The sequence below is a fragment of the Tympanuchus pallidicinctus genome, unplaced genomic scaffold (genome assembly GCF_026119805.1).
Source record: "Tympanuchus pallidicinctus isolate F22 unplaced genomic scaffold, pur_lepc_1.0 scaffold22, whole genome shotgun sequence".
NCBI lineage: Eukaryota > Metazoa > Chordata > Aves > Galliformes > Phasianidae > Tympanuchus > Tympanuchus pallidicinctus.
In genome coordinates, this window is record NW_026294739.1 from 6578633 (window position 1) to 6722811 (window position 144179).

At 35.9% G+C, this 144179-nt stretch overlaps 1 long non-coding RNA gene across 2 annotated transcripts; it reads left to right on the plus strand.

Moving 5' to 3' along the window:
- The first annotated feature begins 4270 nt into the window (after nucleotides 1-4270).
- Nucleotides 4271-87981, plus strand: LOC128082668 (uncharacterized). 2 transcript variants are annotated; one of them, XR_008207770.1, is made up of 3 exons: nucleotides 4271-4338; nucleotides 5300-5380; nucleotides 87820-87981. It is a non-coding gene; the product is annotated as an uncharacterized LOC128082668 (long non-coding RNA). The 2 variants fall into 2 exon arrangements; XR_008207769.1 differs by lacking the exon at nucleotides 87820-87981 and adding an exon at nucleotides 13966-15263.
- Nucleotides 87982-144179: the final 56198 nt, after the last annotated feature.

Here is a 144179-nt window from a genome sequence, read left to right on the forward strand (position 1 = left end):
TAATACAGGTCATTTCCTCCACTCAGATGATAAGCAGAAATTAACTCTTACACTCTATCATTCCTGAGATTAAAAAAGTGATGAGGATACTGCTTCTCCCTCATTTGAGTGCACACTGAGCAGAAAGCTCTTTACAGGATTTGGGTTATTGAATGCAGTCCCCCAGGTTTTAGCAGAAAATGTGAGTTAACATTAAATACCATATATAACAATTTGAAATGCTTAAGAAAGATCTGTAAACAGGCAGTGAGTGTGTTACTTATAAAAAGCTGTAAGGAATAAATGTTAATTTGGAAAATTGATGTAGAAAAATTACATTCCTGCAAAATAGTGATATAATAGTGTGACTCTGCTCCCATGTACAGCTTTAAGTTAAGCCTTCCGTACGGTTTAGTAATGTAGCAGTACAGTCTGTACCTATGAAGTTCACTAGAATAGTAAAGAGATTTCTCATAGACAGTATGTTAGAATAGTCACTTTACAGATGTAATCGTAAGAGTTATTCCATGTTATCAGAGTAGGTGAATCTTCCTAATCTGCCCGGAACTATCAAATGCTCTGTGTATATGTTATTGCATACATGAAGTCACAGATTTAATTTGCATTTAAAAATAGTTATAAAATGTCTTATCACAGTTAACCAGGATTCCAGTGTCTTTTTGGATGCATAAACAAGGTTTGCTTGTTAATAAAGAAAACAACCTGGAGACACAAATTCTTTGATATTAGAATGTCCTGTTTTATGTCAGCAATCCTAGTGTTGCCTGAAATTTTTCTAACCTACAGTTTTCAATTTTGCTTCAACTAGAGGCTTGATCCAGGTCTCAGTGAAATCAATAGGAGTATTTCTGTTAACTTAAACAGGAGCAGAGTCAGGGCCAAGATCAACAATATTAATTTACTATAGCTTCAGGCAGACATCTTCCTTTTATTTTAAAAAAGCACATCTTCACTTCACCTTGCATGTAATTTAATAACTGTGTATAAAGCTTGAAAGGTTACAGTTTCTCCTAAGGATCTGAGAGGATCTGGGTGAAGTGCACATCCTGTCTGCAGAGAGCATACAAAATTAGCTTGGATAGCCTTTTATTTCTCTCTAGGTGGGACTGGTCATTTCTTTGAGCTAGGACTTGATGCAGTGGGATTTTTTTACTGCCTTTTCCTTTAAGGATTAAAGTTTTTTTAATCCTGTCTACACAGACCTTCAGTAGTTGGTTGGCATTTTTCTTAATGCAATTGCCTAGATAATCCACAGTCCTGAAGAGAAATTAGGAAATCATTTTCTGTTTAAGCTTCCAAGGTTCTGTCTGTCTGTCTGCCTCAATCTCTTTTTATTTTTTTCCTCCAGCTTTCCTTCAAATACTGTCTGTCTTTTGGCAGGCTCAGAGATTCATAAAATGTTACCTTCAGCACATCAATACAAAAGTGTTGGCAAGCTGGTGACAGCTATTATTTCCCAGTGCCTCAGATTTCAAAGTTCTGATTTGCTACAGTGTCCTTTTTTTCCCTTGAATTTCATGTGTCTCCTGGGTTCCTTACTAAAGAAAATTAGCTGTAGTTCAGCTTTTTGATGTTCAGCAGAACTCCTAGGAGTAAAATCAGGCAGTACTTTCCAGTCTAAGATACATGTAATCACGTTATATAAATGGGGATGAAAGCAAAAATTATTCAGTAAGTTCGGTAAATAGAAGGAACATATTATAAAGCCATGGAAGGTTCCCAAAGATAGCAGGCTGCGAAACAGTAGAGAGAACTCTTCTCAGTTTTGGAAGTAGTAAGTGGTTTATCTTGTCATGATGACATACTTTATGTCAAATGTAAGCACCATCACTTCTTTTCACCTTCATGGTGTTTTAAAGCTAAACTGTGGGTTTTATCAATTGAAATACGTCTGCCTTGATTTTGCATTTGTGTAGGGTGTACCCATAATGTGTTATGCATTATTTTATAAATATAATAACATGGATCTGATGCGGTAAGAACACAGCCAAATGCCCACTATTTGATGAAGAAAAGATAAGACCTTACATCAGTTCCTTGCTAAAAGTGCAGGGTGCTCTTTCTCTACAAATTCCTCAAAGGTGCTGAATGTCCTTGATCTAAAGAACTGAAAGTTCCCTGTACTCTCAGCATTTATGTCTTTATTTATATCGGTCTTATTTTATTAATTATAACTATTTAATTCTTTAAGCCAGACCTTCTGACCAAGAAGGCATAATTGTCAAGTGGTTACCTATAGTGCAACAATATGGAAAAGATTGAGGATCCCTGCTGGACATGTGGGACATTATTGTACTCTTTTTGCCACAACATACGTGCAAACTGTGGCAATAATTGCTCAATCTGATTTAATCTGCAGAATAATAGCTATAGAGAACTGTATCCACTTAGCATATAACTCTAAAAGTGGTGATGTGTATCATTCAGATCTGTTTTACTGAAAAGTAAATCCGAATAAGTCTCTTTTTGAATACTTATACTGAAGTCTCTAGTAGAAGAAGACTATTTGCAATACAAATAAAGAAGGAAGTTCTTACATTTCACAGGAAGTGATTGAGGAAGTGTAGGGGGAAAAGACTCAAAACCCAGATCTTTAGTTTCTCTGTCTCTGCATAAGCATAATGATACCTGAAGTCCTTATGAAAAAAAAGGCCAAGAAGTCAGAAGGGGAAAAAAAATATATAAGAAGACCAATAGGGAGAAAAGTTTAGATATTGAATAAAATGTCTGGCTGCATGCCCAGGCAAAATTTTCCAGACTTATCAAGGTCAGGCATCACAAGATTTTCTAAGGATAAAAGCGCTATATGAAACAGGAGATATCTAAACAAGGCACAGCAGACACTTGCTCTCTCTTTTCTGAGGCTATTGTGAATGCTAATTAGAACATTTGAACACTGACTGAAGCAACACGTGCCAATTAGGCAGTTACGGACAGTAAATAACACTAGGATCATCAAACCTGAGCTGCAGTTGACAGACTGACTGCAGTCACCCAAGAGGACCCAGAAGAAAAAGAGAAGAGAAAGGGGTCCCATGCCAACCTACCCTGCTAGGTAGGTTGGTCCTGGGCAAAAGCCTAATAAAAGCAAAAAATAAAATTTTCGTGGGGTAGGCAAATCAGATCAGCTACTTTTTGCTTTCTCCTAGATGCTTTCGCTTGGCTTATACACTGTTTTATTTAAAGTATTGTATACAGCGTATACTTTTCTCCTTTAGCTGACTGCCACTGTTTTGTGTTTAGGTCAACCTTTCTACCCTTTCCCCTTTTTCCCCATTCCCCCTCTCCTAGGGCATGGGTCCGTGGGCCCATGCACCCCATTTAGCCACAGAACTGGGTTGAACAGCCCATAAACCATTTACATTCATGCATCTACTGATTTACATTAAATGCAATTGTTAGTTTAAAACTTACAGAAATGGTAGAAAAGGTGACAAATTGAAGAGGATTCTATGAATTGGCTGTTTTTTTTATGAGTCATGTCCCTTTTTCATTGGTCTTGCCTGTGTTTAACCACTTTTTTTATTTTTTCTCTTTTCCTGGAGTAAAAATCTAAGAGTTGATAAATTCTGTAGCCTGCCTTTAAGAATTCTATTCCTTGAAAAACGGTAGGAAATTAGCCTGTGGAATACAAACCAGTTCATTCCACTTCATCTCCAAACTCATGGTAATACTGAGAATTTAAAAGTCCTTAAAAATACTTCCATAAAGAGTCAAATTTTGGAATCAGTATAGGAATTAGAGATGGGAGAACTTGTGTGAATGAAATGGGGAACAAGACAAATCATAGCTTGCGGTGTCTGCCAGCAGTGCTTCTTTGGGAGGGCTGGAAAATATTGAAATGATTGTAAGAGTGGTTCATCTTAACAACTAGCAGCCTAGCAACTGGTTGATAGGGACCTGATTTGATTGCAGTTTGCCTAAAGTAAGCAGCCATTTGGAGGGATTGAAGTAGATTATTGAATTAAAATACAAACTGCTCTTTACTATGATCTTTGTTATTCCCTTAAATCCTCTGAAATTCTTCAGTATGCTTCACTTATCTTATTCCTGCCTTTTTCAAGCAAAATTTAGTTCATGTAAATTGGTTCAGTTCTGACTCTCTGTATGGTAACTGCTGAGTCCTGGCCTGAAGCACTGATTGAGCACCTGGGGAAAGAAGCCATCAGTCCTGGGAGCACAGGTGAAGGGAATTTAGGTGTGTGACCAGAAGGGGTGGAGCCTGGCTGCACCTCTCTTAGACCTCTCTTAAGGGTTGACTGCCAGGGGGTGTAGATCTCTGATCGGAGATCCTTCCCTTGTGGAGTTCTCCCTGTGAGCCTAAATCTTCAGAGCTGGGTGAGTGCTTTTTCTTTGTAATGCGTTTTCTATCACGCTAGTCCCTTTGTCATTACATCTCAGGTAGCATCATTCCATTGTGTTGTTCTGATTTTTACATTCTCTAAGCCTGAATGATTGGAAAAGTCTCTGGTGGTTTAAACACTTACTTAAGCTTCCTAAAATTTTAAAGTTATCTCAGAATGCTGTAATTCAATCTTTCTTGAAGATCTCAGAAGAGATCTCAGAAGAGATCTCAGAAGCCTGCTTGTATTCAGTGATAAAATATGTGTGAGTAAAGGCAGTATTTCAAAGAGTTGCTCCACCTGTGATTAACTTCTCTTTTTCAAGCACAAATATAATTTGAGCATATGTTGCTAACAGCTAGGTAATAAAAGGCATGCATTGCTACATAGGGTAAGCTTTGCATAAGGCCATTGTTTCTTCTTTATGTAATAAAGAAATCAGAATTTAGATAGGCTAAATAGATACTTAGTGTACTTCTCATGAATTCCAAGAAGCTAAATGGAAGCTGAGGATTCCAGAAGTTTCTCATTAAACTCTTCTAAAGTGATGTGTTACTTCTTGCACTGCTGAGGAACTGAAGGCAAATAAAATTGATGCAAACTGTAATGGTGGTAAAGACGGAATTACTGAATTGTGCAAATGGCTGGAGGTGGTGAACATTTGCCTGCCCACAATTATTACTGGATCTGAGTCTTTCCAAATAGCAGTTATCAATTTGTTGTCTGCTGGTAAAGCTGTTTTTTTAAATGCTATACCTAAAGCTTGAAGCCTTTAGTCCTTGAAATTTTGTAAAATGTAGGAATTATGCAGAGAAATCACAAGTACAACTACAGGACCAGTCTTTTCTTTGGCTTATAAAGAGACTGATGAATAAATTGATCTATAAATTGCAATACTTGTTAGGACGTTGCCGTTATTTTTCTAAATGTTTTTTGTACTTGTTACTTTTTTCTAGTAATGAAGGTGTTAACCCAAGTTACAATTGGAGAGTGGTAGAAAATTGGCCCAGCTGTAGGAGATGAGGAATCAGGAACAGGTGAGTCAAACTTTCTTTATAGAAGCATCATTGGAAAGAACTACTCTCATCTGGTTTCAGAAAAAAATAAAGAAAATTCTGGTAGCTGAAGAATGGTCATAGGCTCCAGATAAGATGGATTTTTAAGAATAAATGGCTTTCTGCTTCAGGGTAGTAGTATATGTAGTGTGGCATTTGAGAACTTTGGCAGCCGACTTGCTGATTAAGTTGGTTTATAGCAGTTTGAGCAAATGTTCCTTTCCAGCACAGTGTTCTGCAATATTGTCCTGGTGGACTTCTAAAGTGGTGTGTATGGACTCTGTAATTATAGAGTAGTTAATTGCATGCAGTATTGCATGTTTTTCAGCATAGAAGTGTTATCAATATGGAAGTAGAGTGTTGCTGTTATCGAAGCCTGTCTGGATATTTAAAATGTGAAATAGGTAATTCAACCTATGGTATCAGTTAGTCGTTTGTTGTGCCAAGCATCAGGAATGTAGAGTGCTTTAGAAATGTTTAAAATCTGTAAGAGGATCCTCATAGAATCTTTGTTACAAACAAATGATTGAATTGTTTAAGGCATAACTTTTCCTTTTTGAAAGTGTAAAATGGTGCAGGTTGTTCTTGTGATCAGGAGTTTCATCCTTGCACATAGAGTAGCAAGTTTGACTGTAGGATCCTGGCTCAGTAGAGGTCCCAGGTGCACCTTATATCTTCCTAATTGAAGAACTGGCAGAAGCAGCTGTGTTGGTGTTGTGTTGTTCTACCTTTGCTACTTAGCTGTGAATGTTTCCCTCAAGTAATAGGCTGGCTGGCTAGCTTGGGTAAACGTGTGGTGCTGCATGGCTTCTGTTATGCAGATTTTAAAACTATCTGTCCTGAGTTCAACTGAATTTTCAGTAAGCCTCATGACAGTGGAAAGGTGTAATAACTTATTTGAACAGCTTCTCAGCTTTCAGTGAGGTAGAAGACTAGATATAATTTTCTACAGTGAGTAGGTTCAAAATGAAATTTCTGTCATTAATGTTGTTTGATGTAGAAGCCCTAAGGATGAGGCATTTGCATTGTTCAGAAATGCTAAATAACTCTGTAGCTTGTAAGAAAATCTTGGAAGAGACCTCTGAGATTGTTTAGTCAAATTGTCTACCTACCTTCAATATTGCACACTAACCCATTTCCCTAAGTATTACATCTACCCTTTTTTTTTAAATACCCCCAGGGATGGTGACTTCACCAGTTCCCTGGGCAACTTATCAAAACATTATTGAACTGTCACCTTTAAAACTTAAAACCTAAATTCTGCAATGTATGTTTATTTAGTACATGTTGCTTGTGTATGTATAAAATAGGAAAGGGAACAAGGAGGAGTCATAATGATGGTAGTTATTCTGGCACAGCTGTTTACTATAAAGGGAATGCAAATCATGGAGAAATTCTAAGGTAAATCTAGTACCTTCAGAATCAGCTCTACATGGGTTTTTATCCTCCCCCAAACATCCTTTGTCTCAGACAGTAACAAGGAAACAGTGTGTATTATCCTAATAGGTATGGAGATCCTATTTCCACAGGTATAGAGATAACTTCTTCAGGAAACTTCTTACAAAGTAGCAGAAGTGCAGAGTACAAGTTACTGTGTGTTCCTATATGTCTGCTGTCATGCATACCAGTTAAAAAAAAAAAAAAAAGTTGGCTAGAATTGCATTTGTCTCTTCTCCATCAGATTGCCAAGTATGGTTCTTTACAATGGCAATAAGGATACTCAGGAATAAAAGGATTTTATTTGTCATGTCTAGGAACTTCACAGTATTGTTTCTGCTGGCTCTTGTTCTTAAAAAATTTACAGAGTACTGAGAATTTCAGTAGAAAGAGAGCTGTGATATGTGTATGAGGGCTCATCCGAAAGTAATGCCTCCCGTTTAGTTATGTTGTCCTATGATGCCAGAGGTAGATGTTTGATGGTATGGCAGTAGAGGTTGAACCTTCCCACCAAAGTTCCATTATATTTTGCTGCTGTGCAACAGATACCAGAAGAGGGGCAATTTGACAAAATAGCATCTGGCATGGAAGTGTGCATGAAGCAAAGGTGCGTCACTGAATTCCTCCATGCAGAAAAAAATTGTACCTATTGACATTCATGGGTGCTTGCTGAAATTAAACAGTGGATGTGAGCACAGTGAGGCTGTGGATGGTGTGTTTCAGCACTGATGACAGTAGTGTGAGAGACAAACTCATTTTGGATGCTGTGCACAGCTGTCACCTCAAAAAATGAAGTGTTTTTATTAGCTCATCCATGCAGATTAGCTAATGGAAAAATAGTGCTTTGTAGCTGAGAACCTGCTCTATCAAATAATGTTATTGTGCTCTTTGTATCTCTGTGTAGCTTCCATGGAAGTAAAGAGGAAGCATTACTTTTGGAGTGACCTATGTAATAATAATGTTTTATCAATACCCTATCAGATTATACCAGCTAGGAAACAACACTTGCATTAGTCAAAACAAAGCTTGAATTTCCACTTCTGAATGCCTCAATCATTCTGATTTCTGAAGGCTGATGAGTGGAGTAGTTTTGCTTTTCACTCTTTCAGAACATGTCATAGGAAGGCATGACTGGATGTCATGAGCTTGAAAAGCCTAACATTCCAAAAGGTCTTTGTCTGCCTTGGAATTTAATTGAATCGATTTAAAAATCTGAATAATTGTTGTGCACCTTGAAAATCAAGGTGAAGCCTTCTTTCACACTGATATTTCTGGTGAGAAATGCTGTCTGTTATTCCCACGTTAGCTTAGTGTATGACTTTGTGTGATAGTTTCTCAGCAGAAGTGCAGATGATGACTCCTGGCAGGCAGTGTTATTGAAAGACGTTGTGCTGTATGTGTACGTGTTGTTAAGCTGACAGTTTTTTATGCAGCATTGACTGCTGAGATTCTAAAAGTCAGAAAATAACCAGCTGCAAGTCAGAGGTCAGCTGGTTCATTAGAAGGCTCAAAAATCCCAGTCTTTTAGTAATGGTGCCATAAGTTCCTCACTGCTTGTTGCCTTGAAATCATAGTAGGGAAAATCAAGAGATAGTTGTCTGTCGTGATCAGATTGCAGTGAAACATAGATGCACAGCCGGTGAGGCAGTTAGATATACAGGATGTAAAGCAGCATGGAACAGTCCAGATCTTCCCTAATCAACACTGGTAAAGTCAAAGGAGCTTTTTAACCATGCATGATCTTTTTATTAAAAAAAAAAAAAAAGGGGGGGAATTTGATGTGTCTGTTCACAGTCCATAATTTAAAAGGATCACAGTCAGTGATGAGGTGTTCCAGAAGAGTACTGCTGTAGCTGGGATTAAATCCATTTTTATGGTCAAAAAAGACAAAGTAACCAGCATATTGATGACGCTTTCAGTTCATGAAATAGCCAATAGCCCTTTGGACAGAGCAATCTTACACAAAAAAATGCAGTAAAAATAAGCAAATAGCAAAATGGAACTTGTGAGAAACAGGAATATGGGTTCTATTTCAGAAAAAAAATCTTTCATGTTGATATTCCACTGGGAGAAGGAAACCGACTACTGGTGAGGCGAAATGCTAGGGCTGATAGTGAGCAAGTGTATGATATGTGAATTTTTGTCTGTAGCGAATACCATTGAAAATGTGAGCAATATTTCCCTGCATTTTATTTTGCAACATGGCAACAAAACGTGAAAGAGCATGGCATTGCTGAGATTCTCCTCTGACAGAGGAAGAATGAAGGTGGTGAATGCCATTCCTTGTCCTCCTGATATCCTGGCAAAGAGAAATGCTTGTCTCTTCTTCTGCTTAGACTAGGATGAAGAGCGACATCGTAGAACACATGATTTCCATTTAAATAGATTTGAATCAACTGGAGACAGTCACTTATAAGTAAGATGATAAAGAAATTAGAACAGGTTAAACCTTTTTTAAAATATTATTTATGTTTTAGGTACAGGAGAGTGTGAGGTTTTAATACAGCAGCTTTTAGGGTATAAGGCATAAAGAAGCACGAAAGGACAGAAGTCAAAGTTAATAGGAGGTCTGAAATGGATGCCAGAAGGCTAATCTGCTAAATCTACTAAGGATTTCGATTAGCAGCTTCAGAAACAGGAAGAACGAAGGATTTTGAAATGAAATAACATTGACACAGAAAAGAATCTATGTAATGAGTGTGTGAGGAAGGCAATAAATGGATTATAAAGCTGTGCAACTGATGATATTTAACCTCTATGGCATATGTAGTGAACTGTTATCCTGATTATTAAAATAATTTAAAGATCTAATTTCAATATTTCTAACTTCACTGTAAAGATGAGGAACTATTATCTGATTATGAAAGCAGGTACTTCTCATGCAATGCAAAATTACAGATATTTTTGTTCCTCTTACTGATGTATTAATTAACATGAGAAGTTAGAATTCAGTCATGTGTTCTTCCATCCACATACCTTTATTTGCTATCTGGAAAAAAAAAGTTTATTTCCTGTATCGAATCAGCAAATTCACACATTGCTGGTGCTTTCTAAATAGACTTATGCCAAGAAAACTAGATGTAGAGAAAGCTAGCGGATCAAATGTCTGAATGCTTGTAATTCTTAATGTTATAATATGACTGCTACTTGAAACAAGAATTAGTTACCAGTAGAGGGTGGTGTTTTTTGTATGTTAAGAGTCAAAAAATCCTATACTTAAGTTTAGGGGGTATTTTGAGGCTAATGGATTAAACAGGCCTATGCTTATCTGAGGACATGTAACAGATTAGAGTAAGACTTAGGGCTTCCCGAGTTTCCATTAAGCTTATCACTTTAGCCTTTTGAGTATGAATATGGAGAACTATTTTCTTGTTCTTTTTCTGAGAAATATTTCTATTTGAAGATTTTTCTCCCTCAGTCTTTCCTGTTCTTAAATTGAGTATGTCTTATCGTTTCTTCTTGGTCACATCTTCTGAACCGGTGATAACTTGTATTGCCATCTTTTGCACTACGATGCTGTTGAACCACATCTCCCTTGACAGACAGTATTCTAGCTGAGGTCTTATCAGTGCTGCAGAAAGCAAAAAGCATCTGGCAGTCTACGCTCATGTTTATGTATCCCACTATGATGATTGCCCTTTTGGAACAGTATGACATTTTCTTATGTTCTCTGATGCAGCTATTCAAATAGACACTAAGGAAATATTTGAGTCACAGATAACACAAAAGAACATGATTAACTGCTCTCAATTTAGTGTCCACAGACAAGGAACCTTTAGTTTTTGAGGGCTTTTTTATGTAGTAGCTAAAGTAACTTCAGGCCTTATCATTCCATCCTGCTCTTAATGAACAGATATTTTTTGTTTCTCAAATGCTGTCTCTGATTTATATATTGGAAACTGATTTAAAGCTATACTAGCCTACATCATGATGCCTAATTGATACTACTCAAGGTTTGTATTTTAACCACAGTAATTCAAACAGAGATCTGGCATAATGGAGTAGAGGAACGAAGAGGGGTAGTCCTATGGTAAACTCAGGTCATTTTCTGGATGAAGGATACATTATAAAGGCCACTAGGATAATGTTACACAGTCTGGTAGTTCCCTCAAGGCCTCTCACTTTCAATGGTAGAGGTTAAAGAAAAAATGATGACATTTTGTTACTACTGTAAAATTACTGAAAAATCCTATACTACTTTTCCTAATCTAGGAGTCTGAAGCTACTGCTCTGCTGGTAGTTGTATCAGTGGTATAATATGGTAATAAACTAACAATTTGTCCATGGTGTGTAATGTTTATCTGAGTAGCTCAAGCATTAGTTGGTACATAGTGAAGTCTCAGTACATCATGTATTTCTCTCCTTGTATGATTTTTTTTTTTTTTCCACTTCTCCCGCCCAGTATCTCTTATTACCCTCATCTCTTCTCCCTTCTTTTCTCCAGTACTTTGTTAATGTTAGCTTATGTTTGGATGGAATGGGAATTGAAAATATTTGATTGGTTGCTGTAGTTGGAATTATTATTAAGCCAGCTAGAAATGTGATATCTGAATAAATTCCATCTTAGATGAATTCTTCTAAGTAGAAAGTTATCATGTGAAGAAGATGTGCATAATATCTGGAAGTAAATGAGGTAAACTCTATTTTTGCAGTGTAGTCAAAGTACAGAAGTGAATACAGCCTGACTTTTTCCTTGGCAGTTACTAATCTAGTTTACTTGTAAAACTGAGTGCTGAGCAAGTCTCTTTATATTTTTCTTTCTCCTTTGACCTTGTAATGTAATCAGATGGCAGACTGAGATTTTTAAATGGTCAAGTGATGAGCTCTTGCAGTGGAACTGAGTGCAGACTGGATTTGGTGCCTTTTTTTTCTCCACAGTGTTACAGACAAGCTTCATTGAAACCTGTTCACATAAGAGTTAATAGTTTTTTTTCCCCGCCCATTTGACAAAGAACAACCTCTAGTGCATTTAAAATATTCATTATGCAACTATTGAAGCATTCCCTGTGTCCTGAATGCTTAGAAAATTGGTTGGAAACAACCTATTTAACAAAACTGACTCTCATTCACTCTACTTCATGTAACTAAAAAAAAAAAAAAGCCCAAGCCATTGCTTTTATAAACCATTTAATACAGTTTATGATAGCAATAATCCCCTTGAAATTGGTTATATTACTGTAGTTTGTTATAGTGTTAACTGCCCTTGTCTTCAGCTTGGTCCATTAACTGAAAATCCAGCCATTATCTTATAATGGGATGATTCCTCCAGGATTATTACCTTACTCTTAGTTTGTTGAAGATGAATATTCTTGTAGGATAGTGAAACAGTGTCAAAATGTGTAAAAAAATAAAAAATAATAATAAAAAAACCCTAAAAATCTCAGTTTTACTTATATAAAAGTGATATATTTATGCAATTTATCTGAGGTTTACACATCGTTTTTTTTTCTTTTGTTTGTGACACTGAAGATGAAAAGTAGCAGGGATTTTTAATGAAAAAGAACATTTGTTGCCCCAAATAATTAGTGGCAAATGATGAGAGACAAGGAAGATAGTGTTAAATGTGACAGTCTTAATAACGGGGAATTAGAGTTTGATTCCCACTGTTCTGCTCAGTGGGAATTTTGCCAGTGACTTCGCTGGAAAAATTCAAGGCCAAGAAGACAAGGAGAGAATTATGCTGTATCTTTTCTAAAGCACTGAATTGAAGTGAGAGGAAAAGAAGTCATAAGCAAAAGACTGTTTGAGCTAGTGCCACCTATATCTTTATAAGGAACAAAAGCTATTCAGTGAATTCACAGAACTGTTCACTTCCAACGATAGAAATCCTAAAAGGGCTCCCTAAATTATGTCTTTGCCGTACTTTCATGACCTATATTTTAAGTCCCTAATGGCATCTTTTTTCTTTGAGTAATACAATGCCAATTCTGAAAGAGATTAATTATTAGCTATGCAACATTTTTTAATTAATCCTGCAATTCACTCTATCAATATATGCTGTCATTCATAAAATCCTGGTGTAAGCTTTGACTCTACTGCTTCCTCCAGCTTTATCAGACTTGTTCTCATACTCTTCTTAAATGTTGTCAGCTCATCTGCTAGGAGTTGCCAACCAAAATGCAAGGAAGTTATAAAGCAGTTTAAGTACAACCTCTAAAATGTACTCATGACAGCTTTTTACTAGTGATTATTTGAGACTTGCTTTATCTGCAGTGTGTTTCCTAGTGTGGGGAAATCTCTGGAAATTCTTCTCCTGCTTTGTACAAGGTATCTTTGATTACCTCTTCTCTGAGACTGAAGAGGGAAGCTTGACAACATAAATTTACTTGTATTTATGCCTGGTGTATTATCAGTCTTTTTCACAAATGATGGTACCCACATGTGACAGTAAGAATATATTTCTGTACCTTCAAGAGAAAAACATTCTTTTCCTTAAGGATATACTTTCAGTTTCATCAATAAATAACTTGTCTCTTAGGAGAGTTATCTACTTATATTTCCTTTCTTACATGATAGCAACCTTTTAAAAAAAGAAAAACACATGGGGAAAAAAAAAAAAAAAACACTTTGCTATTGTTTTCTAACTTTTTGTGTTCTAAAATAAATAAGCAACGTTTAAAGGGCACGTACTTCCCTGAATATAAAGTGATATAAATACTTGCTAAATTTGCATTAATTGATATTTCGAGGTGTTTTGCTGTAGTCAAGGATCAGTCAGGAAGCAATGCACTTTTTAAAGTTTTTGCAGGCCACTAAGTCTATACAGTTTTTCTGTGCATCTTTAATGATGAAGTGTGTAACTGAGTTTCTTTTGAAATATCCTATTTAATCAGTAGTTGTTCCACTGACCTGACCTCAGGATTCAGTTTTAAAACTTCAGCAAATGCTCAGATGAGCTGTGCATGTGTAATGAAATAGATACTTGCTAAGTGACTGAAGTCCTGTGGCACGAGAGATGCCATACCAACCCTCTTGATAGTGTCCATACTAAGTGACCTAATTTAAGCCTTAGCTGAAAAATCATTCTCTGGGTGCTTGTAACTATTAATTAAACTAGTAATTCCTGTGGAAGTCCTGTGATAAACAGCAGATGAAATAATGAGAAGTATTGCATGGTTGGTTTTTTTTAGGCATATCTGCTAAGGAAAGCTGCATTATAGACTGAAGCACTTGTATTCTTCTGGATACAGGTTTAAGGTTGAAGAGAATATGATACTGTTTTTGACTGAGTACTGCTAAGTACTGGAAGAACGCACATATAAAACTGAGATTTTTCAATTGTATTATGACTGAAAAATTACTGCCCTGTGCACTTTTTCTTTATTGGTTATGTTTGTGTTATATGTGAGAGAAGACAAGTCATGCTTTTGGAAAACATGTTTGTCTATGCTTGCTGTGTGTTTTTCTGTATTCTGTTCTGCAACTAAAATCTAGCAGAACTCACTCAAGTCTGAGATAACGTGCTATTTCTCTAAACCTGCTGTATTCAAGAGGCTGTGCTTCATGTGTCACCAAACAAGAGTCTCAAAGTGCATTTTCTACCTGAATTATAGGTAGTATGTTTGTGTCATCATCATGTATTGGTTAAAGAGTCTTCTGGAGCTATAGTTGTCTAATTGTCTGGAAGTAGAAGTGGAGATAGGATAATATGACTTGCTGTGGCATATTATGCTTAGCCAGGCTAACTGAAGAGGCTGCTATGTTCAGGGATGTTTATTCAAGATTTTTCCCATTGTGTTCATTTCCTTCTCCAAAGCAATATTTGTAAATAATTAAATTAACAAACTTTAGAACGCTCTTTGTTTCTTTTCACAGAAGAGAACATCTGAATTGAGTTCTGATTTGAATTCTCATCTGTATTCAGGTGTAGCCTCTAAATAATGGAATTGCAGAGCAGTATCAGGGTTAAGAGACTTTGATAGGCAGTATGTATAGCATGCTACCCCAGCTACTCAGAAAGACATAACTGAAAATTCTCTTAAATCCTACCTGACATCATCATCCAGATTGGCTGAGCATTCTCCTACTTGAATGAATCAGCCAGGAACCAATATATCCACTCTCACTGTGGTGTAAGCACTTCAGTCAAATTGTTATTAGGTCATAGATAGCTCATGCTAGGTTCATTAAGCGGTTTGCAGTGGTTTATTTGATCAGCTATAGATAGTGATGAAGACTTTCTTGTCATATGGTGTCTAGCAGTGTGATGCCAATCTACTTTGCTAACTGATACAGATGGCTTTTGTAGGTTACAAGGTACAGTAATGAAGCTGCTGTGGATCTTGCTGAAGGTCCATTAGATGTGTAGATCAAAACTCCTATCTATTGGGGAATCAGAAAGGTTGGAAACTATGCTTTATTTGATGCTTTCAAATTATTTGACACGATGTATATTGGGGATTGGCAAGTTCCCATATTCATGTAGCTCAATACTACAATTTACATAACATTTTCCTTCTTATAATAGACTCCAAGATAATACATACAGGGGAAAGAACAGTACCAATTATTCTGGAGTTGGAAGTATTTATCTAATTTTATAAATAAGGTGACCAATTAATCTTCTAAAGACCAGTGGCAATGCAGAACAGTTGCATCCTGTTCAACTTCTGTGTTGCTGTCAAGGAAGATGCATTTGAGATGGTCGTAACTGTGTATGTGCAATGTGTTAGGGAAATAAGTAAAAATACTACTTCACATTTTCTAAAACATCTATGATGAATAAGACGCTTCCAGAAGGGCAAAACAAGTTTAAATTGAAGTGCTCCCTTTGTCACTGAACAGATATGAATGGCTATGGATTTGTATCAAAATGATCTAGAAGATTTTAATTACCTTCTGCAATTTTCAACAAAATGCGCATTTCTAGCGCAGACCTGTTGTATTGAATCTTAGTTCTCTGGACACAGTAAGTATGTCTTCTATATAGTTCATTGACCAGAATTCTGTCTAGCAAATACAAACAAATAAAGCCTAAAGTTGGTTATAGTTACCACCTCTGACTTTTCCACTCTTCTAATGGTCATACGCTCTAAAATATAAAATGCTGTTTATTCAACAAGGTAATTGAGATTAGCATGTCTGAGCACTCTGTATTATATTTAGGTTAAATACTGTGTTCGCAGCTTCTATGAAAACAGTTTTTTTTGTCAGAGGCTGAGCTGAGCTCTGTTTGGGAGTCTGTGTGTTTTCATGGCCTCTTATTAGACCATAACAATTGTGGTCAGAATTATCAAAATTTCACTCGAGGAGATGATGGTTCTTTAAAAGATTAATGGCATGTGCCTGGCAAAAGTCAAGACGGTTGTCACTGATCATCAAAAGTCTGTCAAGTTGTTTGAATGAGACGTCTCATTATTTCTCTCGTATATAGGAGGACTGAACAATCGCATTTGACTCACAGGTGTACAGGAAGTTGTGTTAAATGTCCCAGGAATAGCAAAAATGTATGGATATTAAAACAAAAGCTATCAAAACTATTAACGACAGCAACCCCTAGTGATGTTCTGTTGCAGGTGGAAGTGGGGAGAGAATGTTTGAGGGGATTTTCTTTTCCAGTTTTTCCATCTCCTCAGACCTTCACTTAAACTACTTGGCAAAATATTTATTATCATAATTTCTGATTGTTGTTACTTAACCTACACTGGTGCTAATCCATGAAATGTGGACATAAAACAAATAAGGGCTTAACGTAGAAAAATCGCTCAGTTGGTTCATCAACTTATACAAAACCAGCGAGAAATAAAGATAATAAACTTTGTTTAAACAAAGATGAAATAAGCTATTCTGCAAGATTTCTTTTTGTGTATAGGTGATGTGAATTCCAACAGAAAGTGAATATCATGACTACTTTATTTCCAGTATCTCATAAATTTTATGTAAGAAGTATGTCATGGAATATAAAAGCTTGTCTAATGCTTTGACAAGAAGGCATTATTTCACTGTTTTTGAAAAGTATTCAAAAACTAAAATGATATGCAATTGAACAACTGTACAGAAATAACTAATTATTTTCCAGGCTCCTTTCTGTCCTTTGATAACTAATTTGGCCAGTGGCTGTAAAATGAAGTGTTTGAAAGTAATAGCCTTAATGATGGATGAAAATTAATCCTGTTTTCTGTATTTTTAATGGAGACACTATGTTTACTACATTGTGGCTGCATCCTTCCTTTAGTATTGCACTTCCCCTGCAGGAAATCAGAAATTTCCTGAATGGACGCAGTAATTTGAACAAACTGATTTTGAAATAATGTAAGGATAAATGTGCCTGTTATATTTTTGTACATTGACACCAACAGATAATCTGAAATATATGAATATCAGAAAAGCAATGCTATTGAGCAGTTACTTCACCCATCGTACTTCCATCTTTCTGTTTCTACTATGCAAATCTACACAAGTCAAGATAGCGGAATTTTGTTAATCTACTTCAAAATACTTGACCACCACAGAGTAGGAACCATGTATGCAGACAATCTGTGCATTTTTATCTCATGCTGTGGTGCATATACATAATAACTTTAACATTAACAGAACTAGTAATGAATATTCATGTTGACCAGTTGTGTTCTAATTAAAATCACTTACACACTGGTGTGCAAGGCTAAACTAGCTGCTTTTGAGTTAAAAGAAATTTTTCTAATGTTCCATGTATTAAATGGGTGTCTCATGCTGAAGGTAATAATAATAACATCAAAGTAAATTAATGTAATTAATGTCCCCAAAGAGAAAAGACTGTTAGAGCATTGCATGATGATAAGTGGTCTTCTCACAGACACGCTGTAAGAATAAATGTTTTCATGTCTGTGTCACAGTCACTAACACAGGGGAATTAAGATCCAGATTTCAGTAATTATTTGGCTGCTAAACACTACAGTACAGTGTAGTTTCTACATACATGAAGGTATTGGATTGAATTTGTGTAAGATGGAGAACCTTTTTGCTGTGTAGTTGTTAATGAATTTTGAACTAAACTTTGAATGAACTGAAGTGGTTAAATCCTCAAGATGATAAATGTACATCCAGTGCATAATTTGCAGAATCATCTGAAGTGAGTGTTAGCACAGATGCTGGGGATGAAGGTGCCTTAAATGCCAGCCCTGGGCTACTGGAATTGCACTCCATCCATCTGTATCCCACTTATAAATATGTTACAAACAAGCTGTGTCACAGAGCAGAGAACAAGTTAGCTTGGCTTGATGCTTCCTTTGTCTTAGTTTCTGTCCCTCTGATGAGGACATGGTGATCATAGTATGAAAAACACTGTAAAGTTGTCACTTTCAGCCTTAAGGGCTTTTCCTAATGTTTGTGTGGTTATGGGAAACTTTGAGGGCTGTTAAACTGTTCTTCCCTTTCTAGACATCCTTTTCAACCCTATGCTTGCTGATTTGGTCTCATTTGTACCACTGAACCATTGTACTGCTTTACTTTTGCTTATGAATGACATTGTTTCCATTTTTTTTCATCTTCCATATGAAGTGTGCTTATTCTGGCAGAAGTTCAGCCTTGTCTGAGTCTTTGTCAATGTAGGGTATCTCAAAGTTTCCTCTAATCATCGTTAATAGCACCTCTGCCTCTCAACCAGTTTAAAGTACAGAACTCTTATTGTTTTTCTTTTTTTTAAAAGGAAGATTGTTTTTGTTCTTTAATGTTTTAAGCATTTTCCTAAGATTCTGATTTAATTTATTATAAGCTCCAGAGGTCCTTGAGAAATAGACCATTCTCTGATCATTCTTAACTAATTGCCAACTTGCCAGGAATACAGGGAGAAGAGTAGAATGTCTGCTTTTTCAGTTTTTTTTATATAGTAACTCATATAACCCTTTTCTTAAGTGACGAAAAAGTACTCAATGTGTATTTTTTCCACCAAGTTTTACATTGTTGCTTTTCTGGTTTGTTTTGAAATGATGGGGAATAATTAATTCAAGCTAGCGTAAGTGATAGTGAAAATTATGTACCTTTCCAGAAAATACCTTTACAAGCTGTTGAGCAAGGAAAAAGTTAGGAAGCTCTGAAACTCCTGCACAGAGATTCTAAGTTTAAGTAAACCTAAATCATCTGCAGCCAGAAAATAGTTGTTAGTGTACCTTGACCAGGTCAATGTAGATGATGCTTTATTTTTCCATGACTTGTTTAAATGGATAATAATTTCAAGTGAAGTAGCTCAATCTGTAATGCATTTCTTCAAATACCTTATCTTTTATATCAAATATCAGTATCTTCAAATTAGCAGAAATTATCAGAAATTCTTTCATAATTTCTTCCTATTCCATGCAGTAACACTTTAGTACTACCACACTAGAAAATTTCTTCTTGTCTCAGTAGAGATAGTATCCTGTCACTAACAGTGAGAACATATGTGCAAGTGAAAACAGCTATTGCAATTTTAAGATACCACTTTCTAATGAGTCTTGTTGCTGTTTCACAACTAGAAATTACTATGTCAGTGTCTGGACTGGTGTAGCTAATGAGTGCTCCTTTATCTACTACACTGCTAGACTAGCTGTGAAGTATAAGCTTCAGCCTCTACTTGCTTTTTGAGCCTTGGAAATAGGTTTGGCATGTTGCCTGTCTTGTAGATTACATTGTTAACAAACTGTTATGTATTTTCATTACTGTAGTATTGTCATTTGTGAGCAGGGGAATTTCTACTCAATTTTGATTAGTTTTTGAACATTTAGTCTACCTGATGACATATTTTAGTACTTCAAATCAGTCTCTATGGTTTCAAGGATACAGTGACACTCTCTAACAGAATGCCTAACATTTCTCTTCCTCCATTTTAAGATATATGTAAGTTTAGCATCCAGATAGATTAAGAAATATGCATCCAAACCTAGAAGTTTCAGTCTTACCAGCCAAATTGGTAGAAAACCAGAAATCAAGCAAAGCAAAAACAAAGAATCAAAATTCCTCTTCCAAAAAGTACTCCTTTTATGATCGTTATCTTGATCTCCTCAGGTTGGAAGGCTATGAAAGCATATTTGTATTGACTATTTGCAGTTACTACTAGCATAACTGAACAAAAACGAAGTTTCCGATGACTTCATATAGAGAACTTTCTAGAATTAGTACATGGGTAGTGTGAGCATATATTTTTCTTACCTATTGGATCTCAAGCATTGGAACATACACAAAATTTATTTTGTATATGGCAGCATAATTAAAAATATCATAGACAAAAGCCAAGAGAACAGCTCAAGGAAAATAGTATAAATATTCCTCCAAAGGCTCCAGATGAAAGGTGCCACATTCCTTAGTCTAGTGAAAAATGAATGAATCTGTACTATAGAGTAGATAGATCTATTTCCACCTATTTATATTGCTGAATATAAATTGGCTCAGATTATTGCTGAGCTTAGTTGCTACTATTTTTTATGATACTGTAGAAAGTCTTGGTTTGGAAGAGACCGTAAAAATAATCTCATTCCAACCCTCCTGCCATAGGCAGGGATACTTCCCACTAAATAAGGTTACCCAGAGCTCCATCCAGCCTGATTTTGAACACTGCCAGAGAAGGGACATCTGTGGCTTCTCTGGACAGTGCCTCACCACCATCTGAGTAAGTGGAGATCTTATTCTGCTATCTAAGTTAGAAACTGCCAGTGTAAATGCTAGTGAGTCATGTCCAAGGAAATACCACAATGAAGACATATGATTGAACGGGTGGGAATCTCTGAAAACCTGCTTCCCTGATGTTGAGACGCATTGACAAGAGTAAGGAGGAAAATATCCATTGCTTTCACTGTTGCTATGCAGCTCACATGGCTGAATCACAGACCTCGGTTTCTGGTGGTATTATTTCTGAACTGCTAGAAGTAAACATTACCACAATTATGAATTTACACATGGGAAATATTTTGTTACGCTTGAGTGCAGATAGATAGCTTTTTCAACCCTGACTTTATTCCACTGATTATAAAGCACATCTTTGCAGGCAGCGTGAATAGAAATGATTTTATTTTCCCAAGGTCTTTCTAAAGGTGATTTTTTTTTTTTTCCTTTTCAACATCTGTTTGATTGGAATGTGACCTCATCCTTCCAGTACCTCACATTCTCTACTAGTGTGTTTTGGTTGCGTTAGGCAAAAACGATCGTGGGAGGTGTATTTCTCAGTGATGAGGTGTAGAACAGTTTCTCAGAAGAGTGAAAGAGCAGAAGCAGCCAATTTCTTCTGACCCTGTGACCCTTCAAGTATTCACATACGCTGGCCCCAGTCCCAGCCCTTTTGCAGCTGGAGTGCAATAGTACACAATAGGGCTGGAACACCCCTGGAGAATTCCATGAAAGTATAAAGGGGTAGGAAAACAAAAAATGAAATTAATGTAAACTATGTGCTGGGGTATTGAATGAATCCACTGAAAGGGGAATACTGCCAGTAACAATTTTGTTCAATCAGCTTGTACAGTCTTTGTAAAGAGGGTGGTTCTTAGTTTTATGTATATTTATATCTGAGGAAATCAGAACTAGTCATAAGGTATGCATTTGTTTGACATAAGATGTGAATAGGCCTGTTTTCACATAAATATTCAGTCTCTGAGCTGGTAGGAACAGCGAAGTTATAATAAATCCCATATCTTCTGTAGTGTTCATTTAGTAGTTTGATCAAAATATTACTTTTTTCTGCCATTTTTCCTATTCTCATAAGAAATATTCAAATTAAATTTCAAGTTCCAGCTCCAAACTGGATGCGATTTAAAAAAAAAAAAAAAAAGTTCCTACTCTGTTTTTAGGAATTAATATAGTCTAGTCTCCTTAATTTTTTGCCATGTTACCTGTTTCTCCAGTTCTGCAGACAGCTGGTTGCTTTGCTGTCAAGATAACCTGGTCTTCAGCAAGTGGAAAGGTTGGGACTGGCACACCTTGTCACCTCACTAGTTTAAGTAGTTGGTTCTGGATGGCAGTACACTTAAAGCATAGCATGCAAGGACTCCTATTCCGAGGAAATGTAGATTTGTTTCTTTTTTTCTTTTCTTTAGAAGAAAGTGGGATAATGTAGAAAGTCCACCCTAGAACTTAGCTAGCCTAGAACTGAATGAATATATCCAAATATTCAGTACTTGAAAACAGTCGTAGAATTGAAGTGTGCAGATGTGAATGTTCCTTCAATGTTGTGTGTGTCATTCATTATATGGAATAAATCAGAGAATATATCTTACAGAAGAACATGGACATGGGGTTCATGTATGAGTTCTGTAATAAATTATTTGTGGAAAATATAGATGAACTGGCTTTAGAAAGAAATGCTCTGTGGAACTTTACTAGGTGCAAGATGTTTGCAAGGGTTAAGGCTAGCTCATTCTTTCTTTCTGCTGAGTGTGAGTTTAGCTGTGCTTCGTATATACATGTATTCCAAGAGGACATGCTCTCTGTATATGGTGTTTGATTTTTTTGTGTGTGTGTTTTTGGATGAGGAAATGTTCCTCAGCTCTAGCTGACCTTTGAATAGTCCAGCAACTCCAGCAGTAATGTTCTCTCTTACACTTACATTTTACACTCTTACACTTACATTTACATAGACTTTTGGAGGTTATGATATGTAGGAACCTGTATATGCCAGATGCTTTTGGAACTGCTCACCAGAAGCTATTGAGCTGAACAGAAATAAATTTCTCTGTTCTGTTTGATGTCAAAGAAATAAAGGATTGGGATGCTCTTGGCAACTGTGCTCTTTCAGAATCTTACAAATCACTTCAGCGATGACGTACATGAGAGGCTGTTGTGGTAGGATGATGATGTGTCCTTGGAGTAAGTTATGTGACAGTACTTGTTTTCTTGAAGCAGCTAATTCTTGCAGAGGAACTATCAGAGAGCTTAGCAATGAAATTTGAGAGCAATTTGTACTCCATGATTTAGAGGGGTTTTTCCTCACTTTCTTCCCATCTTTCATCTGCTGGTTTTAGGGATTTTTTTTTTTTTTTTTTTTTAAAAAAAAAAGTTCTTACTCTTTAGAAAGCTGTTTATTTAGATCCTGGTGTCTTAGTTTCAACTGGGATGGAATTGTTTTCTTCAGTGTCTGGTATAATGCTATTTTTTTTTGTTCTAGGAGAAAAACACTGTTGATAACACACTGATGTTTATAGTGTGTATTGTATGGAGCCAAGGCCATTCTCAGTAAAGGGAATAGAATTAAAACAGTTGACTTAAACTGGAATACCTATCCAAACCGTATGACATCATGTGCAAAGAGTTTTGATAGGAGTGAGAGTTAATCTCACTCTCTGCTGCAGTTCAAGTGACTATCTGGGCATCAGTCAGGAGGTGGTGAACAATTGCATCGCTTCATCTTGCATCTACATTCATATAGATGTATTTTGCTGCCTTCCTGGACCATATTCAAGGGCATGAATTTCTGTACAAGTGATTCCTTTTGTCTTGCTTTGCTTTGGATGTTTCGAACATTGAGATTCACGTAGACATGTATCAGGGAAGAAGTGATTGTGGACTGAAGATGCTATTCTTAAGAATCATGCAAGTCATGCGTCATCACTTGAGGGAACCCACTGGTTTCCAGATGGCTTCAGACCTTCCAAGTTGCTGTAGAATTTGCACTGAATAGATAAGTGGGAGAGGCATTTTCATTTAAATATAAATGAAATTAGGAAATAATTTGGAATTGCTGAATTAGTGTTGGATTGCAGGGGCTGGTGAAATGCACAGGATAACATTTCCTATTATAAATTTTCACGTAAAATAGGAATGTTGAAGGGCTATCATGGGGTCAATTTTGTTAATGCAGATTTGACATACTATAAGTTCAAAGACTTTAATGTATTGCAACTAATTTTCCCACATGTAAAGTGATTAAAAACTGTTTTAAGCTGAGATTTTTAAAGGACTTTGGGGAGATTCAACTCTGTTACACTTTTCCTAACAAAGTGTAGCATATAGATACATATTTAGAGAACAAAATTTTAGCTAAGAATTTGTCCAGTTGTTTTCATAGAATCGTAGAATCACTAGAGTTAGAAAAGACCTCCAAGATCATCTAGTTAAACTGTCTACCTACTTCCAATATTTCCTCACTAAACCTTGGTCTTTAGTACAATTTCTACACATTTCTTGAACACCTTCAAGGATGGTGATTCAGCTACCTCCTGGGCAGCCCATTCCAGCACCTGACCACTCTTTTGGAGTAGAAATTTTCCCTAATATCCAGCCTGAACCTCTCCTAACACAATTTGGGGGCCATTCCCTCTTGCCCTATCACTAGTTTGGGTGGGAGAAGAGGCCAGCCTCAACCTCATCACAACATCCTTTCAGGTTGTTGTAGAGGGCAATAAGGTCTCCCCTGAGCTATCTCTTTTCCAGACTGAACGATCCCAGTTCTCTCAACTGCTCCTCATAAGGCTTGTGCTCCAGACCCCTCACCAGCATCATTCCCCCTCCCTGTATGTGCTCCAACAGCCTCTACAGTTTCTTGTATACTATACCTAAGGTGTGGCCTCACCAAAGCTGCGTTTTGGGGAATGATCACTTCCTTGGTCTTGCTGGCTACACTATTTCTTATGTAAGCCAAGGTGCCATTGGCTGCCTTGGCTACTTTCTAACTATATCAACATTAAGAACTTGTGGTTATAGAAGATCAATTTTTTTATGTTTAGAATGTATTGTCTGCAAAGACCTAGGGTGTTGTGGAAAGACCTGTGCATACTGGAGTACTAATGAATAAGCTGAGATATTAATCAAAAGCCTGTGTGGAAAATCTTTTCAGTGTCTTGCTGACAAGAGTCATAAACAGCGAAGTATTCTATGAGGAATTAAAAATGTAAGGACTTAATAGCATAACTGATACTAATATATAATTATGACAGAATAGCTAATAACAGAAACAATTAGAAATGTAGATTCCTTATAGTGATTGCACAAATCATATTTGAGTTACTGAGTTACTATTGAGTTATATTTGAGTATTGTGACTTTCAAAAGTTAGTAGGAGCTAAGGTGTGTAGCACTTCTGAAAATCAGGTCACTTGTTCTGGATTACAGTGACAGTCTATTTTACAGAATAGCCTAACCTGGTTTTGAAAATTGACCGACTTTACATGTTTGGAAAAGTTATGCTCTATTTAAGCTTAAACTGGTGTTGTGTGTGTATGTAAATACTTACTGCCCAATAAAGGAATCTGGTGGAAATGTGAACCCCAGTCATGACTATGGAGTAATTCTGTAGTGATTCACCATCTTGGTCCCACATTCTGCATGTGGCAGCGCTGAAAGGAAAACAGAGGGATACTTTTTGTAACAGAATATTTCATGAGAAATCTAACACAACTGAGAGGGCTAGTCTGTCCTAGAAGGCAGACTTCATAAACTGAATGGCTCCTCTCCCAAAGAAGATTACAGTGAAGAGTGAGACAGTGGATCTGTAGTCTTTCATTTGGAGTTTTAGTGATTTAAGAGCTCCTCAATAAAACTTGTCATTATTTTGTGATCTTGTGGAGAAAGGTAACAAAGTTCTAATTACCTATTCATTTAAGTTTGAATTTCTCCAGTCTCCAAAAAATTTAGCTTCAATTTCACAGAATCAGAAAATTGGTGGAATAGATGACTGAATTTACAGTTCAGGATTTTTATTCTCTTAATTAGCTTACAATATCCTAGAAATTCATGTTATTTTGTTACGTCTTCTCAAATGTACTTTGCAGGGTAGGAATAAATGGATTTCACAAACAGTAACTGCTGAATGCCTTAGGAAGGTATGTTTGCTTTTTATTGTTTTCATCACACCGTCCCTTTGCTCTCTACAAATATTTGTCAAATTTTGTTTGCAAGAAAATTAGAGAAGGAGAGTCATGAATATTCACAGTGCTTGTATTTGTAGGAAAGCTCTGAGGGAAATGTATACTCTCAGCAATTTATACAGCTTTTCTCAAAGGCATCTTGAAGTTTTTATGCTTCTGGGATACACTCTAGCAGCAAAGAGAGTAGTACTGAGATAAATGGTTTTAGTAACATTTTGTATCCTGTCTGGTATGTACTTTTCTTTCATGAAGTAACTTGTTTTTTCTCCTATTAGTTATGAACTTTGCCACTTCCTCCTGCTGTGAGCTTATAACAGTGTGTCGTGACTCCTTTGATAGAATGGCAGAGCACTATATGGTTGATTGTTGGTGTAAGTAATGGGAGATGCCATTCTACTTAGCTCCCAGTGCCATCACACCAGTTTTTGAAGCTCAGAATATGGCAGTCCATCAGGTGTATTTGATTGTATTGTTTCTGTTGAGTAACATGGCCAATCCATAGCCTATTTATATATATACTTTTATATATACTTGCTATGAGCAAGTTTTTGATCATCTTCAAGATTTTTGTAATGTAACTTTTTTCTGCCTGTACTCTGCTAGTTTTTCTAACCTATGGCTGTGTACAAAACTAACTTTGTTCCACCACAGCTGTCTGTCGGAGTAAATAAATTGATGCTTGCAGTTAACTCAGCAATGGTTAGAGGGTTAAAGTGCTAAGATTGCTGTTGCAATTACATTTCCTTGGATTGTTCATCGTTGTCTCTGTCAGTATTGTTAATTTATTCCTCAGCACAGGGTACAGGGTTTCTTTTGTACTATTATTTTGAAGCAATTGAGGCCTATCATTGATTGACACTGCTTCTGGTCTAGAGCCCCTGTGCATTACTGTATTGTCAAACAGAAAATGTCATTGAACAAATTAATCTTCAGAATGAAATTCAAGTCTCACCTCTATCTAGAGCATAGCTTAATAATAAATTTGAATACATACAGCATAGCTATTTGCATATATAAACAAATAATCAATGTCAAAAACCTTAAACTTTTTTTGCTAGATTCAATTAAGTAGTCCCTGAAAAGGTAAAAAAAAATATCCTTACTCATCTTATAACCAGCAAAGATTGTTTAATTTCGATCACTAGTGCAAGGAGGGAAAGTAATTCAACATGACTCATCTTGACTTCTGAACAGTGTTAATATTTTTGAATGCTGCTGACCACGAAAATATTTCTTATTGTAATTTTTCCTCAATCTGTTGGGTGGTGTCCATTGGTTCCACTGCTGATGTGCTTGGTAATGAAGGCAAATTGAGCAGATCTTTCTGTTCATTACCTGCAATAATACTCTATAACAATGATACCGTTAGAAAGCGAAATTTAAATGAATGAAGTAAAACTAGATTTGATCTTGCATGTTAATATTATGAGATACACAGCACTTCTCTTTCGAAATTAACACAGATTTTCCTATCCGACTTCCAGGATCTAAAAATTTCACATAAAATGAATCTTTAAACAAGCGTTCCCAAAGGTGCATGTAACCCAAACACTGTGTGAGAACCAGAAAATGAAACTCATCTTGAAGTCTAAACAAACATATAAATGGCTAGTTTATTTTTGCTTCTTCAGTAAATGGGAAGAGTAAGCAAGCATGGTAATTGGTCATATGGAAGGTCAATTTAAAACATTCTTGTGAGTTCAGTAATCAAAGGCGATATACATCATAGAAGCAAAGATTTCTTTTTATTTTTTTCTTGGTCAGATTTTGAAAGCTAGCATTTTTCCTTAAACATGAAACTGTACATATCCCAAACTTGGAAATGCTGTGTGTATTTAAAAAAAAAGCAAACAAAAAAACCCAAAAAAACTACAGGGGAGTTAGATATTTTCTACCTCAATACCTACACTAATTGTTTTATGTATTTAGTGCTATAGAATAGAATGCTGCTAGCCTGGAATACTGATTTAATTCCAGGCCTAAACTTTGTGAAGTCTGCCTAAGCTGTTATTTTTGTTTCTCCATCTTCTACAGCCCCAATCAGAACTACGTGCAATTACAGTAACTATTTTTTTATCCAATTCTGTTTAAGTTAGGACTTTTTTTGTTCTTCCTTGGTTGCACTGTCAAGAAAAAAGAAAGTCTTTAAATTCTGCCGATGTATTTGCCACATGGGCATGCAATCTTAGGCACAAAGCACACGGATCCGTTCTTAATCTGGCCATAAATGAAACATGATCATGGAACTGACTGATCTGCCTCTTAGTTTACATATGCTGGAACCCTTGGTTGGGTGGTTCAGGAACCAAGTTGTTGAAGTGGACAGGCTTAAAGTAGCAAACAGGGCCATTAGCTTTACCACCAAAGATAGAGGATAAATACTGGCAGCAATTGATATTCCAGGATAAAGAGCAGATTGTTTTCTAATGCAGAACTGAAGTAATCAGGCTTTGTGTCTGGCAATGAATTTTAGGCAGCATAAACTGAAATGATGCAGCTGACTCCAGGGTGAGCTGAATCAGAACTGTGTTCTCAGCAGTAAGTCCAAGTACCCAACTGTCAGAGTAGCAGGGAAGCTGCTACCTCCTGCTACCTGCTCAAGAGCTGCAGCTAGAGAGATGGAGTAAGGGAAATTGAGTCTCATATGTCATTAATCTTAAAGTAATCTTAAAGCAGTCGCACATTTATTTCTCTTTCAGTACTGAATTAGGCTATTGTCACTACACTTCTTCTGGCTTTCCCGAGATTATCTCATGTCCCAGATGGAGCTATCAAATGTCTACTCCTGTGAAGGATGCTGTTTACACATTTGATCAATTTGGTCACTTCCATTTCAGTAGCCCATTAAAACAGTGTATTGATTTTAAAATCACTTATTTGGAGCCTCAAAAACTGGCATACGGATTTTAATCTTTATTTTCCTAATCTTCTTTCAAATTCCATAGAATTGCAGATTTGAAATTCTGCACTACTTTTTCTTGACTAGTTTTTCTCTGAAGCCAGAAGGAATGTTTTGTCTTGGTTACTCTTGGCTTCCTTTTGTAATGCATATCAACTCACTCTGTGGTGGAAAAAAATAAAATTGCCTTTCACTCATTTTCCATTGAGTGCTTTCATATGGGACTTCCCTTGTTTTTATGATGCATAAGGATTAATTTATGCCAGCTTTATTAAATGTATATCTCTGAATGTACAAATTTGAAATAGTGATTAGTGAAGGATTGCCTTGTAGGACCTCAGAACATTTCTAAAGGGAGGGAGCGAAAAATAAGAAGGCCGCTGAAGTATTTGCCTTTGCTGGGATGAAGCTACTTGAGACATAAAGGTGTTGAGAAACTTTGCTGCCTATTGTTCTAATAAGGTGAATGTCAGTGATGTCAACACTGTACTGAGGAAATGTCACACATGTCTGCAATTGGCTACCTCTGGCTGGCTGAGCACAGCTGGAAACCTGGAAAACAGATGTTGCTTTCAATCAAGTAAGGGTCAAAGCAATCTGGAGACTTAAAATGTCTATATTTCTCTATCTTTGGGTCATTTCTGTGGAACAGTGCTTATTTTAGCAGTTTCTCTCAAATGTGCAAAATTATGCCAATAGACCAGAGCAACCTAAAAACAGTGGGCATACATCCAGGCAACACAGGAAAATTACTGAGAAGGGTATGAACTAAATAACATCTTTGGCTAAGTTGTGAATCCCACCTGGTAACTCTGTAATGCTTAGCAGTATTAACCAGAGTCTCCTACTGACTGAAACATAAAAATTTGAAGCCACCTGGCTAAAGCCTGCTTTGTCAGCCTGAGAATAGCAGTCGATTTATGACTTTTTATCCTAAGAGGTTTCTACGTTCTTTATATTTGCTTCTTCATCTACTATCTTCAAAAGATTGAGTAGTGCTGACTTGTGAGTGGCACATAAAGAGGAGAACTTGCAAACAATGTACTATCCAGGCTTCAGCATGGACTGCTCAGAAGCTTTGAAAGTAAACTAAGACTTTAGTTTCTTAGCTGCACATGTGTACTGTAAACCTTGACTCGGTTCACAGAAATCAGTGTTAGATTTCTTTTCCTGTTATGAAAAAGGAACAGCATGTGGAGGCTAAAATCTCAGAATGGAGTAGTGCCAAAAAAGACAGAAGCCTTCTGAGGAATCTAGTAGCAAAGTTCTTGGTAGGCAAAAACTTCAGCATTACCTTTACTACTGAGAGTAACAGAGAATGAAAACCCTAACATATATGGTTGTCTTAAAGATGCTGAAGAAGGGGGAAACAACCCTCCTGTGGATATGAGAAACACTTTTACACACTTTTTCTTTACAAGTTTACTTTTTTTGTTCTATCCCTTTGCTGATCTTTAAATCTTTTTTAATTGATCTTTATTATTATCTTTTTAAATGATCTTTAAATCTTTTTAAAAATCTTTTTGCTGATCATCTAAATCTTTTTGCTCTCTTTTCACTTTTCTTTACGTTGTTGACCTATTTAAATATTTGGTCTCCCCCCACTGTCACTTCTTTATTTTTGTTATTCTATTATTTATTTGTGCCTTCAGGTGGTACTAAAGCCATTAATGTCTGGGTGCAGGGGTCCTAATTCAGAAGAATACTTAAGTGTTTTAATCCATTCTGTTGATGCCAACACTTCCTCATTCATCCTTAGCTGCCTCCTTGAACCGATGCTTCTGTGCTCTTACTAAATCAGAACAACTCATAGCAATAACTCATTGAAGGGAAGATGATAGAAATACTATTTGTAAGAGACTTCTAGAGAGATCATCCAGTCCAGGCATTCAAAATAAGCTCCAGTTGTAGCCTTGCCTGTGTTTGGAAGACTTACAAAAATTCCCCGGCCCGTGTAGGTAACTCATTGCAGTGCTGCACTTGCACTCTAGAGAAAACAGTTTTTCTGAAGATATTCTCTAGTTTTCCTCAACTACATTGTTCTTTGATCAAGTTTGAGTATATTTACCAAAAAGTCAATTTGCTGAACCAGTGTAGTCTGGCCTAATGTATTTAGGTGGTAAGGTGGTTTCTCTATTGGAAACATAAATGAATGTATCTAGCTTCTACAGTGCAACGTTAATTAGGAATGCCGTAAGAAACAGTGATTGTGGTGTGCTCAAATAGTCAGTGGAATTTTCAGTGTAATAAATGACAGGATGAAACCCCATTTCAGATGACTGACTTCATACTCCTGCATGAGATTGTGTTGTCTTCGATATACTGACACAAACTTGTGATATATAAAGAGATTTTGTACAGAACTTTCCATATTAAAAGCATTTTGTTTTATTAGGCAAGTAAATGAAAATGTACTAGGGAAACAATAGACTGGAAATTTTTAATCAGACATCCAATTATTTATGCTTTTTTGCATCTTCTAGAGGTTTTGATGCCTTTACAATTTCTTTAGAGATTTGTACCATAAACTGTTTCTGAAAAGATGCCAAACTGACAGAATTAGACTGAATCTTTGATGTTCAAAATGGTGTTATTCCCATATTGTGATTTAATGTGCTCTGATGAAGCTAGGCTACTTAAGCACTATCTGTTCAGTTTTCACAATTACTCACTCCTGTTACCAGAAGAGTGCAATACATTCATCTAAGGCTCATATGTTTCTGAAATGAGTCTTCTAGAAGCTGGCCAGATTGCTTACTCACTTCACGTATATTACAGTGCTAAGTGGAAGTGACTTGCATTTACTATTGACCCACTTGGGATTCTAGCCAATATCAAACAACAAAAAGCTCTATATCTCTCATCAATTTTTGAATTTGCTTCTCTCTAGAGGTGAAATGTTTTTAAACACTCTTTCAAGAAATAATTTAATTGATCTTTCAACTTCTGTTATTCCCTGTCCTCAGGAGTCAGTGACTGAAACTGATTCTATTCTCACTTCAGCCACCTTGATTTTATTTTGCATGCATAGTAACTTGTCAACCATTGGGTTAATTCAGTGAAAGTCTGTTTGGGGTTAAATTAGCCCACCACTGTCAGAAGTGAAGATAAATCTTAACAGACTTGAGTCTGACTAGTCATAGAAGCAAATGTCATAAAGAGAGAATTTCAAAAATGTGAGTGGTTAACTTGAAAGTATTGTGGTTGACCAAACTGATTTTTGATTATTTACACTTCAAATCCAGGGCAAGGAAATTACTTCGACTTTGATTTTATTAATTTATTTCTTGTTGAAGCTTTAACATTTTTTTTCCTTCCTTTCTGGTTGCATCACTTTCTGACAAATCTGAGTGTTGGGAAAAATTCTTTATGATGAGGGTGACAAACACTGGAACGGGCTTCCTCATGTGGTCGTTGATGCCCCCTCTCTGTTACTGAGGGATCCCAAAACACTACTTACATTATATAACATTTGGTTAGTTTTGAAATAGTTAGGCAGTTGAACTTGGGTTTTTGAAGGTTCCTTCCAAATGAACTATTTTAAATATGGATCAGAAATCAGTCAGAAATATCAGGTAATATAAACCTTGATGTTGATTTCGCTTCAGCAGACTGTTTGAAGCTACTAATTCTACTAGTTTACTTACAGGTTATATTCATGCCTATACGGCTTTGGACTTAAAATAAAAAGGGAACTCTTCCTGTACTTGAGACTGCTCTGGCTTTTCTTTAATTTTTCATATTTATTCAAGCAGTTGTCTTTGACTTCTCTACCGTAAACACAGGGCTTTGGAAACTTAACTCTAGTGGACTCTATTTGATAAGAATCTGTCTAAATCCCAAAGGAGGCAGTACTTCAATTTTTATATCAAGGTGGCTTTGGAGAAGACAGCATGTTTAGGATCTTTTTTTGTTTGTTTGTTTTAGTTTCAGTAGCTTTTTAAAACACTTTTATTCTTTTACCCTGCTTCAAGGATGTCAATCCCCAAGATTTTAATTTAGAAAAAATTTTCTACCTGGAATTTCAGGGTACTTTTATAGCTTTATTATTAATATTGCAATTTGGCCTAGGTTCTAGAGTTAGTATCTTTACTAAAGGGTATTACAGTAATCCTGAGCTTCAGCTCTTTGTGAGATTTTACATTTTTGCATAGGTGAAAAATGACAGTTCAGATCTTCAATTCCAATAATTCAATTTCAAATGCCAGAAGACAGCAATATGCCAGATTGCTTTGGATTGGAAAGGTCCTTGAAAGACCATCTAGTTCCAAGCCCCTGCCTCACAGTGAGCAGGCAAGAACCCTTACAATTCTGTTTTTATCTACTATATAATGAGCCTTTGCGCAGTGATGGTTGCAATTCGTGTGTAGTCCTCAGTTGTTAATGTCAGTGCTCTATATGAGTTTCCCAAATTGATATAGCTGCCTTCAGCTTAAATTTCCAAGAGCAGCAGAGAATGGAATTACTTGTCTGCTCAATCAAGGTGCCCAAATCACTTGAACAGTGGTTGAATACCAGCTAATGTTTAGTCACTGTCTTTCAATGATAAAGAATAGGGAATATCTGATGCCTTTATACCAATGTGATTAATTTACCCAGATAATGCTGCTTTATTAATGTATTGTCCTGACAGTTTTTGTTGGAACACTCCCTGTTTGGATCTCATCACAGTGCTGTTTGACACAGGAGCCTGCTTGCCTTTTTCCCTTCAGGTGTCTGAGCACTGCTTCCATAGCAAGAAGCATTGTCTTCTCATCTGGAAAGGCAAATTAGCAGTGCAAGTTGCTAATAGTGCTTTAATTCCAATTATGAATCTTGTATGGGTTTTCCATGTATCTGTGCTACGTATATTGCACTGTTTCTCCAAGAAGGCATGACAATGTAGCAAGTAGCAAAGTTTTTGTAGTACGTTTAGTAACCATGGCAACCACAGAGAGAGTTTTAAAACATAAGATCGGCTCCTTTGCAGATTAATTGCCCTTTTTGCCATGCCCTTTTATCATACACTGTAGAGTTAACAATCTGGATTTATCTGTGCACAAAGTACTCCTGCAAATGTCCTCAACCTCCCCTCCCCCCAGATGATTTGAACAACAATTAAAAAAAAAACTTGCACTGCAGGGATTCCTTGGGCACTGCACCTCATTGATGTCCCTATTGAGCTTGCTCGGCTGGTAAATAAACTCTGCCATCTATTATCTCTGAGCTCTGCCCATCAAGCTACATACCTTGATTTTATACACAATTACAGTTTTATATGTTATTGAAAGATATAGTACAACAGTATATGGTGTAGAGCTGCAGTATTTTTGAGAGGGCTTTTGCCCTTTCTGAGGGGCGAATGAAGTGAGTGTCTTGTGGCTATTAGAGTGAATTCAATCATTCAGTGGTTGGCAAAGCTGAGCATTAGAACAAGCATTTCAGCTTTATCTCAGGTTCCTAATTCTGAAGTGACCTTGTTCTAAGGCCATCAGAAGATATAATTAAAATGACAAATTAAAACTATTAAAATACTGAATTTGAGATGTGCAATTAACTAAATAAGTTGTCTATATATAGTACAATCAGAAGCAGCTGGTTTTAAACAGGCAGATGCTACCTATGTCTCATCTATCTAATCAAGGCATTTTGTTATGCCTGATACTGGTCTTTGAGTTTCTTGAATATATCTAATGTAAGCCAGAAGATCTTGGTGACTGTGTGTTTTGCAAAAGCTTCTGTTTGCATAGTTGTTGGTATCTATTTGAAAGATACAAAAAATGATTCATACTTTTCATACAACAGTTAGAGTAATCCATTTTGAAGTTGACTTAAAATCATTATTTTACAAAACATTATGATCTACCAATAAAATCTTTGTTTTAGTCTAAGTCAAACAGATTAAATAATATAGTCCTATCAGCATACTGGAAGAATGAACAGATTTTTGGGTCACGATCTCATAAAATACTTCACATTCATTATATTACTCTTGCTTCTGTTCTATGATCTTAGCAAGCCAGTGTTCTACCGTATTACTTGACTGAGATCTCAGTAGACTTCCTTTTCTTTATTACTTGTGTATATTGGACTTGATGATCTTTAAGATCTTTTCCAACCTGAGTGATTCTATTATCTATAATCAAAATGTGAAGGGCCTCTCATTTGTACCTATTAAGATTACAGATGCTGTGTAGTAATGATGGATTATGAGCAGAAAGGTGCTGATTTGGAGGAATGACAGCTTATTTTTTCCCCAAAGAATAAGGTCCTCAATCAGAGAATTTGAAGTTGGAGAGACAGAATTTGAAGAGATTAGCTTCTTAGTAAGATACTGACAATGGGCTCTGCCTGCAGCTGCAGAGGAAGAAGTTGTTTCTTTATTACGTTTTATTAACATGCCAAGGAATTACATGTTTATAATATTGGAGAGGAAAAAAAAAAAGAAATGCACACGACTCCTCGTAGGTGTTTTAGCTGTCTCTTATATCCAGGCTTTGGGTATCCTTGACCAAAACCAAAAGTCAAAGCATTGCTATCCAGAAGGTAGCTCTCCCCGGTGACTCCTTTTGATAATTTTTATATCAGATGCCTTTGTTTGTATATTGTTCATATGCCCCAAAATGCCTTTCTCCAAGGAATTCAGCTCTTGCTCAGACCCTACAGTTTTCTTATGAAAGGTGGTTATAGGTGCCTTCTTTAAATTAAAGAGGAAGTAGTAGTGTTCCCTTAAGCACCATCTGATTGCTGAAGTTGCCTTGACCAAGACACTAAACAATGTGGTTCATCATTCTCCTCAGGCTGAGGACAATTAAATTCACACTGTTCTCTCCTATAGAAGAACCCCACTGATAACAGATATTTGGGTTCAAGTAGGGCATTCTTTTAAGGTGCTTCTTGTATCCAAAGCTATTCTGCTTCTCTCTTGTTAAATGTAGGTCACTATGCAACAAGCAATGCAATATTTAAAGGGAGAACCACCAGCAGGATCAACCTTAAGTTTTAAGTATCCAAGTAAGTGAAAGAAGCCCTGCCAGCAAGACTGATTTCTGCCTTTTGGTGGTTGTTTTGTTGGTTTTGTTTTTTTTTTTTTGACAGCACTTGGAGAAATATGGGAAATAATTCTGGAGTCTGTGCTCACCATTTCCTACAGGCTAATTCTGAGCAGCATGAGTGTTGGAGAGGTTTAGATTCTAGCTTCCTAGAATGTGTAGAAAGCCCAGAAGCCCCTTATGGTTTTGGATTTCACTTTGGGGCCAACTTCCTGAAGTATGGGCTTTACAGTGCCTAAATTGTAGGCAATGAAGTCCTTTATTGGAGCTGGCCCCATGCCTCTTTATGAGATGGTCATGGTTTTATTCCCAGCAGAAACCAGGTGTACTTACATCTGTGTATTAAATTTAGAGTCAAAGAGGTTATGGGAGAATATATTCCCCATGTATTTTATTTCCTTTTCAAAAAACCCTACTATTTACTCAATCATCCTTCAAAGTAGTGGATGAGGAAACATATTGACAGAATACTATTTTACACAGCTATTTACTGGTGAGGTCATTAAAAACTGCCCGAATAACTATCACAGCAGTGATTACTAAGCTTACTTAAAATGAGATTTTTATCCAAAGTAAGAAATGTATCCTGCAGTTCTGAAAGATGCTGGGCTGAAGTCTATAGGCAAAGTTCTGGTCCTTTGTGACTAAGTTTTACAAATTGCATCTCCATATACTTGGAAAGTTACAAAGAGCAAGGACATGCAATTTTTTTGAGAGAGCTGTAGGGTATTGATTAGAAAGAAATGCTTCTTGTTTGCGGAACAACTACTTTTCTATTGACAGGCTTTAGTTTTACATTGTTGTTAATTCTGATGAACTGATTAAAAGCCATCAACATGTTAGAATGAGACTCTGCTTGTGTAAGTCATTGTGGCTCCACTTTTTCACCCAGCTGAGGAGCTCATTTGTGTGCTTCATTTCTTATTATTGAGCCGTAACATTTTGAATACTACTTCACTGTTTCCATGTTACCACACAGTGACAGCCACATCATGTCAGACTGAGCACCAATCCATCCCTCCCTCTTGGCTTCATAGGGCCCTGAGCAACATCATGTGTTGATGTTTTCCCCTATTAGCTGACAAATTGCAGTTTGCAGTTCAGGGTCATGGATTTTTTTGTTTTGGTAATTTTGTTTTGTTGTTGTTTTGGTTTTGGGTTTTTTTGCTATGTTTTTTTTTTTTAATTTTTTTTCCACTCTTCTCTCCCTAGATAATCCATACTGAAATCACTAAATGCTTTCCCTCTATAAGCATAAGCCCCCTTGGTCTTAGTCCCATGCCCAAATGAACCCTCAGCTGAGGCCTAATGAAGAGTCTGTGTACAATGCCAAGCTGGGGCATGGGAAGCACTAGCTGATATGTAGGACAGCTTAACATGAAACTGAGGCAGAATTTAGACTGCCTGATTATAGCTGTACTGCTTTGAGACCTCCTTGATGCAATGAGTGATACCCCTGTTTCAGAGAACAATTTAGGCATGGAAGTAAATCAAGTGCTATTATCTCAGTGGCAGTCCGTGTGACTTCTGCTTGTTTCTTGAAAGCTCCTGTGGAGAAGCGTTACTGAAATGCCAGAGGTTAAAGTACAATGTTCCTAAGCACTTGAAAGAGACAGTAGGAGATCAGAGAGAGTTTAGCAACATGAATCCTTGTTCTCACTTCAGGGTTACAAACCTTTTGATTCTGAAACCTTTTGACTGGCTCAGAATCCACTTGAGTTTGCCTTTTAAGAAGCTGAAATATATGCAATTTGCATATCATATACTTTCCCTTGAGATTTTTCCCCCTTCTTTTCTCAAACATAACAGCTAAAGTTCAGGGGCTGTGGCCAAGAAGAAAGATCCATTCTGTTTTCCTTTTCCTTTGGAGAATGTACAAATGGGGACTCTGTAATCAATGTGAAACCTCCACTGAGCATTATGAAGCTGGAGTCATAATTCATACCTTTAGCAAAAGAAACTGTAATTGCTAAAAGCCTGAGTGATTCATGCTTTATGCTTCTTATTCTTCGGGCAGTGTGGTTGTCCTAACTTTATTATGCTTTTCTACTAATAATATGCTCATCTTGTAGGAAAGAGATACTTACTATTAACACATATATAAAACATGCCCGTAATGATGTTAGTCTTTCTGTCTGTGTTTCCCTTCTTTCCTTTCTGCTTGTTGGAGATTAAATAAATGGTTGTTTAGCCTAAAATGTTTTCTGAGAGAGTTTTTGGAATTTTATGCACTCATCTAGGGTAAGATTGGAGTCAGTAGGGGCTGTAGCGATCATGCCCAGGTCAAGTTCATGATCTCGAGGAATGTGGACCTGGCAAAGAACAGAGTCGAGCAGAGTGGTGCATTTGTGTCAGTGCATGTGGTTGACCTTTTGTGTCAAGTGACAGAACAATAACCAAAGATGTGAAAACTGAGAAATGATTTGGAATTATTTGCTTTTTCAGAAGAGGCTCTTCATAACCTGATGCTGGATTTTAGTTCATCTGTCAAAGATAAAATGATAGTATCTGCGCTGATGAAAAGAGATTTACAGTGGTGAAGTGTTTCTCTCTATTTATTTTTTCTGTGGAAAGAGAGGTTATTACAATTGTATGTGGGAAAGAGTTGAGGCAGAGGTATGCCTCTGGACCTAAGTGACTTAAATTATCAGTGCAAGCATTGTGGGAGAAAAAATCTGGAATCTCTAATTCATTTTTTCTTTTACGTACTTTATTATCAAAGCAAATACAACCCAAACACAATGGTATAATTGTTTTAAGTATTCCCCACCTCTGTATTCCTCTAATGTGCTTTGTATCTACTTTTGAGTCTATTCTTATGTATGTGAAATAATAGCCAACATGTTCTAATAGTTAAATTGCATCTAGGTGCAGCTTATTAATTGATATATATATTTAACAAGCCAGTCCTCTTTTATTTGACTAGATCCTTGCTGCTGCTTTTTAACTCTCTCCCTTGAGTTCTGATTTGCCCTAAGATAGCTTAGAAATTTCAGGTGGTTTCCCTGTTTCACCCCGCTGTCCCTTGACAGAGCAGAGAGCAAAAACTCTGCCTAAGGATAGTGGGAATCACAGCAAAAGGATGTACTAAGGCATATATAGATTCTGTAAAACAGTTAATATGTTGACTTCTGTGACACAAAGATCCCTTGAGTGATGGTGGGAAATAGTAAGGTCAAGCAAAAATATGAAATAGATACTGCAGTTGCTTTTTTCTTCATGACTCCAGAGGCACTACAGCCAGCTGTTGCAGATTCAAGCTGACTTATAATTTGCTTTTGAGTCTAGTAAGGATTTTTTAGAGGCAGTAATCAGTCTCCTGTGAGGAACTCACTCTCAAAAAATTAGCACAGATATAATATAAAGGCTGTATTCTCAAATGTTCAACAAATATATGAAATTAATGAAATGGATGGTCATATACCTTTATGTTGAGGCCCAGTCTGTGTGCTTTTATTTATTAAAAAAACAAGGAGTATATGTGAAGAAAAGCTCACTATTTCAGTTCCTGTGAACGGTGATCACAGAGCCTGATGCAAACAAAGCATATTCTGGGTAAGTTCTAAACATGCTGAGTGTGGCTCATAAAAGGGCCTGCGGGGAGCCTGTAGTGCTTTCACTGGTGATGCCCAAGCTGATGCTTTTTGGACGAGATAATATTTCTATGCACCCTGATGTTCTGGAGCTTGGTGTTTGTTTCATATCCCCAAATTACTTATTTGAGCTGCTTGGGGAAAGAGCTTTAGCAGAGAATAGTTCCAAATCAGAGGAGAATGACTGGATCTTCTTATTTCTTAGAGCTGTGTTGAAACAGGGCTGTCTAAACTCTCCACTGATATACAACAGTACAACTTGAGAAGCTCTGGAGAGCTGAGAGCCATTTCTTCATTACAAGTGATAAATTGCAGTAACACATATGAACTTGATTGCTTTGGGTTTAACTTTAAATAGTCCAAATATTATACTGTACAGGTAATTTAGGAAAGATTATACGTAGTGCTTTAAACATGATGTCAATATAAATAAATATATCATTTTTTTCTGCAATAACTATTTCCTGCAAACTGCATTTAAAAAAAAAAAGTGTTTAAATATTTATTAGGTATTTAAATGCAAGTATTTAAATAGACATATAGATGCTACCTTCAACTCTGTTGATTCTGACAACGCCTTACGTTTAAGCACCCCTTCATTGCTACTATTTGGAGCAGATTTTAGCATAGTTATTTCTTTCTGCTTGTGAGGCCCATTCAGTACATAGTATATTAGGAGCAGACATGCTGAAAATCTACTGGATGCAACCACATAAGCAGTTGGCATCATCAGTGACAGTTACCACACTTCAAACCCCTTGAAAAATCACCCTTCCCAGGAGTTTGAAAAGTAGAAGTTCATGGTTATTCCAATGCACTTTGAATTTAGCTGTAAGAAATTCATATGCTTTCAGGTACTTATTCAGTATTTCAATAGTAGTTTAAGAAAAAAAACACTAGGTTTTTCCTCCAAGGATAGCAGGAGAGAAAAAGTTAGTAATATCTGCAAGTTTTCATCTCTTTATTTGATGAAGCCTCAGAAACACTGAATTTTTACTATCATTCTTCATATTAGCTTTACTCCACATGATTTAATAGCATATTTCAAGGAGAATATCATCACTGGAAATTAAACATCAAAGTGAGTAACATTTTTGTCTGAATGATTTAACGCCATGAGTGCTCGTACCTTATCATCTTTGTATGAACTGTCTTCCCAGCAGCCATGTGTTCACAAAGTGTGGGCAAGGAAAGGGACAGAAACTGTAGCTTACCTGTGACAGCTTTGTTTCCTCGGTACTTTTCCTTTTTTTTTCCTTAGAGTAGATCTGATGTAGTTACAGACCAGGGCTGTGTCATTTTCTCAAGGCTTGTCTCAGAAAACAAGAAACTTTTAATGTAAATGCTCTATTGAACAAGTGAAAGGACTGTGCTCAATATCTTGTGGGAACAGAGCTTTAACACAGCATTAGGAGTAAATATGTCAGTATAATAATATATACAATTGATGTATTGACAGCACAGGTATTTTCTGACCAAAGATGCCTAACAGTTTAAAAATACATTTTTACAGTCTAACTTACTGTCTGGGTAGATTGCTATTCGGCTCTTTTCTACTGTAGTTGCTTGTTAACTAATACAACCAAACTGAAGTGCTTTGTAGAAAATAAGTGCTTGGTGTAAATACTCAGTTTATTGATCTCCTCCCATACTCAGAAAACAACCTTTCACCTTTTTACACCAATTGAAGACAGAATTGTTGTCTAATTCAAACAATTTGACATAAACAGATTTTTTTTAACAAGTGTCAAATAAATCAATTATTTAAAGGGAATTTCCTTTCTTCTGCAATAAATATTTAGACTGCTGTAAAATCAAAGCTAATTTTTACTCTCTGTTTTCTCGTCTTATCGCACAACAGATAAATGTTTCCTGCAGCTATTGTGCTGTACCAGAGCATCTGCCTCTGTATGAACACGCTGCCAAAGAGCCTTAGTGAGCAGTCAATTTGTGCATATGACAGGTTTATTACTTTATCAGTTATTTGCTCAAGGACTATTTTGTTATATGCAAATTATTGACATAAATTGGAGCAGAATTGATTTATTAAGGAGTCTAAATGCATCTTACACCATTTGGTATGTGCATTTTTATTATGCAATGTGTTTACCTCTAGAATATTGGCTTGTCTGAGAGCTGTTCTTGTAACTATAGTTTTTGATAGTGTAAGGATAATGCTGATTTGTGTGCTTTTAAGCTGGACAGCTTTCTAGCTGGTCTGAGCACAGAGCATATGAGCTGAATAGAGAGTTCTGACTTGGGATTCAGGAGTTAAAAACTCTTTTTTTTTTTTTTTAACCATACTTGATGTTTGGTAATCCAAGAAGAGAAAGTTGAGATTCTTGTGTATGGACAAAAAGGGCTTCTGCCAGCTGTTCCCTTAACCAATCCAGTAGCCAGTGTGTTTAATTTGCTGGTAACAGTTCTTTATCTACTAAAAAAACCTGAATCTAGCTTTGGGTGTTTGTGTTTTGTTTTTTTTTGTTTTTTGTTTTGTTTTTTAGAGCGAATTCTAATGTTATAATAAGTAAATGAATAAATGTTTCTTGTAATTTAATCCATGTGATATGCTGGCTCAGGTTCCATGTTGGTTGGGGAAAAAATTCTTAGATGCAAGTTTGTGGATTCTTCATTATGTTTTCAGTCCTAACTTTGAGTTATAGAGTCCTAAAAGATTTCTTTATCCTTCCTTTCTGAAAAATTTCCACTCCATCTCTTTCTGCTCACACTTAGCTAATAGAACATTCATTTGTCTTAGAAAAAGGTGCTGACAAGATAGTCCCTTCTCTTCATATGAAACTACCAGATTTTCTGATTTTCCTGTGTATTAGAAAGTAGTGATTTGCTTGAACCAAGACAAGTACTTCAGATGCATAATGTAATGAGAAGCAAAGGACAGAAATTCCAAAAGTCTCTAAAATTTTATGTTCAGAGAAAGGTAGGGAAGAAAACAAAAAATAAATTTCAAAAAATTCATGCCAGAAAAGCTTTGCTGTACTCTTTTTCCTGCATGGGTTGTGCTAAAACACTTGCATTTTTAAGAAGATAAATTTCTGCTACGGTTTCTAAATTATAATGAGTACGGCTTAACACTTCTTAAAATTTCTTAAACATATTAGTTGCAACTGATCAAAGTTTTGTCTCAAAGCTTACTAATATTTTAGATTTTGATTCAAGCCCAAATTGACCCAGGCTTCTTCATGCATTCCAGAGCTGACAAAATAATGTTCTAAGGAGCCTTTAAAGATCTTAATGGATTTTCCACCACTGATGCATAATTCTGTAAACTACAGATACAGGATGTAAACTTCATACTGTTTTCTCAGTAATCCCTCATGATTTTTTCTGATGATTATAAGTGATCTACCCAAACTGCATATATATGGAGAAAATTATTATTAGGGTTAGTTCCTAGCTTGAAATCTAATGAAGTTATGGTTCATACTTGACATCTTTTTATTATATTTTCTTTTTTATCCAAAAATAAAAGACATATGCACCATACTGAAGCGTGTCCAGAACTTTTTCAAACCTTAAAGATTGAATGATCTAGTTAATTCCTACTGCACTGGTAAAGACTGACGATCTGCTATTGTTAGCCAGAGGACTTGATAACATCCTTCCTGCTAGAATGCTTATGCTGCCATTCTGCTAAATAATTGTCATTATTGTCATCAATTCATACTTTATTTAATAGAAATAAAAGCATTTAATGGAAATCAATAAATACACGCTAACGTTCAATGATATACATCTTCCAGATTTGGTATGCTATCCAAGAATGGAACTTGATAAATTAAAGAAAAGCAGAAGGCATTTTATAGAGAACATCATACTCCTTGTTGCTGATAATCTCATAGTCCTTTTAATTTGGAAATACAGACTGCGTGGAGGAACAAACTATAAATGTTCTCTCTTAAATGTCACCTTAAGAACAGGGAGTACGTATTAGCTGTGTGATATTAGGGAGCTAGATTAATTCCTGGCCAAGACAAGAGCTTTTCTCTCTAACTCTTGTGAAGCTGATCTTGCAGTAACTCCTCCTGGGTTTTCAGTGGGCTTTTTTGTGCTTGTGCTGTTGAGAGCACTATTGATTACATCAATAATTGTGGGAAGCATACTGTTCAGGCAGTTTCATGCACTGGTTTTCTCCTCTTTCTCTGCTGAAAGTACATTCCCAGCTACAAAGTGCTTGAGTTCTCCTGTTTTATCCAGGAATTAAATAATTAATATTCTTTACATGCAACCAACATTGTGTTTTTGCCAACGCAAAGGATAAAGTGTGTTGAGTATGTAATTCATGAGTTGATGTTGGTGAATAAATATGAAATAGAAGCTTGAGGCTCTATCTTCTATCAGTAAACTCTCCTTTCTATTTCAGATGCTTATAAATTCCAAATAAATGTACTGTTCAAGTGTGCAATTGTTGGGCTTCAGTTGGATCCTTCTAAAGTGCAAGTATCTGATATACTTGTGGTGTTTCTTTTTTTTTTTTTGTAAGGTTTAGTTTAGTAAGGTGATGCATTGAAAGGAGTCCTGTATGAACTATACCCTTGGCTGATATAAATCGGTCATCAGAATAATGCTTTACATATGCAAATGACTTTTGGGTGGCCAGTGCCCATATTACCAATTCAGTTTTTTTTAATTAACTCTTTTAAAGTCTTCTCTGTAGTACCTTTAAACTAAAGCACATTTACTAAATTCAGAAAAGCTAAATGAACTTAGCTTAAAATACTGCAATTGTCGCTTCATTTTTAGCTTGACATCTTCAAGCTGCATATTGAGCAGTTTCAAGCTGCAAAATGTATCTTTCTTTTCTTAACATTAAAATAAATGAAACTCCAGCTGAATTTAGAAGTAAATTGTCTTTAAATATGTTGTGGACTCCAGACTTCCATCTTGCTTTTGGGGAATTCTCCCTATGGTGAACGACACTTTGAAGAATGAGGAGTTTGGAGAAAAAATGTGGATGTTTCTGGCAGGCTGGAACAAGTACACAGTTTCTTAGTACGAGTGGTGTGCAGTGCCATACCACACCTAGTGGCTTCACAGTAAGCAGGGATTTCTATGCTTCGCTATGCAGTCTCATAAGTGCATCTCTGATGTAAGTCACTGGCAATTCCATGTTGGGCTGTCTGCAAGACAAGCTCCTTCTACATTTGTAACTTCACTTTGAAAAGAAACAGTCCTAAATTTTATGAAAACCATTGCTGAAGCTGACAGATAACTTGTTTGATTGGGAGGTGGTGCAGAGCTGCAGGAATTAAAAGAGAGCAAGGTTTTGTCTTTGTAGCAATGATCTAGTAAATATGCTAAGAATAGGAAAACTACTTCAGTATCGCTAGCCCAAAATTTCAGCAAATAATAGTGAAAATGCTAGGGATGAAGAAACTGGAGTTTGGTGACAGATTCAACATTCAGGCTGTCATTGGCAGGTGAAGGGAATCCTGTTGTTCATCTGTGTAAGTAAAATTGCCATCAAGCAGACAGAAAAAGAGTAAATCATGTTCTGTGCTGCTGAGAAGTGGTGCTGCCTACTTTCAACTTTATGCTTTCCTTCTCTTCTCTTTGAAAAGTTAACACAGCTGTTTTGCTCATGCCTCTTATGTTTATATCAGCACTATCTCTGTAGATCAATATGACAGACCTGAGTCAGGGCATTAACTTAAATACTTTTTCAGTATCTCCAAATATCACGTTGTTTTTCCAGTACATATGTAATTGTATTTATGCTGCATAAAGCTTTTCACCTTCTTTGTCTGAAACCAATTTTATATTATGTAGTGTATAAAATAAGTACTACTCATGGATATAAACATGCATATATGTACGTAACTTACATGCAGTATTATACAGAAACTGTAGTGGTAAATACCATTATGTATGCTTTCCTAACACTTACATAATTATATGAAAAATCCCGTGTTTTTGAAGGAGAAAGGTCATCTCTCTTTCCTTTTCCCAAAATTCACAATTCCCAGCTCAATGCGGTCATTCAGTGATATGAAAACTTCAGTGTCTGATTACTTCCCATAGTATCTATGGGTGCCTCTGAGCTACATCTGTGATGATCTTCCTGCTTACCATATTAATTCTGTCTCGATTAAGAGATTTCAGTTCTTTAAAATAAACCCTACAACATATGCCTGTGTTAATGCTTCCTGCTGGTCGTTTATAGCAGAGCAGCACTACATTCTTAGAACACTCCTCCTGGTAGTATGCTAACTCTCTTTAATGACACAAGGAAGCTATCTATCAGAAATAAGTTATCTGCATTTATTTCAACATTAATAAATACTATTTTTTTTTAAAGAAGTAGATTCAAACAGGAAAAACAGATGGCAAGTTGTTGTAGCTGCCCTGTTTAAAGTCTCCAAAAAATATATTTTTTTCATACTGTGAAAGGGGAGATGGCAATCCACTTTCATTCCTAGCCCAGAATCCATTAAGCTGCTGAAGTACACTCAGCTTTCATCTTATCCAGTTTTCTGTTTCTAGTATTGCCTATACCAGATTCTTCAAGGGTGAGTTGGAAAATAAAAAAAAATAAAATTAAAAAAACACTCCTCAAAAATACGTATATCACTTTCATTTTTTGTGTTCAGTACACTTTATGTGAACAACTTGTGTTGAAATTGAAGCAAGATATAGACTTCATGCCTTAAACTCTTCTGGATAGGCTTTGAGAGGGAATTCTTACAAGCACAGCCAAGTGATGCAAGGATGGTCTTAGGAGCAGCAGGAAAGTAAAGGTGAGAAATCATAACTCTAGCTTTAGTACTGGGTAGGAAGGAACAATCAGTTAACCCTACAAGTTAAGCAGTAATGAAGATATTTCGAGGAAGTCAAATTCAAAGCTGCTTGACTTATTTCTAATACTAAGTACTTCTAGTTGGTTCAGTGGCACAAAATAAATGTGAAATAAATGCATTGCGTTTCATATCATAGACAGTTTAATTTCAGCAGCTTTTCTGAATAAGCAAGGAAAAGTAATCTGGTTAACCACTTCCTCCTCTTATTTCTTGTATTCTGCATGTCACAGTGATATAGTCAGAAAATATAGCATTCTTTTTAACCTAGTGTCTTAAAGTGTTCTAAACTATCTAGTTACTTTATGGAGTGTACGACATTTATTTCCCATTATATCATGACTTAAACACTGCTGTCTTCTGAAAACAGTTCTCTGATGAGTAAATGATCCAGTCAAAATCTAGCAATTAAGAACCAGTACATGGATTTGCCTGCTTCTTTAGAGTACAAAACATATAAATGAGTGAAATGTTGCCAAGATAAATTTTATACAATAAAGTGAAGTCAATTTTTGAAATTGTAGCGAACAGCAATCTTCCTTTTCTACCTTTGATTCCTCTTGGTGAGCTAAGGAAATAGACAAAAAGAGAGATATACATCTAATAGAGTAGAATAACTTGTCATCTAGTAAGGTAAATAGAGTAATATCCAACAGCAATGACTTATTCAGAGACTCTTTCCAACCAGGACTCTTCTGAAGCCATTTCCCTGCAGACTTTATGCTAAACCTTTTCTTCAGAAACTCTTTCAAAAGATAAATTAGATGTTTCCATAAATTCTGCATCAATTTGCTGTGACCCAGGTGCAAGGTTTTGCACCTTGGTTTTGTGTCCTCCTATGACAGCAGTCAGAGCTGGGGCAGCCCAGCCTGCAGAAGATGGATCCAGTGAATATCTGAAAGTGGCCTTTAGGTTTCTAAAGGGGGTTTATATGAAGGAAGGGGACAGACTCTTTAGCAGGATCTGTGGTGAGAGAACAAGAGGAAATAGTTTCAAATAAAAGAGAGGAGGTTTAGACTGGATGTAAGGAAAAATTTTGCTACAAACAGGGTGGTGAGGCACTGGCACAGGTTACTCAAAGAGATGGTGGATATCCCGTCCCTTGGGACATTCAAGGTCAGGCTGCACCAGGCTCTGATCTCCTGATGGAGCCGTAGATGTCTCTGTTTGTTGCAGAGAAGTTGGACCAGATGGCCTTTAAAAGTCCCTTCCAACTCAAACAATTCTGTGATTCCATGATAATTTGTACTGGTTGCTTTTTTGTTACGAGACTGCTTTACAACAGTAGCACAGAATGCTCTGGCATGTTGTAGCTTTTCATTTACACCTGTAATTCACGCTATTTACTTTTGTCCTACGTGAAGTATTAAACTATTTTTTTAAAGCAGAATCCTAGTAGAAAGTTGAACCCTCTCTGAGGAAAAATGAATCTGTGACATATCCTGAGGTTAGGAAGGCCATAAAAGAAGTGTGACCTTGAGTCTTAACAGCATTTTATCTTTAGTTTCACTATTGAGCTACTGTTGATCAGAGTAATTATAAAGCCTGTATTTATTTTATGGGGTGCAGTAGAGATACTGTATGTCTATTTAAGGCCTTATGAGTCAAATCTGGAGCCATAAAATCAAGCTCAAATGAATAAGGCAAAAAGGACAGAAAATTGATGAATTAGTGCCAAAACGAAAGAAAATTTCACTTTGGAAGCCATTACGTTTTGACAATTTGCAATTTTTGCATTGATTTTTAAGGTGATTGTGACTTATACAGATCTAATCAATGTGCATCCCTTATAACATTAAAGACAGTATATTTTGATGCCCTTTTTTTCAAGCAGTGTACTTCAGTTTACACATCTCAACCCACTCTTACAGGGGTGTTTCCAGGTGTCCAAAATAAGGTTCCAGCCCTGAGTTGTTAATCATGTAGACTTAAGTAGTGTACATATGGCACAACCTTTTTGAAGTTACAATCTGCACTGTATGCATTAACTGTATTAGTAGTGCTTTTGCACAATAGTTTTCATATTTTCTGTTGATTTTTTGATTATTGCAAGCAGATAAATGCACTTTTGAACGCTTAAATAGCACTTTCATATAGCATAAACTTCCAGTTTATAATAACAGTAAGTGGAAGTAAAGGCGAGGTATTAGAACTAACTCATACACTGGATAGCTAAATGAACTGTGGTTATTTGGTGGCTAATCTTGCTTACGTGGTAACTTATATGGAAGCAAATGATGCATGATTGCTGACACAAGTGTTCATGCACTTTGTATTCTTGTGTCTTTGGAATGCTTCCTTTGAAAAACATCCTTTTCTTGATAATAAAGAGGCTTAAAGAGGACCACGGATATGATTACAGTTGACTGGAAGACTAATTCAGATCTGACTTTTTCAGAATACTTTTCAAATAATCTTCAGTAAAGTGATTTCAGATTTCTTCTCGATAGAAGTGTCTTCTTGTGCCTCAGGCAGGTAAATAAATTCCTTTCAAATGAGAACAGAAAACAAGTACAATTTGTTAAGAATACTCAAAGTACTGTCTTCTATCTGTATTATGTGGAAAGGCTGTGAATAATATAATTTCTTATGAGAGTTCATAATCAAGGCTAACAATTTATGATATATTGATCAAATATTTATAATCTTAATAGTACTTTTTCTAGCCCCCTCACCTCCTTAGAATTTAACTCAATTATATACATGGTCAATATTTCTCCTGCTCAGAAGATTAGCCTGTTAATCACTTGGAAATAAGCAGGAGTTGGATAAAGCTGGTCTTGCACATGCAGTGCATTTGTCATACTAAAAAACTTTGAACTGGTCATGATTTTATAAGAGAGCATTTGCCTCTTGCATAAACTAAGCATTGTTATAATTGTTCAGCACATTGAAAAATAACAATGTCAGTAATTCACAAACTGTTTTTCTTAATTGTTCGTATGCATAATTCATAAATCTAATTTGTGGACAAGAGAGAAACAAAACAAGACCAAAAAAAACCATAATTCTTCACAAAACAATATAATTAGGCAAGGTATTTAATATGGCTATTGCTGAAGTGATTATTTATTTATTTTGTCATAAAGATAAATAATGTCTCTCTTAAATTAGAAAGTCTCAATCTGTATTAGCCGGTGTGGTAAATCAGTTTGGTCTTCTATTAAACTATGGTTCCTTTCTAAGTATGCAAGAACACAGCTGAAGATCCATCCAACAAAAAGTGGGCTAGAAATGGTCCTGTCGTATTCATGTAACAGGCCACGTTACAAAGGGACGAGTGGCTGCTCTTCATCTCCCAGCCTGGCCTCCTTGGGATGGTGACTCAGTCATTCAGCTCCTCAGAACATATCAGGGGACAGCCTGTGTTTTCTGGAGACAGCAAACTACGTGCTGCATAAACTTAACATTTTTAATCAAATTAACTTTTATGTGTCTGCAGAATGTGACTGAAGGCTAAAGAGCCTCTGTAGTTTCAGAGAAATTTAGGAAAAATTTTCAATCTGAAATCCCCAAAGCTACCTTGGAGCAAAAGAGTAGAGAAGTCAGAAAGTGCTATAAATACATAGGCAGATGACTCAGTGTGTTGGCTTATTTATGGATGTTATCTTGACTTGCACAGGAATGCTATTTTCTGATCCCAGTGGATTTTCCATCCTAAAAGAATGGTCTATACTCATAATAATATTAATGAAATATCTCAACAGAATAGTCATTATTTAAATACACCTGGGAGGAGGGGATTTGTCTTTTGTGGTTCCTTTTGTTATTTTGTTTATAACTGTTTGGATCAACCAAACTTTGTTGATGAACACTTTATCTTTGAGAGCACGCAGAATATAGTTTGGACATGGGAAGGTTAGGAAGAAGATTTTACATAGACCAGCCAGCTTAACTTCAGGTTCTGTAAAAGTACTGAAGGGATCAGTCTTTTCAAACTCCTAAAAAAGTAAGGGAGATGAGTAACAGCGTATGTCTGTAAGGAGCAAATCGCATACAACGAATTACATTTTTTCTGATAATGTAACAAATTCCTTCGATGAATTATCAGCAGAAATTAATTTTCACGCTGACCGTCTTTCAACATACCTTGGAGTGAAGTATCTAACTATCATGTAGATGAAGTTTTTACTTATTTGTTTTAATTTATTGGTCTTATCGGTTGTGTTCTTTTTTTTCCCCAGTTCATCCACTGTGACAGGTCTCTAAAAGTTGTTGAATGAATTTTAGGGGCTATTCAATATTTTTATGAATGCTTATTAAAGCTACAGGTGACAGCAGTGTGAAATGAGACAAAAGTATGCTGAAGAACAGTAAGAGATTCAAAATGACTGATTCAAGATATTGGTTAAAAACGTATTGCATTTGTCCTCATTGAAAATCAGTTTATATTTTGATTAAAAATAATCTACTTATTCACAGAATTAGATAATATTGGAAATCCTTCAGAAAAAGAATATAGGCAAATACAGGATATAACGTATAAATCATAATTAACAAATATTGCATTACCAAAAGAGAGTATGTTTGAAATATATCACAACGAAGATGTATACTTAAGATATGTACATGCAGTACTCATTATACATTTTGCAGCCTGTGGAGTTCAAGAATCATTCAGTGCTGTACTTAGCATTGGGAAGGACTAGCCATGAAATATAAATTGGCTGCACAACTCAAAGGAAAATCAGCAGGAAGAGAAGGAATGAAGGAAATAGGGATGTGAAAATGTTAAAACATTTTCTAGTGTTCAAAAGAGTAAAGGAATTCGTTATCCCTCAGTAGAATGGGTATAATAGGCAAAAATGATCTTAAAATACAGCAAGGAAGATTTAAATTAGACAAAGAGAGACTTCCTAATGATAAAAATCATGAAGCAGTTGACTAAATTATCCGGAGGATTACCTCTCAAAGCTCTGTTTATGCCTACAGCCTGTGTTTCTGTTACGTGAATGAAGTTGTTAAACAATGACATGTTCATAGTTTCATGGGTATTTCAAATCCAAACCAAGCCCCCAGCGTTTCTTACTAAATATAAATATTGTAAATTCAAGTTGCCAAAGAACTCATATCATATTTTTGTATGCTTATTTGTCTTGTTTTGCCCCTTTTAAAATGACTGAGCAGGAACTATTCCCAGTTTAAAATTTGAGCGTAAACACTGGAAATTTCTGGAGAGGATTTCAACCCTGTATTCAGGTTTGAATTATGCATCTTAAATCCCTATCTGATTTGGAGCTATTTTGTGCAAGAAAGCATTTGGAATTAATTATTTTTTTGCAGGTTTTAATTAGAAAAAGAATCTCACTGATTACATTCTCCCCTTCAATTAGCTAAAATAATTCTGCTTCTGGGCTTATACCTTGCATGCCAAATTGCAACTAAACATGCATAGTTAAGCCTGATGGTAATATCCCTGAAAATGGAGGCTCAAAATGGGAAGGCTTTGAGATTTTAAGCCACACAAGAATGAACAATAATGCTGTAATGTTTCAGGACAATCTGTAAGATTTTTTTTCCTCTTTCCTTTGTTCCCAGAAGAACACTTAGTTTTATATAATGCATGAATACTGAGATTTGTGATGGGAATATTTCACATCTACAAATGGCTGTCCCACTGGGGTTTGTAGCACTGTTTTAGATTTCTGTTTCCTGCTTCAGATTTCTAGTTCGGTTTCCTGAAGTTTCACCATCACACCAAATGCCATTTCAGAAGAGTTCTGTTTTAGCACTTTTCTGCATTACACATAGTTCTCCTTATATAACTGGATTGGATTACACTGAATCATGCTGACAAATTAATTAAAAAACATGGTCTTGTCATATGAAAAACATATGTAAAAAAAAAAAAAGCAAGTCTACTAAATGTATGTTATTGTTATCAGACAATTTGTATTAAATCTTGGATCTTTCTTGTAAGAGAGAATTTTGGGAGAGAGAATTTTGCATTCATAAATGAATGAAATTCAAAATACTGATTAATGAACGCTCCAATGAAAATCAAGCCAGCACTGTCAAAATCAAGACAGAACCTGAAGTCTAACTAAAATGTTTTAAGATCCTGTACCTTATTTCAGTTTCTTCATTAATATCTTCTTTTCCAGACTAATTCAGTTTAAAGCAAGATTCTTTATCTATTTAAAACAAAAACAAAAAACACAGAAAGCAACCAGAAGCAGAAGACAAAACAACAGCTATCATCATCTTCATACATCTCTGCAGATCCTTGCTTCCTGCATATCTTGATTGTGTTCTGTCATTCTGCTCTGAAACTCCTATGTTTTCTGTCTGTTTTCAAAGCCAGACTTGCTGCCCAAAGGTTGCGTCTGGGCTGCTGCATTTTCCACTTGCCTAGGGAAATGTAATCTTGCTCCCTACACATCCACAAGGAACATCACAGACAATCATTTTGGAAGTAAAGTTTCATTTTTGTTCTGAGCTTGTAGAGCACATGAAATGTGTCTGGGTACAAAGATAATACAAAACATAGTAATTGTGTCAGATAATTACAACTATCTTGTGACAGAGAAAATATTAATGAAATACATATTTTCTGTAGAGTGGCATGTTTGCTGTTATTTTTTTTTTTTCTTTCAAAGAATGTAAACTGTCAGTTTCGGTATGGCAGTGGAATATTATGATAGCAGGATAGCATCTCTATATCCTGTTTGAGCCTGGCTTAAAAAAGACAATTTGATTGTAGCATCAAACTGCTATTCCTTCTAAGTTTGGCAATTCAATGGTTTTAATTTTTAATAACAAATAGACAAACAAAAGCTCTATGTAAGAACATGCAAAAACTGAATTTCAAATCTGTGTTCAACAGTGAGAAGCATCTTTTGCTGGAAATAGAGCAAAAGCAGCAGAGCACAGATAGCATAATATAGATTGATGCTGGAAGATACTGTCACCTTTATTTTTTGTTAAGCTTTTGTTAAGGATGACTAAAAGTGGGAGTTGGAAACATAAATACGAATAAAAGTAAGAGGGTGGCCTTTCAGTATTACAGTCTGAATTGCTCAAGACCAAGACTTTGAAAAATAGTGTTGTACTAAAAACACAAGGCTAGGTTTAGGCTAGTCTATTTTTTCTTGGTTTTATCATTTATATGAGGGCTGCTCTGAATGCAGTGTCTCCTATTTTATTATGTTGGCCCACAATGTCAGAGGTGGTGGCAAAAGCGCGTAGCGTATGGTGATGACTGTGTTGAATAACACTGCTTTGTAGCTCAGAAATTGCTGTATCAAATAGAGTGCTCTTTGTATCTATTTTATTGTCCATGGAAATAAACAGGAGCTGTCACTTTCACAGCAGCCTATATATATGTGTGTATGTATATGTGTGTGTGTGTATATATATATATATATATGGTATGCATTTTAAGATGCATCTTTTAGATCAGAGTTGCTGTATAAATAATGTTTAAACCTCTGAGGAGACAATAAATAAGCTTCTAAAGACTGCCCTTAACCAAATTTGGAAACAAATCCTCATTTACTTTAGAGTTGGTTAGGAACACAGAAATTTCATCATGGAAAAAAAGATATCCTCTTTCTAGAACTAGCCAAAACCAGATTCTCCAGAAGGGCCCATAGCTGACAGATATATCATGGTACATCCTTCTATACATCTAATCCTTATTCTGAACTTCTAGAGAATGTGTTTCAGGGTTTATGTCAACCTGTAATCTTCCTTCGAAAGTATATCTTATCATTAATTACACTAATTCTGCTATTTATTGATACATTCATAATGGTTTAAAATATCATTTTATCTGTAGAAACTTCCTATAAGAGACTTCACAGTTAAAGCTCATTTGTTTAGAGAGTCCCTTTGTTGCCCTGAACACAGAAAATACCAGTTAGCTTTTGCTTTGAACATTTTGGATTATTTGATGTTTTTTTTATTTATTTACTTTGCTGTTAAATTACAGTGATCAAATCCAGAAGGTATCCAATATAATAAATGGGCAGGGAGATAAACTTTTAAGTGTTTCTTTTAAGGACTGTGGAGATGACATGAGGCATGTGCTCTCTGTATTTATACAGATAATCGTTTAAGACTCCTCCCCCTCATTCCTAACAACTGTTCACCTGTAGACGAATCTGTCATCATTTAGTTGTAGAAAACTCTTTTGGCACTTTCTGTGGCAAACAGCGTAAGTGTGTACACACGTGCTTCAGTCATTTGATGTTGACCTCTGTAAATAATTTATTTCTGTGTTCATTTCTTTGCAAGTTATTTTCTTTCTGTTTTGCTCTGCAGTCAGCAATCTGATTTTCCTTGTTAATGTCTTTATGTTAACTTTGTAAACACTGCCTTTGATTTGCTGTATGAAGTACCCCAACTAACATATAAAAATAAAGAATCTTTTTCCCCACAAATGCTGATATTTAATAAAGAATGGCAAAGAAGGCCAGCAATAAATCTGGAAAAATGAAATAACTCAGATAATGTGGGGGTCATTCACAGAGTGTCTTCTTCATAGGCAACAGAATAGATGCTTGCTCTCACATGTCTGTGAGATCTATACCGAATTGCTAAGAGTCAAACATAGCACGCTAATTGTTTTAGGCAGAAATTAATTCCTCACTGATACTTAGGGGGGAGTTCTAGTTAGTAATCATTGGGACAATTGCTCCTAAAAGTAACCAATCAAATGGCTGAATGCTTTGAATCATAAAGTTAAAAGAGATCTCATTTGCAGTAGAGATAGCTCTTGCCCAAGTAGTATTAGAATTCTGTTATCAGGTCAGTTTTTACCAGTTTTAGAAGGAGGGATCCGTGCAAGGACCAGCTAGACAGTATTTGTTCTAATATGAGCTGACTCAACAACTTGCTGCTGCTGAAAGGGTTAGTTTGACTCATTTCTGATTTTAAAATTGACCCACTCAGGATCAACGCTGTCACTCATATGGCCTCACGGCCAATTACTTCTACCCACTAAACCCACAATGAAAACATTATTAACTCTACTGAAGACTCTGGTTCTTCCAGCAGCAACAGTCTGTTTCCATTTCCTTTGAAAGAAATTAAAAAGCTCTTCTGTGATGAGCTCTTTTTCAGCTGCTAATTTTTCATCCTTCCCAGGGTGAGCCAGTTAATTCCTTTTGGCCTTTCTCTATTCAGCAATCTTTCCTCCTCCGCTTTCATTGCATGTGCTTCCTGCAGCAGTTATAACTGGTATTTTTTTATATTTATGTTGCAAGTGCAGAGAAGCATCCTGAAACACTACTAGCAACTATGATTCTGCCCTGACTCAGAGTCAGCCTTCACTGAACAAGTGTTTTGAGGTACTTTGAGAAAGCTACATAAGAATTTTAGTTTAAAAATTCTTACTATAGCACAATGTTGCCTGCTATTTCTCTTTTTCTTCATGACTAATGCATTACAACCACTGTAAGAGAAAACTGATTCTCTGTGTAGGCTGTGGTACAGCTTAAATGTCCAGCAAACTTGGGGAGGAATGATTCAGCTGATATCAGGCAGAAATTTTCGTAAGCAGTAACACTTGTAGGGGTTAATTCATTAACTGTCTCAATGGGTATGAATGTGTACCCAATCTGAAATGCTTGCCACTAGACTGCTTTCATCTCTAATTTTCTGAGTATCTTTCTTTAGATCTCATTTGTGGTGGCTTTGCTGTTTGAGATGCTTTTTAGCAATTCTGTTATATGTTTTATTTCAGTCATATCTGTTTACCTTGAAGATGGCTCAAGTGCCAAAGAACAAAAACAGATATTGGTCTAAGCTTCAAGTAGTCTATAAACTAATCATAACTGTAAATATCATATCACACATTTGGTGCAGAGAAGTACAAATGAGTAATGAGGTTTCAGCCCCTGCTGCAGGCGGTCTTGTAATGAATGTTTTATAATGTACTAAAGTATGTTGCTACTTCCATCTGTTTTTTGTTGTTTTTACCTTATTTTTATTTATTGCAAGTAGTTAATTTATAATGCTGTGATTCTTTTCTCTCACTCTAAAATGGCACTATCTTATGATCTTGTACCTTCCTACTCTCCCATGATTTCATCACTGTTGCCATCAGTTGTTGCTTTCTGCCTTGTTCTGCTTCCCTTTCCATGCTGCTTCCTTTCCACCTGCACTGTTAAGTAGCCTGGCAGGTTCCTCAGAACTCTGGGTGATTTCTCATCTTTATATTAAGAGATGTTCCCGTTGTAGAAATGCAGATGCAGTTGCAAGCCTGTAATCATTGGAAGTGTAGACTCAACAAGGACAGAGCTACTTGGCCACCAGTGTTTTAGAAACCTGCTGGAGTTGGGTGGAAGAGGCCAACGGAGGATGATATTTCTGAAGCTGCAAACAAAGAGTACCTTGAGTGGAAGATAGTCTCCACTGTACTTGGAGCAAAGTCAAGGGAAATATAAATTCTCATAAATAGGAGAGATGTATAATGTTGCACACCTCTGTTGAAATAAATTGTAATTAAGCTTGTCCAGAGCGAGCAGTTATAAACCAAGTGAATCATCCTTTAAGTTGTCTTTCAATCAGGAATTTTTTATATGTGAGAGAACCCTTGATGGTGTCTTCTGAATAGATTGGTGAGTTTTTTTAGTCAGCAGCTGCTGAAGTGTATTGTGCATTTTGGTGTAGAGAAGAGAGATGGTTAGGCTGTATTTTCTTCAGGATCAAAGACAAATAGTTGAATTTAGAGCAGTGTGGAGGATGTTCTTACCTGGCTGAGAGCTGGTGTTATAACCATTAGCTGATTTTCACAGTAGACGTATATCTATAGGTGAAATAAGTATCTGTGAAATACTTAGTATTTTTTTTCCCAGCTATCACAGGTTGCCTCTCACTTAGCACCCTTGCACCTGCTTGTGTTAAACTCTTAGGATGCATAGGCTGCATAATCATTGCAGTTTTGGAGACTCAGTGTTCATAACTATTTAAATGTCACGGCAAAGTATCACCCGAGTCCTCAAAGGGAACTCCAAGACTATTCAAATAAGTTATAACTTGCAGTAAGAAAACTGAAGGTGCCTGTTTAGCTAGTTAAAGCTATATGCCACAGTTGAAGAATTAAATTATAAAACCTTATCAGGGTATCTGTCTCTCATCATTCCTTTCTTCTGACTTAATTGGCAAGTCCTGTAGTTTGCCTCCTAGTAAAGACATTTCCATTGGATACAGAGGCAATATTGAAAGATAAATGTAAAGAGACTATATTTATGCTGTAAATGTATCTGTTCTGCTCTTTCTTCTTGGTTCTGAGCCATTAGGAGCACTCTGCTTGTGATTTGTAAAGAATTATAAACTCTGTGTTTTCTTTGCTCGGAAACTGAGAAGCTTGTTAGTTAACTTCAGCACTTCAAGATGTTAGAGATGTTAAATGAACACTAAATGCGGGCAGTACTGAGTGATATTTGTTTATTGAAAGTTTCCATTCTATTTTTTGGTCTTTGTTATACTTCTTCAGTGATTCTGTGTGTGCCTCAAGTTGGCATCCAGGCAGAGTTCGTATTTTAAACCTGGATGATGTGTTTCACCCTACCACAAAAAGAGCTAGGTAGATCTTGAGTGACGATAGAAGGGATTAAGATGACACTGATCCAAGCTAGTGTTTAGCACCATAATAGCTTGGATTCCAAAGCAGTTTCAGTGAAGCCCTCTAGGAGAATCTGATGGATCTCCCTGCAGAGTGCTTTGCTGTACTGTGTAGATGTGGTCCATGCCATATGTGAAAACAAAGAATATCCCTAGTTGGAAGGGACCTACAAGGATCACTGAGTCCAGCTTTCCTTTAGCTCATTTTCTGAATCTATTCATGTGCTTATCTCCAGTACATTTTACAGTATAGTAGGAAAATGTGTGAGGATAGATCAAAATGATTGCTATGGTTAGGAGTAATATTGGTGGGGCGAAGGCAGGCTTGCAGACAACTTCTCCACTGACACTTCTTACACTGGCATAGTGATATTCTTAGGTGGAGTAGTTTCTTTTCACTGTCCTCTTCATGCAAGGGGAGAAGTTCTTCTCTGCGTGAGGAGTCAGGAGTTACCCAAGCAGCTCCTGAAGGCTGTCAGTAACAGATGTTGTTCAGGACTCCCCTGGCAGCAGGGAATTAGGGCTCACACTGGGAGCCTGGAGAAGTCTGAAGAGTTTTACAAGTCCAAGCCATAATAAAGGCTGCCAGCCTGCAGCCCAGGGACTCCCTTAGTGAAAAGGAAAATAATAACTTCTGGCCAAGCAGACCATCAGTTTATACATGTCTCAGTCTGACCTCAGCAGATCTTTCATTTCCCCGTACTGTCTAAGTAAATGGCTCAGAATCAAGTGCTCATATATACCGTGTTTGCTGAGATAGATTTAACTGACAATCCAACTGGAGAAAACAGCTCTTCTGGGCCTTTTAAAGCTGGTCAGTGATCAGCCGTAGCAAGCGTGTTTATGTTCATTTGCTCACCAGTGCATACTGATTGCAAGGGAGACATTAAGCTGAGACTTAAAGGCCAACAGAAATGTGAAATGGGATTGAAGGGTACTTATGAAAAATTGTCGTGTTCAGAACATGATCACTGAACCACAATCTCTGTACAAAGGCTGAGAACCTAATAGTGTGTACTTCTTTTTATTGTTTCCTGTCTTGCATCTCAATGAAAAACAAAATATCCCCAGATTCTTTCTAACATGCTGCAAAATGGTTAAAAAAATAATAATAAATGATTAGCTTTTGCCCTGTTCAGCTGTAGCTTTACTGCTGTACTTGTTTAACTGAAGCCATTGAAAGCATCTTGACTTCCTCTTTCAAGCCAATGGTGGCTTCTTTACAGCAGTAGAATTCAACAGAATTCAGTAGAGAGCAGAATATTCTGTACTGAATGTCAGGAGCAGTTGCTACTATTTCTTGGATGTGAACTTAATGGATGAACAGCAGTGAGTTTATTTGCCAGAAATATCAAATGCTAATGAACAGCTTGCTGTAGTCCTGGCCTTGGCTTCTGTCATTAACCTGATTAGGCCAGAAATCTCTGCAATGATCTTGGATGTTCTTTCACTAGTATTAGAAGGTCGTTAAACAATAGGCAAATTTTACAAGCTCCATTGGGATTTCTTTTAATTTCAAACAGGTAGAGAGAGATTTCACATTTCATTTTGAAATGCAAATTTTTTTATACATTTTGGCAGATTCTCAACTTGAAGCAGAAAGAGCCTGAATTGACTGCATTTTATTGCTAACATTTTTTGTTGCTTTTTTGTTTGTTTGTTTGTTTGTTTTAATTCTAACAATGGAAACAGCTTGCAGTTTTCTGTTAAAGCATGGCATTTTACCCTTCAAAGAGCACATCAACCTACTCTTTTGTTTTTCAGGTTGTTTGTTTTTAAAGACAACATAGTTTTGATCACAAAGAAAAAATATTCATTGTATCAAATATATGCTGTTCTGGCCTTTATTACTTATAATAATTATTTAATTGCCTATTTTGGCTCAAAACTTGGACCAGATAGTTGAGATATTGCTAGATGGATTGAAGGAAAAATAAGAAATGCTTCAAGACTGCTTATAGCAGGGATTGTTACAGCTCTGTTGTACGTTGGTCATTTTGTGTATTTCAGCAGTGCTCTTCCTCTCTACACGTCTGTCTGATTTATTTTATTTGAATGCTTCCATGAGTTGACCAAGCGAGTTCAGAAATGAATGTTAGAATTTCATAGCCTCAAGATATGACACTCAACCAACTTCTGATAAGGTTTTGAGTTTTTAGCTCTATACAGGTATATCTTACCTCCTGTCTGTAATATATTCTATCCGTGTGTTTTATCTCTTTGTCCCAATGCAAATATTGCATGTATGTTTCCTACAAGTGAAACAGTGCTATTGTACAGTTTCTGAATTTGGCAATTACATGTTTTTCATCTCCTATTATCAAATCTTAACTTCTTATGTTTTGGCATTAGTTACCTTAATATTCCTAGTGATGAGGGATTACTTGTCATCTCAGATTTTCTTGCAAACAGTGAACATTAACTGAAGCTTCTCCAGCGGACTCCCCATGTGTCCTGCTTGGAGCAGCTGTGGGGAGATGTGGGGCTGAATTTATCCCATAAAATTTTTAACATATGTTGAGAAAAAGTGGGGAATGGGGAAGATACATGCCCCATTGCTAGGAAACATTGCAGTGCCGCTAGTAGGTTTTGTAGCAAATTGCCTTCTGTGAGACCTGCTAATTCTGGTCACAGTGCATTTGGTGCTAGATATTTTCTAGCCCTCTCAGTCGTGGTGAGTCACAATGCTATTTCATCTTTAGTATTATAGGCAGCAGGAGGCTCCCAAGAAACTAACTTTTATTACTTAAATATCCATATTAACTGCGTGTCTGCCTTCATTTTTAAACATTGAGGTAAGAAGTCTATCCTGCAGTACCAGTCAGCCTCCAAGCTGACAGCACCAAAGTAGCCTGCTGTCAAAACCTTCGCTTCCTACTTGACAGTATCTGATGTTTTTATATGGCTGCAGGTATAAAATACTGCAGCTTGCTGCATGTTAAGAATGGGTAGTAAATAAAATAGACATTGCTATGAGGTAAAGTAACAAAAAGACTCTATTACTAAGTAGTGTAAGACATTCTATATGACCCATAGCATTTTCATATTTAATTCAATAAAGTAATTAATTATTCAATAGATGAAGCTGCCACAACTTTTCCACTCTAGTGCACTGGTATATCAAAAAGTCAAATGTTCACAAAATGAGCAGAATCATGTAGTCATTTAAATACATATGTCATACACTCATCTTATTTAGTTAGATCTGGGCAATTAAAGGGTCAAACATATTTTGAGACAAATATGATAATCTTATTTACACTGAGTCCTTGCTTTACAACGCATGCATTTTTACTGAATTTGTTGAGGATGTAAACGAACAGAAAATTTGTCTCTGCTCTTGCCAGGTCATGTTAAGGGCATGGTTCTGTTTTCCAGCTACCCTGGCCCAGGCCTTCCTCCAGCCCAGCCGCTGGAGCATGATGCCTCTGCCTAGACTCAGACATATGGCTGCTGCCTTCCTTTTCTTGGATTCAGACAGCAGTGAAGCTGAGCACATAGTCCAGAGACACACTGATGCAGCCAGGCATTCAGACTGCTGCAGAAAAGCACCTACGTATAGCACTAATGTAAAACATTAACACAGGCAGGCAAGTCTTCCTCCTTTTCAGCTGGCACAAGCAGTCAGTCACTAGTTGGAGGCACACACACACTGCTCTCTGCGTTCACAACCACATGTGTGCACGGATCCCTCAAGCAGCAGCATTTCTGCTATTTTCAGTTGCACATCAGGTCAAATGGCAGCATTGTGTTCATGCATCATTTGTGTTGTGGCACAGAATCGTGTCATGGGGAAGAGCAACAGCAAAACACTGCAGAGGGGGAGGTTACAGTGAGGACTGTTTGAACATTCTGCCATGCTCAGACAGAGCAGCTACAGATTCCCTCCCTCCCAAGGAGACTTGTTTGCCAGATGGAGGGAGCTGGCAGGTCGTAGAGAGGGAGAGGTGCTGCAGTGCTCTGCAGCTAATGAATTACCAACATATGCAGCAGGAAGAGTGAGGTGGGGCCAAAAATCATATCCTAAATAATTCATAGGACTTGGCATATTTGTTGTGACAAAAATACTTGATTACAACATATACATTTGTTTAAACTGATATTATTTTTTTTACCTTTTGCATATAAAACAAAAATTTGAGAATATAGTCTCCAAAACTTTTTAAATTTCCTCCCCTTTTCCAATTTTTTTTTCTTCACAATGTTTAATTATGGTTTTGCTGGCAGTAAGTAAAATTGGCACCTAGTTGTAATTACACCGTGTGATCATGATTCCAAACTGTGTAGAAGTTTATTGGTGTGTTTGTTCAATTTGCCATTCTGGAAATTATCTTAGAATATATTCTATCACAAAAGAACTGTGTTGAGTGAACTGAATTCCACCCTTTTTTATTCTCTTTTGATTACAATATAGTTTTTTACATTGTTCATGCTTGTTATATGAAAATCATATTGAAATATTGAAGACGATGCAACAGCGCTTTAAGTATGGGAACAGGCATCAAACAAATCATAGGAGATGAATGCTATTTGTCAGTTTGTAGGGAGATTTACACGTTACAAAGTTTGCATCTGCCCAGATGATAATAGCTGGCTGCAGGTGACCTTTCAGCAAGTTCCCCCTTCCTATTAAGCCTTTGTTGTTGCTTAAAATAAAGTGACTATTCGATAAAACTCAGCAAAATGCCTCAGGGCGACTTACTTCTAAGAAAACAAACTGAACCCATCAGATAAAGCCGTCAGGGCTTTGGCTTTATCTAATCCTGCACACTCTTTTATAAATTGATTCACTCTTCTGCCAACCCAACATGTCCATGAAATAGCTTGGCGGCTGCTACAAGTACAATTATTATTCTGCCTGAGGTGATTTGTGTGGTCTTAGAGCCCAGCAAACATCCATTTATACTCAAAGAGATTGTAGATATGGTAGGCACAAGCCAGCACTCGAGGCAGGTGATGACTGCTCTGCCATACCACGACACAGGCAGAGCAGCCTGTGGCCTGATGGCAGTCTGATTACCTGCTGTAGAGAAGGTCGTTCACATTTATGGATACCTGTGTGCATATACAGAAGAAAATGGCATGTACCTTTTCTCTTGTATACGTATCAAAAACACATTAAATTATGTCCCAGTTACAACTTTGTAATTACAATTCTTTGCTATTATAGCAGTTCTTTATAAACGAGTCACTTTTTGCAAGATTTTTTCTCTTTTTTAAAAGAATGTCTTTCTTGGAATGAGGAGTCAGTTTGTAGACCAGATGGTAACTTACCAATATCAGACCAAACAATGCATTATTTAGAGCATGTGACTTCTTGAGATCATTGTGGATCTTTTATTTTCATTCTTTCTCTATATAGGTCTGAATACACTCTCTGCACAGCATAACATGAAACAGGATACTTCTTCATGTGCTGCGCTTAGCAAAATACAGCAAGGGTTAAACAGAATCATCTCAAAATGTAAGGATTAGAGATGTAATCAGAAGCAGATATTAAATACAGAAATATGCATGGTATCTGAAGCTACTTAAGTTTATTAAAATTAAAAAAAAAAAATTGGCAAGATTTAAAATTGATAATGTCCATTCAACTTCTTTTTTTAAGGAAAAAATGTGTTACCAGTGCAGTAAATCAATGAGATGCAGTTAAGTACAAATATTCTACCTCTATAAAATCATATCATTTGCCATACATAATTAATCAGCTTGCCACACAGCAATTGAAATTATTCAAAGAAGAGTACTGAAAGCTGTTATTGTTCTGTCCTGTTGGAAGAAGATCACACAGATGTTGCTACTAGAAATATTCTTAAAATGAGGACCTAAAGATACTCTTTAAAGCCATTTTTAGTTAATTTGCTTAAAGAAGAGTAAATATGGATAAGTTCTGAGACTAGCAATTCCCACTGAAGTCATGGAAAATGTGGTGACAGAGCATTTTTGAAAATTACGTCGCGTGTTGTAAAGTGGTGCTAAAAGCAAAGGAAAATAAATACATAAGCACTAGAAAATAAAAATAATGGATTAGAATGATATGGCAGCACAAGCAGAGTTCACTCACTCCAACTCAACCACTGCCCATGTTCATAGCTGTACTTTCAACCACCATCATCAGCGGTCAAACAAAAAAGTTCTTGTATATTATTTATCGTACTTTGTTTGCCCTTTCTGTGCTGAACATAAAGACACAATTTCAACCCATGGGAAGCGTTACTGAGCTTTACCATCTGTCAGTGAGTGAAGCCGCTCTTTAGACATCTAAACCAGGAAATGAAGGGTTATTGAACACGCCTCTAAAGTGATGCAAAAACAAATATTCAGAGAGCAGAACAAGAGCTGCTCCAAAAGCAATGCCTCCTATTTTGTTATGTTGATCCACGACATCAGAGGCAGATGTTGGTGCTGTGGCAGCAGGGGCTGAACCTTCCCACCAATATTCCATTGCATTTTGTTGCCATTTGACAGATGGCGGCAGAGGGGCAGTCTGACAAAATGGCATCTGACATGGAAGTGTGTATGAAACAAAGGTGTGTTGCTGAATTCCTCCATGCAGAAAAATGGCACTCATTGACATTTGTGGATGCTCGCTGAATGTTTCTGGAGACCAAACAGTGGGTGTTAGCACAGTGAGGTGATGGGTGGTATCTTTCAGTAGCAGTGATGGTGTAGATTTATATGAACAGAGCATGAAGGGTCTCATTCATCACTAGCAAAAATGTATTGCTAATTGTGGTGACTACACTGAAAAAGATATAGTGGTTTGTAGCTGAGAATTTGGACTATCAAACAGTGTTATTGTGCTTTTTGGATCTGTCATAGTTCTTGTGGAAATAAATAGGAGGCATTACTTCTAGAGCAACCTTCATACATTTGTTTTGAATGCGTTTATGTACTGTGAATTTGAATTTTGAGTGAAAAGTCCATTTTTCCTATGTTAACTGTAGTGTTTTGTGAAGAATGAGTGAGTTCTCAAATTAAGATGTTTCATATGCTTTTGACTGTCACACAAATATTGAAGTTTCTCCAAAGCTGTGTGAGCTTATCATGCTGTAAACCTCTGGGAAAGGATATGGCTAAGTCATAGATGATTTAATGCTTCATCTGGCCTTTGGGCTGCTTGTTAATGGTTTAAGTGTAACTAAATGTATACAGTAAAACAAACCAGTTATTTTTTTCACAATTGGCAAAGCGCAATGCTATTTGAAGTGTGAAAAGAATTCTGCTGAAAGAAACTGTGAAGTGGCAGAACAGAGCTTTCCCCAGAGAGAGAATCTGTAATATCAAACATACAAAGTGTAGGGTCTGCCGAGTAAGAAAAGGTACAAGAAAATCTCATTTTGAAGAAGCAGAGATCAATATTTCCTGTAGCAAATGCTAGCAAGAAGGAGCACCAAAAAGAAAGATGCTGTAACATTAAAAGAAACAAGAGCTAATATATTACATTCAGCATAGAAAAGGACTGCGGTATTGTTTTTACATGATTGGTGGGGTAAACTCAGTGCTTTGAAAGGCTAGCTGTACCAGCATCTTAATATAGCATACAGATGAATACCAGTCTCAATTTATCTCAGTTCAGTTACTCCAGTGTACAAACTAGATATACTGGTAATTAAATTAAACTTGTTTGTTTCTTTCTTTCAGTACTTGTTAGCTAGAAACCATTTTTTATGACTTAGCAATAACAAGCATTGATTTGTGCACCATGTAATCTATTTGTTCTTACATGCATCTCACCCACGCCCACCTACGCTCTGCTTCAAACAGTCACAATGCTACAGTGATGGGGGGGAGCACAATTAATTTTTAGCATGTAATCACTGTGAAGAGAGGTCATAATCCCTTACTTTCAGCCAGCTGCAGTCACAATTTCACACTGACTTTTCTGGCACAATGAATGAAATATATAAAAATTGGCTTCAACTAAAAGCACTCCCCATTAAGTTGTTTTATTATATAATATAGAGAGAGTGATTTATGCCTTGTGCAGCATATACAGTTGTAGTTGGTTTCATTTCAGACAAAAATGTTAAATGAACTAATTAAGGAATAGGGCCTAACCAGATGGGTTTGTTGCTGCATCAGTAAATACAGGCCAGTAATAAATGATCTGCAGATTCCCTTTTAAACTATCCATGGGTAATTCTAATTAAATTTCCCTACTAAAACTACACCAAAATATCACATTCAGTCTGAGGTATCTGATCCAGAAGAAATGCTGAAGTGTATTGCAGTGTGTTAGTCTCAGATGTTAAAGGGCTCCTCGGGGGGGCACAGCAAGCTGAAACCCCAATTCCCCCCAGAGCATCTGAAGATCCCTGACAGGCAGGAGCGTGTTGGTATGCTTGCTTTCCTACTGGGAAAGTCTTAACAAAGTCATGTTGTGTGTAAAGTGTCAAACTATGCTTTAGATAGAGCTTTGAATGTGGATTCCATATGAAGGCACAAGAGAGGGGGGGAAAAAAAGTGATTTACAGAGTTCTGGATGACTGTTTGAGTGAAGTTAATCCTGAGCTAATTATTGGAACAGTGAACCGAGGAGTCTGACACGTGCACACACCAGCTGGCAGTTTTGGTGTGGGAGATTGAATCTGGGATGGAAAGGTGCATAGAAGATATCATCACTCCTCTTTTTTTTGTGATCTGCTCTTACTACAAATTCTCATTAATAATTCTAACACAATAAATAAAAGATTTAAGAGTCACCAGTCGTCATATGGAGTAAGCAGGTGTTTGTTTCCTGGAATCCATTTCACAGCTTTTTACCTGCCCGTATTTTAGTCAGCCAAAAGACAGTTGTTTTCTCCTCATCTCCCATTTTCCTATTTCTCTCTCTCTCTGCGCTTTCTTTTTCTTTCTCTGCCTTTCCCTCTTTCCCTTTCTCTCTTTGCTCTTGCTTTTCTTTCTCTTGCTCATGCACTCGGACACTCTCTTGCTTTCCCACCATGATGTGCTTTCTCTCTCTGTCCCTCCCACTTACTTTCTCCACCCTTCCCCTTTCCTCTTTTTCTCTCTCCCTCCCTCTCTTAATTTCAGTCTGGTTTTCTGACTTTGTGTGATTTTTATTGTATCACACAAAAAAGAAAGATGAAAATGAAAATTCCACCTGTGATTCTGAAAGAAATCAAAGAATCAAAAGCCCTTACATAAAATTACAGAATTCTGTATTGATATCCAGTCTCAGACTAGGAAAGGTCCTTAGGGTATTATCAGAAAAATTTGACTGCTCTTAGTGAGAGCACCTTAAAACTTGAAGAAGCATCAGGTTCAGAGGGTCACCTAGGCTGATATCAACAGGACTTGGAAAACTGGGGTCAGAGTTTACAGTATATTCTTTATTTAGTCAATCCAAAGCGTTAAACAATTATACAGTACTGCTTAGTTATTGCTGACATTTAAATATCTGTCTTTGTAGGTATGGTTCTTAGGAGTCATGGAGTGCTTTGGAGCTCCTGCCTGTTTGGCAGGGAGGTGCTTTTCAGTAACAGTCCAAGAGTGACTGAATCAGGAAGAGGACTGAATCGGGGGGTTCGACTCGATGATCTCTGGAGGTCCCTTCCAACCCCTACAATTCTGTGATTCTGTGAACGTGGGCATTTTCCTGCAAGCAGTCTGGGGTTTTGTTGTTATTTTTTTCCAAGGAGAACACAGCACATCCTTCAGGCAGGAGCACAGTATAGTTAATACTGGGCAAAGAGTCATTTCTAGTAACCTAATGTGATCTTACAGTGTTGGATTTTTATGAAACCGTATGTAGTTTTCAGACTTGAGCTTCTGCATACTGCCTTCATGACACTAAGAGAAAGTGATCATTCACCAGAGTGCAGTGTTTACCAGGGGTGTCTGCATCAATAGAAGTTCCAGCTTTGGAAAACTGGAAGAAAGAGTCCGCTGATAAAGGTGTATTTAAATCCTGCTAACACCTACAATATCTGCCTCACCAATGTGGCAACTTAATTAGCAGGACACTAATTACTAGAGGTGTGGGATCTTCACAGTTCCACAATACAGACAAACTTCTTTATCCAAAAAAAAAAAACCATCAAAAAAACCTCTTTGATTGCCTTTACCCAGAATCCTCCACCTTTATTCCCGCAAACTATTTTATGTTTTGTCTCTCTAGATCTTTTATTTCTCCTGTGGAATTAGGAAATCCTTGCTACTCTTTTTTTTTTTTTTTTTTTTTTTTTCCCTTTTCTGATTTTGCCCATCTTTTTTCCTATACTACATTGATTGCTGATCTACCTGGGGGTTGATAAAGCCTCTTTTAGGGTTTTGTTCACCTTTTCACCTCCTAACCTAAAACTATCCAGTGTGAGATCAGACTTTAAAACCCATTCTGTTTGTTTCTGTTGAGCAGGATTCCCTCCTACATCACACTTCTGACTAGTTCCCAGTTTTGGGAAACATGTAAAGTACTGAATTATTTATCCTTACTTAGGAAAACAGCTCAGCATACTAACCCCTATTTCTTCCCACCATTTAAGCCCTGTCCTGTGTTTAGACAAAGTCAGTTTCCAAAAAAAACCCCAGAATTTTAGAAAGATTAAATGATGTTAAGAATATCTTTATGATGCTTTGCTTAGCACTGCAGAGCCTCTGGATATAGACAATAGCCAGGGACATTCTATGAGTGGGGAAAAGGAAAAAATGCACACACAAAAAAAAAAAAAGAAAGAAAAGAAAAAAGAACTTAAAACCAAAATAGCTCTGGTGCTCCCAGCATCATGGGGCTGAGAGGGGCAGGAAGAGAAAGAGGAAAGAGATGTTTTGCATGCAATAGATCATTTTTCTGTTTTGTGAGTATCGAGGCTTGACGTTTTTGCATATCCGTGTACTTAAATGTTGGGAGAAATGGCATACCCATACTGTATTTAATTGATGTGGGTTTTTTTCTGCTTTTCAAGGACAAAGTGAAGCTTAGCAGGTAGTCTGTGCAATACATAGATATTGAATGTGATTTTTTTTTTTGTTTTCTCTAAACTGAAATAAAAGAGGCGTTATCTCCTTCATTCCCTTGATGCTTTTTAAATTTAAGCCCAAGACCATAGTATGCATCTGACAGCCTTAGGTGTGAAGTGAAATCTATTTGAAACTGAAATTGAAATGAGTCACTGGGGCAGGAAACATTTATGAATATTTTCTTATGGGAAAAAAGAGTGTTGTCAGATTTAACACCTGTCATGTCACTTCCATGAATGAGATGCACATCTTAACTTGTGATTTTGAGAGGATCCTGGTATGTTAATTGTAAAAGGCGGATATTTGTTAAAGTAATGTCCTTGTTTATGAAAAGGAAAGAAAAGATATATAAGTCCTTCAGGGGATCAGAAAATCTTCAGGATAATCTTATTTTTCCTTCATTGTAGACACAGACTCTATGTAAAAAATAAGCTCCTTTACATACGTAGAGGTAAAATGGTGACTCGGGGAGGATATTAGCTGGCTATACAGAACAGGAACGCTGTTAGGTGCAGCTAAGGTTTCTAATTTTAGATGCTGCTTTCACAAATGCTTCAGCATGTACATAACTTTGCTTACAACCAGAGAGGAAGCAAAGCCTAAAGTATAAGCACATGCATATGTTCTGCAATCTATGAGTGGATTTTTTTTTCACAAGTCCTTATATAAATCGATGGTACCTCTTAAGCAAGACAATTTTGTTTGTTTGTTTTGCAAATATCAACCAAATATCAATTTCCTTTTTTTTTTTTTAAGTTGCAGAAAATATTTTCTGTGAAGAATGATATATTTTTTCCTTATGATATATTAAACATTAAAGACGCTACCTCTATTAGGGGACATTTAAAATGCCTTTAAAACTGAGTTAGCCTTTCTTGTTCCTCCTTCCACTTGTCTCTAAGCTTGATTTCTTTTTCTATTATTATTTTTTATTACTATTATAGTGCTGTAAACTCTCAGTGCATGTTGTAACTGAACACAGTCTTCCAGAGACCTATATGGCTATCCAATGGGCTATTTCTTCTAGCAAGTCAGTTCTCTATGGAATCTTCTCTTCCTGTGCTGTGTATCATTTCAATATGTTGAGGCCCTACTATGTGATATATTATAAAGACACATGTTTATATGTATATGTATATTCTGCTGCAATATCATTGAAAGAAAAGAAAAACTTTTTTTATATAATTGAGAGAGGAAAAAAGATTTTTTTCAGCAGTTGGATATCTTATTGCATACATTAGGCTTGTGTCTTATAAATAAATTTCTGAAAGTGGTGAGAAAAGGAATTTCTTTCCAGGAAGTTTTACAAGGGAGTTTCAAGAACCAAAATCACTGAGCTGTAACCAAGTGATAAGAAAAGTAGGCTGGTATCTGGAGTAATTCACTCAAACGTGGCGTCATGTCATGATGATTTTATGTTTAAACTTACTCAGAAAAAAAAAAAAAAAGCAAGAGATCAAAGTTTTTATTTTAAAATACATCAACCCTAATAATACTTGGGAAAATACCTGCGTCTTTAAAAAATGAAAACATTCCAAAGAACTGAAAGCCACCTATGTGTTCTTGCTGTGGAATACTGGGAGGAGGGAGGAAGTCTTTGTATAAAACAATTTAAGAGATTAGGATTACAAGGTTTTGGGGCAGTGCATGTGGGAACCTCTTTGTGAGGACAGGTTCTGTGCTGGAGGAGCATATTCTGGAGAACTTTGTTAGTGTCTTACTTGCAAATATACTATTGCCTGCTAATTAGCTACACCTAACACTATTTTATCACTACCTAAATAAGATAAGAGATTATATCAACTGACTACTTTGATATTAAGAAGGAATTTTAACTTGTTGCTCATGGCAAGTCTTGTCCCATTTTAGCTTTTGAATACTTCAGTGTTTTTTGACTCTATTGCACTAACCGAATTCAAGTGTATATTCTGTTATATGTCTTAGTTTATAGCAATATTGTGGAAAAAATAAATTCAAAGAAAATATTGTGTTATTAATAGCTATGGCTTTTCATTTGTGACTCATACAAATCATGACTGGATGAATGAAGGGCAATGGCATGCACTCAAATACTTGTATAGGAATTTATGCATATAATTATTCAGAAACAGGATAATCCGTTTGGTTTGTGCATTGTGCAGGTTTAAATTTAACTGAGACAATGCATTCTTAAACTAAATGATTATTATCTAATCATATATATATCTCTTTAAATATAATTTTAGTTGAGAGAGTGTTACAAAGCCTGATTGCATTTATTTTTTATATTTACCTGCAAATGATTTTGTTTATTTTAAGGCAGTTGAAGCTTTCGAGGAATATGGAGCACAACTTAGAAAGCTTAAATGACCAGCTTAATCAGATATGTGAAATGCTTATGTTCAGCAATGTCTCTCTGCCGCATTTTGAACCTATTCTTCCATTTGCTTTTGAATTTCCCTGATTAACTATGAATCATAGGCTTGTTTTGATACTGACAAGAGTCACTGCTAAATAACTGTTTTTAATTCTGGGGTAGGAAACTGTAGGAAAAATATAAGGGATTGATTTGTCAGTTAAAAATGTCAGGTCAAAATGTTTTTTCAAGTTTATCTGATGATCTTATCTTTAAGATGCTCATGTCCCCTCTGCTACCAGCAGAGATAATCTGCTCGGTAGAAAGAGCTGTCTCTGGGCCAGCAAAGTGTGTCTGTACTATTATAGGCATACTTGTTTGGATGAACAATATGACTCTTTCTGAGCCCTGGGTGGTATTTGATTGTGTGTTTCATTTCAGTGCAGTGTCTCACTGTCATCTTAGCAAGCTCTCTCCAGATATGGAATAGATTTAAGGAGGATAAAAATGGAATTTGCTTTGTTTTTTATGTATGTTTATATGCACAAACACATAAAAGATTCTCTTTATTTTTTTTTTTTGCTGCTGTTGTCATTGTTGTGAAATAGTTTCCTTTTTTTTTTTTTTTTCCCTTTTATTCATACTATTACTGTTCAACGATATTTTAAAATGAAAATAGCAGTTATCATCTTTCAGGATTTCTGTGGCAGAATTCTGTACTAATTTTATGTATTAGACATGCAAAACATAAGGAAATATTTGGATATCACTGAATGTATCCATATATACTTAATATCACAGTTCAGGTATCAAGAGAAAATTATCTCACTTGGCATTTTGGAAGCATTTAGATACATATATTGTGGATAAACAAAAAAACAACAAGGACCTTAAAACTAATTAAGTTGCTCATACTTGAAGATATACCATATTTTGTGATGTAAGTCACAATAGACAGCATTTTGGGACTGGTATTTAATATTTAGTTTTAAAACACCTATAAATCCCAAACAAATCAGTTCCTTTTAGAAAAGACACTGTACACGTGTATAATGAGAAAACACTCTCCGTCCTGAACACCTTATGATTTAAGTAGGGAGGTTTTCTGAGTAAAATGAATAATTTTTGCAGGATCATGCAGTAAGTGTCAGAGCCATGAGCAAAATTGCATTCAGTGCTATTCAAACAGCACCCATCAGTACAAGTAGGAGCTTAAAGCTTTTTTTCAGCACAAATCTAACAGCCATATGGTAATGCACTAATAAATTTGAGGAGTCCAAGGTAATGGAACGATGTAAGCATATGAGATTGCCTTTTGCATGTGTGACTACAGTTTATCACAGTTTGTCTAAATCCTTTTAGATCTGTTCTCCCAGGCTTCACTGTAGTAACAGCAATAGAAAGGGAGGAGGGAAAAGGCTAGTGCTATCTATGTGCACAGTTTGGCTAGTAGAATCTGCCTGGGTTGGTGTGCTGACCACCCATAAGTCTAGTGCAGATTTATAGAAGCTGGAGATGCACACAGTTTTGAGAAGGAGCCTAAAGCTTTATCTGAGGAATAGAAACTCAGACAGAAAAGGCCGGTTTAAAGCCCTGAGTTATGTTATGGTGAATTATGTTACTACTGTGCAGAAATTTTTCTATTTTTCCATCTTAGAATCAAACAAACTACTCAGTGCCCCCAGGTATACATGAATTTTTAACAGCTAGTTATCCTGCTACCCATTTTGAAGCAAAAGCTAACCCATAAAAATAATAAAGATGAGAAAAAGAAATGTTTTATGAAATCTATGACTTTACTTTAGCCAAAATACATGCACCATACGATGGTTTACTGTAGTAAGCAAATTAACGTAGCAGTGAGCTTTCTGTACCTTTCCAATTAGGGCACATATCAATTTATTTTTATGGAAATATTGTATAGTTTATATTTTTAATACAGTATGAAATGTGAAGGTACTCTCCTACATGGAATATAAGACTCCCTGAGGCTCACACACGTTAAATAATCCAGTTGTGCTAATAAACCTTTATATGCTGTGTTTTGCCAGCTCAGCTCTTAGCATGGCCTGAGAAGATCAACCTGATTAAATTTATGGGAAAACAACAACTTGAAGAAATACGTGGTAGTGAGTAGGGAGGAGAAAGGAAATGCTCCTGTTCTTCCCACTGAGAAGACAAATGATGAGATTCTTTCTCTTTTTTCCCTTTTTTTTTTTTAAACTCAGTGTTCCCCTCCATTCCTAGAAGAAAAATTAATCTGAAGGAAAAGAACTTCAAAGATAATAAAGAATGAAGAGAAAGAGGAATTGATCTTGGATACAAGATGGGATTGAGTTATAATATAACAAGTTACAGGTCTTTTCCTACTGAAAGGCAGAACCAATTGATTTATTATCATGACTCTCAGCTTGCATTTTTTTAGGAAGGAACTGTAGACACTAGGTAGCACGTCCCCTTTGATTTGCCACACTATGTCTTAATTACCAATGGTAGAAGTTCATGTGGTAGTATTTTCCAACTTCAAAGGCTTCAGCAGCTTAAACGGCATGAGTGAATCAGATTTGTAAGAACACAGAATGACAACAATGTGGTGTCTTCATATCTTAGAATTGTCAGTTCATTTTTTATTTATTTTACATCAAAGCAAAAATAGGCACACAGAAAAGATAATAGGCTTATTCAGCATTCTTTTCTTTTGTTATTAAAGGAATTGAAAACATCCTGTTTCAAGAGCTGGGATTCAGAGCTAGAGTGGACGTGTTATGAGTGGATGTTTTGAGGTTTTTGTGAACTTCAATTTCTTTTTTCCATATCTTTTAGAGTCCTTCTCTTTCTATCTATGATTTATACCAGCATATTTCCAGCAAAGTCTGTGTAGTTATCCTAGGGGAAGTCTAATGTAGAAGAAAATTTGGGCCATGAAGTGCAGGAGAGAATGGCATGGAGAACTTTAATTCTACAGAGTATAGATCAACAGATCATTTGGGTAGGTCTATATGAATGTAATCAGACATTTCTTAATATTAAATCTATATCTGTAAATCTATCTTATGATGAGACAGAGAAATAAAAAGATCCATTTTGATGGAATCATAATCAGATATCAAATAATTTGTTTGGTTCAGTATTGAAAAACAGCATCATGCTGCTAAAAGGAATGGTGCATAATCCACAAACTTAAGCATCCAAGTTGGTGGGGATGGCTGGAAGACTGAAGAAACTTTAATCATGTTGGGGATGGGTAGAGGATGATTACTCCAAATAAATCTGAGTGTCAGTTTTAGAAGACCAATATTTACAATCCTATAGTAATCCACATTGTATTGCAGTAGAAAGCTAAGATAGCTCAAATTCTTATACAGATTATGTCAAATAATTATTTAGAAATGAAAAAATACGCAGCATGAGTTTACTCCCTTCTGTTCATTCAATCTAATGAGGATTCTTCTCTATGTCTCTTTTATTGCATGTTGAATTATCTTAAATAAGCATTACTATTTATGAGTGCTCTGCTGGAGTCTAAAGAACTTGATGATTTCTCTGCAATGAAGAATGGTTGAAAGGTCATTACATTCCTTGCTGTTTCATGAAACCCAGTCTATAATCAGTGCATCAGGTAAAAATGATCTATTTTCCTCAACTGATGATTGTCAGAGATGGATTCAAATACGCTTAATTTCTGTATTGTAATAAGGAACAAAAAATATTTTTATTTTTACAAGTGCTCTGGCTCTGACTATAAATTAAAATAATCAGTATCAGAGAAAATGAGGAAAACATTACAATAAAGCATATGAAAATGAGGGAAAGGAACGTCACACTGATGTAATAATAATATCATAATATGGTTATAGAATGATGGACTTATTCTTGTCCAGAGATTAAAAAAACATAAAAAAAATCTTATATGCTTGAAAACTGTTGGAAGTATTAAGTAATATGTTTAATAGATTAGCATGTTTAGCATTGATTTGTTCGTGCTATTTGCCAGTACTGCCACTGTCAGGACATTATTTTGCATAATGTAAATCTTGCATAGGTGTACATCTTAGTCTGGTAAGCTTTTCAAAGCCCTTTTCCCCAAAGGAAGTGCCATCATGCTATAATAACTTTTCTTTTGTTCATTGTGGGGAATTTTTTTTCCTTCCTTTACCTTTTAATTTTGAATTCAAGTATTGTTTAATTGAGCAATTCAAAATATCTACTGGTGCATAATATTAAAACAATTGCACAGTGTATCGCACTTGTTCAGGACATGCCTAATCAAGAATCTGCTTAATCTCAGAGAACTGATGTCATACTAATGGCAATAAGCGTTGTTTAATTGGAATGGTAATTGTGTAAATAGAAGACATCCATCTTCAGTTTTGTCACATTTGCATTCAATCTTTGCATCCCCATGAGCATAGATCACACAACTGAAGAAAAAAAAAAAGGCTGATTTATTTCAAGTGAAATGAGAGAACAAGCAAAATGTGCAATCTCTTCTGACACTCAACTCTATCTTGACTATTCTTTTTTTTTTCCATTTCTCTTCCTCTAATGGACACCTATTCCTTACACTTGAAGCATGGTTTGGATTTCTCAAAATTTACAGAGCAAGCATTGTATGAGGCTCTGAATGAGAAGATCTTAGGCAAAGAAAGCTGTCTCTCCAGCTAATAGTTCCTCTCACTCTCTGCTAAGTTTCTTGAAGTCTTCCTCTACTGTGTCATCTATTCTGTGTTCTTTCTCTGCATCCAATACATATTCCTTGACTGTTTTCCGTTGTTTGAAACAGGTTGTGTGGATTTACCAAAAATCTGGTTCTGTCTGCGACATTCTGTATATTACACACATGCTCCCAACCCACCCCTTTTCCATGTGAAGACGGATGTTTCTACTCTGCCTTTGTCCGTTTGCTTGTTTGCCATGGTTTATCTATTCCCTGGCACTTTCTAAGCTTTCTCTTGTTTAAGAAGGGTGAAAACCCATGTGATTTGCCTTCCCTAGTGCAGGTATAAGTGCTATGAATGGTAGTGGATGGTCATTTGACTGAACTATATGGTATTTATTATACTGGAACAAAGCAAAAACCTCATAAAGAATTGTATGTCAGTTCCTCACATTTGAATGAGCCAAGTTCTACAAATCTAGACAACTCAATACACAAATTCAGAACTTTTTCCTTTTCTTTGTAATATTAAAGTAGATGCTGAGTCTGTTGTGTCATGCATGTTGCTCGTGGCTCTGGGTAGTTCTGCTTAATGCGATACATTTTAGGGCCTATGTTTTTCAAATTAGTCTTTGTGATGGATATTAGATTTATGAGCTGGAAATAGAGGGTAAGGCTTTCTTTTTCATCAGTAGAGAATAAAGAAGGCAGTAAAGTTCCTTTTTTTGTTCCAGGTTTTTTTGTGTTTCCAGGTCAAGGTTAGACTTGAACAGTGAACAGTGAGAGGCAAATCTGATCATTGCGTCTAACGGTGATGGGGATAGGAATTCACTTTCCTTCCAGCTTTTGGTAACCTGTCTTAATAAGACTCTGACCTTTGGTTTCACAGTGTCGTGCACAGTAGAAATAAAAAAAAACCATGTAAAAGCGAAGTGTGATGGCAGGATCTATTGGGGTTAAATTCTTCCAGCAACCTTTAAAAACTTGATTTTGTAGCAGTAGGAAGAAGCAGGATGTCCATGGCAATCAGTACAGTGATTGTGTCATACAAACTTGCAATAGAATAGGTAATGCTTTTGCTCTCAATTTTGTTCAAGAAAAATGGAGGAAGAGAGAGAGAGAGAGAGAGAGAGTGATCATTTGCATTAACTATTTTAAGATGTCTTTTGAAAAGACTTTGATGCAAAGTTTAATATTTATGAGAAACAGGATCTCAGTCTGTTACTGATACATATCCTCTTCAGCACTCGTTCAGTTTTTTTGCCTTACAAATATTATGATGTTAATCAAGTGAAAACAGATGGGAATACACAAACACGAATGAGCTTTGCAGTGGGTACTAGTCTATCCAATTTAGTCCTCAATAACAGCAAAAGTTAATAGAAATTACTTTGCTGTACAGTGATGGCCCAAAATTTTGCTTGAACAGGATCCATTCTTTCACTCACTTCAGTTTAAGTGACCCAAAGTGAATATAGCATTGCTTCTTTAATTTGTAAGAGTGCTTTCAGATTTAATTAAAGTTTATAAAACTCTTAACTAGTCAGATAAAGGGCACAGTATTGAACAAAAGTGTTGTTATCAGTGAAAATTCATGCCCTTCTCAGAAAACAAGTAAATAGATTTTTGAACAATGTGACTTGTTTGGGTTTTTACAAGTTATAGATGTGTAGTTGAAGGAGATATTGGGGCAGAAGTTGAAAGAAATTGCTTTTGTAAGCATACTTTAAAAAATAAGAAAAAAAAAAAAAGGAAATTTGCATCAAGTCACAAAGTTGTCTGATTTAGTACCCACATAGACTTCTTTCCTAAAGCATTCATACTGCAGCCTAACCGAAGGTAAATAACACAGGATTGGATATAACCTCTTTCCATAACTTTCAGGAGTTAAGAGTTGCTAAGTGACATCGGCTGTTTCACCTTAAAATGACCCCAGCATAGATAGAAATCTGCTCTCTGTAACTTTGGGGCATGTCAATATATTGCAACTCCGTGTATTTTGTGGTAAGATAGAGATGGATTAAAAGACTGGGAGGGAGAGAGATAGGAAGGACATAGGAAAGAATATTTAGGATGTTGTAGGGGCATTCATTGCAGAAGGCATAATTAAGAACTTCCCTATAGCTGTTCTGCACTCACCCCCACTACAGTTTGAGGTTTCAGCTTTTTATGATAAGCCAGGATAAAATGCATATGAAAATTTGATTCTTTCTGTGGAATAGATAATGTCTTGCCATTACTCATCTGATCTTCAACGCAGAAGTCTGCTGTTACATCCAATGCTGTCTGTGTGTGTCATCCTAATCTGCAGAGACCCAGTCTGAGATCAGGTCACTCATGCAAGGTGCTGTAGTAGCAGCACTGCCACTGGCAAATGAACCAAAACTGTGCTGTGTGAAGCTCTAGAGACTGCTTAAACTCAAGCTGTGACAGAGAGCAGGAGGGAAAGGGAATAAAGAACCAGTTACTGAGCGAGCCTCAGAGCCTCTGTGATCTGGCTCCTCTCAGATGACATATCCACTGAACAACTTCTACCAGTGGATCATGCCTGCAAGAAATTGCATTCTAAATATGAGTGGAAAATTGTGTGTGTGCATGTGTATATCTGTACAAGTGAGACCATGCTTGAAAAGGAGCTTAGGAGTATTAACGACAAGAGAAGATGGGTAGATTTACTAAAGGATGTGGAGAAACACATTTGGTGTATGTGAATAAGAAGGCTGCAGCAGCAAAGGTGTGTGTACTGAAAGGAGACCAAGGGAAGAGTAAAGGGCAACCAGTGGAGAGTCAGGAGAGAGGGTAAGTTATGGAAGAAAGGAATTTATGAAGTGTTGCAACTGAAACTGTGCCTGTATTGCTCAGTGTTCCCCAAAGCAAGTATTGCAAGATGAAGAATAAAGTGCAATGGAGTTCAAACAAAATGTACTCTATTGTTAGAACAGTGCCTTAAACTGCTTGAGATATTACAACTGTTACCTGTGGCATCATTAATGTTCTGGGATTATTTCATAAATTGGGCACTAAAAAATAATGTAGTTGAGAGGGTTGGCCCTTTATACATAGATAGAAGAGATTGAATTGTAAGAGAATTAATGATACCATCATTACAGTCTTTATTTTATAGAGAACTACTTCTCCTTCTGTGAACAATTTGTCCTTTAGAGAAGAATTCCCTAAAATTTTTGAGTAAGCAAATTTTTTGAGGTTTTGCTTCTGAGTGTGAAATGAAAGCATTTTGTTTGGCATCTTCCTGAGAAAAGAGGTAAGATCTGTAACAGTTTCTTTAGGCTGGTGCAGATTACAATGGGTTAATGCCTATGGAAGCAAGTAAGTACAGTAAGTTGCACTCAGGGTGGGTTCAGGTATATATGTGCTTCTGACTGTAAGTCAGAGTCACACAATAAGCAGTCTGATTTGTATTCCTGCCACTAATGCTTGAGTAATTGCAGGTGAAAAGATAGGTGTATCATCCTGGACATCATGGAACAAAAAAAGGTTGGATAGCTGACTGCATGAAGAACAACATTTAAACAAATTCTTGATTTCTCAAATAGGATTCTTTGTTGAGTTTCTTAATGAGAAGTTCAACTGTTTTCATTGATGGAGCTTGGAAGATCTTCTGTTTTTCTTTTTTACACCTTAGTTCATTGCTTTTTATTTTTGTGCACTGTGCATTGGACTCACCTTCTCATTCAGAAGTTTCTTGTGGGGTAATTACTCCAGTCCAGTGATTATGCCCAATCTAACTAAGCTAATGAAAAACTGCCCTTCAATCTAAACTGTAATCAGTTTATAACAAGCTCCCTTTTCCTGTGCTTCATTACTGTGACAAAATCTCTTTTTCATACCTCAGAATGATAAGGCAGGGTGGAAAAAAATCATTTTCCATTACCAGGCATGCATGAAAGGGAGATGGGATTAAGCATGCAGAATTGATTTATTTGCATTCTTCTACTGCCTTGGTTGCTGCATCTTTGAAAGAAGTTAATATCATGTCTTTGATTTGGCCTCTGGAATCACAGACCCTGGCAATCGAGCATGCTTATTACAGCAGTTGAATAATCTAAACAATGGAGCCCCAGTTTATATTGATTAATTTGAAAATGTGGTGGACTTGTAGCAAAAAAAGCATTTTGAAATCTGTTAGCTGGACATGCGACAGAGTGAGAAAAATGCATTTTGGAATTGGTTAGCCCTCTTGACAAAGCTATCCTCATATGCTTTTCTTAATGGCTGTGATGACCGCCCTAACCTCATCAGCCGGTTGCTTGTCATGTTTCTCTTTTGCATTCATTTTTCCCATTCTTCTTTCTGTTTGCTTCCTGCATTCCTGAAGACTGCTCATAGGTAGAGCCATTGGTGTCAGCAGAAAGTGATGACATAACTATAGATTTCCTATTTGCTCTAACAGCAGTACACAACTCTAATACTAACTTAATATCTCATATAATTTATTTCAAAATTACATAGGCATCTCCCAGTTTGATTTTCCTGTTCAGCTCTCATCCTCTAGGAATCCCAGTCTGGTTTCTTTCAGTATGATTCACTGGGAATCATTTTTTGGACAACAGCAAAGAGATGCCAACATTATTACTTTTTCTTGATCCTGAAAAGGGACTTGAACCTAACCAAAAATTCTGAATGTGTCAAACAGCTTTCCTATTTCAAAGTTTTTGCACTAAAAAAGCAAAACATCTGTAAAATCTCTCTTTTGATTATAGTAGTAGTATTCTGCGTTTTCTGCTCTCAGAATGGAGAGTCATTATGTGACATTACATGGCACTGTACCTTAAGCTGATCACAAGACAGAATGGTAGCTGGAGGCCTAATAATAATAATAATTAAAGTTAAGGCCTAGTCAAAACTGGAAGCCAGCATTTAAATTGTTGTCTGTTCAGTCCCTCAATGGAGCTTTAATGGAATTACTCTGAAGAGACCCAGCTAAATGAGAGCTTGATTTGCTCCTGAGCCTCAGAAACTCAGCTGTGGGCTTTCAGTACATTTTTCTGTCTTCCAAGATATTGAGAGAAAAACAAAAACCCTAAACACCTGAAAATCTGAGTTCTCTTTACATTATTTTTTTTTTTCTAATAAGGCAACCTTTTCAGAAATATGACAGTCTAAAATGCTTTAGAATTTGTGAATAAAACTGTATTCATATCTTTCTGCATCTGGTTTTGCACTAGATAGGTACACGTTTTAAATATTAAGCAGAAGCAGCAGAATGTACTCAGGAGATACAATAGCAGTGGCAGGTATCTCAGCTGAAGCGGAATATTGATCAGGCAATCAGGGAAGCTGCTCTCCCGCCTCTCTGTCTAGAAGAATTTTGATACCTAACTCAATGTTAAAACTGCCAGCCTGTCAGTGATTTCAGATTAAGTGTCTGTACTTCAGGAAAAGGAGTCCATAAATTAACTTCTAATGCTGATGACATTCAGAAAGCAAGAGGCTTTCATTGGCATTCATGGTTCAGCACCTTTGGACTGGCAGATTTTAAGCTTGCGTTTGCCGTCCAGCCCCACAAGCTACAAAGGGGTTATGACTTCAGCACTGTAATATTTCAAGCAGCTTTGCAAAAGAAAAAAAACGCTTAGTTACAATTTCATGCAGCTAGCAAAAGGCAGAATAAACCAGCAATGTGGGTTTTCCTTTAGTAAACATGCTGTTTGAGGTAAGCCCCAAGAAAGCCCATTTCCTGTATCATCACATTCAAGCACTGCAGAATTTGCCTTTTGATTAGTGTTGGAATAGGGTGGTTTTAGGGTCTCAGTGGTAGGCATCTGAAAATAAGACAATCATGTACAAAGATGTTGAGTAAAACGTTTGACTTTTGGCAGCCCACACCACTCACCTGAGCCTCATCTTTTTGCAGAATTAACAGTGAAAATGAAGTAGAGCTGTTTGTTGGAGGCCAAGTAACTCTTGTTCCACAGTAGATTTTGAGTGAGTCACAGCAAGTATACAGAAATCCTGCTGCTGGTGACCACTGCTGTAACAATGCAAGCAATGACAATTTTAGTTTAACTTTTGTGTTAACAATTTCTCACGTGTGTTCCTGTAATTTCTTTAACAGGGCAAAAGCAGTGAAATGCAAGACTGATTATTAAAAAGAAATGTGTACATTTTCTTCTAGCATTTCTAAAGCAACTTATAAAAGACAACGATAAAAAGTTAAAGTCCTACTTAATATTCTATGGGCAAGTTAGATCTTGGATGAAAACATGTTTTCAATCTATCCTACATTTTAGAAGTCCTTTTTTAAGTGTTTATGTGTAATTTAAACAAGGATGCCATATCTACATACCATATCCTGAATAAAATTCATACTACCTCTGCAGTAAGGAAAATATTCTTGCCACATCCTGCAGTAAAATTCTTATATAATTAGGAACAAGAACGTGGTTCTCCAAGTTTACTGCTTCTCCAGGAAATAAGTCAAAAGCATCAGAAGCTTCCAAATATGGAAGCTGAGCTTTGATCTGTTGAGCAGTGTGCAGAAAGCAGACATGAAGCAGTTTCATGGAGTCTAAAAAGAAAATACAAAAAGCAATTTTATATAAACATTACCTGACTACAGAAAAAAACATTTTCAATTTCTTATTTAACAAAAAGGGCAAACATGCATCTTTGCACGTTTGAGTATTTCCAAAGTAGCAGAAATTCAAGCAACTGGAAATCAAGGAATGTACTTGAAGTATAACATTCAGAAAGAGAAAAATGAGATAATTGAGGACTTACAATTGGTAAACACAGCCACCAGAAAAGGTAGTAAGATTATATTTCATATGTGTTGCTTCACCAGTGGCATGCATAGCTATTTTATGTTCAGAGAAGTTGATCATGTATTTAAGTGATGAATCACATGAATTTCTGCCCATGCACTCAGAGTAGCTTTTCCCAGAGCAGGCTCCAGAAGAGCTGGCTGGCTGTTTTGTTTGGACTCTGACTGGTAAAGTAAAAATTATCTCTGGTTATTGATGTGTTTCACTGGGTTAAAGGTGTACTGGAATTAGAAATAGACTGTAAAGAATAAAATGTTACAGTCCTGTAAATATTCATGGCATCATCACAGTGAGGAAATTAAATGCAGACTTTTTTTATGAACAGCTTAATTCTTGTGAGACTTTGCAGTCAAAGTGCAGTCACACAATTTCCTATTTCCTTCATATTTGTAATTGTAGCTCCTAATTATTTGAGGTCGTTGTGTGTCTTCTTTCTTCCAATGGTCAGAGATACTAATTCTCTTCATGAATAATTTATTTTAACAATTGATTAGATAATGAGTGAAATGACTGGATAAATTTTTCACTGGAAAATATTATATAGTCATTAATATAGTCAGTCATATATAGATGTGAAATTATTTTGAAAAAAGGTAGTTACAACAAGTAATTGTCAGTCACAAGATTGGATATTTTATTATTATTGTACATGAAATTCACTCTCAGAGGATAATTACTGTAGAGCTGTAGTACAATATACATATATCTGTACTCGTATGGTAAGAAGACATTTTTTATCTTTATTTACATATTTAATTCCTGGGTAAATGAAGAGATGGAGAAATTGTTATTCTTTATATATTTTTGCTGTATTATTGAAGGTTTATTTCCACCAGAAGTCCTCCTCTCAATTCTGCTAGTTACTGTCACCTTGTTGTGCTGGATATTATATATATATCTGATGAAAGGCAGTTCTTGTGCAGATGATCTCAGCCTTAATCAGCAAGGTAGATAATGAGTGGCAGAGGTGGAGGGAGCCACAATTACCTGCCTGAGTAATGGATTCTATAGCAGAAATCAGGAATTGTATTTTCCTGTTTATTGCTTTACTCCAATGGGCTACGCTGTGCTAATTGCCTAAACGTTTGCACAAAATCAGAGTTCTGGCTGCTTCCTTTGATTTTTTTTTAAAGTTTGAAATATGTGGTCTTAAACTTTCAGTGGGATTTATCTGAAAGGATTCCTGTTTCTGTTAAAGTCCCAGTGGCATTCTTTTTAGAGAAAATCCTTAATTTTCAATAAATGCTGGTACTTGCTTCCTAACATTTCATTTAAAAACAAACAGCAAAGAAATGTATGTACACATACATTCAGTTTCTCTTGAGTTTGAAAGGTAAAATTTCAAGTGAGCCAAAGAATAAATTTTAAGTCTAGATAGAGTTTGATGTTTTTGAGAATTTCATGGTCTTTGAAGGCTGTGTAGGGATGCTCACAGAAGGTGAAAAAGTAGAAGTGTTTGACAGTGATTTGATATCTCAATCATTTGTTTAGTACTGCAAAATATAGTCATGCTCCTTTGCACTTGCTTCATTTCTCTCCTAGGAATGAGCATAGCCTGTAACAATGAGAATCTGCCAAACATATTATGACACTACAGATTGTTATTCTCTTTCTAGACCCACAGTAAATCTTTTACAGGGACAATCTGTGCCCGTTGCCTGCTGTTACTGAATTGCAGGCAAAAGGGCTGGCTCAGAACAATTTCAGTCTCTTAGAAATGATCATGTCCATAGAAAGAAACAATTTGTATAATTTGGCTGAGAAGTTATCTCCTGGCTGACCTAAAAGAGGGAAAATTCACAGTAAACTTCAAGGGTTAAACTTTTAAATATAATGTCTAAGAGTTGGACCTGAACACATTATGGAGTCTTTTTTTTTTCTGTCTGTTTCTTTTTTTATGCTAATCTGCATTTTTAAAGTTTGCTGCTGGAATGGTATCGGTATATTTATGGCTACACTTATCATTTCAGTTTGAGTCTTAATTGCTTTTTTTGAAATTTAAATGTAATAATATTTTAAAATATAGTTTTAAAACATTCCTTTTATTTCCCAGATAAAGCAGTCCCATTTCTGTTAACTCTGCATTGCTGAATGAAAGAAGTATATGACTCAACTGTTCATGTGTCTCTCATTCTGCTTAGAAGCAGTTCTCTGCCAGTTCTAGTTTAGTGCTCTTTCACAATCTCTGTAAATACTCCACCCGTCCCTCTTCTCTGAGCAGTACACCATGTATTTGTTTGCATTGCAAACCAGAGTTGAAAAAGTAACAATAAAAATTATAATTTCCATAGAAAAGAAATTCTGAAAATTCATGTGTGGTCATTGTCAAGTCCATGTGTAGTTGTTCAATGCTAACAGAAAAAGGCTAAAAAGGTAACATTAAGTGGACTCTCAAACAAAAATTTACTTGAATTTCTTGGAAAAAATAATAAAAGCTCATGGTGGAAGAACAGGCTTTGTGATGTATAATTTTAATTCCACTAATTATTTTTATTTAATGGCTATAATTGCAAGGTTTGTGCTAATTCAATTTTTTTTTTCTTTTTTTTTTTTTTTTGTGTGTGTGTGTGTGTGTGGTTTCTTGAGATCATAATTTCAGAAGAAACTGTTGAAGTATGACTATAACCCTCAAACCAGACTCTGTTCTTTTTTGTTCTCCTTTGTTGTTCCATTTGCTTTTTGACATTTGGGCTACTTTGTGCTCAGCAATGAAAAATGAAAAGAAAAAACCAAATCACACCATTTTGCAAAGACAAAATTAGATGATCTTGTATGTATGAGCTTTGCTGCCATCCTGCAGTAATGGCAATACTTAGTGTTTGTGCTGTGCTTTGAGATTGCACTGTAAATAACATTTTTGATTCAGTAATGAAATAGTTATAAAAATGAATTGTACCATGGAGGAGTTAAAATAAAGAGCTGGTAGGGTGACTGAAGGGTGCCTGGGGTTTTAAGAAATTGCCTTTTCTTTCTCAAAAAAGTGCTGTAGTTAAACAGGGTGGGTAAGTTCACATGATGCTGAGGTACTCTTAAGCTTCATTTACTGGTGGCACGGGAATTCAGGCAGTTTGATGTTACGGTGCTTTGGCAGTTGAGGCTTTGTAACATGAAAATCAACCATGAGAATACTTCTTTTGTTCCATTACTTCAAATGGAGCATATGCAGATATTTTCTAGAAGAGGTAGCAAAGTAGGAAGCATATCCCTGAACACAGAAAGAACAGAAGGTGTCTGGCTGTTAGACCAGTGCTGGTAACACTTAGGTTTTCTGCTTCTTCATACATTTTTAGAAAGCTGTGGTATTTCATTTTATTTAGAAAAAATGCTAGACGTGTTTTTAATCCCTGGTTTCTGGAAACCTTTTTGCCTTTCCACAGAAACAATCAGGCTGAAAGCAAACAGAAAAACAGCTTTTATTCAATGCAATGCGTGGATCAGCAGCACGCTGTAATCAGTAAAAGTAGTGCTGAAGATTAGCCACAGGTTGTAGTACAAGCAGAATACTGGGCTTCATGTAGTGATCTTGCCTCCATTGGAAAACTTTGTCTCTAAAGCACGTAACAAAAGGATGAAATTATGTAATGAGAGCGTAATAAGAGGTACAGGGGTGGGGGGAAAACACCAATAATGCTTGGAGGTGGGATAGGGCAGAGAAGTTGCCAACAGAATACCAAAAGGAGCATAAAGATTTCAGCTCTCCGAGGAAAACAGCAACCCAACTGAGGCTGAAAGGGGAAGTTCTCTGAGGATGATAGAAAATATAGAATAATTAGGAAATTAAAAATAAATAAAAAGATTCCTTTGCTTATAAATAGAACTAAGGGAGACAACTTTTTTTACCACAGACTACAGAAGAATTTCTATAAGAGGCAGCTGATGTCCAGTATTTTCCTAAGCTTGATAGATCAGCAGGGTTCTGGCAGGTTCTGTTGGAAAAACATTTTATTTTTAAGCATTCCATGTGGGAGATAGTCTTTCTTAAGACTGCATTTTGTGTTGTGCTTGACACATAAATTGATGTACAGGAAAATATGAAAATTTCCTCCTATTTTAACTAGAGTATGCTTTGATCTGGATAAGAAAAAAATATTTAATAGAAAAACATGACCTGGGACAGTGAGTAGGTTTGTATAAAGTTGAAGTTCCTGGGATAAGACTAAATAGAAATATCTATCTGGAAGGTATACTGATATATGACTGTTAACACAGATCGCATTAAAGCTATCAGCAATGTTTCTTTCCTGACCACTGTGAGACACTGTAAGATGATGGTTGGCTCAGGAAATCGTACTTTGTTTGAATTACAGACTAGAAATCCAGGTAATGTCACCTACATTGGTGTCCAATGGACACTGCATGCAATTCTTAGTAATTACCTGTAAACAAGAGAAGGTAGCTAAAGCAATATGACAGCAATTGCAAATATAAGCTGTCTACCTCTACTAAGGCTGTTGGTCTTTTTATAACACAAGAGTAACTCTAAAGACCTCTGTCTTTTATGTCCTTATCACTATCAAAAATAGAATGCCCTTATTCTCAGCTAAGATGGGAAGTCTATCTTCCATATTCTAAGAACCAAGTTACTGATTTACTTTCTGTTAGGAAAGCTCTCTGTGGCTGACTTCTTTAGTTGAAGGAAAATAGAATGTATTTTCCTATGAATATGCACTTTGTACACAAGATAATCTTTTCAACTATAAACACCAATGAAAGTAAGACTCCAGAAAAATTAATAATTTTCACAGGTAATTAGCATCACAGAGTGAGTGCCTGCTTGCTCTTTTTCTGTTCCTTTTCACTGTTATTGCAAAGCTGCAAAAAAAAAAAAAAACAAAAACCCTGAATTTCCACATCCCATTCTTCTGTACATTTTTTCTGTTTTTGTCACCAGCTGTCAATACTTAGTAGATCCAGCACAGTCACTTTGACATTGAAAGAAAGTAATTGTAATTCAACTCAAAACTAAGCAATAAATGTGTAAATGACAATTGTCATTGTCAAATCTGCTTTAGGCAGAACAGAATTAAGCTTCAGTGTAGAACTGTGGGCACAGGAAAATAGCTGTCTTCTGTTAGTAGTTTAAGGGTGCCAACATGAAGGAAAACCTCCTAGTGCTAATTGGTATTTGTTAAAAGGCTTCATATTGACCATTTGTATTCTGTGTAAAATGGCTAAAAGATATATACTAGATCTGAAGTATATAGATCTTACTATAAACTGCTTTAGTAAAACAGAACATATACTGGATATGTTTAATTCAATGTGTTCACTCAGTTTCTGTCAAAAATAAGGGTAATTATTTTGCGAATTTAGGAAGAAGAAAAACTATAGCTTTTTTCCAGCTTCAGTACGTCACAAGCTGTACTGGTTGCCCATCTCTTTCTCTACTTAAGTCTAATGTAAATCTTCAGATTGTGCGTGAATGACGTCTAACCTACTGAAATGTAATTCAGTGATTCAAGAATAATTGGAAGTTAAAGGGACTTGCTGTATTTCTTCTCTGTACATGAGCTGCACAGCACAGACAGCAAGCAGAAAGTTTTTAGCTACTTTATAGGTCCACCGTCTAAGGCTAATGTGATTTTTATGCTTACAGGATGAATGATGTGGTTACTGGGAGGATAAGAAAAATAATAGAGACAAAGAGCATTGGGAAACACGCACACAAAGACAGTGGACAAAGAAAGAAAGGTAAGACCAGTTCTAGGACCCAGTCAGTGCTGTCTTTGATTGCAAAAGCCAAGTGAGGAGTGACTTTTCATTCTGTGCTTGTATAATACGTACTAACGAGATTGCCTAGTCAATGGTAAGTATCATAATACAAGTGAGTAGTATAACAGTTAAGTTGAATGTACAACATAGCGAGAGTTAAATATATCATTCTTCATTGAAAGAGAAATATGTATGTAGATAAATATCACTAACTCCATTTTATAGAAGGAAGAGTATATGATCCAAATATTTTGTGGAATTGTGAGATATTCTGATACGTGTAGTAATACTCTCCAATAGATTAATTCACTATAGTTATTAACCAGACACAGTACACTGAACACTTAATAATGATATGAAGATACTCTGTTCTCAAACGTGGGATTAAATCTGTTGATGTTTTACCGTGGCTTTAATATGCAGTTCTTAATATAATAGTTGAATTCACAAGGAAGAAGAATAACAGTAAAGACTTAAGCTCAAGTTTTCAAAAGTAAATTTCGTATACCCAGTTTCTGTGATACTTCTTAGGACAAATACTACTGTACAGATGGTAAGCAAGGCTCATGCTTTAAAGGTTCTCAGATTTAGGAGGCTGTTTCTTAAGACTAAAGACAGGAGGCTGAAGGCCACTACATTCTTCATATCCATTATGTAGGTCTGAAATCTCTCAAGTCTGAACTATATTTGTTTCTAGTTGTTTCCATCAGTTATTGTTCCAGTATATGGACTAAAGAAGTTGGGCTAATGCTTTACAAAATGTACATCATTCTTAAGTTAAATATCAATAAACAACAGCCAATTGCCATGCCGAGGAAACTTCTGCAGAGTTCAGGGCGATGATAAATTCAGCTTTATTCAATAACCTAATAGCTTCTTGGTATGAAAGGTTATTTCACCTATAAACATCTACTTTTAATCTATTTTTGCACTATGACTTTTCAAAGGATACCATGTTTTGGACTTTATCTACTAGACCTATTCAGATTTGATCAAAATTGTTAATATTGCACTGCTTTTTGCTACTCCAGAAAAATGATAGTTTAGAGCAATATGTTTTCATTGCCTTATTTTTGATACACTTTTTTTTTTTTTATTACTTCTATCTAGTCAATGGTACAAAATAATATGGTGAAGTTCAGGCCATGTTTGTTATTCTTCAAATTATATGACTCACTAAAACGAAGACTAAATTAAAACTCTCTTTTACTAAAGGTTAGTTGAGATTGTATATCCAAAATAATACTTTAATGTGTTATGTCCTCCTCTAAATAACTAGTAAAGTACTGCATTTGAAAGCTGATAATTTTTACTGGGAACACTACATGGCGCAAAACTCAGTGTGTAAATCTTCACTGGGTGGGTGTTGCAGATCACAACTCCTATGGCAATTAATATTCAAATGCTTGTTATTATGCAAGGATTTCTATCATTCTCAAGACAAAGTATTCTTGGAAATAATGATGTTGTTGATTTTCTCTTAATGTGGAGACAACAGCCCCAATTTTAAGTGTGATGTAGAATATACATATGAATAGGTGATGGCAGTTAGAGATGACCTTCTAATCTGAATTTCTGAATTTGAGTAGGGAAGGTCATTCATTAATGCCATTCAGCTAACAAGTGAGCAATTTCATAGAATTCATTATAGTCCCAGAGCACCAGTGCCTGCATTTATTAGTTTCAATATGCAAAATCTATTACTATTCATCATCTTCAGTCAACAGCTGAGAAGAGAATTCTGCATACTGTTTTTGTCAGTTACAGTGAAAGATCTGGTTGATGTCTCACCACGATAGTGAGTTTCCAAACAGATATAAGCTGAGGTTTCTCTTATGGCGATTCTGCTGACAGGTGGTATCTTACCTTAGATGGCTACAGTGTGTCTCTCGCAATGACTTGTTTTTCTTCAGAAATCACCTGTACAAACCTCTTACATTTAGAGAATAATTTTCATAACAGGCGAGTATTTTTATGACTTTTGAAATATATCTTCATCGCTTCTGTGTGCACTTTTAAAATGAGTTGTTAAACACAGAAGTCCTTAGGCATTCTCTCAGTAGTTAAAGGTCTCCCTCTTAACTGTTCAGTACTGTGGTATCTGTTAGATGATCTGATCTGTTACTGTGGTTTGCACTGTGGTATCTGTTAGACTGTTGGCTTATGGTACCCTGCACTAAGCTCTGCTCTGTTCCTGTGCTCTTCACTGCTACATACACAAGGGCACCAAATGATCTGAGGCTTGAAGCTAACCCTAAAAATGGAATGTGCATTACAGTTCTGCAAAATTTTACATGTATGCACTTATCTTACTGGGAGCTGCAGACCTGAGTCAAAGACCAGGAGCAAAAAGAAAGTTCTTACATGATTTATCTAACCAACATAACTTTCCAATATCCTTACCTTCTTTCTGTAAACACAGATTTATACAGGTAGGTACCTCCTTTTTCTCTTAAAAGAGGGCCAAGACAAACCAACTTCATCAAACTTCATTACCTAAAGTAGCAGAAGTGACACAGATGACAAGTCAAAGTGGTGAAGGTCAAAGTGGTGAAGACAAGTTAGAAGGCCTCAGCTTTTCCAGACAGAACTCAGAACCATAAGCCCCCTTAGGGAAGTGGCAGTGCCAGTTGAGACCTTACTGTAAAAACAAAGAAACAAAACAAAAACAACAACAACAACAACAAAATACCCCCACAAGATGCTGTGCTTATTTTTCATGTTTTTCATCTATAAGATGAAAGTCCTCTCACAGCTCAGCAGTGGGAGCAGGTGAGCTTTACTGAAGAGCAAAGACCACCTGATTAATTTAAACTCTGACTGATAAAGCTAAGAGGACTAAGTTTTGCCCAATAAATTTCATTCAGCTCTCAACTTCTGTACTCTACAGCCTGGTTTATTAATGACTATGCTTTCCCTTAATGTGTAACTGTAAATGATTTTGAGAATGATGTATTGAAGTACAGGAAATTCTATGTAAACATTAATATATATATATGCCTCATATGTGAATCTGTTCCCTCCCTCATGTATGGCTGTCTTTTCACTAAAAGAAATTAAATATTTTCTCATAATCTTTGTTTGATTTTAGCCATTGGGGGAACACAATCTTTCTGATTTAAGTCATACTAACGAATACCTAGGGTAGGGGGAATGGTATTTCCAAGGCAAATGGTCAAACATGCATTTAGTCACTGCCAAAAAGCTTAATTCAGCATATATAAACAAAGCTATAAATAGGCAAGCTCTTTAATGTTCTTTATGGCATAACATTTGTAAGTAATAATGAAAAGGTTTCATGCATCCACTGACATTTTGAATTGAATTAAAATCTTAAGAAAACAAGTTCGCTATGGGAGAGTGAGAAATGTACAGTATGTAGGTTTTACTAGTGCTACTAGTTATGCAGATGAGTAAGAAATATTCTATGAATGAAGCAGGGATTAAAAAAAAGTAGCAAGCTGCTGTTAGGAAAAAAAAAAAAAAAATTGTATAGAAAAGAGTCTGACCAAAGTTCAAGCAACAAAGTAGAATAAAAATTGAAAGATCAATGTGGACTAAGGCTTCTAAATTCCCTGCTTTCAAGCACAAAGCAAATCCAAGCATAAGCTCTGTTTATTATACAAAACTTGTGTCCACTTTCTGCATTAGGTTCTCTATTACATAGCAAAAAGTGACCTTTAAACTACCTTGACAGATAGCAGCTGACTTGAAAATTACTGTCGTTAACAGAATATCTAGAGAGCAGACTATTGTTAAAAAAAAAAGGCAGATGTTAACAATTTGCAACCCCAAAAGACAGCCACAATAAAACCCCACATTTCTAGTGCTCTGAAAAACTGTTACCGAGATGCAGCATAGTATGCACAAGAACAAATTTTTCCATTTTTAAATTCAAGCTTTATGTGGACAAAGCCTAGAAAATATTCAGACTATTCAAACAAGAAATTGTTATAAAAATGCTGTGACTTTTATCTGCAGAAAATGAAGATTGTAAATGAAGCCAGTTTAATCTTATCCAGTTGAAGTAATTCTGTTATTTGAAAAGTGAAATTAAATATTTAATATTCTCATTATAAAACCAAGGGGAAAAAAAAAATCTAGAAACAAGGCTTTTAGAATTTCTCTTCTAGATGATAGCTGACCCAAAGAACAAAGCCAATTAACTTAAGCCTTCCTTTCTCAATTTCTGCATCAATACAGACAAAATTTTCTTTATTAATGAACACCCCCAAGGCTACATTGTGCAGATTCTTGCTCTGTTTAGAAAGTGAGGAGAACTATACCGCTATATCAAAATAGAGCCAGGTTAGTTTGTTATCCAGAAAAGAAATCAAGTAGAATCATTCCTTGTTTAGTTTTAAGTGATGTCAACTAATGGAGCACCTGGAAGGACAAAACTAAGCAATACTGAAGCTTGTAATGCCATAAACTTGTTGATGATTGCAAGCTCATGCCAACATTATCAACAACAACAAAGAGGTAAATTTCAAATGGAGCAGAAAGTTGCAGATAAACAGTGAATTTATCAGGAATTCATGGACAACAGGAATGGCAGCATGGAACAAAAGTGGGTATCTTCTTTTGCATGCTACCTTACCTGAACTGTTTCAGAGTTTGGGCACTTTCCTACCAAAAAGATAATAAAAATTTAGAGTACCACCAAGAAAGAGGACATAAAAGTAACACAGGAGGAGAAAACCAAACTGAAACTAATAACGGAAAGCCATGAGTATAGTATAAAAAAAAATTGTAAAATGTAGCTGTAGTAAGTAGAAAATGGTTCAATATTATACAAACACACACACACACACAAAAAAAAACAAAAAAACGTGTGGAAGTCCTACGTTCTAAATCTGGTTTAGACAAGTGAAAAATATATTCTACATGTGAAGAGAATGTAACTTAATGAACTAGTATAAGCTTCTTCCTGTTCTTAGATATATCTCTTCTTTGCTTCATAAGTTACTGAAAATACATATGAAAAATTATAACTACTTTTTATATATGAGGCCTGGCAAACAAAATTTAATGTTAGAAGAAATGTTATGATTCCTTATATGAAAGACTTTGTCATAAAATTTGTTTTGTTAGAAAGCTTATTTTTACATAAATCAAAGCCACATTTTTTCTTTCTGTCTTATTTGAGGCATCCCACTGTCTGCAAATGTCTTTGAGTGGAGGCCTCTCCTCCAGATGTTTCAGGAATGTAGCCTTTCTCTCTCTCTCTTTTTTTTTTTTTTAATCAGTAATTGCTGTATCTTTTAAGGTGGATGGTTAAAAGTTAAGTGCTTGAGAGAATGTGACTGGGCCGTGTTAAATTAAGGCCAGCAAGGGTACAAGCTGGGACAGTAACTCATGTATTCTTCTGATTACTGACCCTGAACTTGCCTTATAGTCCTTCCCATAAATTATGATAGCCTGAAAAGAATTACAATGAAATATTGTTTTGGGCAGCATCAGGCTTCCCCTCGAGTCTTAACAGAAACACTTGGAAGCAGAGTGGATTTCCTTTGGATCCTCTCATTCTTCAAACACAAAGCTTGAAGCATTTCAGTTTTGGGCTTCTATCCCATTCATCTCCTTGTTCTTCTTAAGAGTTTCCTGAAACTTCCTGTCTCCTGCATTACTAAATCAAGCAAACTGCAATGCCTGGATTAGCTTGTTACTTTGTCTATCTTTCATTAAGAGCATACTGACTAGATACTTGTCAAGATTTCATTTTCTTGGTTGGTGGACTTTGTGTTTCTCTAACTGCATCGTCTGAAAGAGTTTTTCTGCAAATATCCGATGATGGCTTTGATGAGGAGCTATGGAAGGCTCTCCCTGACCTCTCTTATACCACAGAATCATTGTTTATAATGATGTGTTTATGTAAAGCTAAGGAAAATTCCGTACTCTTGACAATGTCTGCAAATGACTGTACTGGTATACTAAGTACTTATACTGAACAAAAGGAAAATAGCAATATGCAGGAAATCTAAATGCAGTGAACTCTTAAGAACTAAAAATACTTAGTGTAGGAAATGAAAGAATTATTGGTTTCATGTGAATTTGCACTCTACTTCTGATCACTGCGTAGATTGAGTGTTCATATGAGCTTCTTTGACTGAAGTACGTTAATTCCTGTTGTCACTACCACTCTTCTGATTAAAATAAAATAGGCAATTTTATTTCAGGCAACTTCCTGCTTTTGTATCACAAGTGGGATTACAGGCTTACGTGAGCAAAAGGAGAAAATACTGTCCTTCCTTACTAACCTCTGAAAGCTATTAGAAGGGAATAACTGACTCAGCCTCCTCCTGATTTTGTTTATAGTTGGAAGTTTTTGTGAACAGCAGTCATGCAAAGATATGAGAATGGACTGAAGTAAACAGGGGTGAGGTGTAGCTTTGAAGTATTTCATTTGTCTTCTCTATTTTTATTATTATTTGTAGCACTATTTTCTCATGCTTCATAAGCACTTTTGAACAGTAATTAGTTCTAATTTATTTTCTGAAAATATAACATGTAAATAAAATTTTAATTGATTTTAGTGCATTTGATTCACTGTTAATAGGTGCCTTATTTTTAAAATTAACAGCATACTCAATAGAATATGATATTATATCTATCATAAATAAAAACAGTTTAAATAAGTGGAATCTGTGTAAACCAAGCGCAAGATAGATTCCACAAAAATAACAAGCCCATTTCTCCATCCCAACCAAGGCTTATGAATATGAGCCTTTAGGGAATATGAAAACTGCTTGAAACCAGCAGTTCTCTTGATACTGGCTTCTATGTTTGCCTGCAATTATCACTCTGCAGGTCTGGCAATTTACTTCTTGTGTTTGAAAATGAGAATAGTAATCTGTAACTAAGCAGAGAAATACAACCGAAATATGTAGATTTAAAAAAAGATCAGGTAGTAGGTTCCAGATGATTTTTTTTTTCCTTGCACAGTTTTTTTTTTTTTTTTTCCTTTTCATCTTCTCTTGTGCCTGATGTGTGATTGGAGCTCTGAACAAAAAAGTAAAGGTCTAGGTGACTTAGAGCCTGACTTGTGTTTGAAAGCCAGAAGGGCTTGTATTCCTAAATCAGTCACATGTGCTTGGGAATCCCACTGAAGTCCCTACACAATCCTCTAACTACATACGAATTAAATATGACCCTAGTTCCAAAGATAAATTTCACTGTATAAATTAATTCTACAGTCTTGCTTTGTCTGAAGCTGAGCTAGACAGACTGCTAGAATGTCATCAAGAGGTGTAAGTGATGCTGGTTTTTATTTAATAGATTTCTGCCATTTCTATCCCTATAGCAACAGTGTAGCTCTCATTCATATTAATTAGCTCTTAATTCAGAAGCTTTATGGCAATTTGAATGATAGCACCTAAAACATAATTATTTTGTTATTACCTTTGTCAGTTATTTGTGAATTTCTCTAAAGGGCAGCTTAGTTTTTGATTTGATGCATCATGGAGATAAAGAAGCTTTATATGAACATAAATTTACAGTCTTGTTATTTAGGAGGGTGGGGTTTATTTGGCTTTTTTTTTTTTTTCTTCCCTTTTTTGACTTTTTCTCTTAGACAGGAAGATCTGTTGTGAAAGCAGAAAAATAAGAATATTCTTACCCTCCTGTTTCTTTATGAATAACCTGTTTTCAATTTCTATTTCAACTTTACCAGACTCAGTAATTGCTGAGTTAGGTGCATGGAAAGAATCTGAGAACAAAAAAAAAAAGCTGTAGGTATTCAGTGTTGTGGTGATACTATGCAGAGAATGAGTAATAGAGCATATACCAAATCCTTCCATTTGATTCCTACATATAGAAAAGTCAAAGGGCAAATTTCCTACTGGAATATGTTGAACCTATTAATGTTTATGATGGAAACCAGGCAGGCAGGCCACTTGGTTACCTTCCAGATGTTTACAGTGGGCTAACTGCCCAGGCCAGCTAGCTATTCGCTGAGTGCTTTGATTCTGGATTCGAAGACTCCACAGATTTCACATCCTGAATGCCCTGACTTTCAGTCTTGTGTCTGTGTTTTATTCCAAGTCCGATAACTGACATTCTTACTGTTCACTAGGAGTGGTGAGTAACTGATAAAGTCTACTACTGTAAAACTCTACATCTGTATATTAAATTTCACATTATGAAATCCCTGTAGGTGTGTATGTCATGGAAAGTGGAAGGCTTTCACAGTCTGTGTGTATATCTATACACACATATATATGTATTTACATACACTCTGTGTATATACGTGTATATTATGCTAAATAAGCAGCTTTACGTATTTAATATATAATTTGCCAAAACTGGAAATTCCCCTTACTGGAGAGGTCACATAATTGGCTGTTTAATGAAACACAATAAATACAAAGCGAAATTGCCACCACAATTGTTACAACAACAGAGAGGAATAAGAGTGCAACTGATTTGAATATATATTTAGAAATATTCAATAAATAATGAGTAAAAAATAACAATGTTAGAAGAATGAAAATGTACATCTATATTACAATCATAAAATTGAAAAACTAATCAGACTGCATAATTAAACCATTAATGTTCAGCTTGCCAAAGTTAAAAGGAAACAGTTTTCCACACTAGGGGCATTTAAACTGATACGTGCCTGAAAAATGAAATTTCAAGGTTTTCAAAAGTCTAGTAATAAGTTAGCACACATGGAATACAGATCAATCAGTTCATCATTTTTTTCTACCAAAAAATGTTTTGTGAAATGTCTATATTTTAATTTATTTGCATGTTCCAGTATCTGTTCAGCTTTCTGGATATGCTCATCAACAAGTGAAATCTTACTGAGTCTTTGCAAAACATCTTGCAATTTTCAATATAGGGAGAATTTTCACTGTTATTGCAAATACAGGTGATCAAATTCAAAGGCATATACAGATGCACAAAAATTACTTATACACGAAACATATTTATGTGAAATTAAGTGTGAGAATTTAAAATTGAATTCCACACCCTTAACAGAGTGGGAAGATATTTAAAAGCACTGAAGATTTATGACATGGCTCTCAGTGCTATATAGTTGTAAATTTATTGTAGATGCTTGCTGATCCCCAGTTACCTTCCTTTTGGATTTTGATCATAAATGTGAACGGTTAAGAATCATGGATCTTTAATAAGGATGGAAAATGATACAGCCAGGGCTTTAATCAATATCTGGACAATCATGGAATGCCAGTAATTTCTAATTCTAAATTGCAGCACTAATGCTAAAACCTTGGAAGATACATAAAAGCAGAACTTGTTGCAACAGTGAGAGTACAGTCATGTATAAAGTTCAGAAGTTGACCTATTTAGTGGCTTCCTCCAAAGTTTTAGGCTTTAATTATTCTTTATTTTCAAATGTAACAAAATATAGAAAGCATAAAAATGAGTAACTATTGTGTGTGGAAAACACAAAATCACCTACCAGAACTATCAATCCCAGCCTACAGCTAACATTAATTTTTTATTTGTTTGTTTCTAAAGGCAAATGATGAATTTTAATAGGATTCTGATTTTGGCTCTCTCAGATCAACTTTTTCCAGATTAATAACTGCTGTTCTAGATCCAAGCAAGGCACTGTACAACTTTCAGTAAATCATTTGGCCTCTAAAACTAATAAAATATTGCTGTTCTCACAACACTTTTGAAGAGAATATCTGGGGGTCATAATTCACCATTATAGGCTGCCTCACTATGCACTACAACAATAATAGTTTTCTTACAGAAATTAAATTAGCTGAGCAATCCTTAAACAGGACAGAGAAAGATGGTTTGGAAGTGAAATGTATCTGTTCTTGACTCTTAAAATGCCCCAAATTGCCTATATTCCTAAAAATGTGACTACTATTTTCAAGAGGAACGCTATTTTCTTTACTGAGTGTTACAGAAGTTTCCACAATATCCTAAAGTAACATCTCTCAGGTCACTGTTTCCTTCTCCTTTCTGATATTCAGCCACTGGTTTATTAATTCACTGCTATGGCACAAGAGAGCTAGGGGAGTCATCTTTCAACCATCTCCTGCGTAATTTTTTGTCATAAGTAGTGCTGTTCACCTTGTGATATACAACTTGACAGTATTCAGCTTTTACTGAATTCTGTCTTTAAGCAAATGAGGCATTAAAATAGACAATATTTATTTTATTTAAAATGTTTGCTTGATTAGAATTCTGGTTAAATGCAACTATCTCATATAATCTATCCTTACAAAAGCTCTGTCAAAAAAAAAAAGATTCTTGACATGATTAACATCTCTGGAGGTAATTCCATGTAATTGAGTCTTAAATCTTTTCTAATCTGTATGTAGCCACTGAACAGAAGCAGTGAAATTTTAAAAGCTGTACTGAGCTTGGACTCAGGAGACCTAGGGTAAAAAATTCACACGTTCTCTTTATGCTGTGCAACAGGACTGGTGTAAAAGGAAGTAACTTAACAAACCCTCTTAGAAGCTGGTCCTACAGTAGTACTGCCAGAGAACTGGTGGTGTTGCAACATTGATGGCAGTTCAAAACTGAGATAATAAATTAGGTTAAAGTTAAATTTAGAGCACATTTTTTATTGGCTTGAGCTAGTTAGCTGACTGCCCCTGGTCTGTAATCTGCAGTTGTCCTGCTACATAACATGGAGTGCATTCCTTCAAAAGTATGGGTTAATATTTCCACTGTCTATCTTGACTTTCTAAATTGCATTTGCTGTTGGACTCCAACTTGTTCTTGTTGTGCATGTGCTCTGTGCTATGCCTGACCCATGTTTTCAGGTGAAATGATAGATTATCACTTTACAGAATGTAAATGAGATTTCTATAGCCATTGTGTTTCAAGACCAAATGACAGTGTGCAGGCTAAATGTACTTTAATACCAAAGCACTTAAATCACAGCTATTATCAATTTTACAAATTGCTTCCCTGTTCATGTTGTAGTCACGCTCTGTATAGCTCCAGTGCAGGGCTCGAGGAGATTCTCCATTTGTCTCTTGGGGATATCTGGATGTTGAAGAGAGGGGCTCAAACCCTGTTGCATGGTCATGGGATCCCATTGCATCCTATCCTCTTTTATCTGTGTTTCCCCAGCATCCCCATCCCCTGAGCTCTCCTCTGAAATCTAGTTTCCTTCTGGAATTTCCTCTCTAGGAAACATCCAGTGTTTTCTAGGAACTTCCCCAGCATGTTTCCTCTGATGAATTCTTCTGTTGAAAACTTTTCTAGGTATTTTGCAGTCAAGATTTTTTTTTCTCAGTGCAAAGGCATAACGAACTGAAAACAGTTTACATAGTTATATTTACTAAATCATGGATGGCTGGATGGAAAGAAATAAGCTAAAGAAAACAGGTTATGAAATACAGTAGCTTGTAGTAGCAATTTAGTTTACAGAACTTTCACCTGCATTAGCTATAAGATGTGTCTGCCAAATACATGCTGCTTGAAGCCAAGTTTCAGTATCAGACTGATTAAATTAACACCTCTGCACAACAGTACCGTATGATGCCAGACTTTGTAACAGTGCAAGTTGATTTATGGTTGACTCAATTTTAATGATCAAACCCAGGATCATTGTTCTTGAGTAAGTTTAATGTCTGCCATGGCAGAGACACCTACGGCCATTTAATTCTGCTGGTTGTAAATTAATTAAATAGGTTGTATATAAATAAAATAACATTATTTATATCTTGTCTACTTTTTATCTTCTTCCTAGCCTATAGATATATTTTAGGACCTATTTAGGAAGAAGTGATTGCACCATATTTCATCATCCTTTGTCTTGTGCCAATAGAGATTTTCTGGATTTATAGACAGAGGCATAAACTTTGTCAAGTCACAGTCTATCTGTGAAAGCCAACTACCATTGTTCAATATTTAGCTGAAATAATTCCTTGCTGCAAAGACTACTTTGCATTTCCTGAGCATTTTTTTCCACTAAAGAACCTACCAGTGCTCTATAAATGCTGGCTTTGAGAATCCTCATAGCAAACACTCAGTGAGGGGTAGGAATTCAGCCATGAAGTAAGCTTGGATTTGTTGACATAGCTGTGTACATACAGATTAGTGAAACTACCTTCCTATACAGTTTCTTGGATCACCTCATTCCCAGTTCAGTTGTTGAGTGCTTAATAGAAAATCCTGCCACCACTGTTTTTATTAGTATGTTGGTATGCATTCTCTCCATTTGAAAAGGTGATAGCAACAACCAAGGTTTTTCAAATAATCACCACTGTATATTCCCCTGAAATATGTATTTTTAAAATCAAATCAAGCTATATTTCTTGAAAGTAGAAAGACCTTAAAGTAGGAGTCATTTAAAAATACAACAGTTCAGACTCGTCTGAGATTTCATGAGTTCTGTAATAACGCAGCTGTTTTCCTCAGGGTGTTCTCACAAATTCATAAAAAAATCTACTTGTTATGAGCATTCTGGAACCCCAAGGAAAGCAGCTGTGTTTTTGACAAACTGGGCCACGTTTTCAACACCTCTAGCAAAAGAGACGTTTACAGAGGAATTCTGTGCATTATATATCACAAGCAACATTTTTTTTTTTAAACAGTAACAACACATAGTGATCTTAGCAGAAATTTACACAGCAAAGCAGACAAACTGAATATTGAATTGAGCCACAATATGAAATTAAAAACCTGACCTCCAGCAGAAGATTAGCCCTAAACTTAAAACATGCCACCCAGTTTGAACTTAAAGACTGGAGAAATCAATTGATGACATAGGCATGTTCAGTGTGAACTTCTGTCCGTTAAATTCAGTGGGTTTTTTTTATCCTTTTGATTGCTTTTAATTCATCCTTGGTTCAAAAACATAAAGATTGATTGACATTAGTACAGGTTCTTGCTAAATCATGCTTTCTAGAATATTAGTAAAATATATAGTCTGGACTAAACAGAAACTTTACTGCTTCCTGTGTAACCCAAGGGATTATTTTATTATTCTTTGTCTGTTAGTCCAGTAGTGATTCTAGGCCCAAACTGCATTACTTTTTGCAGTTTCCAGTTTTATCCAAATTCATTGATGTTTTATTCTGTTCATATTTATATTTCATATCACTTTTCCTACATCTGCTCAACTGTATTCTCTTTGTTGTTTATTAGATTTTTTTATTTCTCTCCTTTAGGTGTGACATACTTTATAGACCCATTCTTTATATACTAAAATAATCTTTCTCAAGAATTTTTACAAAAGTAAATTTTCTCATCTCACCTGTTTTCCTATCATTTTTAATGTTTAACTTTTCAGTCCTTAAATTCTTTCCCACGCAAACGACCCAGCTAAAGTGTCTTTCATTCACTGACTTCCCTCAGCGTACTGTCCCACTCCATGTTGTAATAGTAGCATACAAGCAATATAATTATTGCCATTTCTTATTGAAATTTCTTTACATCTAGATATTGCTATGTTTCCAAATCAGCAGTGGCTAATCCATTTCCTCTTTTTATGTCATCCTTTTAATTCCTCCTTCTTTGATCTGAGTCCCTCAGGATATAATTTCTTCTTGTCCTTTTCTTTGATCTTTATCTCTTTATCTTGTTCTTTTATTGTATTCAGCTTTCTTAGTTGCATCTCCTTTTTGTTCTCATTCACCTTAAGATTTCCAATCCACTGCAGTGCTTCATCCATCAGCTTTCTGCGCCAGAAACTTTTTTTTTTTGGCCTTTCAGGACAGTGCTTATCTGGTGGCTCTTTTGATCCCAGACTATAGGCTGTTCAATGTCACGTCATAGTTTATTCTTCTTTTTCCAGAGATATCTTAGTTTTCCATGTGACTTAATTTTATTCTGATGTCTGGTTCTTCTACTTTGTCTTTTTTGGTTACTCTTAGCCTCAGAATGTTGTAGTACCAGAACAAGCTTAGGTTCCATCCCAGCTAAAGTCAGAAATGTAAAAAATATCTGTCACCTAAAGTGAACAATAATCTGTTTATTCTCATCAGATGATAAATAATTAGTCTTCAAGTACATGTGCTCAAAAGACATGATCATTAGCAGCAGATCGTTCCCTCTGTAGGAATTTGGTTGATTTTACCCATTTTCCTTGCAAGAAAAATTTGCAGTTTTTGAATTTTATAGAATAATTCTTAATATTTAGTTTCTATTCTTGGTTATTAATCCCATGAATTCCTCAATTTAATATATATATATTTGAATAGAAAATGAAGATTTTTGAAACTTTAAAGATTAAGAATGAAAAAGTAAGAAGAGTAAGATGAGTGATGTGCTGAGAGTGAGACTGTTACTAGCCATGCTTCAGTGAGAAACAACTAGAAGAGTAAGGAGTCTGCCTCTCCCAGTTTATAAGACTTTATAGGACAGTTAAAAAAAAAAAAAAAGAGAGAGAGCCTCCTAAGACACTAACAACATCTGAAACACGTTTTGTAACTCCATTTTTCATTCCTATTTAAGGATGGATGCCTGTCTACTATATCAGACCAGCAGGCAATTTAAATATAAAGGCTCATGTTTATAGGAGATCAAAACTTGTACATCTCTGCTTAAGTCAGTAAATTTGCAGTAATGTGAAATACCCTAAAATTTAGTCTAGGAAATATAGTCCTAGCTTTTGACTAAGTTCTACTGAAGAACAATAAAAATCATGCTTGTCCTTAAACAAACTCTATTGGTTTAGCAGGAATAATTTCAGAGGAAAAAAAGAGAATGTTTTCCTTAAATGTTGCATTTGTTTTAAACATAGTCACAAGCACTTATATGACAAATCCCTATGTAAAGAAAAATAAGAAAACTAAAGTTTAGAGAACAAATTTCACCGATTTATATCCCTTTGTATTTCACCAACTTCTTTAAAAGGAAAAGACTGAGAATATTAAACCTTTAGGGTCAGATAAAGTAAATTAGTGAGCTATATGAATGCCTTAATGCAAAGCATAGTATAGTCAATGGAGATATTTCCATTAACTTCAGAAGGACTTGGATTAGACTTGAAATGCATTAAAGACAATACAGACAAAAATGTTTGCAAGTAAAAATCAATACAGACTTGTTAAGGGTTGTGAATGTGCTTGCAGTTTCCTCCCATTAGTCTGAACCAGCAGTTAGTCTTCAAAATGTGTCTCTCTAATTCACTTAATAATTTATGATCAAGGTTTACAACTCCTCAGGTACATTTAGTGATGTTTTGGTATTTTAATATTGGTCTAGTTCTGGAATCTCTCCTCTGGGTAGAGAGGGTAGCAAATGGAAAGATAGAATGTGTTTAAGTAAGACTGGAAAAAAAGAAACAAGCTTCAGAATGCCTACCATTCTCTTCAACCCACCTCCTGTCACTGTCCAATAGGAAAAGGCTTGAGGAAGCAGTGCAGACTGAGAATACTTCACACCAAAGAGCAAATGATAAAGTCCTTTTAAAAGGAATACATTGTCACACTTACATTGTCCAGGGAGCAATTCTGTATATTCCCTTTGTAGTTTAAAGCATCTTTTCATTAAAAATTATTCTGTTTCCTATGAGAAATGGGACCTTGGTCAACCTGATCTAGTACTTGATTTAGAGGTTGGCAACCCTGCCTGCAGCAGAGCGGGTGGAATGTGAGCTCTTCACTTCCTTTGACTCAAGCTGTTCTGTGATAAACAGATAACAGGGTAGCAAAAAGTGAGTGTAATCTTTATTTGCTTGTCAGAGAGCTACATTCTGCTTAATATGATAAAATATAGTAGTCTGATGCTTACAGCTAGACAGATGTATCTTTTATTACATTATTTTAGTAGACTTTAGAATACTTAAGATGGATGCAAGAAAACTCATAGACAACTAGATCACATTTCTGTAATAAATGAAATATCAACCATTTGGGAGTGAGAGTGTGAGAGGAAGAATGAACATTAATTTTTGTTCACATTGTCTGTTGAACATTGAGTCAATCCTGTGAACTGACTTGGTTAGCGTAAGAAAAAATAGGAGATGACCATTAAATTCAAGAATAATTCATATTGTATCAATTTAGGAAGGCAGAATCAAGTTTCCTAAATGTTACAGACACAGCATCCATCCCTAACAGGAATTTTCAAACATATTTCAGTGTTGGGCACACTGTGGTGTGACTATAATTACTTTGTAATCACCGATACTTAGTTGTACTGTTTCTATAAAGAGCATGATTTTCTGAAGCAAATGTATCAAAATGTAAAGCATGTTGATTTATGACCCCAGGAACTTCTTGCAGACTGGGAAATCAATCAAGAAAAACTTGAGAGACTCTGCAGATCTTGTTGGTAGAGATCAGAGTTTTACAGACAGTATCTGCACTGAAATGTCGAGGAAGAGAAGAGTGTAGTGATCTGTTGCATCATGAGCCCCCATTTAGCCTCTGTCAGGGCTGTGTGCTGTGGTTCCTGCCTGTGATATGACAGCAGTGTGTGCACAGCTCAGCTCCCCACGCTGTGTTTAGCAGAAGCTCCTACAGGGCTGTATGCATCAACCTCAAAACTGAGAAGCAGTTCTGGTTTTTGTCACATTCAGGTAGTTGTAATGAACCAAAGCAGACTGCAAAGGAGACTGCAACTGCTGGATAATAATATAGATTTGGTTGGGAAATTAGGTAATGGATCAGGCTTAAGTGACTGCTCACATGTATATCTGACATTCTGGTCAGGAGCGGTCATGAGGCATGGGAATATTAAATGGGAATCTCAGCAATCACAAAATAAATACAAAAATACATGTTTGGAAACTATGTGCTGACAGAATTCAGTGGAAATTCTGCACAAAGCTTATTGTGTTCATCAGAACAGGCTTGCTGAGGTAGTTGAGTTGCTCATGTGCCCCTGTGTCTTCTGCTGCCTTTGAAGAATCTATGCTAATGTGGTGAGTTGACACTGATATATAGACACCTGTGTGTATATCTACAGCATGATATTTGTCACTGGGCACGCCGTATGTCACAAGAAAGAAATATTCTTTTATCTACACATACTAAAGCATTTTAATCTTGAGGCTCAGAGATACTTACCCCACGCACCGTCCTGTACTTCTCTGGAGTTACTGCCTTATTAGTGAGGAACATTCAATTAAAAAAAAAAAAACAAAACCAAAAACCACCAACAAAGAAAACCACCCTTACTGATTTACCATGCCTATACATGTAACATAACTGGGAAGGAGTAACAAAAATAAAATAGTAATTGTAGAAGGGAGAAGAAGAACTCTTCTGGCGTTTTCTGTTTCAGCAGTGTGAATGGGCATGTGGACAGGATATCCCATAAACATTCCACTATTAATGTGAGACATTAGTTCTATCTTATTTTACATGAAAATTTTAGATACTCTCTTCTGGAAGGCAGCTGTATATTTCGTCTTATTGTACATCTACTTACTGTCCTAATAAACATATTGCTTCCCCAGTAAAACTGAAAACCCCAGTTCTTCCAGTCCTTCCATGTCAAGCCCTGCATAGTATCATAGTATTTTTTTTTAGATACATTATACAGGAGATGTATATCAATGTATGCATAAATAACTGATTTGATTCCAGTCTTTTTTTTTTTTAAACTACAAAATTACGTTGAAATGAAAGTAATTTTTATGTTCCTTTGAAATCTGTAATGCTGAAACTTCCAAGGACAGTATAAATAATTAAAAACAAATTCCAGCAATCAGATTTAGGATTATACTCACACCTTTCATAACAATTAAATATGCAAACTTATCATGTTTTGTTTATAGAATAAATTTTTAATATACATTAAATACAGTCTGTTTCATCTGAGTATATATAAACCATTTCAAAACATTAATTTCCAGTTTTTTGTTGTACCAATATCTTTCATTTTTTAATCTTTTGCTTGCGAAGAACTGCAGACAAGCAGTTTAAGATTTACAGAACTGTAAATATGGAGCAGCAGGTTGCTTTTCAGACTTGAGAGAATTTTTTTCTCACATATTTGTCAGTACATGAGTTTGATAAAAATCGGTTCTGTAACATTCTCCTGGATAAACTGATATATAAGCTGAAAGTCTGTAGGCAATAAACTTGTGTTATAACCAGCTATGACTTCAATAATGAACTTTTTCCATTTAAACATTTGTTTTAATTAGATAATTGTTTCCTCCTTCAAATAAACCAGTTACCAGATTCTATAAGGACTACTTTATAAATATTCATGCCTATGGAATCATATGTATATAGTATTTTATCATCAGAAAACCATTTAATTTGCACTCTGCAGTTTGGCTGAGAATCCTACAATAAGACTATGACTGTGACTCTCTTAATTCCAGTTCTGTCTTGCCAAACTTTGGCCATTTCCACAGATGCCCATTCTTATGAAAGCATAACTGGGAAAACTGCATGGCACAGAGATTAAATGATATCTCATTGTGTTTTAGAAATGGAAAATTCAGGCTCAGTGTTCCATCATTTTTTAGACTATCTACTGTGAGAATGTCTGCAAGATAGCATCAGAAAATTAATTTAGCCACCTATAGAAAATGAACTGGTGACTTTCAAGTGGTTTACAATGAGCAGGAACAGCAATGTGAAGTTGTCAGACTTTTGACAATCTAAGACACAAGGTTAAGTACTGAATGAGTGAAATGATTAATCTACTTTTTCTGCCCTACAAGTAATTTTTCCTCAAATGTGGGTGAGATTTAACTAGGCTGCACTTTGCTGCTTTCAGTGCTTGTATCTGCAACTTTGACATATTTCAGTAGTAATAAATATGATGTTCTCTTCTTCCTTAAGTGAACAAGTTAAAATGAGTTTTAGGTGCTTTAACTTGTGGTGTGTCCTTTTTAATATTCTATCCATCTGATAAATGTATAGGAATTGATGTAGCATACCATTTGCCATTCCAGTATCCACGACATAATGCTTAAATCGTTTAGGTTCATATCATGTATCATATTTGTTCCCCTCAGCTACACATTTAAATGCCTATTGGCTAAATTATTTCCTTCCTCTCCTAAGATGTTTCTTGTATGTTAACTTCAAAAGATTTCCAGTAGACCAGTTTTTCACCTGACTTGAAAACAAAAATATTGAGAACACTTTCCAAAGGTGGTCATGAGCAAATGTAGGATGTGGGAATTGGAGTGGCCTCTGTGGTTATCATCCTCAGAAAATGGAAAACCTGCTTGTGAACTCTGATACCTGTAACAGATTTTCTAGGAAGTATCATGAATCCTTGGTTCATTTAAGTGTCAGAAAGGATTACAAACATGATGAGTTTTGGAGCTGTTTCTGGTAGTTAAAATGTGTAATACTACCAATACTTGTCAGAGTGTAGAAGGAGAAAGAGAAAAATGGACTTCCATTTATAATAGCATTCATTTTCTAAGAGTAAACTTGAAAGTACTGTTTTAAAAAAAGAAAAAGTGAACTCTGAAAGAGATGACCATCTCTTATTATTCAGACTTGGATACTTTTTTATAGTCTTGCATTTTAGTATTTATGACAGAATTACTCAGAACTGTTTTGTTAGATTTGTGGGGTGTTTTGTTTTTGTTGGTTTTTTTTTTTTTTTTTTTTCTAGTGAAACAAATCAAAATAACAATATAGAAAAATGTCTTCCACCAAAAATGTGGAGGACTAAGCAGATTTTCATGCTCTTTGCATACAGCATTAAAATACTGTTTTTTAAAAAATATATTCTCTATGCTTCTTTAATTGAACGCAATTCTTTAAGAGAAGCAATTAAGACACAAAGTGAGGAGTATGAGACAGAGTCCTGTTACCATTTCAAAAAGTGGACACAAAATGACAAAGAATTGAATCAATTTTAACTTTCTATGAGAGCAAAAAGATTCCTGATCTATGTATAAATCTATCAAATAATATGAGAGCACATAATAAACCTTGCAAAAGCAGTGATGTATCTTCTGTTATCTAGACTTTCCAATCTGCAGATCAGTAGCAAGTGACTACTAGAGAATGTTTCCCTTCAAATTTATTTCACCATTTTATACATAAGTCCTCTGTTCTCAAGCATAGCAAGTGTATTCTTTGATTCCATTTATTACATTTCAATTTTATCTGACAGAAAAGCGATATAACTTAAGAGAATCTAAAAAAGTTATCCCATTTTTTTGTCATCATGTACTTAATTCAAATTATTCAGGAGATAAGGTATCATCACGTAAGTCCCTTGACTTAGAGATTAATTCATGCACAGTGAACATTCTGGCCCACTGGAGCAAATCTGAAGCAAATAATGCGTTTGTAATTATCCTGGTCTCACCAGGGAGATCTCCTTCTACATGGTAGGTAGTGAAGTCTGACATCTTGGCTACCAAAGTGATTTATTAAGCAGGAGAATTTGTATGGCTGATGAGGTTCCAGAATATTTAGAATAGTGGATGGATTTCAAAAAACCAATGTTCTGAAGTATATTATTAACTCAGATGAGTGTTAAAGTATGCACTTTAAAATAGTGGCATTTTTCTTTAAGATAGGAATTACTTTACCTGGGAAAAAAACAGAATTTGTGGTTAAGATGGTTAAGTGGTGTTGTGCTTGAGTATATATATATATGTATATTTTCCTCTCCTTCATGCAAATTTTCTTTCTTAGCTTCCTTTAAAAATTAAAGCGTTGATGGGGTTTGATTCAATTCAGAGTGCCAGAACTACTGATTCTTAGAGGCTATTTCATTTGCAGAATATTTAGTCCTAATCTTAAAAACTTGGGTATTGTCAAAATGCTCCCGTTAGTGCTTGTAGTCACATACATAAAAATGTCTGTTCTAGGAAAACCAATCTTCTTTGTCATATCAGCTTTTTAGAAAATTCTCCCATATTATTCCACAGCATATATCCTTCATTTTGGCCTCGGTGTTGTAGTTGATAAAGGACACCCTGACTTTCCTAGAGCCCTGCATGAGTTCCAAGGGGTAGCTGTGTGGCTAAGCCAAGCATGATTTGTGAGTTGGTTGCGGATACATTTGAAATTGAAAATCAACTTTTTGTTCTATCTCATGTTCTAAACAGACCCATAATACCTTGGTATTATGTTACCCTTATCTGACTACGGTCAGGTTTTCTATCTGCTGCTGTAAATTTAGCTCAGCAGCGTCCAAGAGCTCTATGTGAAATACATTTCTGGGCTTTTCTCCTCTGAATAAAGTATTTGAGGTTGAAAACTGAACTGTCAGGACAAGATTATCTATCTCATGAGAGACTATAATTCTTCTTCACTGCTTCTTCTATGAATTATTTCTCAAATTTGAGTACAAGTCACTGAGACCAGATTGCAAACAAAGTAGGAAGTATAGTGGTTATTCTGCATCTTGGAAAACAGAGACCCTCCTTATATCTAGGACTGTTTGGAAGTTTTAGAGGGGCCAATCTTAAGCTAACTTTAAAGTATCAAGTACGGATCAAATGCATCAAGATAAAAGAAAATGCATCTGCAAGCTCAGGAAAGACACTGGAAAAGATTTGTAGAAGGTTTGGGAACAATTGTAAGAAGGCTAGATCACTCCTCCCCATCAGCCTTTTGAGCTTTGTTGAGATTTCTCTACTCTTGCCAGGTTGTTTCCAGAGCAGAGCTAGGAACTACCAGCCCTTGGTCCTAGCGTACCAGGTGCTGTCGTCTGACAGTCTGGGACATTATCATCTCCCCTGAGAGTTTTGTGAGCTTTTTATGTGCTAGAGTAACAAATACAAGCATTTGAAGAAACATTTCACTGAACTCTGCTACTTCAGCAGTTTCTGTCCCTGTTGTTAACTTTATGTCTTCTAGTAGCTTGACCTTTAAGCACAGGTATTTGCCAGGAAGAAATAATAAAAGGAATAAAACTGTAATTATGTAACATAGTATATCTATTTTCAGAAGTACATGTATGAACACACACACATGCAAGCACACACACATGCCCTCATAAAAGAATTACAGATAATCCTGAAGGAGCTTAGTATTTATTTTAGAATCTGTTACAGTGAGTAAGAGCAAAAGGGATATTTGCATTTCGCAATGAAGAATTTCTCTCTGTTTTTTATGGCAGAACTGGCTTCTCCCTCCTACAAACAGCATTTCCCTTGCTGTAAAATCTTTATTTAATGGCTACATTCATTATGCCCCTGCAAAGACATCTCCATCTAACCGTAAGTTTTTTGCTTCTCATTTTTTTGTTTTACTTGTGCCCAGCTTTGCTCTCAGTTCACTGATCCCTTCAGCAGCCTTAACAGTTTCACAGTATGCAGAAGTTAACAAATATAGATGCAGCAAAGCAATTCAGCATTGATATTCTGCCTTCTCAAACCTCTTGCCCTCTTCATCATTGCTATATGTGGAGAAAAATATTTTGACAGGAATTTATGTCTATGATTTATATACAGTAACAACAGAAGAACAAATAGGACTTAAAGAAATAATTGCATGGAATACTAATGTACCTTTTCCATAAATAATTTCTCTTACACATGATAGAAAATACCCAGGTGAAATATGGAGAGCTTCCCAAGGACAGGGTCACTCTTAATTCTTCTACATGTAAATGCACAGTGAAGGATTTGGACCTTACTGTGTAGTTTATGGCACAAAAGATGAAATCTTATGCAGGTAGAACATGATTGATTTGTGCTCCCTGTGGCGTGAGGGAAGTTCCTTGCTTCTGACCAGACAGCCTGTGATTTCAGCTACAACAATCAGGTGGGATAAAATAGTAGGCTCAAACCCACCCCATATATGTTTTTTTAAATCTGTTTATGCTATAAAAGGATTTATTTCAAATTTGTGCAATATAAAAAAAAATACTGTGTGTTCACAATGTTTTTGTTTTAGTAACTTGTACGTTGGTCATGATAGTGTTCTTCCTCAGCAATATATCTGTAGCTATCCCAAAATTAAATCCAAAGCAAATATAAAATTTGCATTAGCCTTAATAAAATTATGTCAATTTGCATCAAGTTAAAAGCTGTACCAGGAACTTCAGCTGAATAGCAGCTTGGCTGCTATACTGACCAGGATTCTATCAGATAAAAATAACCATGTTGTGATCCAAAATTTAATCTTGGCCATTAACTGATGTCCATTCCCCTTAGGGCTCACTGAAAGTTGAGTGTAGCAAACAGGAGCATCCATGTTTCCTCTGCTGGGGTTTTGATGAGGCTGTCAGAACTAGGAGACTTGTACAGTGACAAAACCATTCTGTTGGATCTATCTAGAATTCTTGTTTTGTTGCTGTAATAACAGTTGTTTGGTTCTGGTTTTTTGTTTTGTTTTGTAACCAGTGCTTGAATTAACAGGAAACTTGTAAGCACAACTGAATTGGAGCAATGTTAGAAATATTACTTAAGATGAAAATACAAATGAATTATTACAAAAATTTCATGAAACAACATGAAGTATATATTAATTGTCTAAGAATGCTTGTGGACTCCCTAGCAAAATAGTGAGATGCTATTTTGTATCTATCAGATGCAAAGCTAGGAGTATAATCTACAGCCCTAACTATGGCTTGACTATACTGTACCAGGACTCAAGGAAGCTAAGAGGAATGGCCAAAATATACATTAAAATGATTCTCCAGTGTGTCATGAACAGGAAATGATATCGTTGTTAAGTGCAAGATTTTGCATTCTCTATTTTGAACTACTGTTGGTCAAAGAGAATTGACCAATTAGGAATAGCAATCATCAAGGCATTTTTATACCTTAACTGCACTTATACCAGCTGATAGCATATTTCTTGCTAGAGATCTAAGATGTAGTAAATAAGGTGTGGTTGGCTGATGTCTAAACAATCTCCTTCCATCAACTCTGTGCTGGTTTTGATGTTCTGTGCTGCTTTGACCTTGTTGAATTCCATATTCATAGGCAGAAAGAACATTCAGTTATCTCAAAACAGTCAGTGTTTGATGGTAGTTTTGGTACTGATCTCCTTTCAGTTTTTCATTGAACTCTTTTGATAGAACAAAACAAAGTCTACTCTGTGTAGGATAAAATAGCTATTTAAGAGATCACTTTATACCTGAGATGTTGGTTCATAAACAGAAGTTAAAACTACTCTCAGTAAATGTTACTATACATGAGATTTTATAACTTTTTGGCTGTTTTGCTCTATCTTAACCTGCAAAAATTAAGATTTTATTTTAATTATTATTAATAATAATTGAATGATTTCTTATTAAGAGATGGAAGCTGGTGATGAGATTGAACTCTTGCAGTCTTTTCACTAATATAAGTAAAATAATTACTTGTAAAAAGGTAAAAGCAGTGAGCTAATGATTTCTCAATATCAAGCATCTTCTTTCATGCTGAACAAAATTAGCACCACTACCACCTTTGGCAAAACCTCTTTAAAATGAAAAGGAATTAGCAATTAGTCCAAACTTCAGAATTTAGCTCCAGGTTCCTAAAAGATATACAAGCTGTTTTTGCAATGGAAGGAGTTTTTGCTGGAGAAATCCTTGCTCATAGAAAGAGGAGTTGTTAAGCCTTCCTTCTCATAAACATTAATCCCTAGCCTCATTTAAATTCATAGAGTTTTTGACTATGTGGCCTGGCACATGGCTGGCTCAGTGCTTCGCATGAAGGTAAGCTAAATGAAAAGATGTCGGTGTATCAAGCAGTTCAGAAATAAGACTGTTCTACAGAAAGTAGATTCTCTGCTTGGGTTGATGCAGAAAAAGGAAATTTTTGAACTAGTAATCCTAATTGTGTTGTTTTGGCAGTGTTATAGGATAGCTAGAGATCAAAGGAAGAAATCAGACAAATGCTGAAATGGATTTTATGAGAGATTCTCTCATGCAAGCAAATTGTATAAAAAATAAAACACCAACAAGCTATTAATTATCTCAAGAAAATTAATAACTTCATCAGTCTGATTTTATTTTAAAAAGTGTAAAAAAAACAGCAAAAAGAAAAAGAATGTCAGCTGTTGAATAGCAGTTAGATGAGCATTTTCAATTATCTAACAAGTTAAACCACTTTAGATTGATAAAGAATAAGGTGAGTAATTGTTTAAAGGTATAGTTAGCGTCAGGAAACATCTCAGAAACAATACTTGTAAAGAAACTTCATATATAATATGAGTGGATAAATAACACAAAGAGCAATTCACAAATATTTTCAGGATTAATATCAATATACTCTCTTTGCAGTTATATTTTGTTATTTGTTGTTAGGTAAGAGATGAGTGACTGATGCATGTTTATGAAAGTGTGCTGAATGTCTAAACTTTCATAAATGTAGCTGTGAATCATTTTGGCTCAAATCCATCTTGAAAGTATGTGTGTCATTTGCTGCTGTGCTGGCATTCATTTCCTGCTCCATTGCAATACAGTGAGAAAGTAAGGCTGTGACATGCAATTTAGCTGATCATCATGAAGAACAAATATTCAAAGTAATATAATTAAAGACTGGAAATTGTTGCCATAAAATATCAGGAAATAGCCTCATAGGTAATTATTATCTAACCTAAGAAGTTTGATTGGCTCATCAAAAATTACAAAGTGGAAACCAAAACTGCAATATGCCTTTCCTTGCGTTAGCAATACTGCTCAAAAGGGCAGCTGTGTTTTACAGAATGAAGGAGAGTAGACAGGAGCAGAAGACAGCAGCCTCTCACTGGCTGCCCTCTTTTCCATGTGTTTAAGTCCCAAGTGAGACATTCATTTTTACTAACAGTTGAATGCATTCACAGTACTGGTGATTCCACTGATTTCTGTAAGAGTCGTATTAATGGGACAGGAATGTATATGCTTTTGGCTGCCATGGCCAAAAGCTTCTGCCCAGAAAGAAAAAATAGAAAACACTGTTCTAAACTATACGTAAGAAATGATCATTAATAAATAGTGAAGAGTAAATAGGTAGTATAAAAGCTTTTTTTTTTAAACGAAGATTTCAAGCACATTACAAAATTAGCTTGACACAGTCATCCCTTATGGTATGGAATAATTTATACACAAAGTTAAACAAAGAAGCCCATGCCACAGTTTTCACATTTTTCATCGTTATTACTATTTGCTGTGTATTTGAAAGGCTCTATCATGTTTTAGATACAGCCATGTGAGAGTGGAGCTTGATACACAGAATTAACCATTAGGATTGCATTGATATGACTTTTCCTTATGAAATCTTCCATGTCTAAAACAAATGAAATGTTATATTCTTCTCTATGGCCTCAGTGATGACTCTGTTTTGCAGAAGAAATAAATTTTGCATCATGTAATTCCGTACACTGAACTGTGTACTGTGGCAGATCTATAACAGCTGAAGATCTCCTACAGACTTTAAGGCTTTACAAAGCATTCACTTTGGTGAACAAGAATGCCAGCATTGAAATGGACAGAGTAAATTTCTTCATTGTTGCAATAGTGACAAATAGAAGCTAATCAAGTGTGTTAAATCCATCTAAGAGTTGCCTGGGTGAGAAGAGAGATAATGCAAAAAAAAAAACCAAACCCAGCGTCGCATGTTTGTAATGTGTCTGCTGGTACAAACATTTTGAGAATCTGTGCTCCTCCATAAACTACCTTTACCACTACAAGTCTAATAGGAACTTCATTTTCTTTAACCATTCCTATTAATTCAAGGAAAAATGACATAGCTGTCACCACTTTGGCTTATGCTGATAACGTCACTTCTTCTGAGGGAACTCCTGCCTCAAAGCTACTTCTGATCGTTTTAAAGAACGGCCAGTGCCACATCAATAGAGGAAGAGCAAGTGCCAAAATTCCTCTTGCAGATGCTTCCAGCGTCTCCAAACTATCTCACACGGATTCTCAGATGTGGATCAGAAGCCAAGTTTCTCAGTGTTGTATCTAAGTTGCTTATTGGAAAGCATCACTTTTATTGGCAATAAAGAATAGCTGGGACACAGACATTTTTAGGAATCATCGGTTTCAGTTTTAGAAATGTGCTGTAGTTATGAACCATTGATGTAAATTGCTATCTATTATGCCTGCAAAGTGGGTATTTATGAAAATCTCTCAGTAACAGTGGTGTTGGGTTTTTTTAGCTGTATTATTTATTTGGATTTATCAAGAAAGCTTGCAAAGACAGCTGTTACTGGTAGAGAGTCTGTCATTGCCTGACAGTTTTCTTTCTCAGTGTGTGCTTGTGATAAAAGTAGGCAACTGCCCACTTTCTCCCTAGTGTTTCTTACCTTCATTTACTTTTTCTTGATTTAGAATTTTGTTTTATCTCACTGTAAGTTTTAAAGGCCATACAAATTAGACAGCGATAAGGGAGGCGGTGTCAGGGATAGAGAACCCCCACATTTTCAAGATATTTTTAACAGGAAACCCAAATGCTGTATTTTGTACCCTTACTAAATGGAGCAATTTACTGAATTTCATTTTCTGTCAGCAGCTAGTGGAAAAGAACATACTAGTCTGAAATACTATGACTTGGTGGTGGTGGTTTTTTGTTTGTTTGTTTGTTTGTCTATACATTCCTAATAAATTCCATAAACACAGAGTTTTTTCTGACACCAGCTCAGCTGGTATTTCATCCTTTACCAAACTTGGCCTAACATACACTACCCACAATTTTAAGGGAGTTCCAAAATGAGCATGTTCACACATGAAAATTCAGCTGTTCCTCTGAATGGCCTTTATGGAGCCATAAGATACCCAAATGATGCCTGACTGATGACACCGTGGTATTTTTAATCCCTAAATGTTCGGCTAAATTTGTTCCTTCAGCATACCACAAACATCCACTGTACTTTAGCCTGCTCCTTCTCAGCTGACAGTTAGTCACTTGCACAGAATCATAATAACTAAATAGCAAACAATTAATCATGAACTCAGGCTGTCAAAAGTGAATATTGAGTTAGGATTTTCTATTATTAATTAAGCACAGTTAGATGACAAATAGCCCATCTACATTACGGGTGATAACAACTGGCACATAGCAATTACACACTGTGGCAATTAAATGTAATGCAGCAGAACTGTGAGGATCAGCAAGGTCACAACAGTAAGATGTAAATGACTGATCACGAATCATATCAATCAAAGGTATTTTTTTCACCTAACAATATAAAACTTCCTAACTTGTCTCCAGTGCTATGTTAGCTGCTTTGTTAATAACATTTATGTTATTAATATATACAGGTCTCCCTCAGGTCAGAAAGATAGTTGCCTACTTAGCTGAAATTCAATGAATTCAATTAAATGCTGCAGCCTTGGGCTACTGTTCTAAAATATTATTCATTTGGAGGCTTTCTTACAGCCTTGGAATTTTTCCTTAATAGCGTTCAACATCCTCAGGGTCCTTGTATGTGAGAAAGGAAGGTTTGGGTCTGAAACAAGCTGTATTTTCAGATTCACCACCAGATGCGTTTGTTTTAGATAAGACCAAATACATCCAGATCTGACAGGGCAGAAAGGAGGATAATTACTGGCACCATAATGGAAAAGTCACATGTCCTGAGTTTGATCTTCAGCTAGAGGAAACAGAAAGTAGCCAGATATTAGTTGACTTATGTACAGGTTCATCAGTGTATCTGGTCCTCTACTGTTAAGTGTATTTTGGATTATCTTTTGTTTCCATACTTGAAAAACTATGAAAGCAGACCAGTATGGTTTTTTGCATCCGGTAAAGTAAACACTGATAGAAGTCTATCTGTATTGAATTTAAGTGAATCTTTTGTAAGATTCATTATTATTATTTCTAGAAATGTTCCTTTCTTGTTATTTTCCTTCATGCAATCATGGATAAATCTTTACAAAAGAAAAGCACAAAAGCAATGAAAGATTTCCAAAATTGAAAAGATTCACGGTGGATCATCATTTGCTCAAATAAAAAACCAAAATGAACTTCACTGAGAAACCCTACAACTTTTGCAGTCAATAAAGAGAAGCATGAGAGAAACATGATACTTCAGAGCCTTGAATTCCTTCCATCCAAATTCATTACAAGCCATAGATTAGTGGTTGACCTAGATTTTCCATACACTACATGTAATTGAGTGCTTTTCCTTAAAAACTTTAAACTTACAACAAAGACGATGCTTATGAATTAAGGCCTGAAGGTAAAGAACGTAAAATATGCTTAAATGCTAGCAACTTTTACTTTACAGATTGTGCAATGACTACAGAAGCTATAACTAACTCCTTAGATTTAGAAAAGCGCACATACTTGATTTTACCAGGACTTACCAGCATTCCATGTGATTTGGTGGAAGAAAAACAATGTGGACTCCTGATAACCTAGAATTTAAATACTCCTATAGCTTTAGGTAAGCACTGTCGGCTTAACAAAGTACTTGGTGAAGCATAGGTTCTGATTGTAAAAGTACAATTTCAAAATTTCACAAACTAGAAAGCCTAGAAAGCTAAGCTTAGAGATAGCAGAGATGGGGTAACAGAAAAGATGATAATTCCAGTATTTCCTTTGTTCTCATTACAAAACCAGGGTTCAAATAAAGTAACTACTCAGCCATAGGAAAGGTAGTGTTGTCTATAAAGCTCATTATATTCATAAAATTTACAATGTCCTTAACCAGAAGGATTGCATTGTATTGCATTTTGAATGATTTTTTTTTTGTGTTTAATGCAAAAAACTTATAACACTAATGAGATCCAAGCTAACAGCACAGCTGCTGTGTAGCCAGGGTATAAATTCTCCAGACTGAAAAAATTAAGAGTTTTCACTTCTTCAGTATATTCATTTTGTTATCATGGGTCAGATTCTTAGCTGATATAAGTAAGTTTTCCTTGCTGAATTCCACAAAATCATCATAATTTACAGTGAATGAAGATATGACTTACTGTTTCAACATAAGTGATTCCTAAATTTATAGGGATATAATTGTGATACTTTAAAAAAAAAAAAAAAAAAAAAGCTTTAAATTTCTCATTTATAATAGAAGTACAGGGTGTGGGGAAAAAAAAAAAAAAAAAAAGGACCATGAAATGATTAGACAGCTTGTGTGACTAATAGGAATGCGGTCCCTAAAGGGAAAGAACATCTTACCAATGCAAGTGCACTCAATTAGAGTTTTAAATCAGAGTGTAATTATGTTTTTTAGAGGAGGGGAAAAAAAAAAAAAAAAGAAGAAAGGTTTCATCTTCTAGGTGGCCTTGTTTTAGCAAAAAGACAAATTTTGGAAGTGTTTTTACTAAGATGATGATCTACATCCTTCATGAATTTGGATTGAATCCAGCCCCCAAAGGCTGGAAACAGTTCTATTAGCTTCCTTAAACCAGACTTTAAAAAAAAAAAACACAAAACAGCACAAATATAATAACAAAAATGATGAAGAGCCTGCACAGCAGAATAGTCCATGTGGTCACATCATAGAATCACAGAATCCATAGAGTTGGGAGGGACCTTTAAAGGTCATCTAGTCCAACTCCCCTGCAATGAAAAGGGATTCTTACTCAAATCTTAGTATTTGGAAAATGAAAGCATTGTTTATCCCAATTACATATGAAATATAATTACAGAATGGCTTAGATTTAAAGGGACTTCAAAGATCATGAAACATCCAGATTATTGCTTACAGGCAGCAGCACCAGTGAAGCAACAGAAAATCAAATGATAGGAAATCTCAGTGTGCGCAGATCTGAACGGCTGCTTCACATCTTTTCCGGTTTTATGCAAGCCATGTTGCATTTCTTGCATTTTTGAGTCCTGCACAAATAATGAGGCTGTGGCTATTTCAGTGTCTTAGTACAGCTAGTACAATAAAATAATGTAGCTCACATTAGCTTAACCTAAATCCTGTAAAAATTAATTCCAGAGAAAAGCATACAGTGCCTGTCTGAAAACTATTTATTACCTTCTGCTGTGATTTTGTCAGTCTCCACAGGTTAAACATGGTTAGCACTTGGATGTAGGACCTTCTCCTTGAGGCACTGGGCAGTGTTATGAGTAGTTCAGCAGGTGACTTAGAGTGTAGTGATGTGGCAGTGTGCAGTTTGAGATCTGAACTGAAATAATGATGGTATGTTTTCGTCTGAACTGAAAAATGAGAACGAAGGAAAAAAATACAATAGTCCACTGAAAACATGACGTTTTCTCCAGTATGTTTGATTTTGGGTGGGGGTTATTTAAAATTTTCGATGAATGCTTTTTATTTTTTCCTACCAAGATTTTAAGCATAGGATACAATCTCAAAATTCAAAGTGAAAGAAATCTATCTTCAGGATTTCTGAGAAAAAAGTTTTGAAGTTTCAGAGAAATGAATTAGAATGCAAAAATTGTTTAAATGACAGGGGCAGAAAGCAAATAAGTTATTAAACTACAGATCCGTTTGTGCAAATCCAACACAATAAATTAAAACAAAGAGAATTTCAGGCAAATGAGGGCAAGGAATAAATACTATGGTCCAGACTTGCCTTTATCTGCAATGGCTACAGGCTACATCTGAAAGAAGCTCTAGAGGAAGCTGAGCCATAATTTCAAATACACACAGGTGCTAAAAGGAACCACGTAAGTTAACGTTGAGCTTATCTTCAAATATAGATACTCTCACATATTAAGGCATCTAAGATTTCCCCAAACTTTCAGGCTTTAGGGATTCAGTCTGCCTAGCATATGCTCAGCTGCCAACTAAGATTGATTCCCACCGAAGTTACCACTTTGGTGGTATATCAAATATCCTATCCTTTAAACCCTAAGCAGCCTGACAGCCTGCTTCAGCAATTATAAAGGAAATAGCACAGCAAAACAGTACTACAGACATACCCACTACCTTAAACCAATACCCAACTTTTTAATAAGCTATAAGTTATCAAAAATGTTTACGTAAGGATATAAACCTGATTTTTTTCTTCCGAGAACAGTACCCCAGTTGATCTGTAAGATCTCGTACAGCCTGTTTCTCTTTCTTCTTTTGAAGCCATTACCATTCATAGGGGAAAGAGACCTGAACCTCTTTATTTAGTGCATCAGCCAGAGGAACTTGCAAGTAGTTTCTCTCTCACTGAAAAATGGAGAACAAAGGATAGAGACACCTCATCTCCTATTGCTTGTGATACATGCAGAAAAGCAAAGAGAACATCTTTGTGCAGAAACATAATGCAAGCTCTAACTAGTCTAAGCTGAAGTGGTATTTAATTCCTTACCTTCAAATCATTAAAAATGTTAGCATATCTTTAAGGAAAGAAGAGTAATCAGTGCAGACTTGTGGGGGGGCACAATAGAAACGAGAAGTTGAAGTCAAAACAAAAGCTTCTTCAATTATATGTTTATCAGATTAAAATAAGAATCAAGGAGAATGTGGATCCCTGAACCCAAAGAGGAAATTGGCATTATAATGGAGGCAGGATCTGCATGTAACTATGTTATGATCTCTATTCAAAAGTATCACTTGGCATTTTTGTATTTGCATCTATTCTCTAGCATACAGCTAGCAGCTAAGGCATGAAGGCATTTCTAGCTTTCTTAGCTGTAAGTGCAGTGAAAATTGATTGACTGTATCCAATGTATTACAGCAGATAACCAAGTAGATAATTGTATACATATCTAACAATCATTGGATTGGAAAGCTGTAAAAGTAAAAAAAGAGAAGGTAGAGGCATGGAGTGAAATGTGTTTTGGTGATTATCTGGGAAGATTATTAGATTGAGCTTTTTTTGAGATTGTACAAGAAAAGGAAATTTTCACCCATGTAATCTGAATGTAATGAATACTTTTTCACTTCTTTCATCTACCGTTTTGCCTTTCCTCTCTATAATAGGTTTGAAGCCTGCTATTTTTACCTCATGCCTTCATGTAATATCAACTTTTATTGTAGAGTAAAAGTATTATCTCTTTACAGTAATATGTTTGGAAATGCTTTCCCAGTTATAACCTTAGTACTTTTATCAAAACAATACAATCCTAGCAGTAACCAAAATGATCTTGCAAAGGTATTCAAGCTTCCTTATTCCTTTCAGGACAGTTTATACCAGTAAGCCTAAGACTCTCTAGTTTGCACTCCAGAATACCCCACATATAGCCAGAGAATCAAGTCACCTATACTCTGCAGAGGTCCAATCTCACATAAAACAAACCATGATTTTGTAAGTGCACTGCAAATGTTCCCATATTCATGCAGCATGACTTTGAAGCAGGAAGCACAATGCTTTGACATAAATTGAAATCAGGTCATATTTGTCCTCTGTTTTCCTGTTTTTAGTAATTTCTAATTGTGACCGTGAATCATACCATTAGAAGAATAGTGCAGCAAGGTAACAAATAAATCTTGTTATTTTTACTGTTGCCATAAATCAAGTTACCTGCCTTCTAATACATCAGTCAGGATTCTGTTGTTTGAAGCAGCTTTAGGTTCTAATTGGAAATAATTTGTGTGTGGTAGAACTTAATGACTCCAACAAGACAATTCTTGCACAGGAAGTTAAGAGTTAGTTCCCTACATTGCTCAGAACATATTCAAAGTTGCTCTTAAAATTCTAGAGTGTGAGCAAGCCTCACATCTAGTAGAACTCTTACAGCTTCCTGCTTAAGCTTTTCATCAGTGACACTATATGACCTTCAGAAGCTACCTTCTGACTGCATTACTGTAAAAGATTATTTTAAGAATGTAAAATAAAAGTACACTACAAGTTCCTAAATGGACTGAATTCTTGGCTAGTTGCTGAGAACTATTCTGCTTTGCTTCACTGTACATACACTACTACTACTCAGTCTCATGCTTATTCATTGATATGCTTCTAATTCTGCAATAAACAGATAAGCTCTTGGCGTAAACAGTCCATCTTTGTACTGTTGCTCTAAGGCTAGACAAAATCTTGGTGCATAGGAAGAAATGCTGAGGAAAAACACTAGATTGTGGTCTAGTTGGTCTGCAGAAATACAGCAGAGAAAGCCACTTGAATATCAGCACACATCTATTAGCTCAGTTGGTGTTTTTTAGATACTTGACACAAATCACATAGCGTGAACATGTAATCTGGTGCCTGGTCATATTCACTTGCCTTATCTGAAATAACAAATAATAATTATTTTCTATAATGGGATCAAGGTGCAAATAAGCTACATTGCCATCTCAGCTTTTTAGCTACGAGTCACAAGACTTCTTTGCCTTCCCCTGCAACTGAAGGGCAGATTGTTTAGGGTCACATTACCTGGATCCAGATGGTCCCACCTACTGCAAAATCTGTACAGCTTGTTTATTTTGCCATGTTTCTTTCTGTACCTTGATCTTTTAACAGCTCTCTAGAGAAGGAAGGGGAAGGGTTTCTAGGTGCAGCATTTTGTATTGTCCTCATTGAATCTTTTTCCCTCATATTGGTGATGTTTTTTTCTTCATTTCAGTTTGTTACTTCATTGTTTTCCAGATAAAGAACTGAATACACTAGGATTCTATTGAAAAGAGAACATGATTATTAGGTTACCTAATGACCTCCTTCCCATTAGGGGAATACATGGAAATTATACTTACAGAAAGGGCAAGAGCTCCTTGAAATGCAATTCTTCTCCAAAAGGTACATCTAAAAGCATTACTAGCAACTGCATATTTACCATTTATCAGTGATTCCATGGTAAATCTACTTAGCCTCACAGGGTAATTCAGATGGGAATGGACCTCTCAGGGGGTGTCTAACATCCTCTGGCTCAAAGCACAGTCACTGATGAGATCAGGCTGGGTTGCTCAGATTTCATATTTACATTAAAATGTGAATTACACCTTCACCTTAAGTCCACTCACAAGGAATACAAATCACAACTCTGCAAGTGCAGCCCGATGGACTTTCTTCAGACATGCCCAAACTTACCAAGCAGTTGAATATATAATTACCAAATATTAGCTAGCTTACTACATTTTCTGGTAGGATGCCAAAGTCAGGTCTCCATGTGGGTAGGAGATGGTCAGATTGGAAAGTTTATATGGAAGCTACCCATAAATGTGCCCTGCTTTTAATGTAGGGAAAACAACTCTTCAGTAATTATTTCCAAATTAGGTTCTTATTAAAGTTAATTAGAGCATAGTGCAGCAGTCTCAGAACAAAGATCAGCCTCAATTGGTGCATCCAAATGCTGCAGACATTGCAACTCTGGCTTTGACGATGTTAATACCACATGACTGTGCCTCAAAGGGCAATTCAAATCAATTAACTTGAGAGAAACCTGTGTTTATGATTTTCACATTTGTGGAGCAGGTAAAGTCTGGATATTGTTGTGGTCTAGATTACACCTTCGTGTGAAGACTACAAAGGTTGTTGCAAAGGTTGTTCTTCAAGCTGGTTAACAAGCACTTTTTCATATACCAGGTATAAGGTCACTAACCACTGTGTCCCTGAGATGTCTTTGGGATTGGATTCCCTGTTGTATTTGTATTTTAAAGATTTGGTTGAAACAGCATAGGCAGATTTTTTTTCCCCTTCAGATATGATCTCACATCACCATATGAGCTGATTACTTTTTTTCACCTTTGTTTGGTATTTGCAATGAAACCTTGGAATGTTTACTCCCTTTTTATCTTTTCTGTTGCAAATACAGGCACCGTAAAAGAATCCAGTCCATGAAAACAGGCTAAAGCTACTGCAATTTAGTGAAGTGCCAGCTGATTATGTTTAAGCGTGGTAACAAAAACTAAGATGCTGAAAAAATGAAAGGTTAACTAAACTCTATAAAGAACAGCAAATGCCATGAAAGATTTTAGCTCAGTTGGACAGTCAGTATTGTATTTCCACCTTAATACATTTTTTTTTAAGATCAAATATGTGTGCTTTAAGAATTCTTTTAAAATGCCATTTAGTAAAGTCCAGTTAGTGATGTTTGATAATGTTAGAGTCTTGCAGACTTGGAAGGCAGCAACTATCCAACTCTAGTTGTCAAGATGGCATTTTCAGCTAGAAAGTAAGGCTACCTAGATATTAATCTGAATGATTGGCATGTTACAGGGAAGAAAAAAAAAAACAAAACCAGAAAAAAGGTAGAGGAAAAAAAGGCACATTTCCATACCCTGTTTGAAAGTTTCTCTGTGTATTATACACAGAGGATGCACATGTAATAACTTCCCATTAGCAGAAATATTTTACATAGCCCATGTAAAACATATGTGCCTTTAATAAAAATGAAATAAACCTGCAAACCTCTCACAGTCAATGATCCCTTTACTCACATAAATCAGTATGGTATGCACTCCTGCATCATCACTGTTCCTTTGCTGGAATGACAGTGCATACGAGCAGAGCATGAGAAATGAGATTTTGAGTACTCTATGGGTGTGTCAAAAACTGGTGCTTATAGAGAAATTATTTCAGTTTTTACAAAATTCTCACCAGACTCACTGAAACTCTTTTTATGTGTGCCTCTTCTATCTTCCCTGGCATCTGCTTGCAGTTACAAATGCTAGAAACATCAGAAAATTTAATTCAGTGGTTAAGGATCTCCTAGCAGAAATTCACTGGGGTAGATATGTATAACCAGTCCTTGATTTTTCAGGCATTCTCCAAGTTTGTCTCCACCACAGTCTCCCTCATTCTCGTGTAAAAGTCTCTCCTTTTTATGAGATCATTAAGGTAAATATTTAGATAGTTGTCAGATTCTGCACAGTTCTGATTCCTACATGCTGTGAATGTGAATTGCTTGTGTTATCTTGTTCTGTCAGTAAATGTCTGCTTTGCCAAATTCCAAGTAAGTGCAGAAAGCAACACGTGAAAAAATTAAGTCCTGAAATGCCAGTTCTGTTTGTGCCAGACCTTGCTGCTGGATTCCTCAGCAGCTGCTTCCTGAGTCTGAATGTCATAGTGGATACAAAAGCATATAATAGAAGATTGGTGTAGGTGCCTCAGTGCTTCAACTTTTGTCAGCAAAACATTGAAATCTTCTCTCACCTTTTGCTCAAAAAGATGGAGAATTTCTACTGGAGCTTCACACCTCAGACAGGTCACTGGGAAATAAGGAATCCTTATAAATTCTCTTTCAGTAGCTAACCACTCAAACAACAGAGAGGAAGCATTTAAAAACATGTTTCTGCTTCAGGAGCACAGGACTATTTCAACAGAAGTCCAATCATTTGGATGCCACAAGTCTTCTAATAGCAGAACTAAGACTTTTTTTTTTTTTTTAGTTGTATTATTGCTTTAACATGGGAATTTTCTACATCCCAAAGCAAAACACTGAGCTTTTTTTATTCATCCTTTTCAATTCCCCTGCTAAATATCAGTAGTTCCCAGTGTCCCACTGGTTCCCAGTGTCCCAGTACCCTGGGATTAAAATGTGATTCAGTGAAACAGATTCAGACAGACTGATCTAAAATTATAGACTGATTCTCTTTTAAATGCTTATAGGAAGAAATTGCTATGCAGTTCCAGTTATTGCTTCATTGCTATCTGTGTTAATGGTAAACATTCCAAAGTGATTTTGAGTTTCTACTCTTAATCTGTCAAAATACTTATAGCCTTGACTTCATTGGTTAATGTTTATTTAACCAACATTAAAGATCTTCTCATTTTGCAGCTGGAGAAAAAATTATTTACCTCATGTCTTTTTCAGTACAAATTATGTGATTAGCACAGGCTTTACATTTCTGCTTTTTAAAACTGGGAATATTTTGAAACACGTTTCAATTTACCAGCTTTCTCTCCTATAATGGTAGACATAAATGCAAGCACAAATGTACATCAGCAAAGCTGCATAAAAATGGCCATTGGTGTGGAATTTTACAGGCCATATCCAGAATCATCACTATCCTGTTCTGCCTGTAGTACTTTTTAAGAAAATAACAACTTTTTAAAAAGAGGTCATACCTGTTGATGTATCTGTGAAGTACCAGAGAATGGAAAAGCTTCATCAGATCCCCCTTTGATCAAAATATCTTGTCCTGATGTCTTCGTAAAGTATTAAAACAGTACTGCCTAGTCTTGGTCTAAACTGACAACCTTAATTGCATCTCTTTTCTCTTATTTTGTAGTAGGATATTGGAGAAGCACTACAGTCCTAAAAGTCATAATTTGATATTCTTTTGACATTATCTCATGTAAATGATATTAACATACTACAGTGAATACGTAACTATGAAAAAAATATGTCAAGAGTTTTGTTTGGGATTTATTTACTATTACCAATTAAATTACAGGATGATTATCTAGGGCCCTAGGTATGCACAGTCACCTATTTTGCATGATGTTACCAGGCATGAAACATCTCTCCATCAGGAGAAGGGACAGTAGGCAGAGAATATTACCTCTTTCTTTCTTCTTTATAATAAATAAAAGAGGAGGAAAGCAAGGCAAAGAGAGCTGCTCACCTCCTAGGTTCTCTTGGAAACTTAAAGAGCAAGAACACATTTTATATTACTCTGTTCAGAGTGATAATATTGAATAATATACATTATTCACAGCACTATCAGGATAATGAACTACTCAAGTTATCCATCTCCAGCACGTTTAAAACATTTTTTCATTTTCATTCATAGCAAATCTCAAAGTGTTTTTTAATTATTCAGGCCACTGATTGTATTTTTAGTCTCCATGATTCCTCTTCTATCCTTCTACTGTATCCCAGTGTTGGTAATACAGTTGTATAACTTTTTAGATGAACGTAGTATATCAACCACTAACATAAATAAAATAATTTTTTTTGAAAGATTTCAGAATTAATTTTTTAAGCTAACAGAAAAACAGATCTCTCTAGAAATGTAGGACTGAACCAAGCATCCATTCTCTTCACAGTTTGCCATTTACAACCATTATAAACATACTTGTATGAAATGGCAGCAGAATCTCTCCCGCATTACAGAAGCCAAAGAACAGATTGTAATTGTGGCCCTATATATCTTCTGATAATAACAGATCTGTTTTACTTTCCTTAGTATTTTCTCAAATGCTTACAGTCTGCCCTTCTCCCAGTCTGGGTGAACTGCTAAAATTAATTTTCACTTTGTGATAAGGTGACAACCGACGAACAGTGCACGTGTATAACTAATTTCTTTTTAAACCAATCATTCCTTTGCATTCGAACAGAAAGAAAATGTTCTTCTCTATTGAAGACACCATGCACTTTTGGTATGGGTTAAAATAACCTCCTCCATCACTGACACTGACAGTACTCTCACTATTTCCTCAATGATTATATGATCCCTGCTGTATCTGGGACAGAAAATCCCTGTGCCTTACCAGTAAAAGGTCATTTCATAGGGCAGTATTAAATTAGTTTCCAAGATGATGACTACAAAGTGGCCAGTTTTGCTGGCTATCTGAAGACACTAATGAAATCAAGAAATTGTGGTTGTCATTTGCAGTGGTACTTGATTCTTCTCAGAAAGACCTAATCTGAGAACCACAAGTTGACAGAGAAAATGTGACAGTGAGAAGAATGCAACTGGAAAATCATTCATAAGCTTTTCCTAGTCTACTACTATATCTAGCTTAATGGAACTAAAATGTTCCTGGAAAGGCAGTCCTTTGTACTTTATCTGTTGAATTCATCCCTCGCAAATCGAGGTATTAATTTTGCTTTTGAAAAGTGTTCCTTAGGGTAGTGAACAAGAAAACATTACTTACAGGATTTACAGTTTAATGAGTTCTTAGTATGTGAACAAGCTGGCAAGATGTAAGCCAAACTATGTGTGGGCTAAGTGGTTTGGCTAGAAAAGTTTCAAGGCAGATCTGAACATTAACTTTGGTTTGGTAGAGGCAGAACAAGCCTATTACTGACTCTAGGCTTCTGGGTATGACTTAAGTGTGATTATCTCCTACTTTCCTGCACTGTCATGTTTTGAAATCTTACGCATCTTAACTTCAGTCTTCATGGATGTTAAGATGGTTGCTTTCTTTAGACTGACCCACAGAAAGTCACCTAGGTACCCTTAAAAAAAATAAAGACACAACATGGGAGAATAAAGAGCTGAACATTAATCTGTAGGAACCCCCTCAGTAAATATGTGAAAAGAGAGAACAATATAGGCTGGTTGCCTTCAGTGCGTCAACATGGAAGCACAAATTTAGTGAGCAACCAACCATTGTAACAGTAGTTTGTCCATCAATAAATCTATGTTACCAAGAGCCTCATGTGTTTACTTAATTATCATTATTACCTAGCAGTTAAGGAAACCGAGATTCTTGGTATAACGGAGTTCTTTTGAATAGAGGAGGGAAAACACTTTTTTACACTATGCAGCTTTTTTAGTAAGTTGTTTGCCTCTTTTCCTTATCAAGATTTGTCAGCTGTTGGAGAAATGCTTGTTTATTTAGTTTTAATAAAACATGGAGAGCTTTAACAATAGGCCAGTGGATATTCCCTTTATGAAACATCACCACTTTGTCTATTTATGGAAGGAGACTTTAGGAATTTTGTAAAAATGTCGCTACTTTGAAGATAATACAAAGCAATCAAAGCCACCCAAACTCAGCTGAATATTTTTAAGACTGAACCTAAGATAACAGGGGGTGGATTGGAAGAGATTTAGGTTTTGTATCTTACTAACAAATCCATCAGTGTTTTTCTGTTTCCTCTGAAAACCTTTAAATGAGATTAATACAGCTGATCTGTTTTATGTCTAGCCCAGTCTTCAACTCATTCTCCCTCTGACAAAGCCATTAACTTGGATAAGGCTTACAGTACTTGCAATCTTGATTTTTCCTACATCTGCCTTGCAGGTTTACATGCATGACTCGTCTCTACTGTAGCCTGGAATATCTGTCAGGTCCACCCTCTTTTATAATACTAATAATCATATAAGATTTACAGATTTGCATACATACTAAAATAACATAAGTTGTTAAAAACGTTTTCCAGAACAAGGTCAGTAGCACTCTAGAAACAATGCATTTGATTCTGGCCTTTACTAACAAAATATATTTATTCATTTAAAGAGAATTGTAAAAACTCATGCTGTTTGAAACCATTTCAGAAGAAAATAGCATCATTTGAAAGCCTTGTGAAAACAAAGGTCTGTGTTGGAAATACTCTTCTGTAATAGAAAGTATAATTATTTTCACTTAGTATTTCATCAGTTATGAGCAGCTAATTCATCATTTCTAATATGACAGAACATCTTGCTACTTTTAAAAAAAGTGAGGCCAAATAGTTGACCTGACAACCTGTTACCTCCAGCAACTGCTACAGTGCCAAGTTGCGGGTGGAATGCTTATCTTATTTTCCATATTGCTTTATATCTGATATGCAGCTCAAATTTAATGGCTTGGGATTGCGTGGCAAGTATTATAACTAAAAATGGAAATATCATAAAACATGCCATTGATAAACTTTACTGAACTCAGGGTTTCTCATAACTCCTCTATCACCCATGATTTCCCTATGGAGTTAAATTTGAGCACTAATGTTAATGGCTTAATATAATGCGTGCAGATTCAGGTGTGCTTTGTGTAGTTTCACTCTGAAATGGGCAGTGCTGGGGAATATAATGCAGAGCCACTCACATGTTCCTTCATTTATACATATTTTTCCCTGAAGCAGACAGCCTTTCTCCAAACACCCTCTTCCATCTACCAAGCTTTGTCTATAGTTATCAGCTCAAGTACCACTCAAATGCATAAGATCTATAGCTTCCAATATTTCAATTATTTCTAATACTTGAGTACAGAAGATCTGTTACTTCCAAGTGTTCAATTTACATAAGAATGTACTGTGTAAGTGGAGGTGGCTTGTTTAGTGCTTACTTGGATATGTACATCATACTGATCATTACTGGAAGCAAAGATGATAAGCAGGAAGTGGGCAACTGGGAGAATTTAGATGCAAACAACACAAGAAACAAAATAATTAACATATTGATGTGGTCTATGGTTTAGTGGAAATCTATTGGTATAAAAATGCTGTTTGCAAGCAGAAAAGGCTATTACACTATGCCTCTAAGATTGGCTTAGCACCATCATAAGACTTCTATTAAAATCCTCAACTTTACAACATAATAGGTTTGAAATGTGTAAGTTATATGTTTCATGTTGGAATTTAGAAGGTTTTAATCAAGTGCTCATAATCAATTAAGCATATTCATCAGTCAACATTCTTTAATTATTTCACTATCAAAAATTAACCTTGGAGTGTATTTTATGATCCTATAGCATATCTCCATGTATTGACCCCTGTATTATAGATTCACCAGCGAAAGTGCTCGAAAAAGCCCCAGTAGTGTCAAAAATAAGTATCTAAGTAACACATGTCCTTCTGTTTGCTCTCTGTGAAATCAAGAACATCTATTTAACTGACTACAGCATGACAGAAATGTCATAAAATATACCTACGAAGTAAAAATTGGCAATGCCTCTGCTTTAGTTTACTTTACTAAATCAGAAAAAAAGATTTCCTTATCACAACATCTATCTTAGAAATAAAATTTCATACCTGTTGACATCAGTGGCAAATTCTGAACAGCTTCAGTTGACTTAGGATTAAATTTCAGAAGTCTGATATATGCCACATAATTTCTTCATCTGAATCGTGTTTTCCATAATGCACTGAGGCAGCTTCTGTTGTTTGTTTCCTTTTTTTTTTTTTTTTTTTAAACAAAGGTAGGAGCTGTCCAACCAGATCAAAACTATCCTGGCCATTGCTATAATTATTCATTAGGTCTTAGTTGTCATTAAGGTATTATTTCTCAAATCCTTATTTTGTTCGAACTCGCCAACATATTCGCTCAGAGAAATTGCTTCCCTCTGGTTTCCACATAGAAGCCTAGTGAAAACTTTGTGGGTACCTCAGATGGTGATTTAAGGAGATGCTATAAAGATGAAAAATATCTGCCAGTAAGAGACTTCCTGAATGAACTGTTCATTCTTTGGTATTGTGGATGTTTTCCTTAAAGCATTCCCTCTAAGGGCCTAAATACAAAATTTTAATTCTCTGTGTAGTCATTAAAAAAAAAAAAAAAAAAAAAACTACACAATTCTGAATGAGTACGTACTTTGATTCATTTTTTGGAGGATCTATTAACTGTCTTGCTCCTACCAAAATCATGAAAATTAGAGTAGCATAGTTGGGCAGCGTGACAGTGTCTGGCCAGTGTGGCTTTCAATGCTTGGAGCAGCGGACTCCCACCATTTTGTTTTGGATAGATTTCCTCAGGCCACTTCAGCATAGGATTGAGACAGTTTTGGCTGATATTTAATCATTAATTAAAAAGAAAGTTTGCTTTCTTTATTCTATCACATTACACTTGGCTGTGGAGGTTTGTTAACTTTTATTTATGTGAGGATAAGCATAAGGGGTAAGCGGTGAAGGCTGAGAAACCCTTTGTAACAAACCACCCATGCCCTTAGATATTTTATGGAGGGAGATATCCATACAGTATACTTGTACATAATAGTTACAAACTTAATCTTTAACACTTATTCCTTTCCCAGGCCAGCTCCAGGATTATTTTTGATTGCTTTTTAAGATCATTCAGCACACAATCTACTGTGTGACAATCATATAAAACTGTGTCAGACTCAGGCACCGGCTTTAATTGTAACACAAATGTAATGTGACATGAACAACGCACCCTGGTGTTCTGAGGAATAGTGCGATGTGTCACAGTGGCAATGTGTGAATCGGGCTTCTCCATTGTTATGGAAAATATGGCCTTCAGATGAAGCTACTGCAGCAGCAGCCCAAGAATCTGAGCTCAAGAGAGAGTCCTGTCAGTGTGCTTGTCGACACTGAATTCTTCTCCATGATCTCCAAATAATTTTAAAATGCTACTGACCTGCACAGACTTCAAAAGATTTTAATCAAATGTTTGTTTGGAAGGCAATTTGTTGTTTTTTTTTCCTCCTAACTGGAGTGTATTAGGTCTGCCAGAGACTAATCTTGCTTGGCATTTCTAGAATTTGTCTTCTTTCTTACTCCCTTATTTACACATCTGCAAGAGTATCTATTCATATAAACATTTTAACTCACAGACAATATGTACAAATTGTATACATATACCTATTCTGTTTTCACAAATGTCATCAGCATTAGAGACACTACTGACTTCTGCAATGCCACGCTGGTTTCAGAATATTCTTTGGGACTCTGTGACTCCAAAATTCCCTGTGGGCAGAACCTCCACACAGATGCCAACGAGCCCCACACAAGCCAGCATTCAGGGCTTGCTTTATGAGCTTGCTGTTTCCTCATCCCAACTAGACTAAGCCAACTTGAGATCTGAACCTGTATGCAAGCCACTCTGGACTTCAGAGAGCGTTTCTGGTCCCAGAGAAGTGTCTACCTGTGTTCCACCATCATAATTAGACTCTCTGGACTGCATGGAATTGGTGATTACTAAGCCTGTCAAATGTACTGAAAGAACTCAGAATTACCCCTTGCACCAGAGGTGTTCATGTAATTAATATCATCAAACAGGCAGTAATGTTCTCTTGCAGACTAATCTGATCTCAATTATACTGCAGTCAGGGCCCCACAAGGCTGCAGAACATCCCTATTTCTGCAGATTACACTAAGTTAGTGATAGTAATGTTCTGAATATTTGTCCTTTTGCATGGTTTTACCCCCAAGAAAGATATGAGATAGATAGGGTTAATGTTCCCACAGGGGGCCTCATTGAGTGAATTACTAAGATAGTAGCCATGTCTGAAATACTTTAAAAGGTTTCTAGAGCCTTCATTTTGGCAGCTGGATTTAAGACTAGTCTTCTCTGTCAAGCAGTTCACTTAACCTTTGTGCTAGGACAATTTATTTATCAAAAAGGAGATGATTCTTCCATGTTCCACAACGGAAATATACAGAACTTAGGGAAATTACTTGATTACAATGAATAAAAAATACTGGCCAATAACAAATTATAGAAAGCATTCAAACACATATGGACTTGCTTGGTATGACTTACATTAATACAACACTGGAAAAACGTGATGACTCTAAGGGAAGCAAAATAGAGCAGATAAAGAAATGTCTGTTAGCACTATTTGATGATGTAAAGACTTCAGACTTCTTCACAGCCACATAAGTCATTTGCTGCTTTCTTATGTCTTTCATTCCAGTCACAGAACTCTTCTAGATTAGAGTTTAAATCTGATGATGTTGTTTTAGCAATTCCTCTCGTCTTTTATCCCGACTGAAAGAGTAATACCAGAGGAAAGCCATATAGAATTACGGCACACCTTCTTGTTCTGCAAGGATAGAAGGTAACTATGTCGTGACAAAGTGTAAGGCCCTGGAATGCATTTCAGATAATAGGACTAGGACACAAGTCTCTAGAAGTGACTGCTACCATCTTTTCATGTTTTCACTTTGCTTAAAAATAGATAGTAAATAATCATACAAGTAACTTCTCTAACAACAGACTGAACAGGAATCTTTCTGAACCGCTCAGATTAACATTAACAGATCATAAAAGAAAGCCTTTTTGCAGAAGTATTGTTAGGATGCTCACTAATTCTGTACCCTTTCCTCGTTAAGACTCTGCCCATGAATTTGTTTTCTGGATTAGTGATTTTTCTCATGAACATTTATCAGAGTATAAGAAGTTGAAAAGAATTAAGAATTAAACTGGATTCTCAGGTAATTTTTTTATGTACTACAGAGCAAAAATGTCTCTGAAATACTACCCTTTTATGATGGACTGACTAGAAAAAGGACATGACATATTTTGCTTTTTGCAGTGCTTGTAATTTCAGAATCGTAATGAGAAAGAGAATGGATGGAAGATGAATGTGTTTCTGAGCTGAGAGAAAAAGAGCTTAATGGATTTCTGTACATTTGTGCGAGTTCCCTAACATTTTCTGATTTGTGGCACACACAGACATCAGCCGTATCAGGAGTTACTATCTACCACTCTTCTCTGACAGGACTCTGAGGTTGATCTGACATCCCTGTAAATTTTCCCACTGTCTTCCAAAAACTCTGGAGTCTGACTTTGTCTGGACATTTAACTTGTTTTCCTGCTCTAGCCAGGATTTCAGAGTCTAACATTAAGAATTATTTATGTATTCAGATCAGAAGGGATATTAATGTCCATATCTTTTGTTGTTATGGATAAAGAACAAAATAACAAGATTCTTAATTGGGGTGAAGCTCATCGTTAGATTGCAGTGTCATAGTAACATCATATGAACAAGAACAAAAAATTTACTTGATGGTCTCCACTGACTACTAATAAACTCTGCAAAGTGATTTGAATGGTTTGGAGTATAACAGTTGTTAGTAAATACAGCAAATAAATAAATATGTCAAAAGATAATAGCTATTGAAAAATTCCAGTAAGGAAAAATCTGGTAACCAAAAATTAGCATCAGCAATGCTTGTGTAATAACCACATTGTTTCATAGTTCAAGCACAACAGAGGGATTCAGTTTCATTATAACACATTGTGAAATGTGACAGTCACAACTACTTCAGTGACCTCCATCCAGCAGGACGTTGGTTTGAATGTTCAGAAAGTGATACTCATGAAAGTTTTGTATTATTAGATCTACCTGATATACTCCCACCATTTCATAAATACTATTTGCTTTCTCTTCCATTTTTCAAATCATTTTCTTCTTATCATACTTTTTTTACTGGCAATTTTCTATAGAATACAATGATAAGAGCATAGAGAAAATGTAATGATGAAGTGTAATGGCAATGGTGCGTGAGGCAGGGTGGTAAAAACTCCAATCAAAGTCAGGAAATAAAAAAAGAAGAGCATTTTAAATGCTGCACAGAATCTATAGGAAGAACATAGGCAAGCCTTTTCTACATTTTTTTCAAAGGAAACATAGGTATCTTATGCTAAACAACATCAACAAAAGAAACTAGGCAAAATGTTAGATAGCAAGATCATAAGGAAGCCATACAACTGTAAAACAGGACTATAATTCCCACAGAAAGGTCTCAATACCTACATTCCTAGCTCCTTCACATATTTTGAGATGTTTCAACCTCTTTAGCTAACACAGTCTTTTTTTTCTACTTGGCTCTGAAACTTTCAGTTTGAAGACAACATAGAAGAAATGATTAACCAAATAAACTTTTCGAAGTGTTCATATTTTCTGAAAGAATAAAGCGTGGCTATACAAAAAGAAAGAACACTAGCTGTCACGAGTTTGACAAGCCCAGGTGGCCTTTTAGCTTTCTTCCTCACTCATTCACCCATTATTCCATCAGCAGCAAATCATATCACTAGCTGCTGCATGGAGAGGGTTAAATCCTCAAAACATGCCACAATACACATAGAAATTCACCAGCTGTAAGGAGAGCACTGTGACCTGGCAAAGCAACCACCACTTCCATCACACTGGGGCTGTGCCAATGTTACGAATGACTTAATGATGGAACATAAGTGGTTTCTATGTTCAGAAGTAATGTCCAAGTAAACTCCATCTTTCTGTGAACAGACATTATCTGAAAATAGGCACTATATCATTATTTGCAAATACAATTCTGTTCCTCTGCTAGTTCAAGAGCATTCCTTTGTGGCTATTCAGCATTAAAATTTGCCGTCTTTTCAAGAAATAGACATAACCATATCTGTCACATTAATGAATTAAAAATACATTTTTTTTATAATTAGCCTCTACTATTAATATCTACTAATGGTGCTTTACCTACTAATCGATGAACTAACCTACTAATTTACCTAGTAACCTATTAACATCTACTAATAGTTGTTAGTCACAAACAACGCAGTGCAATGTAGATAACTTAAGCTGCTTACTTTTTAGGACACATTACTGTGAATACTTGGGCACTGTGAGAATGATTTCAGATAAACTGGCTCTAGACTGGTCATCTCTCTTCCCTCCAGGCTTCTGAACCTTCTTTACTAATAGCAGCAGAAGATTTAGCCCATTTTTCTTCCCGTCTTCCCCTTAGTCAGCATTGACCATTTCAGCATGAATACAGGGGCTGTGCAACTTTCTCTCATTTTGTCTGTCAGAGATAATTTTATCATTATTGTTATTCTACTGTAGAGAACAGCAGTAGCCATGATAAGTGTATAGTATGATATAACAACAGCAGGTAACATATTCTTGTAATCTCATCTGCACAGGAATTGTGAGCTTTCTTTCCCCACTGGTTATGCCTGGATCTCCCAGTGCCGTCAACAGTACTTCCCTCTTAACACCACATCACAGTATCACAGTCAGCTATCACTCCTGAATACCCTGCACTCCTCAGCCTCAACATTTTCAGTGTATTTCCAGTCTCAAAAGCCAATTCAGTGACTAGCACTTCAGGAAGGGGGGCCTGGTGACATCTGTATCCTACCTGTCCTTCTCACTATGTCTTTTTCAGCCACCATCATTTTAGTGACGCTCATGGAGATCTTCACATAAATCACCTATCAGAGTCAGCATTTTGCAGGCATAATACTACTGTGCTCACAGAAGTATTTACCACCACACATTTCCAGAGACTCAACCACTCCCTCAGCCCAGTATCGTCAATCCAGTTCACAAGCTATCCCACAGAAGCAGTTACCTCCTCCCACTCTGAGGAGCTATATAAAGAAAGGCAAGCGTTACCTCATGATAATTAGCAGGAATGATTAATATCTTCTCTATGCCTACTCTAGTCAGCTCACTCACTAGGTGACATAATTGGTGCATATCTAGATTCATATTCTCATACGAGTGAAAATTCTCATAAGACCAAGTGAAAATACTCTGTTTCAGTACAATTAGCAAGCAAATACCTTGCTTGTAGGTGCCTAACTATTAACTTACCCGTAGGGCAAATGAAATAAGAATTTTCTTTAGTATTGCTCAGCTGCCAAAAGACCATGAAACCATGTTAGAGATTACCAGGCATACAGGTCATAATTGTCCTTCTTCCAGTCCCACTTAAAAGAATTTAAAGGCTGGATATCTTAAGTAGAGGTTGTAACTCACCTGCTTGACTCAGGGCCACGAATGAATACGTACAATGAAGTAGCTTGCAGTTGATGGTAAGAAAGAAAGAAAGAAGCCACATGACACACACAGGAAAAAAAAAAAATAAAAAAATTTGATGCTTGTATTTCTTATATTCTTTCTCATAAGTTTAATTCATTTCAGCTGTTTTGACACAACTGAATCAAATAATTAATCTCCTTCTAGAGACCAGATGGCTGAAAAGTAGAAATGATGAAGGAAAATTGGTTTAACAAATAAGTATATCCTAATGACTGACAACTTTCTTTGTAGGATTCATCCAACTTATATCAAACAGTCAAAATCTTGCAACAAAGCTTAGGGAATATGGGATATATATTCCACTGCTGACATAATCCCTTTTTTTTTTTTTTTTTTTTTTTTTTTTTTTCAGATCTGCCCCTTTCACCTTAAAGAGAAATTCATGAAATTAAATGCTTCTACGGAAGGTCCACATCTGGGTCACAGTTTAAAGGCTGTTAAGATGATACCTTGTCAGCCACATGAATGAGCAGACACATATGCACACAACCAGGCACATTCAGGCAAGACATACCTGTCAGCCAGTGAGTCTTTGCAGTGATTTATTTGAATTTAGGGTTGACTCCTATTTTCTGTGCAGATTTCAAGGGAAATTGCAAACATATATATTCATCAGGCTCTGTCAAAGGAGGGTCAGAAAGAGGAATAAATAAGAATTGAATTTGATTGAAAATCACAAAACAAATGGAACAGCCTAAATAAATACAGCATTTTTTGTAAATTATGACCTTTCATGAACTTGGTATACAGATGTTGTGGTTTAAAGTGGCAGGTGGCTAAGCACCACGCAGTCATTCATTCACTTCCCTCCTTCCCAGTGGGATGGAGGAGTGAATCGGAGAAAAAAAAAAATGGAATTTGTGGGTTGAGATAAAACCATTTACTAATGTAGGGGAAAGGATAATAGTTATGACTATATATATACATATATATGTATATATATGTGTGTGTGTGTGTATTAATATATCTCAGAAGTGATGCACAAGCAATTGCTCACCACCCCAGAACTGATGCCCAGCTAGTCCCCTAAGCAATAGAAGATGAACTCCCACCCCTTTAAAAATTCCTTCTGCATGATGTCAGATGGCATGGAATATCCCTTTGGCCAGTTTAAGTCAGCTGTCTTAATTCTATTCCCACTCAGCTCCTTAGGCCTTTTGCTGAGAATTGTCTTGGCTGTATACAACACTGCTTAGCAGCAGCTATGAACATCAGTGTCTTATCAGCATTGTTTTTCTCTCTAGAACCAAACACTGCATCTTACTAAACACTCTGAAGAAAACAATTCCATCCCAGCTGAAACTCAGACAACAGATTGACAGCAGTTTTTTTCTGATTTTCTTATCCTTTTTAGGTATTTTAGTATGCTTTAGAATAAAACCTACTGATATTTAGATCGCTTTTATTTTACATTCAGACAGATCAAAAATTGAATGACTGTGTTAGATTTTGATTGTCTGTGGACTTACACCATTTTTGTTTCAACTTGAGTAAGGAATATATATATAGCCCTAAAGTGGTCAAGCAGTTAGACTAGATGATGATCATTGAAGGTCTCTACCAACTAAACTATTCATCTCATTTTTTCAGTAAATACCACTGCCTGTCTGACCTATTCCTATAAGCTGGACAACTGCAGGACCTAAACATGTCACAAATTCAGACTTACTCATGCTCACAACACCTACTAGAGCATTATTTTCCTGGTTTTTAAAGTTGGGAAACTGAAGAATTTGAGGGAAAAAGAAAAAGAAGTAATAGCAAATGATCCAAAAACTTTTAATATTTTAGTGGAAACTGCTGCCCAGATTAAGAGAAATATTAAGTGTCCAATTGCCTTTGATTTTAATGGAAAAAAAGATACTGCATTAAGATCAGTTTACAGCAATATTCATTTGGTATTACTGGATGTGAAATAGGAAGCAGTACTTAAGGACTTGCAGGAATAAAAGTTTTCTTAATAAAATTCTGCATAATGAAGTAAGTACATCTAATATATTATTATGTTTCCAAGTTTTGTATATGTAAAGCTTAGACAAAGGGAGGCAGATAAAGGTTAAAAGGGTAGACTAAGACACACTGAGGAAAAGTAAGTGCAATTTACCTCTTAGGATTATGTCTCTTCTTTCATTTTCCTGTCTGGTGGAAGAATTGCTTTACTGACAGAGTCAAAAAATGAAAACAGAATATATAATTTAGATTTGCAAATGTCAGCTCCATACATCTCTGAACATCCAGCCATTCAAACATTCCCTTTAGCTTACACCTCCTGTTTCAGCATCATTCTCATTTACTTCTGATGTAGTTGCATACACTCAGTGCACACAACAAACATGTAGGGTACTATTTGCATCATGGCATGGTTGTGTACTGTGTAAATACATGTATATGTATTTTTAATGTAGGTGCAGCCAGCTGGAATGATTAATGGTGTACAACAGTGCATCTCCTCTATTTCTCTTCCTCTTTCATGCGCTATGTTGCAAAGTCTTTCTTCAGTTTCATATTGCCTTTCATCCTCAGAGATCATTTTGTATGTACACAACTGAGCTTAAATACAACCACTTCAAAGTGCAAAGGAAATATTACGTAGTAGAAAGGGCAGTTGAGGAGACAGCCTTCAGATTCTGTCCCACCAAATTTGCATCTCTAGTGCCTACAGTGAACAAGAGTTTCGTTTTTAAAGCTTACTCTTGCAGAAGCACCGTGTGCAGAGGATTGTATGGTTCACAGAATGCTGAGTGGCCAAAATTAGTTTTTATCTGTTCATGACTAAGCCAAAGGAACAGAGAAGCAACCCTATCAGTTCAAGTCCATCACGCTCAATACTGCGTCTCTGACAAAGTCTACGGAGAGGACAAACTCCTAAGCTTCACTGTGTTGTCATTTTTATGTTGATTAGACAATCCAATAATATGTAAATTACTATTCATCTCCTTAAAAGGAATTATTTCCATAAGCAACAGTGTAGTGAAGCCTGGTTTCCTCAGATATGTGCTTCCAAGTTTCTGGTGTTGTGAAGTGAGACCAAACCAAAGCTTTCATAGGCTGGTGTTGCAACATTGCTGCGTTTTATAGATTCTCTATTATTTAGTAACTCATGAAAGTGTGCTGCAGATTATTAGGGGCTGTATGAGATTTTCTATCTCTTCTGATTTTCATATTTTGAGACCCCCCCCAATCCTCTTGTCAAGTTGGTTGAAAAGTTGGATAAAACTGAACAAAATTTTGCAAGGACAGAATAGGCAAAGTGAGACTAGTAGCGCAGACACGCATTGCATAATTTGCATGAAATGTTTCAAATTGCACAGAAATTGTATGTCACATGCTTTATGATGTGCACACATAGTGGATCAAGAGAGGGAGCACTGGGTAATGGGATACATGATTTTCTGTGTTACAGTTTTCTTCAGAGTGGTTCTGAATCTTGTCCTATCCCTATGGCATGTTCTAGCCCTCTGTCTTGGCATAAAGGGAATTCTCTGATACTGCTCCCTAATCTAATGTTAAGGACCGTTCATTCTACCTTTTTTGCTTGAAGTGTTTGGATAGGTAGCTCATTTGCATCCTTTTCTCTTTAATTTAGAACTCTGCAACTAAAGAAGATGAAAGGAGTTTAATTAAATTCCAGTTTGGCTAAATACTCTGCAAATAATTTGTATTTGTTAAAGATTCTTTGTAGAAATCTTCCAAATGTTGTGCCTCTTTACTGTTGCATTCCCATCCCATTTTGTGGTGTATATGTATCAGCAGTCCTACAAATAATACAATGTAAAGTAGGAAGTGTCATTGAAAGCCAAATGCTATACAAAATTATAGAGTGATGAGCAATTTCCATTTACTTCACTGGATTTTGGATCAAGTCATTATAGCAGAGAATAAGGAATCACATTCATCTCTTTTCAGATAAATAGTAAAATTGCTACTCAGTAGCAATGGAAGCACAAAGAGTGCTCTATCACTATAATTGCCTTTATCTTACCAAAAAGCAATTATCTCCGAAGAATTCCATAAACAATCTAGATATAAATCTACATAATGAACATATGACAGATATTTAACCTTAACATGCTTAATTTTCAAGTTTTCTTAATTTAAGAGTGCTCGAAACCCAGGTGTTTGCACAGGGCATCCAGGTTATCTGATTGTTTTTTAAAAAAACATGCATGCAGTACTGTATTTTGGCACTATGTAAGCCTTCATAAAACTATTATGAAAAGAAGCAAGCATTATTTATCTTTAAAATCCAGTAACTGAACTTGAATTTCCTCCTAGAAATTTTAATTAGCAATCTGAAAAACACTAAGGCAAAATATCTGCTCTTAGTTGTCTGTTTAGGTTAAATTAAATTATTTCTGAAAGTAATATAATTAAAATCCTTTTAGTTCTTAATCAATATTTTATTTACATTAATTTTCCTTTTAGTACTTGATTAGTTCTTTTGAAAGGGTATAGTAGCTTATTTTCTCCTTATTATATACTCATGAGATGCATCTGTACTTTTGTGCTCTTGCAGCACAGAAACACTGTAAAAATGATAAAATTGTATGTTTATTCAGGTGGGCAACTGGAATTCTACCATATCTCAAGAGAAATTAAGTTAATCCTTTTTTTTTTTAGCTCAGGCTCCTACTTGAAAATATCCTTCACTGGAAATCATGTAAGATGATATATATTACACACGGCCTGATTCACCTAGTTTCACTTAAGCCCCTATAAAATGGAGTGAATAAGAAAAGTAAAAATCATAATTCTTATTTGAGAATCCAACATATTCAATTTAAAAAGAAACTTAAACCGGGCAAAACTAAGTCCTACAGCTGCCACTGCTCCACTGATATCGGGAACCCCACGTAATTGTCCCTCAACAAACGTGCTTAATGATTAATCACACAACGGAGACTTTCCTACCCTTAATGTATAAAGCTAACACTGACCATATCAACAATTATTAAAATGGAAAGATATTCCCTTATCTCAGTACAAGATTTCTGAAAACTTAGGTCAGTCTCTTCTTTATTTTCATCATCATATCATATAAATTAATCTGAAACTATGCTCTGCGTAGTGTTGTGAGTGCTAATTCCATTCAGGCTTCACTCTCAACAGAACATGGTTAGTTCAGAACACGGTGGGGGGACAGAATTATAAATTATGTTATTGTACACTTTGGAAAGTTTTTTCAGTTGTGCTAGCTAATCAGTATTTATTTCTCTACAAAGTCAAACTCCGTAGGGTTCTTAGGGGCTACAGTTGTTTTGCCCTGGGGGCAGAAGAAGTGGTGTGAGACTGATGTCTGAATATCTCCATGAAACTTTTAATCTGACATGAGGTTCTGTGTCACAAGAGTTTGGCAGATGACTGCAGCCAAGGAGCCAGCTCTCCACAAGTGATGTGAGGAGCCATGTCTGGCCTGCATGGTCCTGAAGAAGGGAGGAAGGCAATGGCTACCTAGCAGCACTTGAGTTAGAGGTATCAGATGTAACAAGGTGCCTCACTTTCATGCATACCGCTTAAGACTTGACAAGTCTGTTAAGATCTATCTCTGCTAGACACATAATGGTGCTCTCTTTAGCCCTCACTAATATGAGCATGACCCTTGACAGAACCAGAGATTAGAACATTAGAAAACAACAAGATATTTCAGTGCACTGGGTCGTACTAGACACCAAAATTTTAAGAGATTCTAAGAAACAAGAAATGTGAAACTCTAAATTTGATTTCAATTATATATCCTTTATCATATGAATACAACATAATTATATTAATAGGAACTATTCCTGATTACAGTAATATTGGAGGATGATGACCCTGAAGCCTTGTATTAAACTATTTTTAGGTCATTATGTGTTACTTAAAAGTTAATATTATCATTTGATAAATAATCATGTTATAGTTTCAAATAAGAAAACTGTGTCAGGACTTGAATAGCAATTTAATTTGCCCTAACATATTATTCTAAATTAATAAAAATGTTTTCTTTTTTTTTTTTTTGCTAATGCTTTTCATTTGTGTTTTGACCATTTCCTGATGTTTCAATTAGTTTTGTTCACAGATGTGTACTAATGAGCATCAAGATCAAGGGTTATTAAAATTTATGACACTTACTCAGCCAACCCTTGAGCCCTGTTTGACTTCATATGACTCGATGTGTGTAAACATAGCTAATTCAGCTACTGTTACTTATGTACCTAATTAATGTAATGACATTTATGGAACTAGTCAGAAAATTTTGAACTAAATACTTTCTTCTCCAATTAACGTTATGCCAAAACTAGAACAATTTTGAAAACAAATACTGACTTTGATGAAGTTCTGACAGGATTATTTCTAAGCTCTACAATAGGCTTTCCTAGAAGATGAGAGTAGAAGATAAACGGTTTCTGGAGCCAAACATGAACATTTCACCAAAGTCCCATTTTTGCCAAAAGTCTTTGTGCACTTGGTTTTCATTCCAGAGTGACACAAAAAGATCTTCAAAGCCACAGAAAAATGTTAAAAACTAGGAAGCCTTCCAATTAGCTCTAGCTCTTAGCTGTAATTGCCATCTTTGGCCCGAAGCAGTTTCTGTGGCCTTATAATATGTTCATTATTTGGATTAGTTGGAAAATCCTAAAAAACTGTGTTGGAGATGGAAGAAAGAAAGTGTTCCAAGTTGCAGCAAACTTTCTCCACAGACTGGATGGCACTGAATTTTGTTGTCATTAAAAGAGGAAGGATCTATGTTCCCAATAGAGAAAGAGAAATTCAGGCATGAAAGCCTGGAGACAATCTCCAGTGCTGGACTCTAAGTCCTCTTGCTAAATTGATGAGAAGAATGAATGAATGTTCGTCTCAGTGAGAATTATGTAGTCACTGATTTTGAACATTCAACCAGACATGGTTTCATCTTAAAATGTCTAAATAAATTTAATAAATCTCAATATAGGAGACAGATGCTATGCTGAAAGACAGAATTAAAAAGTCCTAAACTAAAGGCAGGAAGGCCAAACCTGATTTGATAAACCAAGATCGAATGGTGGTTCAGAAGGTCAGGCTGATGAAGTCAAGGTTACTGAGAGACTTATTTTAAATACTGTATAAATAATTGGAAGAGAGGTCTTTGACATTTAGGGAAGCCAGAGATGAAGATCATACAGTACTGAAAAAGAGACAACAGAGATGTGACAGAGAGCACAAATGTCTCAATGAGAAAATAACACATTAAGCACAGCCTAGCAACTGGAAAGCTCTGCAGGCAGCATGGATGTGGACAGGCAGAAAAAAAAAACGAAACAACCTTAGCTCACAACCATGGATATAAAAATAGTAAACACAGGATACTGTAACCTGAATACTTTCTGAAGTTGATTTCTGCAGCATTTTCTGCCACTTGGACACATAAGAAAGATCCCTGAAAATTCCGCATTTCTCCATTCCCTTGCAATTCAAAAGAAATATGAAAAAAAATATTGAAAAGCACTTTTCTTTGAATGGATTTGCACCTAAGTAAGAGCTACAAGGTGTCCTCTCAGTAAGTAACTAAATTAATACTTTCCTGGTATGAATTAGTGTTCT